General features: G+C 44.1%; 3 protein-coding genes across 3 annotated transcripts; all 3 read left to right on the plus strand.

Annotated features, from left to right (window-relative positions):
• The first annotated feature begins 21,066 nt into the window (after nt 1–21,066).
• On the plus strand, nt 21,067–46,896 carry Mmp2 (matrix metallopeptidase 2). The gene is made up of 13 exons (XM_036187944.1): nt 21,067–21,562; nt 24,367–24,593; nt 25,317–25,465; nt 26,388–26,516; nt 27,171–27,344; nt 30,055–30,228; nt 31,050–31,223; nt 33,599–33,754; nt 34,717–34,858; nt 38,199–38,335; nt 39,752–39,911; nt 43,897–44,006; nt 46,050–46,896. Exons 1-13 carry the CDS (start codon nt 21,410–21,412, stop codon nt 46,151–46,153), a joined length of 1,989 nt encoding a protein of 662 aa, XP_036043837.1. The 5' UTR covers nt 21,067–21,409; the 3' UTR covers nt 46,154–46,896.
• A 1,697-nt stretch (nt 46,897–48,593) lies between these two features.
• Lpcat2 (lysophosphatidylcholine acyltransferase 2) lies at nt 48,594–110,457 on the plus strand. The gene is made up of 14 exons (XM_036189149.1): nt 48,594–48,870; nt 57,048–57,187; nt 62,325–62,542; nt 63,853–63,965; nt 65,712–65,772; nt 67,128–67,186; nt 68,720–68,754; nt 73,186–73,240; nt 79,990–80,072; nt 82,494–82,619; nt 83,715–83,868; nt 102,003–102,101; nt 105,850–105,985; nt 108,584–110,457. The coding sequence occupies exons 1-14, from the start codon at nt 48,700–48,702 to the stop codon at nt 108,766–108,768; spliced, it is 1,635 nt and encodes a 544-aa protein (XP_036045042.1). The 5' UTR covers nt 48,594–48,699; the 3' UTR covers nt 108,769–110,457.
• Capns2 (calpain small subunit 2) lies at nt 94,902–95,910 on the plus strand. The gene has a single exon (XM_036189150.1). The coding sequence runs from the start codon at nt 94,988–94,990 to the stop codon at nt 95,732–95,734; it is 747 nt and encodes a 248-aa protein (XP_036045043.1). The 5' UTR covers nt 94,902–94,987; the 3' UTR covers nt 95,735–95,910.
• Nucleotides 110,458–144,179: the final 33,722 nt, after the last annotated feature.

The raw sequence follows: 144,179 nt of genomic DNA on the forward strand, positions 1-144,179 counted from the left end.
GCTATTTATTAAATATTTTAAGCCCTCTATGGGTCAATTCTATGATAAAAGTAAACCAGGCATATGGATGAACTACAGCCTTTACGCTTAGGATGGTACTCTTGGGCTTCACAGCCTTTTTCTTTCTCCCAATTTCAATGTCCATCCATCCATCCATTCACTTAAGCATCCATGAGTCCACCCATCTCTGTACCCCTTATCTCCATATCTATGCATCTATCTATGTATCTATCTATCATCTATCTATCTATCTATCATCTATCTATCTATCTATCATCTATCTATCTATCTATCTATCTATCTATCTATCTATCTATCTATCATCTATCTATCTATCTATCTTTCTATACCATCCATCTATCCACCCATCTAGTTACCCATCCATTGCTTTAGTTATCCATTCTTCTACTTATCCATCCACCCAGTTATCTATCACATGTTAATTTATTCACTCACCATAAACTGAATATTCATGAGCACCTGCAGATGCAAAGCAACATGAGAGAAACCAGAAGGATTCTAACCCCAAGTCCCAACTCATGTCCAGCCCCATTATTGGTCCTGCTTATGACTTCAGAGAAGGAATTAGCCAGAGAGTTTTCAATGTCTATGTGCCTTTAAGAAAGGCCAAGCACTAAAGGCTGTCTTCACTGTTGCAGCACCTTCCTTTGAGTTCTTTCCCACAGGACCAGCCCGAGCATGTTAAAAAGACTGTGGTTCCATTGCTCCTGGTTCTTGACTCCATCTCAATCTCAAGGTCAGTGGTAGCCTTTGCCCTAAGCACTGAGTGGCTCTCACTAGGTTAATGTGCTTGAATCTGTCAAAGATTTCCTCCCATGCTCTGCTGGGATCAACGCCTCCACGAGAGCTGAAATAGAGATTGGACATCTTCGGTCAAAGGTGAGCACAGGAAAGTGGTATCCAGTGTGCTCTCAAGAACGGTGAGTCTGGGCCTCCAGTCAAAGGAGCTATGCAAAAAGGTGCTCCCTCTCATGCACCTTGGCATTGCCGACCTTGACTGTGCTTGGTACCCAAGAGGGTGACTTCAGTGACATGTAGAAGGTGGCTCTTCCATATAGGTAATGGCCCTCCTTACTGTTGATGTGAGGTGGCAGGGTGAGGCCAGACTTAAGTGTCCCTCACCTGATGTCACTGACAACTTACAAGGACAGGGAGGGACCTTGATTTAGCACTTTCCATGGTCCCAGCTCCAGTTTCTTGCATGAAGACTACACATAATATGTGGATCCTTTGCAGACTGGCTGGCTCACTTGGAAAAATCATGTTCTTGGTGGGAATTAGGAGGCAGAGATGAGAAGGGACTTGCTTGAGGCCCGCTCCCCTCTTCTTCTTGCTGTCTTTTTACACTATATATTGAATTCTTTCTCTGTCATACTCAGACACCAGAAATACATACATGTATGAGCAACAGACTCACACAATCTACAGCCTCGGGAAAACACATAGACACAGACTCCAAAAACACACTGTACAGAGACACAAAGAAGAACATGCAGACACTCAACATCCAGAAACCTCCATGGTTTGAGTGTGTCCTCCAAATTCATATTGAAATCCTACTCCACAAGGTGATGGTATTAGGAGGTAGGCCCTTTGTAAGGTGACAGAGATTAGTGTCCTTGTGAAACAGGCTGGGAAGAGACCTCCACATAAGGACACAGTGAGACACCATTATCCATGAACCAGACAGCAGGTTCTCACTAAATCTCCCAGCATCTTTGTCTTAGGCATTACAGCCTCAGACCTTGAGCAGTACATCCCCACTATTTACAATTGTTCTAGTTTAGGATACTGTTAGAACAACTCAGTGGATGGAGATAGAGACTGAAGGACAGACAGACTTAGACACATAGACACATGCTTATAGCCTCAGATACAGACACATCTTCCTTCAAACTAAATGCACACAGCCACACACACACACACTCCTGCACACTCACAGGTACACATGCACACCAAGATTCACACAAGTAGGCACATGCATGGAGACACTTACAAACACACACATTGACACACCTACACACACCTTCCTACCCTTGTTCTAGCCTCTGACTCCTGGTGACCACCAAAAGCAGCAGCAGTGAGACCTGGCCACTGCCTCATTCTCTGAGTGTCAGAACTGCCACTTCCATCAAAGGTCACGCAGATCCCCAGGCACATGCTAATATTTATCTCCTCATTCATGCTGCCATTCTCAGGAACACACTGTCTTTTAAGCAAAGATCTTCTGGGCCACAGGAAAGGAATAAATCTTGAGTGACATTTCTGCCAGGGGAAGAATGACACATGCCCCCTTTCTCTCTGTGAGACTGAACCACTGGCCAGACATTCCACCACTGAGTGACATACCCAGTCCTCCCCACCACGCTCAACATCCCATGTTCAGGGAAGCATTCACTTCGCTTGAGGTCTGAATCAGGAACAGGCCCAAACAGGGATGTGCTCATTCTCAGACTTGGATTGAGTAATAAAACCTTATCTCTGTGTGCCTGAAGTTTGGAAAATCACCACACAGCCCTTGGGCTACTCATCCAAAGGTCAGGACTGTACTGTTACTCTTCAGGGGACTGCTTTCATGGGGCCAATGCCTGAGTTCAAAATTGCCATCCCTCTCCAGTTAACTTCTCCTTGGGCCCTGTGTGCATGCATCTGTGTGAACCTTCTGCACACATTCACTGACCTGGGGTCTTTTGGGAGTCTGCTTTCTGATCAGCCAGCCAGGGGCCTTGGGTCGATTGCTATGCAGGATTTATGACTGCATCATTTCCAGAAGACAATTTGGCCATAATTTAACATTTTTGCTTTTTCAAGTAACTCAGACATTCCTCTTTTGTAGGGCTGGGTACCCCTTTGGGGAAGCAGGGATGGGATAGACATGCCTGGCTTTGCTCTGGCTCTGTTCCAGGCTGCTCCAGAGAAGTCATGTACACCCCCTTCATCTTATCTGACTTTCCAGCTTTTGATCAATAGCAGAGGATATGTGTTTTATCCAAACACTAACCAAATGCATTCAACAGATTACACATTAATTTTACCATCATGACATTGAATGGAGAGATAATCCACAAAAGTGCTTCAGATTTCTTAAAAGTGAATTTAATTATAAGTGGTAATGTGTGCTGGAGAGTTACAATCATGAGAAGCTATGTTCTGTAAGTCTGAAATGAAAGCTTATATTTCAAAGGCTTATTGCAGTGGAATTAAACGACCCAATTTATTAGTTGTATGATTACTGCAGCTTTGCTACACACACACACACACACACACACACACACACCTGCACATCTACAGCATATTTTAGCTGGATTTAGTATACATAATCCTTTCTACAAGAATCATATTTTGTAACAAAGCTGCCTCTCCATTAATTTATTTGTGAGCAGAGACAGGCAACTGATCCCCAATCTTCCAAACCCCAAATAGAAATACTTCCAAGTTTTTGTGAGTGTTCTGTGATTCTCATTTTCATCCCTGCAATGTGATTAGGAAGTGGACAAGGATGACAGAACAGAGGTGCTGTTTGCTGCCAGGGTGGAGATGGAGAGGTTGGGGAAGGGTGGGCAGGGAGGCAAAGGCTCCAGAGGGCTTGGGGCTTCACTCCACTTATCCACTCATGGACACTTACTGAACACCTGCCATGCTCCAGACACCACAGAAAGGACATTCCACAGGCTCCCTCCATGAGGCCTCTCAGAACAATGCCCTAAGGCAGATGTATGAGAGTGGAGGAAGAGGGGCTAGTGGTGGTGAGGTAGGAGGTGGAGATGATGCCAGTAAAGACTGCAGCAGGCCTGGCATTGGGCTGAGTCAGTGTCATCAGACAGAGGAACAGAGTTCCTGGAAGAAGAAATACTTGCAAAACAGACAGGCACTAAAGAACATTAGGCAAGAGTTTTATGTGTACAAGCACCTGGTGAGGGCTTGGGGTATGAGGACAGCAGGAGAGAGAGAGGCATGAGGCAGAGGCAGAGGTTAAGCCTGGGATGTGGAGGGTAAGGAGTCTTTAGTTCCGGCATGAGGAGCTGAGGTTTCTCCTATAGGCCATGGGAAGCTACAGATGGCGAATGAGTATGAGCTGGTAGCACTGGAGGAAGAAGTTGCCAACTCACTTAATAGGAACCAGGTGGGCAAAAATACAAGCGATATAAACCTGGAGAGGCTGTGTAAACCTGACAGTCTATGTGTCTGCTTGGGTGTCTGATACTTGGCTCCTGTCTAATGGAGATGATGGGAAGTTGCTAATAGAAAATAGAAACTTTATCAGGTTGGTAGGTCTTAGTTTCCTTTCTCTTTGCTAGGACAGACTATCTGACAGAAGCAGCTTAAAGGAAGGGGGCCCTTTTGGCTCACAGTTCGGAGGCAACAGTCCATCCCAGCAGACAAGGTGTGGAGGCAGGAGCAGTTCCGTCTGTGGCAGCAGGAGTTTCCAGCGGCTTTTCACATTCCAGTGGCAGACAGGAAGCAGAGGGTTCACACTGGACACCAGGGCAGGTTATGAACGTTAAGACCTACCCTTAGTGGCCTACGTGTGTAGGTGGAAGTTTTCCTGTGTCCCACCTGGTCCCGCAGGCACTTATAACATAATTACACAGAGGCTTATATTAATTATCAGTTCTATGGCCTAGTGGCTCAGGCTTTTCGCTAGCTAGCTTTTACAACTTAACTCGGCCGATTTCTATCAATCTAAGCATTGCCACGTGGCTTCGTGGCTTACTGATACTTTCACATCTTGCGCCTCCTGGCGGCCGCTCGCAGAATCTGCCCCACTGTCCTTCCTCCCCTCTCTCCAGTGGGAATGTGCTACCTAACCTTATTCTGCCTCACCATTGGCCAAACAGCTTTATTTATCAACCAGTCAGAGCAACACATATTCACAACATACAGAAAGACACCCCACAACATACGTGTGCCAGCTAGGCCCCATGCCCAGAGGTTCTATCTATGACCTCCCCTCAAATAGTTCGAGAACCATCTAGTAAGTCTGTGGGGGGACATTTCAGATTTCAAACATAGCAGTAGATTACAAACTAATCGCCCTCCACCTCTTTCTGCATGTGTGTCCTTGACAGTGTGACTCTGTAGCTGTCCCATCATAGAATAGAGGCATCCACTGTACCCATTGCGTCTGCTTTGAGAGAGGTAAGGTATGTTGCTGTTCTGAGCCTGGCCTTACATTCCTCCAGTCTCTGTACCACAAGCCTTACTGATCACCAAGAAACCCTGGACTGGCCTGCCACAAGAGCGAGCCCAGGATTTATAGACCTGCATTTATACTTCTGGTATTTTCAACCTGGCTCAGCCCTCCCTTCTGACCCATCAGTTCTACCGACAAAAGGGAGCCCAGCCTCATGCAGGTAGCAGCACCCCACCCCTCCATCAGCCTGAGGACCAATGAAAAAATAAATCTTTGTCCTTTTGAGATCTATCTTGGAGCAGTTTGTTACCCAGCAACAGCTAGCAGATACAGTGACTCACCCGTTTGAAAAACAGCTCCACACTGATCTTCTTTCACCCCCATGAACACTTCTGACTCAACACCAAAAATCACTCCATGGCAGTTGGAACAGTGGGCAGGGTCGGGAGAGGTCTACCAATATTCTGTATTTTGACACCTGGCTGCCTTTCCCTGTCAGCAGTTGGTTGTTCTCAGCTGGGGAGTCATTACAGCTTCAGTGTCCCCGAGTCATTCCCACCCCCAGGCTGCCTGCTCAAGCAGCTGTGCCCACAGTGGCCAGGCCCCCATCTGGCCCCCATCTGGCCATCTCCCCGTCAGTTCTGACCTCTGGGGCTAGGATACCCAAGAGTTCAGAGTGCACCATGGGCTCTGAGGACAGGAACTTGTTGCGAATGCCCAGTCCTCATATCCTTAAGGATATGAGGTCTTCTCAGCCAAGTGCCCTCTGCTGATACCTAGGGTGTCTAGCAACATGGGCACCGCCACTCGAGTCCGGGCAGCACCTACTGTGGGCCAGGCACAGTTCTCAGCCAGGAATGGGCAGTGTGGCCCTCTCAGCAGCCATGCGAGGTGGCCTTGCTCAGACTCACCCCTGCTGGTATGCTGTGGAGCTGAAGTGTTCCCCCGAAACTCACACACTGAAGGTTTGCTTTCCAGTGTATCACTGTTCAGAGATGCAGCCTCTGGAAAGCGGTAGGGTGGTGATGACCCTGACCTCTGCAGTGGATTCATTGCTTAGTGAACTGGTGGAAGTGGGGGACTTGAGGAGGTGGGACCTAGTTAGCAGAAGCAGATCATGTTCCCCGGAAGGGTGTTTATTCTCTGTGTGTGTGTGTCTCTGCCTCTATCTCTTTCTGTTGCTCTCTGTCTCTCTTTCTCTCTGTCTGTCAGTGTCTTTCTCTCTGTCTTTCCTTGTGTCTCTGCCTCTCTCAATCTCTCTCTGTCTCTATTTCTGTCTCTCTGTCTCTGTCTCTCTCAGTATCTCTCTCCATCTCTCCATGTGTGTCTCTCCGTCTCTGTCTCTCTGAGTATCTCTCTGTCTCTCAGACTCCCTGTCTCTGTCTCTCTCCCAGTCCCCTTCCCTTCCTCCTCATCATAGTCTACTTTACCACAGGCCCAGAAGCAGTAAAGCAAGTGACCATGACTAGAACCAAGGCAAAATTAACCTTTTCCTTCTTTTGTTTGTCTCGAGTATTTTTCCACAACAACAGAAACCTAACATGCTTGGGGAAATGAAGAAACTTAAGAGAAAAAAGAAAGAAACCCGCTTTGCTTAAGCAGGGTATTGTTTCCAGCCACCAAAGGAGCCAGGGATCTATAAGCCCCCCCCCCCCCCAATCCCCACTGGACTCCCAGCAGAATCTCCTGGCTCACCAAGCCTCACAGAGGACGCAGCATTTTGCCTTTGGCATGCTCTCTTCCAACCACACCGAGCTGGATCCACAAACTCCAACTTCAGGCGCTGTCCACAGGATGTGGACAGATAATTGGATGAACCAGGGAGCCATATCTATGACGGACCAGGAGAAACAGATACATGATCTTCACAGGGGAGCCACAAAAACTGCAGGAAATGCCCAGGGAGCAGAGCATGCATTGACAGTGCTGCAGGTGCCCAGGGCAGAGCAGAACAGATGCATGTCCTGCCCCTTCTGCTTTCCACGGGGACAGGGGGAGGAGAGCAGGGCCCGGCGTGGCCACCTGGGGACCTGAATTAAGGCACCCAGTGGCTTCCAAAGGAGGCCTGCCTTGGCCTTGACCATGTTTGACTATCTTGAGGAAGCTGGGCATTGCCTGCAAAGTACGGCTCCAGACCTTTCCAGAGCTCCTTCCCCACCCGTCCCTCCAGTGGTCTGCAAAGGAGGCTGCCAGGGCGAAGGGAGGAGGTCCTCTGCCCAGTGGGATAGCCCAGTCACAAAACAAGGAAGAAGGGCCCTGCGACCAGAGCTTCAGAAGGGTGGGACCCCTGGGGGGATTGGTTGGAGGGCAGGGTGCAGGGTATTGGGGCATCTGGTCTTGGCTGCCAGTGGGGAGGGCGAAGCCATTGTGCCAGTGTTTCTAACTGAAGGGAGAGGGCGACAGAACAGAAGTCCTGGGCGCCAGCAGCTGGGACAGGAGGCCCCGCAGCCACTGGGCGGGGAGGGGGGGCGCTGCGTGCAAGAGGATCTGTGGGGTTCTCAGAAAACACAGAGCTGGTTTGACACTGGGAGGTCAGCAGCTGCTGCTGAGGCAGCCACTGGGTCTTGACATTTCCCACTGGCAGAGGCCTCCATGGGGGTCTGCGGAACTGGGGTTCCTGCACCTCAGCCTTGGCTCACTCACGGTGTCAGTGCTCACTCCCTCACTGTGTCAGTGCTCACTCACTGTGTCAGTGCTCACTCATGGTGTCAGTGCTCACTCACTGTGTCAGTGCTCACTCACTCACTGTGTCAGTGCTCATTCACTGTGTCAGTGTTCACTCACTGTGTCAGTGCTCACTCATTCACTGTGTCAGTGTTCACTCACTGTGTCAGTGCTCACTCACGGTATCAGTGCTCATTCACTGTGTCAGTGTTCACTCACTGTGTCAGTGCTCACTCATTCACTGTGTCAGTGTTCACTCACTGTGTCAGTGCTCACTCACGGTATCAGTGCTCACTCACTGTGTCAGTGCTCACTCACTGTGTCAGTGCTCACTCACTGTGTCAGTGCTCATTCACTGTGTCAGTGTTCACTCACTGTGTCAGTGCTCACTCACTCACAGTGTCAGTGCTCACTCACTGTGTCAGTGCTCACTCACTCACAGTGTCAGTGCTCACTCACTGTGTCAGTGCTCACTCACTGTGTCAGTGCTCACTCACTCACTGTGTCAGTGCTCACTCACTGTGTCAGTGCTCACTCACTGTGTCAGTGCTCATTCACTGTGTCAGTGTTCACTCACTGTGTCAGTGCTCACTCATTCACTGTGTCAGTGTTCACTCACTGTGTCAGTGCTCACTCACGGTATCAGTGCTCACTCACTGTGTCAGTGCTCACTCACTGTGTCAGTGCTCATTCACTGTGTCAGTGTTCACTCACTGTGTCAGTGCTCACTCACTCACAGTGTCAGTGCTCACTCACTGTGTCAGTGCTCACTCACTCACAGTGTCAGTGCTCACTCACTGTGTCAGTGCTCACTCACTGTGTCAGTGCTCACTCACTGTGTCAGTGCTCACTCACTCACAGTGTCAGTGCTCACTCACTGTGTCAGTGCTCACTCACAGTGTCAGTGCTCACTCACTGTATCAGTGCTCACTCACTGTGTCAGTGGTCACTCACTCACTGTGTCAGTGCTCATTCACTCACGGTGTCAGTGCTCACTCACTCACTGTATCAGTGCTCACTCACTGTGTCAGTGCTCACTCACTCTCTCAGTAATCACTGTAAGCTTTTCCCGTCGCCTTCGCCTCTGATTGGCAGGTCTGCCCCAGCTCATCCTCACCCCGCCAGGACAAACACAGTAGCTATAGCAGTAAACGGCAGACAGATAAATAAGAGCATTCTTCCACCCAAGGCCAGCGAGCCTGTCCCGTGATCCCTCAGGTTCCTCGCGGTTGTTTTCTTTCCTGAGAGTCTTGTGCATGCCTGTTGAGGACTCTACCATTGAGCTACAGCCCCATGCCTTCAGGTGTTTAATGTGGGTTCTGGCTCTGTAGCCCAGGCTGGACTAGAACTTGCTTACCCTCCTGCCTCGGCCTCTACATGCTGGGATGACAGGAGCGTGCCACACCACGGCTTCTCATCTTTAAGTGGAAAAAGAGAGCACTGGCCTTCCCTGCTCTGGCCTAAGGGGGACCAGCGCACTAATGGGCAGTGAAGGAGCTCTGTAAAATGGGAAGGAGGGCCGGGCGGTGGTGGCGCACGCCTTTAATCTCAGCACTCGGGAGGCAGAGGCAGGCGAATCTGTGAGTTTGAGGCCAGCCTGGTCTACAGAGCGAGATCCAAGACAGCCAGGGCTACACAAAGAAACACTATCTTGAAAAACCAAAAAGTGTGTGTGTGTGTGGCGGGGCTGGGGGGGGGGGGGATCGGGTACCTACAGACTCTGGCTGATCCAGTGGGCTGTGTACACAAATACATCTGCAGAAGTCCCTTTAAGGCCATGCTTCTCAAATACAAACTTTCCCAGAATTAAGAGCTTGTGAGAAGTGAGTTTAGAATCTGGGTCCTGTGGCTGAACCCCCCGCACCCTCACATTCTGAAGTTGTACACTAGTTTATATCACTTGGAATTTTAAAGACTACTCAGGTGATTCTGGGGCTGAAGCCGACTGTATGTGATTGCTCATAATATTCACGAGGGGGAGCCCAAGCCCAACGAATGTGCCTACCCAGGCTTGCTGAGCTCTGAGGCTGCTTTTTTAACAGCAGCCCCACCAGATGGCGACACCTGTCTGCTCAGGAACAGCCAGCCTTGAGAATCAGTGCTCTGAAAGTTGAAGGCCCATGAGCTTCCCAGCTTGGGTGCTTGGAAAAGTGAGGTGTATCCAGCTTCATCCTTACCAGAACCCACATGGCAGTGGCTAGGCCCTTATTACCCAGACGCAAGTCTATACCCAGTAGGTGATTGAATATTTTCATCTCTTGAACTAATGTGCACACACGTACACACACACACACACACACACACACACACACACACACACACACACAAACACAGAGCAGCCTGATTGGGAAACATGCAGAAAGCCCATTATTATAAAGAGAGTGACTGGTTGTTGGGTGTCTGCTGCATGCATGCCAGGCAGTGTTCGATGTTTAATAAGCACTAGCTGTGTTACCACAGCCCTGAGTGTTGACTGCACAATCACAGGACAAATAGAAGAAGTAAGGCTATGTCACACAGTCAACAAGCCACCATGTTCCCGAGCATGGTTGACTAGCTCTGAATCAGGGAGGTCTTCCTGGAGGTGTGTTTTGATCTGACTTTGAAAGTACAATATTCTTGGGTTGACTTCTGGGCCAGGGGGAGTCAGGAAGTGGAGATCAGCAAGGGGCAGAGGGGTGCTGACAGCAGGCAGAAGACAGCAGGGTGGGTGTGACTGTAGTGCAAGTGTGTGTTTGCAAGGTGTGTGCGAGGGCTAACAGCAGCTGCAAGGGAAATAATTGAGACTCTGCTTGCAGCATTGTGCAGACCAGCTGTGTGCCCTCGGTCAAACCCCTCAACTTCTCTGGGCTTTCTCCTCATCTGCAGAGGGCTCATTGGGCATACTGGATGTCCTGTGTGACAGTACTTCCCCTGGCAGGCCTTCCTTGGTGCCTTGGTTTGGTTCCCTACCTCGCCACAGGGGCTGTGGCAGGTGATAGTTCAGTTAGGACAAGGGCTCCAAAACCAGAAAGCCACAAGAGTGTCCCAGTGCAGATCCTGAGTCCGTGACCTTGAGTGGGTCACCTTTTCTGTTTCCCCAGCCCTCAGCCAGGGCGTTGGCACCCTCCCACCAGTCTGTCTTCAAATGTTAAGCTGTTAGGCAGAGAGGCGGGATGGCCGTCTGGAGGAATCATCTTCTCTGACATACTGGTGTCCAAAGACGCCCCTGCAGCTGAGTCCCCTCTGGGCCTTGTTCCAGGGCTTTCTCAGCGGATGCCAGCTTAGAGATACACCACCCAAACATGCCAAAGCCTCCAAGGACTCCCTTCTGTGGAAAAGCACTGTCCCCACTCTGCCCCCAGGAGCAGTGCTGGGGGACCCATGGTGCTGTGGGTACCAGGGCCATCACAGGATGACACTCTGGGATGGAGGACAGGGCTGGATATGCTCTAAGGAGAGGTACCAGGATGTAGAAGAGAAGAAACAGGACACAAAGGCTGGATGCGAAGCTCAGCAAGGCCCACCCCTTCTGCACGTTCCCTTCAGGAATTCCTTAGCCCTGTGGTATTTCCCCAGGAGCCCTTCAAAGAGGCTTCCCATCAAGGGGCATGGTGGACATGGACAGGCCCCCTTGCTGTACTCCTCTGCCTGTGTACTCCCTCTGAGGGCTGTGAAAGCGTGGGTCCGTGGGGTCCTCCCTGTGGGGGAAGTCCAGGCTGTCTGAGCCAGTCCTGGAATGAGGCATTCACTGCTCCCTTAGCCAGTCTCCCAGTAACCTGAGCTTCCCGAAAAAGCAGAGACAGGGTCTCTTTCTCTCTGAACTTCTGGCACTCTTGTGAGGACCTCATATCTCTTCCACCCGGTGACACCAAAGCAGCAAGTTTGGGACCCTAACGGAAGCAGGAGCGGCAGCAAGCAAGCTGCCTCGCGCCACGATGGCTGCTCACTAGTCTGGACCACTGAGGACTCTTCCCCAGAGCACCCTTGGGTACAAATGATAAAAATGCTACTGAGGTTGCACTAAGTTTGAAAAGTGCTAGTTGAACTGGGAAATCTAAGGCCATCCTGCTTTCAGGTAAAACTGGGTCAAGGGTGTCAGTCACCAAAGTTGTCTGCCCCTCACCACTGGCTTTAAAGCAGATCCCCCACCACCACCATACACACAAATTCAGTGTGTCAGGGCATGGTGGCACATGCCTGTCATCCTGATACTCAGAAACTGAGGCCAGCTTGGGCTGCGGAGAATCAAATAAAATGAATAGAATACAAATGGGTTGGGAATCCAGCTCAGTGACAGAAGACTTGCTTAGTCTGTGCAGGATCCCAGGTTCAATCCCTGGTGTCACAGAACATTAATGCAAGTCAATGAATTCTTTAAAAACTAAATTCTTAGTAAGCTCCTGTGCCCATTTAGCATGATGGCCCAAAGGCCTCAATGCTTCCTCTGCCCTGAAGCCCACGCTTGGCAGGAAGTGTGGCTTCCATGGGGGAATGGGTGTGCTGTTAACAACGGATAGTGGGAGGTGGATAGGGCAGGCCCAGGCCCCAGCTCGCCAGTGGTTTATTTCCTCCTGACCATCTCAGACAGAGCTCAGCCTAAGGCAGAAGCCATGGGTGGGTCTGGTGATGGCAGTGGGTGATAGGGATGAGTCAGGAGATGGGGAAGCAGGAAGAAGAAGAAGAGCCAGGTGCGAGGGACAAACAATGGTTCAGACCTCACGTTCAAGAGCGGAAGGCAGAAAGGTGGAAGTCACAAGGACATGAACTGCTCTCATGTCCTTCCGGCCCAGCTAGGTAGACCTGAGGTAGACGTGACGTCTACCTAGCTGAGCCAGTGTAGACCAAACAGGGTCTCACCAGTTCTTTGTCTCTCTGAGTTCCCTGAAGGAATCCTGTAGACTCTGGGTACTGGGTTTGTCTTTCCATCTGCTCCTTTAGAGAATTATTCGCTTATTCAAGCTGTTGTTGAGACTAGTATTTATTGAGCAACTACAATGTGTGAGATGGTATGAAAATCGCACTGACGTTCTAGTACCAAAATCAATCAAGAATTGAGAAATGAAATAATAAGATTATTTTGAGGGCTAGAGGGATGAGTCTGCAGGTAAGAGTGTAGGCGCGCTTGTTACGTGAGCATGGGTCCCAGCACCCTTAAAAAGCCAGGTATGGTTGTTGGGACTCCAGCTCTGGCCCCATCTCAAACTGCACCCCTCTGAAAGCCCCCCAAGGAGCAGTTCCTCCTCTGGAGCTGTTCAATGACCACACCTACAGGGTATATATATAAGGTCCCCTCCTTAGGAGCAGCCCTGTGGTTTCCCCTTTTTCCTAAGGCCACCCAGGAATGTTTTGCTCAGATTAAATCTGGACTTTTAATTCGGCCTGATCTGGTTTATTGCATAGGCAGAGAAAGCCACTATCAGGGTGTGGAAACCTTTCAATGGTCTCACATGTGCTTGTAACCCCAGTGTGGTTAGGGAGAGGAGACAGGAGGATAGGTGGGCCTTTCCAATTACCAGCCTTGCTCTGGGTTCTTGTTCTCGAAGGAACAAGGCAGCCAGCGAGAGATAGAACAGGACACTAGACATTCTCCTCTGGCTTCTGTGTGTGCATGTATGGACACATAAAAACATATAAATACAGACCCCCCTTCTCTCTCTCTCTCTCTCTCTCTCTCTCTCTCTCTCTCTCTCTCTCACACACACACACACACACACACACACACACACACACACACACACTAGATGACTTTTAAAGAAAAGATTGCTCTAAGATGAATGTCACTGCTGCAAAGGGATTACTACCAGCATGAATCCTTTTGAGGACGATCCATCAAGGACAGCCTCACCGAGGGTGTGGCACTTGAACTGAGTACTAGTAAATGGGCTTCGCAGGCCTATGGAACAAGGAGTGAGACTCTGAAAGCCTGAGGCAGTGTTGGAGCTGGCATTGCTGGGGGCTTAGGGCTGGACCTGCCTGAAGGAGAAGTGATCCCAAGGCGGGGACTGGTTCTGCAGACTCCACCTCTGCACTGTGCTTCCCAAGGACCCATTCCTTCAAAGAAGATCCCAGAGGGCCAGGGGACAGGGAAAGAGAGAGAAAGCTATGTGGCCCAGGCTTGGAGAGAGCTGGGGAGGAAAATGTGCTAAGGAAAGCTGGCAGAGTTCTGCTGGGCACTTCGGTCTGTCCTCCAGATGCCTCTGCACTTCCTGTCCTGCTCGGGGACTGCACGGCCTCTGTGTCTGGCTTTGGCTTTAGGTTCCATGTGATCGATGAGGAGACAAGACATTAGTGAAGAAGGGGAATGAAGCCCCTTCTTAGTTCAGTGTTCTTCCTTAAGGATTGCAGTAACTGGCCCTCTAGGGTCTCCAGCGGGGTCAACCTCAGGTTTCGGTCCAGGTTTTTAGGGCACCCCTTAGCTCCCCACCCTACTCCCCAGCTCCTGACTACTCAAAACAAAGCTCTAAGAATTACTGAAAGGCCCCATAGCCACAGCAAGGAATTGAGGTTCTGCCATGAAAGTGGGGTGAGATCCGAGCAGGTTGTATAGACCCTCAGAGTCACCAGGGGGTGGCAGGCTGGAACTGGTTCCAATCTACCTTGGACTCCCTGGCTCTAGGGACACCTTTGTGACTGCCCCTTGAAGGAGCTGTGTGTTCTGGGCCCTAATGAAGGGATGGGGCTGGGTGGCTAGGGGTGTATCCCTCAAATGAATTAGAGATCAAGATACAGTGACAAAATGGGGCAGAGCAAGAAGCTTTCAATGGTCTTGGATTCCCAAAGTTTTTCAGGGGCCAGCCAAAGTCATTTAAACAGACTTCGCAAAGACATAGCCAGTCAAAGGGACTTACTGGCTGTTTACAGAGGTGGAAGGCTGGTCAGCTTAGAGGGGGCAGGGAAGAGAAAGAGGGAGGAGGTTGCCCTTTCTCCCTGGGTCTTGGCTCCACTGCCATGTTTGTGTCTCTCTCACTTCAGGTAAGCCATGGCCTTCTACTACCCTGTACCACACCAAGTTCACTTACAGCTGAAAGGCAGGTGCATCCCAGACAGAGACCAGCAAATGTCCCTGAATTATCAGCTGGTTTCAGTGGATTCTTTGTTTGTTTTCGTTTTGTTGTTTTCAAGACAGGGTTTCTCTGTGTAGTTTTGGTACCTGTCCTGGATCTCACTCTGTAGACCAGGCTGGCCTTGAACTCACAGAGATCCACCTGGCTCTGCCTCCCGAGTGCTGGGACTGAAGATGTGCACCACTGCCACCTGGCACTCAGTGGATTCTTAAAGCCCAACTGAATTCTGCCTTGCCAAGGGGGATGAACCCACTTCCCATCCAGGTCTATGCCAGGCAGCCACCATGGAGCTGGGAGGTGGGTCACATCTACTGAATCCCATTAGCCTGAACTAAGGACCTGGTCCTGGGAAGGCACAGATGACAGATGCCTGCCCCTCCAAGGCTTTGGGCAATTGCATTGTCACTGTGAAGAAGGACCAATTGTCCGGACTAACTGTATTTCTGGCTCTTTGTTCTCTGATTCCTACCAAATGTATCTCAAATTCCAGGAACAAGGAGGGCCCCAAGCTTCCACCCTCTGACTGGAAGTGGCCTGTCTCTCTCAGCAATAACAATCATCTCCTAACAAGAAACAAATTGCCCCTAATAATGATGCCCTGGAGCCAACAGGACCCAAAACCAGACCTGAGATAGTCATCAACCAGACCATTACCAGACCAACAATGCTTGGCTATGCACTCTTTCTGCTCTGTCTCCATATACCTTGAATCTCTGCTAACACTCCAAAGCCAGGGACCAGAGTGATGGTTCCTATTTCTTCTCAATGTGACTACATTGGGTAGCCAATCATGTCATGCCCTTGCTTCTCCACCACCATCTACCTGACCGGACTCTTGGCTGGTCCGGTCAGGGGCCCCTAGCACCAAGGACTGTTGGAAGCAATCCCTGTCTCTGTATTGCCATTAGAGTTCAGCACCTGGAATGGTGTTCATAAGAGAATTCTTGAATGAATGAGTTAATAAATGAAATATTTGCCATAGCCTGACACTGCCAATTGCAACCTGGATAGTTTTCTAGGTCTATGATGTCCTAGTTACATCTCTGTTGCTGTGAAGAGACACCATTTCTAAGGCCACGTATAAGAAAAAGAAGCATTTCATTGGGGGCTTGCTTGCTATCTCAAAGAGCGAGTCCATGACCATCATGGTGGGGATTATGGCAGCCGGCAACAGGAGTGGTGCTGGAGCCATAGCTGAGAGCTGCATCTTATCCACAAGTTGGAGGCAGAGAGAAAGAACAACTGGGGCTAGCATGGGATTTTGAAATCTCTACCCTCCCCCGTCAACAATGACGCACCTCCTCCAACAAGGCCACATGTAATTCTTCCCAAAACAGTTCTACCAACTAGGGAGCAAGCATCCAAATATATAACCTCCGGGGGTGGGGGGGGATTCTCATTCCAACCACCATCTATGTAACAAACCTCCATAACTAAGGTGACTCTGAACACATGAAATTCATCTTCTCCCAGTTCTGGATGCTGAAGCCCACTCATGCTTCAAGGGCCACATGCTCCCTAGGAAGCCCCCTGAGGAGAATCCTTCCTAACTTCTTCCAGTGGCCGGTGGCCAACAAAATCTTGTGGAATGCTGTCCTCTAGGCATAGCATGGCAGCTGTTTGGGAATCAGAACAGCTGTGGCTACCCACATGAGTCCCTCATAAGATGGAGGAAGAGAAGGTTCATGGGCCCACACACGGCAGTGTATGAGGACTTGGGAGTGACTCCTGAAATGACATCTAAGAGGTAGGAGGCCTTGCCCTTCCCTGAGGATTATACAAACAGATAATGGTAGTTGGCCAGGAGGGATGTTTGGTTATGAAGTTCCTCATTTACCCATAGTCCCATAGTACCCCCTCATGCTTCTATAAAGAGCTCCAATTAGAGCCAGGTTCATGGGTCCATGGGTAAAGGCACTTGGCTACCAAGCCTGATGACCTGAGCTTGATCCCTAAAACCCACATAGTAGAAGAAAACAAATTCCCAGAAGTTCCGCAAAGGACTTAGAAAGAAAACCTCCTTCCCTTCCTCAGAGGAGCCACAGATCTCTGCTGTTTGGGCTCCACATCTTCTTAAGGCTTTCGGGAAAAGATTGAAATGGTAACCAGGTGTCACTAGAATATTATTCTGGCCTCCCCTCAGGTCCTTATCACTGTAGGAAGAATTCAGAGACACATAGAGTGTGGTGAAGAAGACATTTATCGAAAAGCAAAGGAAAGCATACTTACCAGGGTGATGGGTGATAATGACCATAGCCACCACTGTGCTGATGCATTGTGGGTAGGCTTTATACTGTTTCTAAAGGCTCTAGAACAGATAGCTTTTCCTGGGTGATTGACAGGCCCCCATTTGCATTGGGTTTTTGGAGAAGGCAATGGTCATGAAGTGTTCTGCTGGGTAGGAATTGTGCAAGGCTTCAGGTTCCCAGAAGGAGGTTTAGCTAGTTTTCAATTAATAACTACCAGATAGTTCTGCATGTCTCAGGAATTATTGTCCCCCGCTACAATATGATTCAGATCCCATTTGCCTGATGTAGCATCCCACAGTTCCAGTCCTTGTCTCTACAACTGTGGTCTAGGAGGGAGGGGTATAGCCCTAAAGTCCTTCCAGGTGCCTAATATCTAGCTAACTACCTACATAGTAGGTGACATGTGGGCAAAAGTGATAACCATAAATCTCTGGCCAGACCATGGGAGTAAGGAGAAGCAGAGAGTGCTAGGGAGGTTCTCAAGAATCTACAAAGATGACTCCACCATAGACTCCTGGCAATGGTCGAGAGGGTGCCTGAGCTGACCTACTCTGGTGATCAGATGGCTGAATACCCTAATTGTCATCATAGAACCCCCATCCAGTGACTGATGGAAGCAGATGCAGAGATCCACGGCCGGGTCCCAGGCAGAGCTCCAGGAGTCCAATCGATGAGAGAGAGGAGGAATTCTATGAGCAAGAGATATCGAGACCATGATTGGAAAACGTACAGAGACAACTAGCCAAACTAGTGGAAACATACGAACTGTGGACCAATAGCTGAGGAGTCCCCGTGTTACTGGACTAGCGAGACAGTTGTTTAGCTTGAACTGTTTTGGGGGCCCCCAGGATCAGGACCTGTCCCTTGGATGAGCTGGCTTTTTGGAACCTAGTGCCTATGGTGAGACACTTTGCACAGCCTTGGTGCAGGAGGAGGTGCTTGGAACTACCTCAACTGAATATACCAGGCTCTGCTGACTCCCCATGGGAGACCTTGTCTTGGAGGAGGTGGGAATGGGGGAAAGGCTGGGGGGTGGGAAGAGGGAGGACAGGGGAATTTGTGGTTGGATTGTAAAATGAATAGAAAATCTCTTAATAAAAAAAGGGAGGGAAGCTCTGGCCAGGTGATAGAGAGTAGCAAAGTCTTGTCTTGAAGGGGACAACCTAGCCTCAGCTAGTAGCTGTTACATAGAAACTGGTACCCAGGGCTGCCTATTAAAGACTATTGGGGTCCAGCCCCTTAACAGCCTTTTCCCAGGGTCTGTGGAAGAATCTAGCAACCAGCTGAGGAATCTAATATAATGATATCAAATGAACCTACATACACAAAACTCTTTAGTCCACTCACTTTATTCTTCTGAGTCAGTTCTCTCTGTACACAGCCTTTCTGCTCTTGTGCCTAGCTCCTTTCTTGCCTGAATTCTCTCTACACTTTTCTACCGTTCTCTCTAAGTTCTATCTTAGTTCTCCCATCTAGCTCTTCCCCATCTAGCTCTTCCTCATCTTCCACCTCGTTCTTCTAGTCCTTCCCAGTCTCTGAGGTTTTTTCAGCTATATAGCCATACAAAGCAGCAATTCTCTGGCCAAGGCAAGGTCACACAGGCTTGAATTCTTTCAGAGTCAAGCAGAGACGGGGGATAAGGTCCATACAAAGCAACAATTGTCAGCTATCAACTCCAAAGAGAAGTGGCTAACAGGGAGTAGAATCAACTGAGGGCTAAATTCAGTTAGTATGTCTAGGAAAAGAGATTTGTGTGCCCAGACTGTTCTTAGAAGAGGTTAGGTAAATGGTTAAGAGTCTGTAAGTCACTAAGTTGTGAGCGAGAAGAAAACTGCCCCTTTTTCCTTGGGTCCCGGATCTGTCCAGTTTCATCTGGACTGTGCCATTTTGTGGCAGGACGGGGGAAGTGTGCTCTGTCGCTATGTAACTTGTGCCACAGCTTGCTGTACCTGGTAAGTAAAAGCGCTTCAGTTCTGGCTTAATTGTTAAAGGGACATCTAGCGCTAGAGACAAGGCTTGAGAGGGGAGGGTCAAGCTTAAAGCACTTCTGCCCCGCCTGGCGGGTTGTCAGTGTAAATTTTCACCTTCTCTCAAGAACTAAAAGGAATTCTGGAATGCTATCTATCTGTGATCTGTTCTTAGGAAGTCTGGGAAGTATCGCAGATAAGAAGATACTTTTGGTCTGGAGATGGTCTTCGACCGATGTTGCTAATGATGACCATGGCAGAAAGGCCTGAAGTTAGGGGTTTGGCACTGTGACCTCTGATAGCACAGTTGGGGGATGTTATCTAAATACTTTAGCTGTATAGGGGAAACTGTGAAAATGATAAAACACACTGTTCTGAGAATGGAAAAGCTACAATAACACACGAGAAATTCATTACGGGGAATGGCTAATATTCAAAAGCCAATATCACCAAGACTCCTTAAGACTTGGTTTTATCCTCTGGAAGAGTTCTTAACTCTTTTGCTGTAGTCAGCTGAATTCCTACTTCATATTTCGGTGGCCCACAGCAGTTGCCAGGTCTAGGACATTTTTTTTTTAACGAAACCAGAACGTCTGATTTATACATAAGGCTTCCCAAATTTCAAAATGCCATTCAGCCCACAAGCCACGAGTTTTGCAACCCCTGCTTTAGTGAGACAACTTTTTCCACTTTCACAACCTGCTCTCCAACTTGGCTCTCTGGCTATCCACAGGACTTGGTGGTCAGGAGCCAAATGGGGCTGGGCCAGCAGCCAACCCGGCCCCCCAGAGGCCGCCCCTTCCCAAAGCCTGGGCTGACCTCTCAGATGGCCCAGCCCCCTCTTACAGATCCTGGTCCCAAGGGACTCCTTGCAGCTGACCCTGGCAAACCAACTCCAAGGCCTGCCCGGGCAAGCCTGAACTTGTCAGAAGCCCACCCAGACACAAGTCATAGAGCTTTCCCAATCCCTGGAATAAGGGTCACACTCTTCACCACAATCTTAAACAGCATGATGCCGGCTATCTCAGCCTCATGACCTTGCTTCTTTAATCAGTCCCAGCTCACCCTAATCCCATCTTCTTCTTTCCAGCCTTGTCCTTGCCGGCCCCTTGGGTAGGATAACCTCCACCTTTAAGACAGAGGGTACTTCCTTCTCTGATACAGCTAGCTGGAAATGTCTGTCCTGCTCCCATCCTGTGCCCCCAGATTTAGCCCAGGAACAGCTCAGAGAGCACTTCTTCCAAGAAACTTTCCTGGAATGTCCATATTAGTTGGGTGGGGGGCAGTGGGTAAGGTCAGACCCAATTGTCTTCCCTAAGAGAGGACATTTCTCAGGGTGAAGTGCTGTGTTCTTCGCTGCATGTGTCCCATTGAGGACTACCAGTGAGACCAAGCAAATGCTTACTTACTTTGGAAAGGAGGGAGGGAAAGAGGGATGGAGAGAGGAAGAGAAGGATGGAGAGAGGAAGAGAAGGAGGGAGGGAAAGAGGGAGGGAGGAAAGGCAGGAAGGCAGGCTAGATTCTACTAGCTTCTATTTGACTCTTTCTACCTCTTCTCAATTTCCTCTCTTGTGTTTCCATGGCTGATTATTCAAAACTTTTGCTTTGCACCATCAGTAAAGGTCAGAGTGCTCTTGCTTCTAACCATCACTTTTCCGACCCCTGTCCAGGCATCCCTCCAAAGACAAGGCCGCCATCCAATATCTAAATATCAAGAGCCTCTACAGCACCAGTTGTTTAGCCCAAGGATCTTTAGCTGTGCTTCAGGATGGGAGCCCGAAGGTGTAGAGATGGAGTGGGGGAGGAGCTCAGCTAGGGAGCAAGGAGGACAGAGGTGGCTGGAGGCTGAAAGGGGTGGGGAATGTAAAAAGAAGTGGGAAGAAGCTGGGAACGGGGGATGGGGGTGGGGAAGAGAGGGGCGGGTCAGACTGAGCCACCCCTCTCGCCCGCCTCACTCCCCACACTCCCCTACCCTCCCAACTTGGCCCGGGGCTGCCAGCACACTTCCAGCCCAGCCGGCCACATCTGGCGTCAGCCCGCCCTTGTTTCCGCTGCATCCAGACTTCCCCCGGCCTGGCTGGAGGCTGTGTGTGCATCCAAGGCTTTAACTATACAAAGGGATTGCCAGGACCAGCAAGCACCCTCAGTAGCGGGGCGGGGCGGGGCGGGTTGGGACGCGGAACCCGGTTATGAGCCCCCGAGCCCAACGAAGCCGAGGCCATTGAGCAAGGGGATCTCAGAACGTCGTGCGGAGCAGGCGCCAGTCCGGCGGACCCCAACACACAGCCAGCGACTTCAGGGTGACACGTTGAGCCCGGGAGCGCAACGATGGAGGCACGAGTGGCTTGGGGAGTGCTCGCCCGCCCTCTGCGGGTCCTCTGCGTCCTGGGCTGCCTGCTGAGCCGCGCCGTCGCTGCGCCGTCGCCCATCATCAAGTTTCCCGGCGATGTGGCCCCCAAAACAGACAAAGAGTTGGCAGTGGTAAGTTGCTATGCTGGCCTCACCCAACCAAGTTTAGACTAACTTTGGAGCGGAGGACTTAGGCCACCCACCCTCTGACTCCCTACCGGCACACAGCGTCAGGAGGAGCTTTGGTAAACATCTTCGAGGGTCTCCTTAGCTAGCTTTTGTAGACGATGAGGAGGGGTCTTTGGTAAGAGAAGGCTGTTGATAAGTAACTTGGGGAAGTTCAAGGTACATCCCAGGGACCAGGAAGGAGCAAAGGAGGGAGATGATTGCCTTGGGAAACATCTGGAAAGGGTTGTTTTTCTGAATAACAGAGACTTTGTCTGCGTACCTAGGGGATTTGGTTCGAGGTGGGCTTTATAAATGTCTTTTGGATGCGTCAGGAGTCCCTGGCAAGTATCTTGGCAGGCCTTTAGGACAATCAGTTTAAGGGGGAAATCTCTTGAAAATGGGGAGTGTACTTTGGCATATAATTTGTATAAGCCTTTGCGCATAGAAGGATAAGCCAAGGCAAGGCTTGGCTAATTTCTGGGAGTCTTTGGCACATATCTAGAGACAGCCCTTTGGTGAGACTGGAGGGGGCCATTTGGCAAGTAATAGAGACTGGAGGGAAGCAGAAAAGTGCATTTTAATGCCTTGGTTTAAGGCAAAAGTTGACCAGGAGGGTCCAAGCTGAGTTCCTTTGAACTTTCCCCTGGGGTCAGAAGATACAAGGAAACAACCTTCTAGGCTGGCGAGCAGGCGGGAGGAGCAGGCACAGAGGACCAGGGCGCGTGGGGCGGGGGCGGACTGAGCCGGGCTGGGGTCGGCCAGCGGCCAGCACGACCTCCTTCTTGGCCAGTCTCCAGAGCTGCTGAGGCTCAGATGTTGTTGTGCTGTGCGAGCTGAGCGTGCGCCTGGCTTTAGAGCTCCCTGGCAGCAGCATTGCATAGAGCAGACTGGGAGACAGCAGCAAGACAATACTCACGGCAAGGAGTAGGCACTTGGAGCCATCCGTGGGCCATGAATTGGCTTAGAAGTCAGGTCTCAGAACACCTATCTGCACCTTTATTGCCTTAATTTAACCGTTCTAGAAATCCTCTAGCCAGCCTCCTCCCCAGTCTTCCCAGAACTAGGAATCACATGCCCTTGGATAAGTTTGGGTGTCCCTGCTGAATGAGACACCATCTCTCTTTCCACATCCCTCCCTTCACAGCCCTCCATCCTCTCTGGGTAGATGGGTTGGGTGATCTTAAATATTTAGAGGGCTACTTTCTTCAAGGGTCTAAAGCATCAGTGATGTGTCTGTTGGCTGATATTAAGAGTAGAACTTGGTAGCAGTTAGCAAGGTCTCCACGCCTTGGGGTGGGGGTGGGGGGCTCTGGTTAAGCATGGTAGTGCACACCTGTGAAGCCAGTTCTGGGGAGACTGGGACAGGAGGGTCCTAGGTTCAACTTTAGCGTGGGTTTTAAAATGAAAAGGTCTTAAAATAACCAAACAAGAAAGAAAAAAAGAAAAAGAGAGAGAGAGAGAGAAAGAGAAAGAAAGAAAGAGGAGGATTTTGAACAAGAAAAGAAAAGAGAGGATTTTGAACAAGAAAGAAAAAAGAATGAAAAGAAAAGAAGAGTGGACTTTGAAATTACACTACCCCTGCAAACCCTCTCAACGAGTGTGAGTGAATTAACCTACTGGTCTGGTGATCTCTGTGACTGATGGAACTTCTGGGGTGGCCATATCTTTGAAGTCCAGAGGGTCAGAATGGCACCTGTCTTTGTGATAAATGGGCAGGTTTTCTTAGATGCTGAGAAGAGTATTTGGCACCTGGGAAGCACTCAGTAAACATCAGACATTAATACTGTTGTATTACCATTATCCACTATCACACCTTCTTTTTACCCTTTGGTGTACTGCCTCCAAGGAGGTGAGAACCAGTCAGGATCACTTCTGGCTCCGTTCACCATTCCAGCCAGCCATGTATTTAATTTCATATTTCTTTGTGATCCACCCACATTCTTGTACTGGGTTTTGAATCTTACAGACTACAAGTGTCTGTCTTGATCATCAGTTTACCCTAGCAGTAGCACAACGATTAACAAGTGGGGTAGGCATTTGATGAACAGCTGGCTGGTAGTTTGGGGCAGACCCTCTGAAGAATAAGACTGTTCTCTTTTTAGAAATCACAGATGTAAGATTTGAACGCAGGTCTGCTACCAGACCCCTTGCACACAATTCCTGAATTTCTTTATAAGAAAAACGAAAAAGTAAAAAAGGACGAAGACAGTGTATTCCTGCATCTGTTGGGAGGTTCAATCAGATAGATGTTTGAGTATCAGGATTCAAGCGTGGGCTTTGGAGCATGACTGTTTTGTGTCAAATCCAGATCTGCCATCTGTGAATGGTTCCATCCTTTTGGTTGTTTGAGACAGAGTTTCTCTGTGTAGCTTTGTGCCTTTTCTGGAACTCACACTGTAGCTCAGGTTGGCCTTGAACTCACAGAGATCCGTCTGCCTCTGCCTCCTGAGTGCTGGGATTAAAGGCGTGCGTCACCACCGCCCAGCGAGTAGTTTCATCTTAAGCAAATCTCTTAAGCTGTTTTGTATATAATGAGTGGTACATAAGTTAACATCTACTAAATTGAGGGAAATAAAGAAGGTAGCTCTGCCCTTTCCATATGCACCACTCAGTTGGGTGGTGACAGAAATCATTTAGGAGCCCAAGACTCCACTCAGTGTCCTTGATTCCAACCTGTCCCAAGTAGGGGATATTTAGAGAGTCATTGGGGCTGTGTGTTTTGTCATCCCAATGTGGCTCCTGACTTTGAGACTACCTGTCTCTTTCAGCAATACCTGAATACTTTCTACGGCTGCCCCAAGGACAGTTGCAACCTCTTTGTGCTGAAGGACACCCTCAAGAAGATGCAGAAGTTCTTTGGGCTGCCCCAGACAGGTGACCTTGACCAGAACACCATCGAGACCATGCGGAAGCCACGCTGTGGCAACCCAGATGTGGCCAACTACAACTTCTTCCCCCGAAAACCCAAGTGGGACAAGAACCAGATCACATACAGGTGCTAAGGAGGGGTTGGGGATACAGGGCCACTGGCCCTGGGACTTGCCTTTCCAATTCAGGGGGCCCATGAAATGTCATGACTGAGAGCTGAGCATTCAGGGACATACAGAGCTCTTGGTGAGTGGTACCAGCAGACCTAGATTTGAGTCTCATACTCACTAACCATGGGGCACTGGTCTTATTCTCCTGTACTCTGAGTTGGTATCCTTGCTTATGAAACAAGGCTACTTTCCATAGGGATGATTGGGGAACCAAATTAGATTGCATGTAAATCAAGGGTTTCTTCAATGTATGTTACAGAGCAAGAGTCTACTAAGTGTTGGTGATTGTTGTTATCATTTGGGTCATTGGAATAGGTGGAGGAAGCTTGATGAGCAGCTGATAATTGTGTTTCTAATTATATAGTGTTGTTATGATTGGTTGCTAATTGGGCTAAGAGCTCTACTCTGTGTGCCTGTGTTTATCAAGGGTGAGATCTCTGCCCTTTTTCTGATATTGTATTGCTTATGTCCCTGGTGCCCTTGTCCCAGACAGAATTGAGAGATGAGAAGGTCTGGGATTCTGGAAACATCAGGGCACTATAGGAGGGTGTTCTCAGTGGGCTTTGCTCGACACGTCTGCACAAGAACACCTACACACACACTCATACACACACACTGTGCACATAGACATTTGCACAACTGCATATATGCACATTCATATGCATTTCTACCCTCTCTAGGATTCTTGGTTACACACCTGACCTGGACCCTGAGACAGTGGATGATGCCTTTGCTCGGGCCTTACAAGTATGGAGTGATGTGACTCCACTACGCTTTTCTCGAATCCTTGATGGGGAAGCTGACATCATGATCAACTTTGGCCGCTGGGGTACGCAGAAGGGGGCTGGAGAGTGGGGCAACATAGAGACATTAGGGCCATGTAGACATTTGAGACGTGTGGGGATCTCGAGGGCAGCTTACCAGGAGGTGTGTAGACATTGGATGTGGATGAGATGGAAGTAGCAGAATGTGGTTCAGACACTGGAGAGCCATGGCTGTAAGAGCAGAGGATGCACTGCAGTGTACCCTTCATGCAGTGAAAACCTACTGCACTCTCTGAATCATTTAGACAGCCCCTAAAGGGCTACCTGGATTTAAAGCAACATGAAAGACCTTTTTAAATTAAAATTCAGTTGTCACAATAGCAACATGGGAGGAAGTGGAATAGAATCTGGGCTCAAAGCACCATATAAGCTCTTGGCATGAACTGGCTGCAGCATAAATATGAAGGCTGGTGGTATAGATACCGGGTGGTAACGCAAGGAAGGAAGGCAGAGGGCAAGGGAAGAACAGTGTATACAAGGGAGTAAGTAAGGTGAGCATGCTGTCACAGTGGGCCTGAGGGTGAGCTCTGTGGCTATGCCATGAGAGTAGACATGGTGAGGAAGGCATGGTGATGGGAGGGCATGGGTGTCAGGAGAGTATGTAGTTAGAATGCTGTATTGACACTGTGGGCATGTGGGTGGGTACAGTGCTGTTGATATCGATGAAGATAGCAAAGGTCAGTGGTGCTGGTGAGAGGGCCATGTGGACTTGAGGGTAGTATGGGCCACCAGATGGTAGCAGCCAAGCCAGGGCTTTTCATTAACTCCCTGCAGTGCTCATCCTAGATAACCCCAATGGGAAAACGGAAGAGGACAGGGGCTTGGAGGACTGAGGAGTTCCAAACACAGATTAGGGTGTGGCTGGACTTAAGGACCAAGTTGTGGGAGTGGGGGACACTAACAGCTAAGAACCGATGTGGGTTTCAGAGCATGGAGATGGATACCCATTTGATGGCAAGGATGGACTCCTGGCACATGCCTTCGCTCCGGGTACTGGTGTTGGGGGAGATTCCCACTTTGATGATGATGAGCTGTGGACCCTGGGGGAAGGGCAAGGTAAGACATCCTCCTCTGGCATGCTTCCCTGTCCCCTTGAGCACAAATCTTAAATGGTCTTATTAATAAAAACAAACCCGGAGCCCGGTATAGGGGTGAACACTGAAAGATCAGAGAAGCAGAACAAGCCACAGCTAACCTCATCTTGCCAATTCCTTAGTTGATCCTGTTTCCTCAAACTGGAGGCCTCTGAGTCCTCAACCTAATGGATCTCAGCTGAGCTGCTGCTAAAAGCTAAAAGCTTAAAAAGGCTCTAGTTCCTGGTCCTCATGCCTTTCTGCTTCCTGCCATCACTTCCTGGGATTAAAGGCCTGTGTAACCATGCCTGGCTGTTTCCAGTGTGGCTTTGAACTCACAGAAATCCAGACGGAGCTCTGCCTCTGGAATTCTAGGATTAAAGGCGTGTGCTACCACTGCCTAAACGTATGTTTATTATAGTGGCTGTTCTGTCTCTGACCCCCAGATAAGTTTATTGGGGTGCACAATATATCAACCACATCCCCTAGCATCCAAAGCCAACTTTAAGCCCTCCATCTGCTCTGATGAGATCAGGGTGATGAGAGGGGAAAGGAAATCAGCCTCCGGGGTGAGCCCATAGCCTAGTGTCGGATGGAGGCCCTGGAGAGATGGGTCCATGCTCTGTGTGCCCTGCAGTGGTCCGGGTGAAATATGGGAATGCTGACGGCGAGTACTGCAAGTTCCCCTTCCTGTTTAATGGCCGGGAATACAACAGCTGCACGGATACCGGCCGCACCGATGGCTTCCTCTGGTGCTCCACCACCTATGACTTCGAGAAGGATGGCAAGTACGGCTTCTGTCCCCACGAAGGTGAGCTTCTACCCTGGTCTCCACCCTCATCCTACCCAGGCCCGCCCCCAGCCTCCATGGGTTCCTGCTATACCTTCTCCCTCCACATTCCACAGACCAGCCTTCATCCCCTCACCCAAGCGTCCACTGTCCTGAGTTCAGCTCTCATTGTGTCCCCCCTCTACTGTTACAGCCATGTGTTGCTTAAGAATGTGGACACACATTCTAAGAAATGTATAGTTGTGCAAATTCATCATCACTGTGTGAGCACAGTATCCTTACATAAGCTGAGAAGGGTACAAAGTTACCATATGGGACCACTGCCTCCTGGAGCCACCACCATGTATATGGACTGTTGTAACTTAAATGCCATTTTTGAGGCATATGACCATATGTATTTCATATTTATTTAAGTCACTTCAGTTTTTACAAGTCTCACCGTTTGTAGTATTGTTTGTGAAATCATGGATTTAGGACATTATTTTTTTCTAACACACATGAGAATGACCTTAGATTGTTTCTGGGACCACTTTACACTCCAAACAAGACCCAGGGCTCAAGGACAGGAGGACAGGAGAAGAAAGTTGAGGCACAGAGATGGATCGAGAGCTTAGCAGTGGGAGGGGAACAGGGCTGAGTCCAAGCTGGTACTTGATTGAAGTAGGGCTCCAACCTGAGACTATTAGCCATCCCTCCCACACTGGTCCCACTGTACCAGCGAAAGTCAGTGGTCACAGCTATGACATCTGATTCTGCCTTCTGTCCCTGCGGCATGACAGAGGCATCTGGCTTCATTCAGTGTGTGTGTGTGTGTGTGTGTGTGTGTGTGTGTGTGTGTGTATGAGTGTGTGCTCGAGTGCTCATTCAAGCTCAAAACATTGTTTTCCCCATCTGCCATCACTGGAGGTAAAAGTGTAAAAAGGGGAAGGGTATTGATATGCACACTCAATCAACTTTGAAAGCATCCTGCATAGGCTTTCTACTCATAAATCTTCTAAAAATTATGCATGACTTCATACTTGGCCAGGGCATCTCACTTGATGGTTGCAGAGATCAGAAGCCCAGAAAATGGGAGAAAATATGGACATACTGCTGAGTATTAGCTTATTCCCCAGCCCTTAAAGACTTTCTGGGGTCATAGTCTAAGGACAGTCTGTTTGGGCCGAGGAGAGACTATAATTGTATATAATTGTATATGTTTGTGACTCTCCCTATCCCTGTTGTGACACAACACTAACACCAGTCATCTAGACAGAAGGGAAGAAACAAAGTTCTAGTTGTCTTCCTGTTTACATTTCTTCCTTTCCTTCTTTCTTTGTCTGGAAGATCCAACCCCTGGCCTCACACATGCTAGCCATGCTCTCCTCCACCCCTGAGCTCTACCCCCCACCCCCAGCCTGTTTTTGCTTTTATCACTGAAGCTGAAGCTGAACTTTGTGCTAAGACCCAGGCTATTCGCTATTAGTAAATCAGAGATTTTAAAATAAAAGTCTGTGTCTGGCATTTCCCAGTAGGACACAAAGACAGAAAGTCCTGAGTCAGCCCTTCTGTAAGAACAGGCTTCATGGAGAGATATGGAAACACCTCCAACTTCACGGGCTTGGAAAGGCTCCCTCTGAGTTGGACACTGGCCATTTCTTTGGTCCTTAGCCAGGTGTGAGTCCACACAGTGCACACGTGTTTGGGTCTGGGGCTGCAATTCTGGTTACTCAGCCCCTCCTGGAGGCTGACATTGTCTGCTCCCTGACCTTCTCTTTGGGAGGAGGGTGGATCCCAGAGGAGATGGGCTTCTGGGTGGCAGAAACACAGCTGGTGGGATCAGAGTTATCACTTAGCTCTTCCCCACCCTGAATCAGCAGGGTCTCTGGATTCAGTTTGGCCTCTTCTCTAGGTTCCACTCTTGCTGCTTCATCAGGAAAAGGTTTCTTGTTTGGGGATGAGCAGAGCAATGAAGATAGAGACCCACCCCCAGTCCTGCATTGGGAGGCCAGGGGTTGGGCTCCATTCAGCTCGTGGTAGTTAACAGGCCTGGTGAGGTCACCTCTGGCACTGCTGTGCACAGATGGTCCTTGTTACTCGCTTGTGGTTTTGCTAGTTGGCAATTCTAGAGACACACCATTTTGTAACTCTAGAGTGGATGGAGGGATGGGAGTCTTGGGAGAGCCCAAGACAAACAGGCCGACCTTGATCCTATCTCTCCCTAGTCTCCAGTCATGGCCGTATCCTGGAGTCGTCAGAGTGGGAGGCTTAGATACCAGCTGCCCCTGCTTCCTCCTCCTCCCCTCCTACAGGGGCCACAGCAGCAGGAGAAATGTCCAGAAAGGTCTGAAGCTTTCCCAGAGAAGCAGATCTTTGCTCACGAGTAGAAACTGGCTTTTTAGATTCATTTTTATCACTTTAAATTAGGTGTAGGTGTGTGTGTCTTTATGTGAGTACGTACACATGAGTGCGAGTACCCTCTGAGGTTAGAAGCATTAAATTCTCCGGAGCTGGAGTCACAGATGGTTGTGACCTGCCTGACATGGTGCTGGAACCAAACTTGGGACCTCTGGAAGAGCAGCTGTGGCTCTTAACTATAGAGCCATCCTCCAGCCCCTACAGGTTGTTTGTAACCAATATTTTAACACAGAAACAATTTGACGTGTATGAAGCAGGAAGTGGGTGACTGGTCAGCTCTGCCCAGGCAGATCTCTCACTCAGTGGCATCTTTCCCATCTCTTCTCCTCCCCAGCCTTGTTCACCATGGGTGGCAATGCAGATGGACAGCCTTGCAAGTTCCCATTCCGCTTCCAAGGCACTTCCTACAACAGCTGTACCACCGAGGGCCGCACAGACGGTTACCGCTGGTGTGGCACCACCGAGGACTATGACCGAGATAAGAAGTATGGATTCTGCCCAGAGACCGGTGGGTATCACTGCCTCTCTTTGCCATTCAGAGTCAAGCATTTTGCTGTTTAATACCCACTTGTCCATCCTTTCCTGAGACTAGCTGCCGGGGCCACGAGGGCACGGAAGTCAACTGGTGCGGTTGTGCTTTGACTTCTGGCTAGCTGGCCTGCACCTGTCTTTCAGCTCTGACACTGTATGCCTCTCCCTCCCTCTGACCTTGAACCTTCTCTTGGCCACGTCTCCTCTCAGTCTGTTATTCATCCTTTCTCAATTCTCTCTTTCTCCAACATATGTTTACTGAACCTGCTTCTTGAAGCTAACTCAGGGATTGGTCTCTAAAGACTGAGCCTAAAGGCTCATCTTCTAAGGCAGTTGAGACCTTCTAGAGTGTTGAGACCATCAGCTTGCTCAGTTCTCTGTGTGTCTGCCTTCTCTGCTCCTATCTACAGCGGTCCAGTTCTGGACTCTGAACCATGGCTACCTGGGTTTTTAAACCTTGGCTCTGATACTTAATTTCTAGCATGCTCTGCTCAGCAAGTTTCCTAAGCTCTTCAAATCTGGGTTTTTCCCATATATGACATGGAGATGTTACTGCAGGGTCTCTAATGTGCCAGGGTTATTGGTGGGGGTGAATAGGGTGAACGCTCCTCCAGCTTCTAAAATGAGACCCTATGTCTAGGCACTGATCCGGGGTGGGAATCAGCCCTACAATTTCTGTTCTTGTCTTCCACTCCAGCCACCCCTCCAGGGAGTCTATGTTAATGTCAGCTTGTCATTGTTTCCTGGTAGTGGCTCAGATCCTCTGCTGGCCCTTGACCTGTGTCCCTTACCCCACAGCTATGTCCACTGTGGGTGGAAATTCGGAAGGTGCCCCATGTGTCTTCCCCTTCACCTTCCTGGGCAACAAATATGAGAGCTGCACCAGCGCCGGTCGCAGTGACGGGAAGATATGGTGTGCGACCACCACTAACTATGATGATGACCGGAAGTGGGGCTTCTGTCCTGACCAAGGTATGAGGCCCTGGCCTTTGGTAGACACTGGACACACCTCCACACCTGGAATATTCTGAGGCTCAGACTACTTTCAGCACAGATGTTGTCCCTAGACAAGTATCTTAGGGTTTTTATTGCTGTGAAGAAACACCATGCCCACAGCAATTCTTATAAAGAAAACATTTAAGTGGGGTGGCTCGCGTACAGTTTCAGAGGTTCAGTCCATTAGGATCATGAAGGGGAGCACAACAGTGTGCAGGTACTGGAGCTGAGAGTGCTACATCTTGCAGGCAACAGGAAGTTGACTGACAGTCACACTGAGGGGTGCTTGAGCAAAAGAGACCTTAAAGCCCGCCCACAGTGACACACTTCCTCCGATGAGACCATACTTCCTAATAGTGCCTTTTTCTTTGGGGGGCATTTTCTTTCAAGCCACCACAACAAGATACCCCATTGTGGCTTCAGACCTACCCATCTGAGCAGAGACTCTGCTTAGCCCCAGTGAAGACAGGTTCCCTGCTTAGGTCCAGCCAATTCAAGTGGACACTCAACACAGTTTCCAAAATGAGACCCTATTAGGTCACTGATGCTGGGTGGGTATCAGCCCTGCTATTTCTGTTCTTGTTTTCCACTTCAGCCACCTTTCCGGGCAGGACTGTCACTAGCAGGAGGCGGTCAATGACCTTACTGTTGTCAGGACTATGAGCAGGGTGCTTTGGGCCTAGCTTTCGGGGCCCAGAGGCCTAGGGCTTCAGTTTTCAGGTAGCTCAAAACCTTCAGGGAAGGGAATGGGTCCAGGACCTGCCAAAATCAAGTGAGCCTCTCTTCTAGTTTGATTTCTGTTATTGTGAATGAACTCTTGGGGAGGAAATGCTAACAAATAGGCTTACACTCCCAGGTTACCATCTTTGTATCCAGGGAAGTCAGGACAAGAACGTAGGATAGGAACCTGCAGGCAGGAACCATGGAGCAACACCGCCTGCCAGCCTCACATCTGGCACACAGGCTCATGCTTACTTAGTTTTCTTATTAAGCCCAGGATACCTGCCCAGGGAATGGAGCTGCCCATAGTTGGCTGTGTTCTCTTGTATCAATTAATAATAAGACAGCTCATCACAGACATGCCCGGAGACCAACCTGATGATGGCAACTACTCAATTGAGAGGTTTTGTTGTTGTTTTGGCTTTTGGAGTCAGGGTATCTCTGTGTAGCTTTGGGCCTTTCCTGAAACTCACTCTGTAGCCCAGGCAGGCCTCGAACTCACAGAGATCCTCCTGCTTCTGCCTCCCAAGTGCTGGGATTAAAGGCATGCGCCACCACCGCCCGGCTTCAATGGAGAGTTTTTAACTGTGAGTCGAGGCTATGTTACATGGGCAGTTAGTGCTAACTGGGACATTCTTTCCTTCCATTCTATTGTTCTTTTTTTCCCATAACGAGATGGACCTTGGTGAATGCCACAGCTGGCCAGACGAGTTCTTCTTGGCCCCCAAATGCTATGCTAGATGTGCCGACATCGCTGCTCTGTGCAGCTTCTGCTGAAGGTGGGATGGAGACCCACGTGAAGAGTTTGTATCCCCTCAGGCTGCATGTGCAAAGCATAGCATACCGGTGGCTTAAATAATATGCACTGATTCTTTCTTGGTTTGAGACAGGATTTCACTATGTGGCCCATGTTAATCTCAAGCTCACAATCCTCCTATTTCAGCTTATCAAGTATTGGACTTAGGACATATAACACTACTTTGTCTTCCATTCTAATGATACCTGCAAGTCATATGTTCTAGATAACTGGGAACAGGATTTGGGTGTACTTTTTGTGGTAGTGGGGCCCGTGGGATAATTCAGTCCCAACAGGGTGTGGTACATGATTGTACCCTACTCTCCATGGCCAAGCCTGAGCAACACATATAGGCATGGATATGTTTTGTTTCAGTTTCCCTATGGGGCTGGAGATATTGTCATACATTAGGCAAATGCTATATCATCAAGTCGCATTCCCAGGGGAGTGGCTTTTACTCCCTTCCTAGGGCAGAAATGGTGAAGCCCTCACATCAGACTATCCCTGACTATCTCTGAGATCCTGAGGCAGCAGGCTTTACCTCAGCTCTCACAGAGAGCCAGGAAGCATGATTTTTAATAGACGAAACTTGAAGCAGATGCTCCTGTCTCTCCCCCTCATCCCACACACACAGTTATCATTGGGAAAGGGCAATCAAATGTTGGCTGACCTCAAAAGCAACAGAATTCTCAGGACAAGGTAAAAACCAATACATGCCATTTGCAGAACTTTTAAGCCCACTGTGGAGATTTCCTCCCAAAGTTTCCTTCCTATGAGGCAAGTCTGGATGCCTGTCATATCTCTCTTTCAAATTCTACCTCTGCTTGGCACTTAGGATATAGCCTGTTCCTCGTGGCAGCCCATGAGTTTGGCCATGCAATGGGGCTGGAGCATTCCCAGGACCCTGGAGCTCTGATGGCTCCTATCTACACCTACACCAAGAACTTCCGATTATCTCATGATGACATCAAGGGGATCCAGGAGCTCTACGGTAAGCCTCAGCTTGAGTGCCTCTGGGAGTGGAGGTGTCTACAGCCATCCTACAGCCTGGGTGGGAAGCCACAGAAGTGGAAAATGCCAGATCTCATTTAGCCAAAATGGCTAGGGATATGGGCAACGGGCATGAATGGTGCCTGGTCCTCAGGCTCCGGAGTAATGCTTCACAGCGCTGCCCAAACAGCCCCATCCTTTCTAAACTCATGCCCCTCTTGGCTCCCCATTTCTAGAACCCTCCATCTGTTAGTGTGTAAACTGAGGCTGGACTAGGTTTGAGAGGCTAGGTAGGGTTCAGGATCCTGAAGAGTGAGCTGACTGCAGGGCAGGATTTTCTCTGGCACAGAATGGGAATGATGACATGGGAATGAACATTGCCAGTTTTCATAAGATGTTGATGTTTTCATTTGTGATAGAAGCATAACTATTGGTTCCCGCAACCAAGGATTGTCTACTGTTTGTGCTTTCAGCAAGGCTAGAGGTTAAAAAGCCAGTCCGTTGCCTAAAGAAGAAATCAAATATGTAATAGTCCTAGTGGTTCCTGGACCAGGCAAAATAGTGAAAGTAGTTCCTGGATGGAGAAGCCTAGGGACACGGAACTTGGGAAAGAACCGGAGATCCAGACACTGAGGTGTGCCATTGCAGACCTGCCCTTCCTCAGGCTAGCTGGAAAAGATGGAGCAGTTCACCTCTCTGGACTCAGTTTCTCAAATGTGGCTGCTCATCATGAGGAAGAAAAAAGTGAAGGGGCCCCAGACTTCCCTGTTCTTTAAAGTAAGAGACCGCACAAGACTCAGGCTTCTCTTAGTTCCCTCAGTAAGTACAGGCGACACTGAGGCAGATGTCTTTTCCTTCCAGCCTTTATGGGTTAAGTAAGCAGTATCAGGGCTCAGCCTGGCGATTAGAAGTCTTGTTGCTAGGGAGAGTCTAAGTTCAGGTGTCTCCCCATTCATTCCCCAGGGCCCTCTCCTGATGCCGACAATGACACTGGTACTGGCCCCACCCCTACCCTGGGACCTGTCACTCCTGAGATCTGCAAACAGGACATTGTTTTTGATGGCATTGCCCAGATTCGTGGGGAGATCTTCTTCTTCAAGGACCGGTGAGTGAGGCTGCTTTTGTCTTTCTGGATCTCTGCCCCTTCCTGTGGTTCTTGTGTTCCCACTGTTTGTTGAGGACCCCTAAGTTCTCACAGAATGACCTGTAGTAAGCAGTTTTTGCTGTGTGTCTCACAACCTCCAAATCTTGGTGGTCTACCAGTTGTCCAGGCTTTTGCAGCAGTAGGGCATCAGGTACATTTTACATGTCACTCATTCTCCTATAGTTAGCAGATGCTTGTGGCAGATGACAGGGTGTAGGATGTCAAATCAAACCATACACACACTGAATGATTTGATGCATGTCACATCTGAGAATCTTCTACTGATGAAATCAAAGAACAGGGCTAAGTTGGGCATCCCAGTTCACCCCAGCCCAGCCATAAAAGATGGAGTGAGTTGTCGTATAGTAAGGCACATTCAGACATGATTCTAAAGTAAGATGGAGAGAAGAATGTAGGGGAATTAGCCAATCTTCCATTGGTCTTCTCCTTGAATGCTATTGATCTCAAGTAGCCAAATTGCTGTCTATATAGATAGCAAGTGACCATAGGTAGAGAGAGATTATTTCCTTCATTCTTCAAGTCTATGGTTATGACAATGGCTGAGAGTCACCCTAATGCCCTAGATCCCTGGCTAATGCCAAGAACTGTTTAGGACTTCATTAAAAAGTCCATCCATCCATCCATCCACCTATCTGTCCATCACCTATTTGTCTGTTCATTTCTACCTTCATCTATTCATCTATCACCTGTCTGTCTATCTGTCTATCTATCTGCCAAGCATCTTCTCCTGTCCATTTAGTCTCCATTATCCTTCCATACATTATCCAATTATCCACTCATCCATTCATAGAGTATAATAGTTAGGAAAATGAATGGTGGATGTAGAATACTACTCTAGCTACGTACAAGTTGTATGGTTACTAATAGGTTAATCATTTTCTTTGTACCTCTGTTTGCCCATCTCTAAGATGGGGCTAATATTTTACCCTATCAAATAGAGCAGAACTTAGGATCAGATGAGTTTAGCGCTCAGAATAATGCCAGCACAGAGTGTGTTTGTTTAGTCCTATTAGCTGTCGTCTTCACAAATGGTAATTTAGCAGCTGTTGTGCCCGTTGCCTGATGATGGCCAAGGAAAGGAAGACAGTGTGCTGGGCATAGGCGTCTGTTTAATGTCACGTCACTGTCTCAAGAGAAATGCACAGGCCTCCTACACTGGAACCACCTAGAATGGGCCTATTGAAAAAATATGGGTTTCTGCCTTCTCTCCTGAGTCCTTCGACTGTACTCTGGGGGCAGGCCTTACGTATCTGCATTTTACCAGATTTCCCCAGTGATTCCGAGGCTCTTGGATAGTGGATGGAGACAGCAGTAGCGGTTAGGAACCAGGTAGCAGAGACAGATAGCAGTTCCTGACTTAAACAGTGTGGGACAGAGAGCCTGGGGAGGCTGAAAGCTATTCCAGGAGTGTCCTCTGTCCCACGAAGGGCTTCTCTTCAGACATGGGGGCAGCTGTGGGACACACGTGCTCGCCCTTCAGAGTCTTCCACTGGCCGGTAGGCGATAACAGAAGGGTAGAGAGAGAAGTGAGACTGAGAATGCAGTAAGTCAGTGTTACAGTCAGGTCTTAGTGCCCAAACCACTATTAGCGACTGTAGATAACCACTGATGTCCTGCTGTACCTTGTAGGGAGGGAGAAGAGGTAAATGGGGTCTCTGGTCTCCAGCAAGGTCCCTAGCTTGGAACACTTGCCACTGTGGAAACTGGGCCATGTATAGAGCTGTGAGAAGTAGGAATTTCAGAAATGGCTCTGAGCCCACGCCCAGGCCAGGGCTGGTTCTGACTCTGTATCACACTTTCTCTCAAAAGGACCTAAATGTGTGTTCAATGAGTTCACTGAGTTGATTCACTGTAAATAATTAAACAGTAAACATATACAAATATTGGTGCCAGACTCTGGGAGGGCAGGCAGTACTGCGGGATCCTTGAATGGATTTTGGAGTTGGATGTGGACTTAAACCCAGGTAATACTGTAATCAATCTGAGTGTTGTTTGGCAAGTTAGGATCGTAACTCTGCCTTGTACGTGCTGCTTCAAGTAACAGAGGTACCACCCTCTCCTGCCCCAGATTAAAAAGTGGAAGAAAAATTGGTCTTTCATGGTATAGTGTCCAGGGGTAAGGCTGCTATTAAGGGCAGAGGAGGGTCGGCCACTTGTCCTTGTCCACTGACACCTTTGTGTGGCCCGTGTGCCAAGATGGCGTGCCAAGATGACTGCCAGTGGCAGTTAGGACCACAGGCGTCCCACATCCAGCCAAAGTGTGGGGTGAGGTGGGAGGGAGAGAGATGTCTAGGGGTGAGATACTGGTCTATCTGCCCAATCTTGTCATGCTGATATAAGACACATGGCAAGGAATGGGAAGGTAACCAACTTTGGCAAACAGAATCATCTGGAAGGCTTGTTCAAACAGAGTCTCAATCACAAGCCAGAGAAGTCTGCCCTACAGATCTCAGGTCAGGTCCAGAAATTCGCATTTCTAACACATGCCCAGCTGCTGCTCGGCCCACTGCTCTGAGGATGACAGTCTGAGAGCCAGTGGCTTACCCATGACCAACCTGCCACTAAGGCCACATGCCGCTGAGGATAGCTTTTGTTCTGGTAACGAGATGCCAAGTCATATTACAATGTCAAAAGGTTAAAGACACTGGGGACTAATTCCTAAGATGAGGATGAGGTCACGGGCAGCAGGGGCTCCTGGTGCTGAATAATGGTTCTAAGTGTAGAGCTGAGAGGAAGGATGGTGGAGAAAGATGGCAGCTGCTGGGCAGATCACCAAGCACACATGAGGTTATGAGGATTACATTTTACACAGCTCATTCATAAAAGTGCTTGGTGCTCAGTATGTCCTCAGTAAAGGTAGCTCTTAATCTGCTAAGGCAGACAGATTCATTCCATTTAAATCCAGAAAATGCTTTGCAGTGCCATCAGACCTGGCCTCGGCTGGCTTCAAGTCAAACAGGACAGATAGTTAACAGCTGCTCCAGGCACTCAGGGTTGGTGTTAGCTGCTCCAGGCACTCAGGGCTGGTGTTTTGGAGAGGCACTGAGTAAGGAAACACAGTAAACAGAGGCAGTCTGGGGAAGCTTCCTGGAGGAGGTGGGGGCAAGAATGAAGGGTGATGTCTGGGAGAGCAGGGTCCCCCTATTCCCCAATGTCCCTCTCCAACCTTCTTTAGATCTTGCCCACCTTCCACTACCCATGTTTCTGAGTGGGTTTGGTGGTTAGAGCTTCAGAGTGAGGGAAGAAGGTGTGACTTCTTGTGCCCCATTCCTGCCCCCAGGTTTATTTGGCGAACAGTGACACCACGTGACAAGCCCACAGGGCCCTTGCTGGTGGCCACATTCTGGCCTGAGCTCCCAGAGAAGATCGATGCTGTGTATGAGGCCCCACAGGAAGAGAAAGCTGTGTTCTTCGCAGGTATGTGGGAGGGGCTTTCTGGCCCTCAGTTCCTGTTGAACTGGATCCTCTCCTCCATCTAACCACAGTTCCCAGGCACCTGTAGGTGCCCCATCTTTTTCAAGGATCCCTCTCACATTATTTCCCAAAGCACAGTGTCTTTGTCAGGTTTCTATGGCTGTGATAAAACACTGTGTTCAAAAGTAACTTGAGTAGGAAAGGGTTTATTTCAGCTTACAGTTGTAGTGTAGCATGAAGGTAAGTCAGGGCAGGAACTAGAGGCAGGAACCTTGAAACAGGGCTGGCCAGCTGCCCAACATGGATACTGGGAATCTAACTGTAGTCTTCAGGAAGAGCAGGAGGCACTCTTAACCACCAAACCATCTCTGCAGCCCCCAGCCCCTCATTTTTAACATAAAATGCTTTTAGCACACATCTATTTGCACAGAGGTAGTTAGTTACAGTAGGGTGGCATCTAAAAACAGGATAGAAACAAACTGTTCTTTCTATACATGATATTTAGACTCCAACAAGCACCGTTTTGTTTGTTTTAACTAGGCTTGTTACTTTTACCTTTGTTTTGAGACAGGGTTTTATGACAGAGCTCAGGCTGGTCTTTGCATTTGCTATGCAGCTTAGGCTGACCTTGACGGCTCAGCTAAGATTTGGACACTTACTGTCCCATGTATAGCCAGCTTCCATCTCTGCCTTTGGTGACGATGGGTCCTGACCAGGCTAGTTTGGGCTCCCAGGACACTTTATACATGTTAGAAAGAGAGTATTCTTGTGGCAGATGTGACACTTTCATGGACTGTTTATCATCCTTTGATTGCCCCCTTTCATAACCAACTTAAAAAACTGTGTGTATGAGGGCTGGAGAGATGGCTCAGTGGTTAAGAGCACTGGTTGCTCTTCCAGAGGACCCAGGTTCAACTCCTAGCACCCACATGGCAGCTCACAACTATCTGTAACTCCAGTTCCAGGGGGATCTGAAACCCTCATACCAAGGCACATAAAATAAAATGAAATAAATTATTTAAAAAAAAAATACTGTGTGAATGAGCAGAGCATGTAGTTCAACTGATAGAGTGCTTGTCTAGCATGCAAAAACCCTGTGTTCAGTTCTCAGCACTGTATAAATGAGATGTGCAGTAGCCCACCTTCTTATAATCCCAGCACTCAGGAGGTAGAGGCAGGATGATCAGAAATTCAAAGCCAGCTTGGGTTATATGGGCTCTTATCTCAAAAGCAAAGTAAAACAAAACATAATTCTGTGGTGAGACCTGCTTCTAGGTATAGAGCTAGGAAATGAGCAGAAGGCCATTCCTTGTTGAGAAAGACCCAATAGGCTCTTCTACCAGAAAGATGATGGAGAGGACAGGATTGGCCTGAGGCATTTCCCCACAGCCACTAACCAACTTCTGCCCCTTCCTTCAGGGAATGAGTACTGGATCTATTCTGCCAGCACCCTTGAGCGTGGGTACCCCAAGCCACTCACCAGCCTGGGGTTGCCCCCTGATGTCCAGCGAGTTGATGCTGCTTTTAACTGGAGTAAGAACAAGAAGACGTATATCTTTGCAGGAGACAAGTTCTGGAGGTAAGGGAGCTCCAGGTAGACTGGCAGTATGGCTAGTTTCATGGGGCAGGGCACTCTGGCTTGATATACACAGTGTGGATAGACACCCTGTCCCTGGTCCTTAGCCTGCCAGGCAGCAGGCCCTCCAAGAGAAGACACTACAGAATACATCCTCTTCCTGGCACTGTTAGGGCTATTCTGGCCAGAATCCCCTTTCCTTTTTCTGTTGCCTCCAATTGGGCCTGCAGATATCTAGTCTAGACCCCCCCCCCCTGTGTTATGGCAACTCACAGCAGAGCTGATGATGTACATACCAATAATAGCTGCTATGTTGCTATTGTATGCCAGGTGTTTTTGTGAGGCCCAGGGACATACGAGTCACCATTCTTCCCACTTTCACATGCAGAAAACAGGGTTTCACAAGGTTAAATGCTGGACTTTGAGCTGGCATCCTGGCCCTGGAGGATGTCCTACTCTTCCTGATTCAGTGAAGACCCAGGGAGGGAAGGTATAGGCAAGGCAGCAGAAAGAAATGATTAAGATAGACAGAATCCATACTAGGCCCTGGGGAGCCACAGGCACCCTATCCCCTGTCTGCAGTAGGCACCCTGCCCAGTGTCTGCAGCGGGCACCCTCCCCCATGTCTGCAGCAGGCACCCTCCCCCCTGTCTGCAGCAGGCACCCTCCCCCCTGTCTGCAGCAGGCACCCTCCCCCCTGTCTGCAGCAGGCACCCTCCCCCCTGTCTGCAGCAGGCACCCTCCCCCCGTGTCTGCAGCAGGCACCCTCCCTCATGTCTGCAGCAGGCACCCTCCCCCATGTCTGCAGTAGGCACCCTCCCTCATGCCTGCAGGCCTGGCCAGTGGTGAAGTCTGGCAGGGGAGCAGTTTAGAAGCAGGTGGTTCTGCTCCGAGTTCTCTGGAGAGAAGGTTCTAGCTCTGAGAGGCAAAGGTCTGGATGAGGGGCCAGAGAAAGCAGTGTCCATGGGCATAGCCCAAACTCAGGAGTATGCTTATAATCCTTCAGAAACTTACCCATTAGGAAACTTAGGCCCAAAGAACCTAAAGGACTTGGTCAACCCACTTATAAGTAAGTGTGCTGGCCCAGAGCTGTGTTTAAAGCTGCTTCTCCTTTGTCCCCAGCGCCCCCTTCACTGTGTCCTCTGGGTCATTTGATCAGTGAGGAAAAGGGTGGGAGGGCAAAAGCTTTGCAGGTGTCTCCTTTCCCTTCCTGCTTCTGTGGCTGTCAGGGCAGCCAGGCCATACCCAGGAACCACTGATAGAACTCCCAGACTTTGTCTGCTGTGCTTGAACAAACATTCCTGCTTCCTTTGAGGCCTCAGCCTCCTCCTCCTTCTCTTCTCCTCATCCCACCGGAAACTACCCTGATTGAGAAGCCGCTTATGTCTCTCGGCTGCCTATGGCAGGGTGGAATTCTGGAGGCACTGCTGAGACTCTTAGCAACCTAAGCTGATTGGTATCTCAAGCCTCAAGAAAAAAAACAGTGTGTCAGGAAACGGCTGAGTGGACCTTTCGCCGTGGGCTCCTGAACCCTCCCCAGCACACCCACATACTTCGAATGGCATCTCAGGCTTTTGAATTCACTGACACACTAAATCTTTCAATCTGAGTGTGGTGGGCCAGAGAAGTGGAGAGTCACATACACGTGATTCAGGAATCTCAGAATTCTAAAACCTAAGTGAGTCCCTGTACTCTCACAGTCTTCCTACTACACACCCTATGTGTGTACACATGCAAGAACAGGCATGTCCCGTGTGAGCAGGCGTGTGCATGCATGCACAGACTCACAGGCCCTGAAATGCCTTACTGATTTCTTCTAACCCTTTTCCTTGAGAAGGCCTTCCTCCAACTCTAGATGTCAGAACAGATACCATCCTCCGCTGAGGAAGCCCCAAGAACCTTTGGTAAAGGGGCTGGACTGGCATGTGCTGACCCTAGGTTCTGGACTGGGCATACAAAGGAGACAGGTCCCTCGCAGGAAAGGTAGCACAAGAGCTTGAGACACTTTCTTGGGCTGTGGCTGCAGGAAAAAGAGAGTGTTCGGAGTGACCAGGGTGACAGCTGTCCCAGGATGCCAGGAAGTACTCAGCTGCTACCTTTTGGAGTTCCCACTGAGACCACAAATACATATCCAGTGTCCTTTATGTGCTGTGCACAGAACTTAAATACTTTTGCATCTAGTCTTGGCGACTCCTTCCAGACCTGTGCCTTGCTCTAGGTGGATGCTATGCCTATCTGGATTTTTCATTTGATGTGGATATTGTTATCAGCTCCATTTTCTGGACCAAGGATACTAAGGCCGAAGTGGGTCAAGGACGCGTTGAAAACCCGAGACTGAAGTGTCTTTTCTGACACTCTCTATATTGCACCTTCTACATCCGTAGATAGTTGTCAAGACAATGAGGCTAGAGAGAGGCGGTGACACCTCTCCTGACGTAGCACTGTAGTCTTCCTGTATGAAAAGAGTGCTCAGGAAGCAAATTGTTTCATTTCTCTGAGCCTTCCCCGTCCAATGAGGTTGATTCCTGCCTTCTGCTTGTGCTAGGGGAAGGGGAGTCCGTGGGGCCTGGGGTACATATCTCGGTACCATTGTAATTCCAGGGATTTACAGTGGGCTCTGGGGTGGTCAGATGGGGGCATGGACATTTTGGGCTAGGGGAATTGTTTTTGGTAACTTGGGCCATGAAGAAATAGCCTGACGTTATCTTTAGATGATGCTGTGGTTATGAAGGTGTTCCTGGCAGTTCTTGGGGTGATGAGTTGAAAGGGAAGCCCCTACAAAAGACAGTCTTAGGGCAATCTATAATTGGAATCCCTGGTGAGGGTGGTAGGGATGCCACCAGGGGCATAGGAGAGCCAGCCAGGATACTGTGCAGAGGAAAGAAAGCTTGCCCATCACCGGGATGAGATCCAAAAGGATCTGCTTAGACATTTTCTCCATGGAGGTGAGGTTTGATCTTGTTTACTGAGATATCCATGGGCACACTGTAGGAGCACATTAGCTTTTGTAGTGTTAAATCTGTAGAAGAAAACTAGTAGGTTGAGGGACAGAGGGAGGGGAAGCGAAGGCATAAAAAGGACAGCAATCAAACAGTTCTCCAAGAGACTTAAAACAATGGCCAGGGAGAAAGACTTTGTAATGCTCCAAGTGTTTACCTGGGTTAAAGGCAGCGCCCAGAAGAACATGTACCATGCCAGCTGCAGCTGGGACTGGGGTGGCATGCTGTCTGCCCAGTGACTCATGGCCTTGAGCTCACACCCACCACACTGCATTATAACCTCCCTCTCTGAGCCTCGGTTAACTCCCAGACGTGGCTTGTCATCTCTGCTTGACAGATAAAGAAGCGGCAGTTTGTTCAGACCACACAGTGAAAGAATTATGGGTCTGGTCCATTGGTCCTCGGACCACAGCAGGGAATCAAAGGTTGGGGGTGGGGTGGGCTGGAGAGATGGCTCTGCAGCAGTCAACAGCACTATATGCTCTTCCAGAATTCCTGGGTTCAATTCCCAGTATCCATATGGCTCATAACCACCTCCATATAACTCTAGTTTTAGGGGATCTCACTCCCTCTTCTGGCTTTTGAGGGCACCCCCTCACATGGCACACAGACATATATACAGGCAAAACACCTAAACACATAAAGAATAATAAGTCCCAAAAGAAAATTTTTTAAAAACTTGGCAAGGGAACTATCAGTTTCCAAACCATGCTGAATACCAGACATGGGAGAGATGCAAATATTTGCCTCTTGGTGGCAATGTCACTGTTGCATGTAGGAATTGTCTCAAGCCATGCAATCAGGAAGTGGTAAGTAGTGTGGCAATTCAGAGCCAGGTCTTCTCTGGGACCTTGCACAGCTGCCTGCTTCCCTTCTGATGGTCCAAGTCTTTTTCCCAGATCTACTCTCCAGGATTGGGGGTGAGAGTGGGCCATGGGGGTGGGCTTTCAGAGAGGCTATTTGCTTCTTCTCCCTGTCTCTTTCCCTAGATACAATGAGGTGAAGAAGAAAATGGATCCTGGCTTCCCTAAGCTCATCGCAGATTCCTGGAATGCCATCCCTGATAACCTGGATGCAGTCGTGGACCTGCAGGGCGGTGGTGAGCTACCCAGCCTCTGTTGGCATTCTAGGATTGCCTGCCCCCAGCCAGGAAGCAGCTTCTCCCTTGCACACATGCCTGTAGGGCAGCCATGCAGTCCTGGAAAACAAACCAGCCCCTTTAGCTCAGTGCTGGGAAGGCAGCCAGTTCCTGACCCTTGCTGCCCCAGCCAAGCTCCAGGCTGGAAGACCTAGAAAGGCCCCTCACAGCTGCAGGGCCTGGAGCCACAGTAGAGGAGGGCTGGGAGGCCTCCAGGGACCAGGAACATGGCCTGGTGCCCTGGATTCATTCCGGGGGTTGAGCCAGGCTGTATTGGGTTTCTCAGGAGGCCTTGTGACCACCTCCCGTCTGAAGCATGGCTTTACTTGAGACAAGGCAAACGTTGTCATGCTCTGTCACTCCCATGGCTGTGATCTCCCACTCGGCTGCTGCTTTGCAGTGTCAGCACTGGATAACATTTGGAATTTGAAAATCATATTCCCTGGGAGGCTTCTGTGAACTTCTGGGGTCCTGGAAATGAAGTCAGTTTGGTTTTTGAGAGGAATTTTTAATTCAGTTCCACAAAAAAAAAAAAAATTTTAATGTGGTGTGTGTGTGTGTTCTTACTGTTTGTGTGTGTGTGTGTGTGTGTGTGTGTGTGTGTGTGTGTGTGCTTTTGCCATCTGCAAAGCTCATAGGCCTGAGCTCCCATGGCTGAAAGTCTCACAAGCACAGAAGGAAAGCAGTGTATAAACAGGTGCTCCATTAAGAGTTACCTTCAACCAAACAGCTGTCAAGTCCATACTTGTGAGCTAGGGTTTTTAATGGAGTAAACAGGATCATGTGTGTTGGAAGGAATTCACAGATTCCAAAGCTTCTAGAGGCCAGGAGGGGAAACAGTAGAAAATAAGTTATTCTTCTGTGAGTGCATGCATGTATGTGTGAGTGAGAATGTGTGCGTGCACATGTGTGCATGAGTGTATGTGTGAGTATGCACATGTGTGTAAGTGTTTGTATGGGCGAGTGTATGTGTGCATGAGTGTGGGGAGTGCTGGAGTGTATGAATGCCCTGTGTGTGTGTGTGTGTGTGTGTGTGTGTGTGTGTGTGTGTGTGTTTTGTAAAGAATCAGAGGCAAGTGATTCATTGGCAGGGAAGGGTTGCTTCTCAGTCTCTGATGATTGCTGACCTGCAAGAGTAAGGTCTTGTGGATTTAGACAGTGTAGAGGTTTAAAGAGAGGCCAGACATCTGCATGTTCATATGACATTGCCAAATGTGTTTACATCTTGGCAACTCATTCAGAATTAAAGACAAAATGAAGCAAATATTTGTACGAACATACTAAACGGATAGGCCTGGGGGCCTCTTGCTTCCCATTCCCTGATGCATGTAAGTGTGTGGCTTGGTGCTTGTGCTCCGGAAGGTTCTGTTGTCACCAACAGCAAGTATTACCTAATGGAATCTCATAACAAGCTCAACGACAGTGGTTCTCAACCTACCTAACGCTGTGACCCTTTAATACAGTTCCTTGTGTTGTGCTGACCCCCAACCATAAAATTACTTTTGTTGCTACTTTATAACTACAATCTTGCTGGGTGGTGGTAGTGGTGCATGCCTTTAATCCCAGCACTTAGGAGGCAGAGGCAGGCGGATCTCTGTGAGTTCGAGGCCAGCCTGGACTACAGAGCAAATTCCAGGACAGGCTCCAAAGGTACACAGAGAAACATTCTCTTAGAAAAAAAAAAGACTAGAAAACAAATAACTACAATTTTGCTACTGTTCTGAATTGTAATGTAAATATCTGATATGCAAACTCACAGGGGTCGTGACCCACAGGTTGAGAATCTCTGCTCTGAGAAGTTTGTGTCTGATCCTTGGCTCTGAGGAGCAGAGCAGTCAACAACTATGAGACCTAATTTCCTAGCCATTCCCATTCTTCCAGCCCAGGGTCTTCCCTAGCTGAAAAGCTCTTTCCTGTGCCAAGCAGATGTGATGATTCCCAGGGACCTTCCAGGTGCCATGGCAGGTCAGAGTAGGTTCAATCTCTCTCCCTTGTCTCTCTCAGGTCACAGCTACTTCTTCAAAGGTGCATATTACCTGAAGCTGGAGAACCAAAGTCTGAAGAGTGTGAAATTTGGAAGCATCAAATCGGACTGGCTGGGCTGCTGAGCGGGCCTGTTCCCATGGGCCCTGCAATCATCACTGCACACCAGGCTCAGAGTACTGGGGAAGGATGTGGAGGGGCCTGGCTGCCCTGCCTTCAGCTCTGTAGTTACTCAGCCTTCTCCCTCACCTGGTGATTGAAGATTAATGAAAGTGGCCTCTTTCTGTGCCCAAAGAACGGTGCTGATTGTACCCCTCCCCTGCCTCCGCCCTAGGGGACACTGGATATTCTCAATGCAGTCTTCCTTTGGGCTGCCCTGGTGCTCCACACTTGAGGTTCTTCTCATCTATGATCTGCTGTGGCTCACAGCATCTTCAGAGTCAACAGAAACTATCTTAGGAGGGCATTGGTGGTGCAGCAGCCTGGCACAGGGCGGTGGGGTCCAGGTGTGTCCAGGTGGAAGTTGGAGACACCTGCTTACGCACTTCCAGCCATCCTCATGCCTGCACTACATTAGCAGTTAGGTTTGTGCATACTTCGTTCATTTCCTGAAACCTTTCCAGTTTTCCACTATGTTGTATTTCCTGACAGAAGGACGCAGGCTGTCTGACATCTCTGCATGGTGCATCTTGGCCCACATAGCAACAGCTTCCTTACTCGCTCTAGAACATCCTCAGTCACTCCCTCCACTGGATGGAGGAGAGCCAAGCCAATGGCTTCCTGCTTAGCCTTCTCGCTTCTTCCTTTAACAGTTCCCCATGGGAAATGGCAAAAAATTGTAAATAAAGACACCAATTGAGTGGCAGAATTGAATGGCAGTCAGTGTTTGCCTCTGTTTTAGCAGCTCACAGCCAGGAGGAGGAACTTATAAGCAAATCTCTGTTCAATTCAAAGCACAGATGATGTGTGCTGGAAAGGTCAAGGCTGCCAAACCCTGGAGTGAATAGGTTTGCATGCCTGATCCACATGTAGAGAGCCTGGACACTGCAGTGGTTTTTATCTTCATGAGGAAGGGCCGGGACACAGCACAGCAGCAGTTCTGTTGTTTGCTGTAGTTATGGGGGTCTGTGGGAGGTTTCTGTCTCCCCCCCCCCCCATAGCCATCCGAATGATAGTGCTGATAGCAAGGAACAGCAACCAACCACACAACCTCCTCTTTCATTTTTTTTTTTTTTTTAAGTTTATTTATTATGTGTACAGTGTTCTGCCTGCAGGCCAGAAGAGGGCACCAGATCTTATTACAGATAGTTATGAGATACCACGTGGCTGCTGGGAACTGAACTTGGGACCTCTGGAAGAGCAGCTTGTGCTCTTAACCTCTGAGCCATCTCTTTAGCCCACAACCTTCTCTTCTGTGAGCCTTTATGATCACCTTTACAGACCCCTGAGAAGACACAGTGGAAGGTGGTTTGTCTGGGGTCAGACAGCTGTTAGAAACAGCTCTTGTCTGTTGCTTTGGGCTTTTCCTGGTAGGACTAGAGAATGGACTGGAGATCTCAATGGGCCTGAAATCACCTTTTCTTCTGTGGCCAGTTCTGATTCTTGAAGGTCCTTGCAAGTGTCTGGCTAAGGATTTGCAGCCCTATTTGAAGAGTCTCTAGGCTGAGAAGTTTACAGAGTAGTAGAAGCACACTGTTATTAAGATTCTCTGTTACATATTCAGAGAGAATTCAGCTGTGCCCCCCACCCACCCTACACTCACCACGCCTGCTGTAGGGGTGAATGGTTCAGTATCTCCATTCTTCAGCTGTGGCCAGTCAGGGTTCTGCCCACTAGCAATTGGCCCAAGGCCCTGGGTAACCCTGGTCTTTCCCTTCCCCCTCCTACATAGTTTCAGACAGGCCTCATATTTCCTCAGTGTGAAATGTAGCCACAATGTCGATCATTTCCTGTTTCTGGGTCAGGTTCCTCATCCACAGTGGGAGAGCCAATTGTTTTTGCCTTTTCTAAATAATAGTTCAATTTCCGTGAAAGACAGCCCTCCCTACACTGCTAATCCAAGTTTTGAGTGTAACACTGTCGTCCCTGACTGCCAATTCCTGGCTTAGCTCTCTCTCATCTTAATGTACAAATACCCCCAAATCAAACAGGTTCACACCAAAATGAAACACAAACTGGAAATCGAACAGAGATAAGCAAAGCCCACCCTGGATTTATTAATTTACTTACTAGATTGAGATTGGCCCACATGTGTTCATGTGTCACCTGGGTTCAGAGAAGATAGGTGAGGGTCACAGTGGTGAGTGGTTTGGTTTAAGTACAGGACTAGTTAAACAGAAAATCCTGACCCCACAGCAGAGACCAAGGAGTCTCTTGGTTGCATCTCTGTTCGGACCATCCAGGTCCTTGCTTTGCAGGAAAGCAGGTGCCTGCAAGAGGTGGCCATATATTGAAAGCAGGTATCTGGGAGGGCGGGGCCAGAGCCGGGGGCGTGTCCGGGGCCGGGTTGGGGGGGCAGCCAGTGGCTAGGTGACTCTGGCGCCTGCGCAGAAGCCGGGAGCGGCGCCTGGGGCAGGGACTCTTCGTGGGTCTCTGGCAGGGGCCGGGCAGCAGCGTTCTTCCGCGCGCTCCGGGTCCCCAGCTTTGCTCGGGTCGGGCGCCAGGATCCACCATGAACCGATGCGCCGAGGCGGCCGCGGTGGCGGCCACGGTGCCGGGCGCCGGCGTCGGGGCTGCGGGGCTGCGGCCACCCATGGTGCCCCGCCAAGCGTCCTTCTTCCCGCCGCCAGTGCCCAACCCCTTCGTTCAGCAGACGCGGATCAGTGCGGCCCGACGGCTGCAGGTAGAGGCGCGGTGCGCGCGGAGGCTGCGGGGATGTGGTCGGACGGAGGAGGCTCGGGAGGAATTGCGCATCCAAGAGAGGAGGCACCTGAGGGCATCTGGTGGGAGAGAGGATCCGGCTTGGGGGGGTCGGGTCTGAGAGGGAAGATACCTAAGAGGATTTCAGGTCTGAGGGAATATGAGGGGTCGTGGGTCTGACGGAGGAGGCGCCTGAGAAGATTACCCATCTGAAGCTCGAGGCGTCCGAGATCACAGGTCTGCCACTTTGAGGGGATAGTGGGTCTGACTCAGAATTTGTCCGAGGAATTGGAAATCTGACGGGGGAGGCATCTGAGGAGATAGTGAGGCTGAAAAGGGGACGCTGAGTGAGGTGTGGAGTCTGGTAAGAGAAAGCATCTGAGGAAGGAAGAGCTGTGGATATGACAGGAAAGGGTCCTGAGGGGCAGACAGAGGATGTGAGAACTGAGGACGCTAGGCATCGGATGACCCTAGGGACATGAAAGCGAGAAGATCCCATGTAGGGATGGGGCAGGAACTTGGTCTCGAGTTTGTGAAAGCACAGAGGATTGAGAATTTCCACACGAGAGTGCATTTCAGCGTTCTTTCCTTTTTATGCCCTTTGTAAAAGGGGGAGTCCGTCTGGGCTGGGTAGTAAGAGAGGAGGCTGAGAGCCCTGGTCTAGCCTTGGAACCAAAGGTAAGGCTCTAGTGGTTTTTAACTGAACAGGAACAACCAGGCTGTACTCGAAAGCAAAGCAAAGAGAACTAACTGGGAGACCCTTGATGGTAGTCGGGAGCCTTTTCTCTGAATCAGCCTTCACACAGTACCTTTTCTAGATTCAAAGATGACACTGGACGTAGCCACTGTTCGGAATGGCCACAAAGGAAGTTGTCTTTATCTCGCAAAGGGCAGCTTTTACCATTAGTTCACTTGTTGACTTCCTCTGCGGTGCGGTTAGTGATTGGAGAACAAGATAGATGATGAAAACTCCATTTGTCTTGCTCTGCAGGGGGAAAAAAAAAGTTGACGTTTCCCTGTCCATCTCATCATTTTTGTTAATTTGGATTAAAGGGATGGTTATTTTTGCAGTGTTTGTGTATACAGCTCTATGACTAGTGACCTCTCTAGAGGGAACTTGTTGAGCACCAAGCTGAGGGCGGGGTGGGGGGAGGGAGGGTGCTGGTTAGAGTAATGATAGGCATCTGGTTGAACATAGGCAAGGGAGAGGAAGAAAGATAAGGATGCAGGGAAGGTTTGCAGAGTTCCTCTTTATGCCTTGAATCACCTGCAACACTTGTAAGCACAGCGGCCGTGCTTCGGGGTTAACTTCAGACAAATACGTTATATTTAAGTAAAAATGTCCCTGTCTGTTTGGGTTCAGAGTTCAGAGGGAGGCTCAAGGTGGCATATTTACATTTTGTATTGTACCTTGACTAGATTATTAGTTTTTAAAAATCACTAAGAGAGCTCTTTCTAGGAACTCCGTGAGAACCCCATATAATGCAAAGAGCACCGGTCTCTTATTAGTTCTGTAAATTTGGCCTAGTCACTTAACCTCGTCTGGCTATTATATTTTCTCATCTATTAAATTGAAATAATTCTTCAAAGGAAAGTTAAATTAAATGAGACAATATGTGGCATAATGTCGTCTGGTTTGCTGACCTTAATATTGGTAGTTCTGCTATGTGTCTATAATTGTGTCCTATACTTAAAATGTGCTACTTGGATTAAACTGTTAGGGTATGGTCTGGACATTCTCTCTCTTTCTTTCCTTCCTTCCTTCCTTCCTCCTTCCCTCCCTCCTTCCCTCCCTTCCTTCCTTCCTTTCATTCTTTCTCCATAATACCAGTGTTACCTACCATAGATGCTTCAGTGGCTTGAATAGCAAGGATAAAAGAAAAAAATTGATAGGCATGAATAAAATATGATGTGTATACTATCTAGTTTAAAATATAGATATATGGGTTGGAGATTTAGCTCAGTGGTAGAGTGCTTGCCTAGCAAGCTCAAGGCCCTGGGTTCGATCCTCATCTGAAAAAAAAAAAAAAGATATACTCTTACTTAGGTAAAACAACGTTCTTGGGAGCCTGTAGTAGAATATTTTAAAGTGTGTTACTTTTGTTCATGCTGCATTTGTTTAACTCTGTGAAGCTGTGTTACTGTGCCTGTGTAAAACACCTGATGGCCTAATAAAGAACTGGCCAATAGCAAGGCAGGAGAAAGAATAGGTGGGGCTGGCAGGCAGAGAGAATAAATAGGAGGAGAATTCTGGGAAGAAGGATTGGAGATCAAAGATCTAGCAGCCAGAGAAGGAGGAGGACTCCAGGGGCCAGCCACCCAGCTACGTACACAGCAAGCCACTGAGCAGAGTAAGATACAGAAGCAAGAGAACAGGAAAAGCCCAGAGGCAAAAGATAGATGGGGTAAGTTAAGTTAAGGAAAGATGGCTAGAAACTAAGCCAAGTTAAGACTGCATTCACAAGTAAGAGAAAGCCTCTGTCTGTGATTTATTTGGGAGCTGGGTGAGGGTCCTCCCAAAAGAGCCCCCCAAAAAACCCTACAACAAGATCCCATTACCTCTGGGGAGACACCTTGCACAGCCTTGATGCAGGGGAAGGGACTGGGACCTGCCTCTCTGGAATGTACCAGGCTCTGCTGACTCCCCGTGGGAGGCCTTGCCTTGTCTGAGGAGAGAATAGGGAGAGGATTGGGAGGAGGAGGAGGCTGGGGGGGGGAAGAGAGGGGGAACTGTGGTTGGTATATAAAATGAATATTTAATATTGAATTATGACTGACAACTTCTTAAAGATTGATGTCACTTGAGCATTTCATTATAGGGCTTATAGTTTAAGTTTGTTTTTTATGTATTCTAAAAAAATATTTTTTTAAAATTTTATGTGCATTGGTATTTTGCCTGAATATATGTCTGTATGAAGGTATTGGATCTCCTAGATCTGGAGTTACAGACAATTATGAGTTGCCATGTGGGTGCTGGGATTTGAACCCTGGTCCTCTGGAAGAGCAGTCAAATTTTCTTAATTGCTGAGCCGTCTCTCCAGTCCCTATTTATGTATTTAAAAAAACTATTTAAGGGTCTTTTCCTACTTTGTGGAGGAGAGTGGCCTAATTGTTATTGCTGTAACAGAATTTAGAATTAAAATGATTAGTTATAATTATGGGATTATTTGTTCATATCAAAAATACTTGTTTGCTGCCTATCTATAGTAAGTTCAGGTCTCTGGACATATGGAGGAGAGTATAAAGGATCCTATGCACATGCTCTGGAAAGATCCAAGGATGCTCCAAGATCTCATCTCTGATTGGCCTTGAGGATTTATTTATATGAGCAGGAATCTGAGGCCAAGTTTTGAACTGCCACTTGCATTGACATATACCTCAGTACGTTAACAGAAAACTTTCAAGTACTGGGAAATGTATTAGTTCCTACACTAAAGGAAATTCCCGCACTCATTAACTATTTATCAAATTGATCAGAGGCTTCAGTAGCCACACATGACAAAGAATATAATATAGAATTAAATCATAAAAGTCCCTAGATAAATGGATCAATGGGAGAAAACTGGGTTCAGAAATAAACATATGTCTGTGGCCATTGATTTTTTTTTTTTTTTTTTTTTTTTTTTTGTCTACAAGAATGCTAGAGTAATTCAATGGAGAAAGACTTGTCTTTTCAATAAATGGTCTGGGATAAATGGATTAACATGTACAAGAGAATTAAGTTCAACCTATTATCATATAAAACAGCTTAAGCTGATAAAAGAAGAAAATATGAGCGTTAAAATAATGAAAGTCTAAAGAGAGGACACAGGTATAAATCTTAATGACCTTGGATTAGTCATTTGTTTCCAAGATAGACAAACACACACACACACACACACACACACACACACACACACACACACACACGGTGGAGGGTGGACAGGAGAAATAGATAAGCAGTATTGTCAAATTAAATGCTGTGCATTTCAAAATAGACTCACTACCAGGATATTAAAGAGGGATCCAGGGAGATGCCTCAATGTCACACAAGCACGAGAACCTGAGTTCCGGTCTCTGGAACCTTACACAAAACTGGGCAGGGGTAGTGGTTGCCTGTAATCCCAGCATTATTAAGGCAGAGACAGGGTCCCTGGGGCAAGCTGGCCAGTTAGATTAGTCTAAATTGGTGAGCTGTGGGTTCAATAAGGGACCCTGCCCCAGTAACTAAAGTGACAAGTGCTTGAGGAACAGATCTAGCATTAACTTTAGACTTCCCTATGTAGCCTACCTCTACCCTACATGTGCCCACAGCAAACATGGAAAGAAGCAGGAACACCATGTATACATGCAAAGTGAAAGAAAGAAATTAAAGTGACCACCTAGAAAGTCTGAGGAAATATTTTTATGTAATATATCTGATAAACGTATCATTAGTAAAAGGCAAGTCAATCTAGAAACCAATAGTCAATAAGGAGGCTGGAGAGAAGGCGCTATGTAAAGCCATCTTTATTTAAATGATGTGTAGGTGCTTGCCATCACACCTGATAACCACAGTTCAATCCCAGGATCCACATTGTGGAAACAGTGGACCAACTCCCACAAGATGTCCTCTGTCCTCCGCACATGTCCATCACACAAGCTCCCATACACATACACATATATACCTACACACAAAATAGACAAATAAGTGAATAAATGTAATATACAAAGAAAATATTACTTGGAAATTAAAAGAAAATGAAAACAGTTGTAGAAGGAAAAATGTTAAGAGTTTGCTATAGGAACTGCATATAAGGGCCAGGAGGTGGTGGTGCACGCCTTTAATCCCAGCACTCAGACGAGGCCAGCCTGGTCTACAGAGTGAGTTCCAGGAAAGGTGCAAAGCTACACAGAGAAACCCTGTCCTGAAAAACCAAGAAACAAAAGAAAACACATGTTAAAAAAGAACTGCACATAAGAAATGGTAAATGGAGCCATGAGTGGTGGTGTACACCTTAAATCCTAGCACTCTGGAGGCAGAGGCAGGCAGAGCTCTGTGAGTTTAAGGCCAACCTGGTCTACATAATGAGTTACAGAACAGCCAGGGCTATGTAGAGAGACCCTGTCTCAAAAAAACAAAACAAACAAAAATATAAACAAATAAATAATAAGATAAAAACAACCAACTACTGCCAAATGGGGATTGGAGATGTATAGCGCACTGGTGCTGCAGTGGCACACTGCTTGAGGCCCTGGACTTAATCCTCACTACAGGAAAAAAAGAGCTGTGGAGATGGCACAGCAAAAAAGACTCTTGCTGCTCAGTCTGACAGTGTAAGGTTCCCAGGACCTGTGTGGTGGGAAGAGAACTTACCCTGAATTCCACACATGTGTAGTGGCACGCACGCACCATACACAACACACACACACACACACACACACACAGACACACACACACACACACACTACACCACACATATGTGTACCATATTAACACATACACACATGCACACAAATTATTAAGTAGATGTAATTTTTATAAAAGAAAGAGATAAAGGATGTTTTTCCACTTGTAGGAACATGCTGAATCATGCTATCAGTTCAAAGCGCGGGTACACAGGAAAGAAGGAATACTGGAAATGATGCTTGGAAATTAGTAACCCAAACTCATCTTTCTCCATCTTTAATTTAATCAAAGAACTATAAAATAGGACCATTTAATGCAAACATCTGACAGTGTTTTCTCAAGTTTACATATATGTAGATGTAAAGCATCATGAACAGTTCTAAAGGGACGGAATTGCACTTATTTTTCTTGCACTGTGTTTGAAATGATACAGCTTTAATTCTGAGTTGTTGTATATTAGATAGATGTACATGCTATAGTCCTCAGAGTAACTGCTGGCCAGAATTTTAAGACAATCTAGCTAAGGAGTCATGCCAGTAATTTAGGTGGAACACTGACCTGGGCTCATAAACAAACAAACAACCTTCTTTGAGAATGCTAACACTCATTTCTTAGTACTTGATAGAAAAAAACAGACTGGAGATGATTATCAAAGTCTAAGAGTTGAAGAACAATGGGGAACACCATTACTAAACTGACATTTGTAGGATACTGTCTCCTGCAACTGCAGGCCACCCAGGACTTTCCAAAATAGACCAATCGTTGGAGAAAAGAAGTCTTGAAAATATCAAAGGATTGACATATTACAGAATATGTTCGCTGACTGTAAGAAATTATATTAGAAATAAAAAACTGGCTGGGCATGGTAGTGCACACATTTAATTCCAACATTCAGGACGCAGAGACAGACAGAACTCTGTGAGCTCAAGGCTAGCTGGTCTACATAGCAAGTTCAAAGGCAGCCAGGCTACATATTGAGATCCTGTCTCAATGAGTGAATGGACGAATGACCCATATATATGAAAAAAATCCCCACACATTTAAAAAAGTAAAACAATTTTGTATTTACATCAAACAATTACAAAATAAAATGAGATAATCTTATATGTAGTAACAGTGAGAAGATGTTGACTACTTAGAAGTATCTTTAACTAAAACTATGTCTGGTCACTATACTGGAAATAACAAAATAGTGATTTGAGAAACTGAAACATATGAATGGATGTAGCATATCTGTGAATTGGAAAACCCAGTATTATTAGTATGACAACCCACTATTATTTGTATGACAAGTCCTTCCAGATCATCTCTAGATTCATTGCAATCTCAAAAAAAAAAAAAAAAGTGTGTGTGTGTGTGTTTGCGTGTGCAGACTGAGGAATTAATTACTTCTGAACTTCTGGGAAATTCGAGGATCTAGAAATATCTTCAAAAAGAGTTGAAAAAAATCAGAGGTCACACACCACCACTTAAAGGTCTACTTGAAAACTACAGCAGTTAAGACAGATCGATAGCTAGAATAGTGTGGGCATTTTGTAAGTTATTTGGTGATGTTAGGTTCCCATAGAGGACAGTACAGCTAGAAGAAGACAGCGCTGTTTGGATCATGTAATTTATAGAAAAAAAAAGGTATTATATATAATGACTATTCACTTAAAAGGCAGAGTGGTATAAGGATTAGGAACAAAGGCTTTATAAATAAATTTGGTTCTACTTCTGTTGATATTAATATGATTTTATTGTGATTTAACTTATCCATTGCTTTCTTCTCATGTAAAGCAACTTAAGATCTTAAGAACTAAATGAATCACTGTGTGCCGTATGCCTGACACAGTAAGCATTTATGTATGATTTACTGTTCTTAGTCATGTATGCTTCATTCTTATTTATTTTGTATTTTCATTCTCTCCTCCAGTTCCTTATTGCTTAGTTACACAGAACTGGCAGGCATGGGGATCAGTGTAATCCATCATTCACTAATGCTTTTATCCCCACACTTCTTTCTGTGTGGCTTTTGGGAAACTGTCTTCTTTGCTAGCATCTGTTTGTTTTGTGACTACCTATGCTGGCACCACACTGAGGGAATGAATATATGCATGCTAGGCAAGCACTTTCTCAGTGAGCTATCAAGCTCCAGCTCCCTTCACTTCCTACCTTAGGCAGCCTTGAACTTGCTCCTCCTGCCTCAGCCTCTCAAGTAGCTAGGGCCAAAGGCCTGGCAGCGCCTTCTTCTTCTGAGGACAGTTCAGGCTACCACTCCCCCAGGAAGCTTGTTCTGGTTACTAAGTCAGGTCCACCTCAGTTTGCTCTACCAGCATCCTCTATTCCCTCTCATGGATGTGCAGACCAGGCTATGCTGTGGTCCTCCTCACTGCTTCTTTGGTATTTTGTATTTTGTTTTGTTTTTTTTGAAACAGGGTCTTATAATGTAGCGCTGGCTGACCTGGAACTCACTATGTAGACCAGGCTGGCCTCTAACTCATAGAAATCTGCCTGCCTCTGCCTGGAAGAGAATGCTGGGATTAGAATACTACAATGCGCAGCAAGTAGTAAGTAGTAGCCCATTGAGATAAAATGTCATAGTGTGTGTGTGTGTGTGTGTGTGTGTGTGTGTGTGTGTGTGTGTGTGTTTATATATCTTGGTCTGATACAAAACAGTTTTTAATTCATCCTTGAGCACATGCATGAAACCAAAACTTTCCTATTATGCTTTTGTATTTGGTAGTCATATATTTAAATAACACCCATTTATCTTTTTTTTTTTTTTTTTTTTTGTCAACTTTCATTTGCAGATCATTCTTCTTGGAATTATTCTACTTCCAGTCCGTGTTATATTGGTTGCATTAATTTTGCTACTGGCATGGCCATTTGCTGCAATTACCACAGCATGCTGCCCTGAAAAGCTGACCCATCCAATAAGTGGTTGGAGGAGGTAAGAGATAATTATATCCAAATATTACACAAGTCAAAAATTTAAAAGACTTGGTTCTAGTTTCTTCAGTGACCAATAGTTTTATCTTACTGCTACTTAGTTTTAATTGTTTATATTTGTTTCTTGCATGAAAATGGACTTGATTTTTGCAGAAATTATCACAGGCACATTTTGATAATATTCAGTTCTATGTATAATTTCCTTTTTTTTTTTTTTTTGAGCTGAGGATCAAACCCAGGGCCTTGCGCTTGCTAGGCAAGCGTTCTACCACTGAGCTAAATCCCCAACCCTGTATAATTTCTTAATGTTAAAACGTTTTGTTTCTGAGTTATTGTGAAGGATATTCATCATGGTTCCGAAAGAGTCCCTGTGTTGTATTTTTACATGAAATGTCTCTAGTCACCTCATGTGTTAGAAGCTCTGTTGGCAGCCAGTAGGCTTCTGGGAAGAGACTGAATCCTGAGAGCTGTGCCCTGATCAAAGGATTAGTCTCTTAATGGATTCATAACATGAGGGCATTACTAGGTGCTGGAGAAAATCTGGAAGGGCCTAGCTTAGTTGAGTAATTAGGTCACTAGGAGTGTGTCCTGGGGAAGGAGGGGAGCTAGTCCCTTTCCATATTCCCTTTCTGTGTTTCCTGTCCACTGTGAGGTGAGTAGCATCTGCCATGTTCTCTCACTGTGACGTTCCACCTCACCAAGGTTCCCAGAACAGAACTGATCACTATAAACCAAAACCTTTAAAGCCATGAGCTAAAACAAATCTTTCTTCCTTCCACGGTGTTCCTGTCAGGGCTTAGGACACACTGCTGCAGTCAGACTAGTACCTTCTGTTATTATTCCTGGAACATCACAGCTGTAAAGTACTTGGCTTTCTTTGGTCTCTCTGCATTTTCACACATGATTTTGTCCCTTTGAGGGAACAATACGCTTTCTGCAGCAATACAATTAAGTGGATCCATTATATTATTTTTTATTATGTTAGTGGTTAATATTAACTTTAATTGTCACTCAGCATAGCATTTTCAAATGTTAGTATGCAGGCGAATGGAACCGCTTTTCTAGAATTTCTAGAATTATCTAATTCGGATGGTTCTAGAGAACACACTGGGCAAAATCAGTAAAATATACTGGTGAAGGTCATTACTGTTTGGCAGGGTCAGATTATCGCCATCATTATCACCATCTGTGTAGTTTGCACATGGACGCTTTTTAATGTGCACTCCACTGATTTAAATAGGCTGCAGATCCATACATTTATTTTAGGACACTTATGAACTCCCTGCAATTATGTATAGTTTTTTTTTTTTTCTTTTTGCTTGTTTGCTTTTTCTGTATGCAAGGATGTGTTCTTTCTATGCAAATCTCAAATGTGGTTATGTCCTCCAAAAATTATTGAGAACTACTGCTGTACAACTTTTAATAGCAGTATGCAGTTTGCTATTCGGTTCTTGTTCCAGTGAACAAATGTGAATATCAAAAACAAGGCTGGTTTGAAGTGGAAATAAATCTAGTGTTGGCAATGCCCCAGAGAAAGCTCAGGCCTTGTAAATCATACTTCTTTGTTTTATAACTCAAGGATGCACAGTATAAAATAACACTTCATGGGCAGCTTTTCATGATTCACACTTCTTTCAGATTCTTTCTTTGGGTTTATAGTTACTGGCTTACAAAAATCTAGGATGAGGGAAGGAATAGTTTAAGAATCTCGGAAAAAAATTAGAAAAGTGTTCTTTTTAATATTTTATTGTTTTTCCTTTGGAAAACTTGTATTTTTTCAGTTAAATCAGTATCTCTGTTTCCTCTCATACAAATAAATTTGAAGTTATTATGTGGCACCAGACTTTTAGCTATTAAAATTTCTTTAAAAACTTGTGTGTGTGTGTATGCATATGTGTGGGGGCCAGAGGACATTTGGGAGGTGATTCTCATCTTTCCCCTGGTTTTGAGGCACAGACACTCTGTGTCATGTTTATGCTATCAGACAGCACAGTCCATGTTAACTGGCTCCCTGTCTCCGCCCCCCCATTCCTCCATAGCTTGCTGAGATTACTGAGACAGCCTGCTGCATCTGCCTTTTAAGTGGGTTCTGGAGCTCAGACTCAGTTCATCAGGTTTACACGGCTTTTCCCCAGGGCATTTTAAAATACATCTAAGTAGAAGTCATTAAGGAGTCTGACTTCTTGAAATATGTTTATAAGGAGCTATACCACTAAGCTAAATGAAGTATGGAAACACAGAACTGTACCTTCTGTTCCTGTATGAGTATAGAGCTCACCTCTGGACTAAAGGTGGAGATTGTCACTTACCTGTGCCCTCTGGAAAGCACTCTGGTTTACTGGGCCTCACTTCTTGTGAGGTCAGCATTGCAGAAGCTTCCTCACGGGCTAGTTACTAGAAGCCTTTCACTGGCTAAGAAAATCAGAAGCTCAGTTTTTACAAGTTCTTTCTGATACCTAGTAGGTGCTATATAGTTAGCAGTATGTTATATATCTGCAGTTCAACCAACTGTGGATCAAAAATGCTCAGAAAAAAAGACTACATCTCTACTGTACATGTATATACTGGTTGCTTATTAGTAGTCCCTAAACAGTATACTATCAGACTTAAATAGGATTCACATTATATAGCATTCATATTATATTAGGTATTATAACACTCTAGAGATGTTTGAAAGTCTTCAGGACAGTATGTATAGCTTATGTGCATTGGTCACATGGCATTATATGAATGACTGGAGCATTTGAGGATGTTGCTATTTGCCAGCCTCTGGAGCCTGTTCCCCACAATTACTGAGGGATGACTGTATATTTTATTTTCCATTTCATGAAAAGCTGTATTGTTTTGTTAAGTAGAGATGTGAACAAATGTCTATTCATTCAGATAGGACACTGAAGACAGACCAAAGAAATGGTTCCACCCAAGTCTGGCTCAGTGAACCAGTGAGGTTAAGTGGGGATGCTTACAGGAGGATGGACGAGAGGTTACCTACAGGAGCGTGGGCAGCATAGGGGAGGCTGGGGTACTGAAGAAAAGATGTAACCCCCACTTCTACCACAGCAGGTGCTTCTTGCTTCTCTGACTGAAGGGAAGGGTACATACATACATGAGCCATGAGTGAGCCTGGAGCTTTCATGCACTTTTCCTCCGGTATCTTGTGAGCACTCTCACCTCTCCACAAAGGAAGACAGTGGGCCCAATCTTGTGAGGGTCTTGTTGGGATAATTACAACTGTTCTTATTTCAAGACAATAAGAGCCATGCCATGTCTGGGTGCTCCATAACATATGTTTGCTCATATCTGAGGTGTCCATTCTATGCTTAGGAATCTAAATATCTATGAGAATAGTTTTGATTCCTTATTTATTTGTTTGTTTGTTTGTTTTGTTTTGTGAGACAGGGTTTCTCTGTGTAGCTTTGGAGCCTGTCCTGGAACTCAGATTCCCTAGTTATTTAAGCTTATTAGTTAAGAGACTGGACCTTACTTGTCTTTCATGTCCAGCAGTTTTTAGCAGTGTGATAATAACCTTTTTTTTAAACATTAGGTTGTGTATATATGTGTGTATGCATGTACACATATGCCTCTGCACACATAGTTGGTTCTCTTCTACTTCGTGAGGTTTATATATCGAACTCAGGTCTTCATACTTGGTGGTAAATGCATTTACCTGGTGAACCATCTTGCCAGCTCAGATAATTAATCTCTAATGGTAGACTATCTTGAAACCTTTTTAAAAAGTAAATAAGGAGGCTTCTGGAATTTCTTGTGGATCTGAGTTGGATGGAAGGGCAATGATGTTTATTTTGGAGATTCTTGATGAAACCTAAAGGCTTTCTATCACACTACGATGAGATTCATCTCTAAGAATTATTCCTAAATTAATTCAGTGTGAGACTTCTTATTTGGGTAGACAGTAGCATATTCATTATGTAAGAGGAATTCATTTCCAAGATGACTGCTTTCTAAGGCCAGCACTGATGATGTTGGTGATCTCAGTGTGGGATGTGGTTTGAAGATTCACTTTGGTCATTTCAAGTTTACAGAATAATGGAATCATTTATTATCCATGTATCTTTGGATAAATTGATTCTCTATGCCTCATTTCTCTCATTTTCAAAATGAGGATAAGGAGATGACTCAGGGGTTAGTAGTGCTGGCTGTTCTTCCAGAAGACTGGAGTTCAGTTCCCAGTACCATCATTGGAAGCTCACCACTACTTGTAACTCCAGGGAATCTAATACCCTCATCTGGCTTCCCTGGGCATCCATATACCTGTGACATGTACAGATAAAGATACATATAAATCAAATTAAATTTAAATTTAAATAATGAGGTTAATAGGACTGGCAAGTTAAGATGCTTGCTACCAAGCCTAACAACCTGAGTTCAATTCCCTGGGTCCACGTGGTGGAAGCCAAGAATTGACTCCTACAAGTTTTCCCTTGATCACCAAATGTACACTGTAGCATACACATTTGTACAGACACATATAGGTAAACACAAAGAATACGTTTTAAAAACAAGGATGATAATAATACCCATTTCATGAGGATTGCCTGAGGATTCAAAATATTAACATGTATGTAAAACATTAGGAACAGAATCTGCCGCTTCCCGGAAGAGCTCCTGTTCAGCTCCTTTTCAAGTTTGCTGTCTTTTGCTCTGATAAGACACTGGCCAACACCAACAGAACAGTTTATTTCATCTTAAAAGTTTCAAGTCATAGTCTATCGTTGATGGAAGTCAGGCAGGGAACCTCAAGACAGGGCCGTGGAGCCAGGAACTGAAGCAGAGACCATGGAGGGATGCTGCTGACTGGCTGGCTCCCTAGGTTCATGTGCAGTTACTTTCTTATACCATGCAGGCCCACCTGCCACAGTGGGCTGGGCCCTCAAGTATCAACTAGTGACAAAGAAAGCGCTCTCAGACAGACCCACAGACCATCTGATGGAGGCCACTCCTCCCCGGAGGTTGCCCCTTCCCAGATGTGTCAAGCTGACAGCTGGAGATAGCTCTGACAGCTGTTACTCCCCGTAGCTTATGTCTGAAGATGGGGTCCTCTGATTTGTTTTGCTTTTCCTGCTGTATTTTGGAGTAAAGCAAAGCCAAACATGTCTTTTCTATCACTGTTTTTGAAGGAAGATTATTCATCCAGCTTTGAAGTTCCTGGGCCGTGCCATGTTCTTCTCCATGGGCTTTATGGTTACTGTGAAAGGGAAGATGGCGAGCCCTGTGGAGGCGCCCATCTTTGTTGTTGCCCCTCACTCAACCTTCTTCGATGGCATTGCCTGTGTGGTAGCTGGGTTGCCTTCTCTGGTGTCACGGAATGAGAATGCACAGACCCCTCTGGTTGGCAGTAAGTACCTGTTGGCTAACAGCTGCAACAGTAGCGTGTGCATACCTTAAGTTGGAAGAATCATAGACAGTCATTTTCTATACACTTATTTACTTTCTTTCCTGGGTATTGAGCCCCATGGTCTTGTGCATGCAAGGCAAATGGTCTAACACCGAGCACAATCTCCTGTCAGTTAAAAATAAAACATCAAAATATTTTCAATGCATTTCTTTTTATTTAAATGACCTATGTAGTGGGTGAGTTTATAAGAAAAAATTAGACATTTCTCCTTATCTTTAGCTTTTAGACTTTCAGGAGACTTGTCCTTATCTCTAGCCATCATATATTTGTGTTCCTGTGTGTCATAAGGAAAATCAGATTTCAGACACTAAATATGCTTATTTTTAAAAAGAATCTGAAAAACACAGGTCACATGCTGTTTTGAGAACTTCTCTTTATGGTATTAGGCTGATAAATGTGCTAAATCTTTTCTCCCAGCTCTGTTTTCTAAATTATTGTGCCCCTATGGTTCCCTGAGGGACATTTGTGTAACTCTTTGAAAATTATGATGTGGAACAATAAGTGCTTCCTGCCATAAAAAATAATGAAGCGAGTGAAGTGTTTTTCCTGCCAGATGCTACCATCTCTCCCCGAGGAGTCAGTCTCCAAGTAACTGCTCCTGCTTGTCCCAAGGTTACCGCAAACACCGTGTGATGAGGGCAGGTGTGAAAGTTGCCGGCTGTTGTCTCGGTGTTCCTCAGAAGGAATAGCAGTCCTGTGGCTTTGTCACGGAGTGAAGACACTTCTTTTTTTTCAATGTGCAGCTGCCGTGCTTTGTGCCCTGTGGCCTTTTCCGTAACGTTTCTGTTGCAGAGCACTTGAAGTTTATTTTGCATGTGATAGGAAGCAGTCTCTTCAGAAGGATTTTAGTAAAATAAGTCATCATCGCCCTCTACTCATGGACACTATCTATGCATACTCTGAGTGTGTAAGGTCTTCCTAAAATCAAACATGATAGTTTTGAAGCGTAGTCCCACATTTTAACATCCATTAAGAAAAAAGACTTAGGCAAACAACTGCTTTGCCTCCTCCTTCTATCCGCCCCCGATTCTTTCCACTATTGTCTGTAAAACCAATGCTATAATAGCAGTCTATGCATTTGAAATTAGAATCTAACTAGTCAACTTTGAATTTGAGTTTAAAGAGATTATTCTTTTAGACTTGCTAACATTTTCATTTTCTGTAAACACTGTTTCAGTTTATCCAATGATAATGCCATGGTGGCTTTAAAAACAAAAAAACAGACTGGGTTATGACCCTTTGTTTTCAAGGACTGTTACGGGCTTTGCAGCCAGTTTTGGTGTCCCGTGTTGACCCAGATTCCCGAAAAAACACAATAAATGAAATAAGAAGGCGAGCGACATCAGGAGGGGAGTGGCCCCAGGTAAGATGCAGCAGCTTGTCATTTATATATATTGAGATCTTTTGTATGTCTGTAGACTTACTCATTTGGGTCCACAGAGAGCAAGATATCATGCCATGTGTCTGCACCATAATAGATGCAGAATAAATAAACCAGTCAGTGTGACGAAGACTCTGCCCCCAGCACATACCATTCCCCTTCAGTTGTCAGGTATTTTCTTTATGGTATAACAAATGATTCTCTGACTTTAATTTCTATTAAATAAAATGAATATTTTATATGATTTAACTCACTTGACTAAAAATATTCTAAGTATATAAAATCTTTTCTGAATTATATTTAAATAGAGTTTTCCGTTCAAGAGCATATCAAAATAGCCTATAAACCTGTCAGACCTCACCAACACCCAGCCTGTTCCCTGGGATGCCCTTGTAGGTTAGTACTTACTGCATAAAGCAGGGATGATTCCAACAAACATTCCAGTGTTTCTGCCCAGGGAAAAGCACATGATTTCTAGCGGCCGGCCCCTATAGTAACAGACAGGCGTTCAAGTACACCCACCCTGGAGGCTTTAGAAACCAAGGCAAATAAGGTAAGGCATAAAAATGATCAAGGTGGCATTTGGAAAAGTTAGACTTTCTCTTTGGATCCAAGAAAAATGTCTAATTAATAGGCAAGTGACAACAAGTAGATTTCAGCACATTTTTTTTTTTTCCATTTTGCAGAACTTTTTCTCTGTCCAGGGGTAAAATGGCCTGATTTGGAAAACTTCTCAGGCCCTGACTCACAGCCACTGGGTGAGGGGAGGAGACTATAGAATTAATTTAAACGTTGGAGCCATTAGGCTAGTTTGAATGCTCCTTCCTCCCTGAGATTTCTGACTCACTTTGTTAGCATTCCTTGTTAGTAAGCTGTTTGTGGATTTATGCCAAGTAAAACTGTTGGCCATTGTGTCTGCTTGTCACAGGAAACCCATTTTATAAATCAGGGGGTGGAATTATGCCCACTCATTAATTTTTAGTTTGTAGTTTGGGCCAGTGCTTTCCCTCTCTAATTACTATAGATCATATAGTACTAGTCCCGGGATTTGATTTGGTTTTATATACTTAGCAGTTAACTCATGACTAAATTTGAAAAGCTTCAGAAAATCAATCTTGTGTCTTAATTAGTGGAGAAGCTCGAGATGCTTGTATGTCTTTCACAGAGAAAACATCAAGTAGCACATTAACAGCTAAACTACTTCCCCAGGAAAAGCAAACTGTGAAGTCCACCCCACATGATAACTGGGGCAACCGAGCAGGGGGCTGTCACAGCATTTCATCGTTCCTTCTCAAGGCATCCCTGCAGAATGTACTGGGAGTAAATATCACATAGTGCAAACACTCTATCAGAAAGATTTCTTTAGTTAGGGATGTAACCTTGCCTGTGTCTTCTTTTAAATTTCTTCAGATCATTAATAAAAGCATTGAGAAACAATTGTAAAAGAAGCAGAAGTAAGCAACATAGTCTGTAAATTAAGAAAACTACTTATTCAAAGTTTTAACCTTTTCTAATTATTATACTGGTCAAACTGCACTTTTTTTTTTAAACTATACTTCTTTTAGAGGAATATGGAACCATCTGATTCCAGTTTTTATTAGATCAACAGTTAACCTTTTATTTAATTTTAATTTTTGAAGCATTAGCAGTGTTGATGAAGTCATAGGAAAATAAAGAGGTAATCTATCAATTAGACTGAAATATTAAATTTATTCCTTTTCTCCCAAGATACTAGTTTTCCCAGAAGGTACTTGTACTAATCGCTCCTGTTTGATTACTTTTAAACCAGGTGAGATAAATTAAATTATGTATTGTAACAATATAGTAATGGAGATTTCTCAAATGATTCAAGTATGGTGCACAATAGAACTCATTTGCTCCTGGCATTTCCTTTCTGATGAAACCTTTCTGATGCTGTGATTCCACAGAACTTACTCCTGTGACTACTTTGGCTCCCTTTTCTGACGTAGCCTTTTCCTTCAGTGGTGTGTGTGTGTGTGTGTGTGTGTCCTTGTGTGTGTGTTAGTTTGTCTATGTATGTCTCTCTGTGTATGTGTCTGTATGTGTGTGTGTGTGTGTGTCCTTGTGTGTGTGTGTGTTAGTTTGTCTGTGTATGTGTCTGTATGTGTGTGTGTGTGTGTGTGTGTGTGTCCTTGTGTGTGTGTGTGTTAGTTTGTCTGTGTATGTGTCTGTATGTGTGTGTGTGTGTCTGTGTGTGTGTGTGTGTCCTTGTGTCTGTGTGTGTTAGTTTGTCTATGTATGTCTCTCTGTGTATGTGTCTGTATGTGTGTGTGTGTGTGTGTGTTAGTTTGTCTGTGTATGTCTCTCTGTGTATGTGTCTGTATGTGTGTGTGTGTGTGTGTGTGTGTGTGTGTGTGTGTCTGTGTGTCCTTGTGTCTGTGTGTGTTAGTTTGTCTATGTATGTCTCTCTGTGTATGTGTCTGTATGTCTGTCTGGGTCTATGTGGATCTCTGTGTGTGACTGCTCAGAAGTCACTGACGTTTTTCTTTTTCCTCCAAGGAACCTAAAAAATATCTGGGGTCTTTTGTCATGAAGTGGGCAGCCTACATTAATATCATTCATGTTTTAACATGCCTTCCAAAGTTGGATCTGTTTTGTTTTGTTTTGGTTTTCATCTTAAGAAGGCAGCCCTGAATGTGCCCTTCGTTTTCGTTTGTAACACCTTAGGCTGTTGGCTCCTTTGCAGCACGCTGTGACTCACTCCCAGCCAGTCCAGCAGCTTTCTCCCAGCCTTTTAGCCCTCACTTTCTCCTTGCCCTGACTTTGCCATCGCTTTTCTATGTTGTTGGATAGTATGTGCTTAGGAAATGAAGACGACCCCAAAATAAGAGTAAAGGGTAAAACGATACACATGTATGTGTGTATATAAAAGAATTCTTGTGAAATAAATGTCTTTAATTTTTTTTTTACCAAAGAAAACAGTGAGTAAATGTGTGCTTAAGTGGTTTCGGCACAGCATTTAATGTTTTGCTTAAGTCTTACTTGTAATAACTCATTTTGGTAAGTATTTCAGCATGGCTCATGCTCTGTCTACTCTTAAGCCATCAGTGTGTTTATACTATGTTGACTACTATATACTTGTTTATATACAAACCATGTTATGCAATTTTGATGTGGTTCTAGGAGCCTTCATCCCAGGAGTTCCGGTGCAGCCCATCCTCCTCAGATACCCAAATAAGCTGGTAAGGGAAGCAATTCTGCACTCCAAATAGCTTATTCTCCAGGACCTTTCTAAAGATCTGATTGATGAATGGCTAACGGAAAGAAGTGATTGGGCAAATGGATGCCACCTGCCACCAGAGTTTTTCAATTTTGCAAGATCAACAGCTATCTGTGACAGCAGTACTCAGTGTCATTCTGTGTAACTCAGCTCCGGGAGGGCACTGCTTGGTCTCTGCCATCTCTGTGATGGACAGGTTAAGTCCCAGACTTAGGCTGATTATACCCGACAGCAGATGACTAGTGGGAAGAAGGCTGGAGGTAGAGGATCCAACTGGGGGACAGAGTAAAGTACAGGCTCAGTGCCTCCTGGCTGGGTGAGCCTCAGGGAGTAGCGTAATTAATTAAGAAGCCGTCATAGAGAACTTTACCAAGGCTGCTCCAGGAAACAGTGTCTTCTGCATCCATTGGTCACACTGTTATCCTCTGGACATCAGTTACACTGCCCTTCCCCAGACACTAGGGTCACACTGTCATCCTCTGGACATCAGTTACACTGCCCTTCCCCAGACCAGACACTAGGGTCACACTGTCATCCTCTGGACATCAGTTACACTGCCCTTCCCCAGACACTAGGGTCACACTGTCATCCTCTGGACATCAGTTACACTGCCCTTCCCCAGACACTAGGGTCACACTGTCATCCTCTGGATATCAGTTGCACTGCCCTTCCCTAGACACTGAGGAGGTTATAAAAAAGCAGAAATAACTGTTACCCATACTATTTAAGATTACAAGTTCTCAGCCAGTTCAGTTTTGTAGTCAATGGCTGGCTTCTCAACTTGAACATCTCCAGTAAAAAAAGGAATTAAAGTCTGTCAAACTACTCTGACCCCTGCCTACATATTTGAAGTTTCATATCTTAAATGATAATTGATAAATTATATATATTAAACACACGTGCACACAAATTAGTTCTCCAGATATGCTTATTTGAGGAGAAAAATAACTGAACATGTACAATAATTATTTTTAATTCAGAAAGAGTTATTCCATGAAAACATACAGAGGTGGGAGATGATCTCTGTGTAGCTATATAACCTGTGTAATTCAGGAATTTGTGCATTAGTTTACGTCCTTTAATAATTATGAGCTTTTAGCCAGGCAGTGGTGGCATACGCCTTTAATCCCAGCAATCGGGAGGCAGAGCCAGGCGGATCTCTGTGAGTTCGAGGCCAGCCTGGTCTACTGAGTGAGATCCAGGAAAGGCACACAGAGAAACCATCTCAAAAAACCAAAAAACCAAAAAAAAAAAAAAGAATTATGAGCTTCTTTTAGTTTTTAATATGTTGCTTTTTATTCTAAAAAGTGTGCATGAATCCTAATAATAAACAAAGCCTTATTTTATTTTTTTGTTTTGTTTCGTTTATTTTTTGAGACAGGGTCTCATGTAGCCCCTGTTGGCCTTGAACTCACAGAGAACTCCTGATCTCTTGCCTACATCTCTCATCTGCTGAGATTCTAGACTAACAATTTGACTGCTTCTGTTGTTTTAGGATACTGTGACCTGGACATGGCAGGGATATACATTGTAAGTCACTTATATCATTTAATAATTTATGCAAAGTATCTTAATGAAGAAAAGAAATATAATTTATTCATTCTTTTAAAAAAAATTGGGGTTGGGGATTTAGCTCAGTGGTAGAGCACTTGCCTAGCAAGTGCAAGGCCCTGGGTTCGGTCCTCAGTTCCAGAAAAAAAAAAAAATCTTATTTTTGTAAGAGTAAACATTTCTAATTAGTCTTAAATCTTTTAACCATATGTCTAGGAACTGAATCACTTTTTTGCCCACTAAATACCCAGTGAGATTGATGTCCGTTAATACCGTTTGAGGAGTACTAGTCATCTGTCAGCATCACGATCTTGCCGAACAGTTTGTAAGGAACATCCCAGGGCCCTGGCTTGCCTCATGCTTAGCTTGAATCTTTCGCTCTCCTTCCCGCTGTAGATTTAGTATCCTGTAGTATCTCCATTCAGGTTTTATGAGGTGGTTTTAGCAGTTTAGATTACATCAGTTTCTGCACCTGAAACTGTTGTGGCATGTCAGTCTGTGCTGAGGAAATAGCCACCTAGGACTTGTGTTCCATTCCCAGATCCTGAAAGCACCTGGATCAGCAGTTTCTGGAGCTCGTAGAGAGGTGAGGTGAATGAGACGGGCCTTTTTGTTTTCCTTGTTTCCACACTGAACGATGATGCATGTAGAATCCAGCTCTCTTCCAAGACCTTCTGTTTAGCTCCCACTAGAAAAGTTTGAGCCTGCTTAAATTTCAGTGAGAACCATATGTGAATCTGGGTTTGAAAACTTTCCCCAGGGACCTTATTCAGTTTGACATTGGTAACAACAGAACTCAACTAATGTCACCAATGGAAGTATTTTGGAGGAAATCATCATTGCTTTCTAGCACATTCTGGCTTCTTTACACATCATTTGTACCCTCTCTTGAACTTTGGAAAGTGGGGGAGAAAAGATTGTGTGTACTTACTTCTCCTTCTGGGTATGTGCAAAAATTTCTCTGAGTTAGTAAGTTTGCATCAGGAAAGGTAACTTACGGGTCAGTTGAATTAGCATTAATACATACAGCACACATGTGTTCCTTTTGGGCTTCAGTCCTCGGTAGGTGAAGCTAAGCAGACGGCATTAGAAACCACCCATGATGAAGGGATGTAGGCAATGTGTTACCTTCAGCTTTTCAAGGGACCAGTTCGCTCCTCAGACTGGATGTGTGTTTCATGCTGCTACCGATTCTGACTTCCTGGTTTTTAAGTTTTGCACAACAAAAATACTCAGAGAAACAAGTAGTATGTGGTCATCTCAGAAACACAGAGTCTGAAATTTCAGTGGATACCAATTTATATCTTCTAATGAGCGTCATCCTTTGGGTGCTTCTAGGCTAGGTCCCTTGTGGAGAGCATGGCTTTGGGTTCACTGGCCCCTATGACTTTGTCATCATACAGCAGTCCGGGTGATTGTGAGGGTCAGTAGAAGAAAGCTTTCTGGAAGTAGGTTAGGGGAAGAACACAGAGTGGCTTAGGGATACAGCCTTCTAGTCTGGGGAGTGTGTGATAAAGGGAAAAATAAAATGGAGTGTGCTTAGAACCCTTTTCCTCCTGCTGAGTTGCCCTGTCTAGCTGTGATATGAGGGTTTGTGCCCAGTCTTACTGTATCTTACTAGGCTGTGTTCAGTGGATATCCCTGGGAAGCCTGCTTTTTTTTTTTTTTTTTTAAGGTGAAACAGAGGAGGAGTTGATCTGGGGGTGGGGAGGAGGTGGGAGGAGGTCCTGGAAGGAGTGGAGGGAGGGGAAACTGCACTCGATGTAATATACAAGAGAAGACAAGAGCAAACGTTAAAAGAAAAGGAAAAAATTGGAAAGTGAATTCAGGAAAGAAAGGAAAAAATATTAAGTGTCAAAGATGCCTGGTGACTTAGAAACAGACGTAAGATCTTTAAAAAGCTCAAATTCGTTATGTGCAAATGCACATGGCCTTGCCTATGGAAGGTCCTGTTTCTGCCTGTCTGCTGGGGTATTGAATGCTGCTGGTAGCACTGTACCTACTACTTTCAAATCTATGTTCTCAGCTGCTATTTCACCAAAGCAGACACCCCCAGGGAGAAGAGACGGGGGAAATAAACTCAGAGAAGGGACAGAGCTATAAGAAGGCAGTTTTCTAAGAAGAATTTGGTCTTACTGTAGTGTAAACAAGGCAAGCTTACTGATCTATTATGTTCAACCTTCATACTTTTAAGAAAAAAATTTGTGTCTGTCCAAATACTAACTCCAAGGCCCTGTGTAAATGATTGAAAATCTTTCTCTGGGGCTGGAGAGACGGCTCAGTGGTTAAGAGCCCTGGCTGTTCTTGCAGAGAACCCAAGTATAATTCAGCACCCACGTGCCCCCTCACAATCATCCATCGCCTGCAATTCCAATTCCAGGGCATTTGATGACCTCTCTGGTGTCAGAGGGTACTGCACACACATGGTGCACAGACAGACACATGTGCAGTCAAAGTACTCAGATGCAATATAATAATAGAAAATATAGCCGGGCGACAGTGTCTCATGCCTTTAATCCCAGCACTGGGGAGGCAGAACCAGGCAGATCTCTGTGAGTTCAGGGCCAGCCTGGTCTATAGAGCGAGATCCAAGACAGGTACCAAAACTACACTGAAACCCTGCCTCAAAAACCAAAAAGAAAAAGAAAAAAGAAAATGTTTAAGAGACCGTCATTCACTTGATCGTTCACTTGACCATGGTTAAGGCAGGATGGTGTGGTTTAGAGTTTATATGTAGTAAAAAGTCTTCTTTTCTCTTTTCAGATGGTAGGCTTGGCAACAATCACATTTCCCTATTGTAATTAACAAATCCTAAATTGAACTCCCAAGTTCCTTCTTTTTTATATGAAGTTCATTATATTTGTTCCTTGGCCATTTCATACATGATGCATTCTGAGTATGTCCCTCCTCACCGCTCTTCCCTCCCTCCCTCTCCCTCCTCACCCCTCTTCCCTCCCTCCCTCTCCATCAACCTGTCCTCCTCCCTACAAGCCCCCTTTCCCACAGTTGTGTCATTTTGTTTGTTTTGTGACTCACTGAGCTTCACCAGAGCTGTCCGTATGAACTCAGGTTTAAAACTGTGCACCGGAGCCTGGTGGACTTGCCAGTGAGTACAAGCTGAAGGTACTGAGCACCCCGCGTCCATCTGTAGCCAATATTCCTTGGTGAAATTCCAACTTGCTTAAGTCCTTTCAGATCATTTTTACAGATAAATCATTCTTTTGTTGTTGTTGTTTTTGTCTTTGTTTTTTGGAGACAGGGTTTCTCCGTGTAGCTTTGGTACCTGTCCTGGATCTCACTCTGTAGACCAGGCTGGCCTCGAACTCACAGAGATCTGCCAGGGTCTGCCTCCTGAATGCTGGGATTAAAGGTGTGTGCCACCACCACCCAGCTCTTCAATTTCTTTATAGCAAAAAGAGAGAGAGAGAGAGAGAGAGAGAGAGAGAGAGAGAGGGAGAGGGAGGGAGGGAGACTGAGACTGGTTGTTTTCTTAAACATATGGTCTAATCCACTCTGCCTGATTTCTGGGTCAATTGTCTAAAGAGGCTAAACTGAAAATCCTACAGAAATCTGGCTCAGAGTATAAACACATCCCAGAAAGCTGTAAGGAAGGACATTTGCTCAAAAACTCATTGATAGGTTGGTCAACCACTTAGAGAATCCCTTTGTCTAGATTTACAATGAAATTTGCAAGTTTTCAGGACACGTCCCTGTAGTTCAAACTCTACTACTGAGACAACGTTGATAAAATTTGTAATTTTAAGGAAAATCCCACTGACTTTTTAGAAGTTGTTACCCAAAGAATTTAGAAATACAATGTACTAAGGCATTTTCCTGTAAACACATTTATGTACCTTTAATTTTTATTTTAGACTTATTTATTTTTATTTTATGTGTATGGATGTTTTAGCCACATGTATGTGTGCCACATGCATACTTATTGCCCAGGGAGGCTAGAAGAGGGCATTGGATCCCCTGGAACTAGACTTACAGAGAGGCGTGAGCTGCCATGTGGGTGCTGGGAATTGAACCTGGGTTCTCTGGAAGAGCAACCAGTGCTCTTAACCACTGAGCTCTGTCTCCCATCCACATGTGCATATCTTAAAGTAGACTTGGAGTACTTTGTCTAGAGACTTAGGCCTATGAATGTGTGCTCTCAGGGAAACTGTAAATTTGAAGTTTGGTCTGTTTGAACTGTAGCTTACACTCACTAAGCAGAGTAATGAATTTGGTGATTTAGTTTCTCAATGACAAGAATAGTTGTCTAACCAAAGAGGTGTCATGGCTTGTGTGTAGCATATTTAAATGCAAAATATACATGCAGTGTGATGTGGAGGGGTGCCTGTGTGTAAATAACAGGTACTGCTTGCATTGCTCTGTGAGAATAGCCTTCTCTCTTCTTATTTTCAGCATCCAGCTGTGTGTGCTTACTTTCTGTCAGCTCTTCACAAGGGTGGAAGTTGAGGTAAGTCATTCAAATGCAGCCTTGGATCGTAAGATGTAACCTCTCTGACTGAATCCTAGCATAGAAGTGCCAGTCCAACACCTTTAAAATTACTCCTGGTCTTATAGATTGTGTTTCTAAGTCCCTACTGCCAGATTTAGTTCTTAGAATCAAGCCAGCAAATACATGTAACTTTTGAGAACCTCCAACATGCTAATCACTCTGGCAGGTGAAATTTGTCCCCCGCCCCCTTTACCCCTTTACATTTTAATGCCAACTCATGCCTAGTTGAATGTCCCACACTGGACAAAAGGAATAATGGTAGCTGGTGGAGCCAGCTTCCTTGAAGAGTAGTTATATGAAAACTGAGAGGTAATACTTGAGATGTGACAAGAGACACCAGCTTTAGATGCCCTCGTTTACAGTGTGCGCTTGCACCTGCGAATGCCGAGGAATGTGGCTCATATCATCGTCCACAGGACAGTCTTTGAGTTGCAGGGGAAGACAGGAGCAGAGTAAATAATTAGAACATGTTCAGATTTTGGACCTCAATTGTAAAACCCTTGGAATTGGTTCCAGATAACAAGTGAAACCCTCAAGTCATGACTGAAGTGTGATGGCTAATGTATTGGGACCTAAGACTCTAGCCTGGATGTCACAATTGTGTCTATGGATTAGGCAGTGAACATATTCAACTTCTATGAGTACTGCAGAATTCTGAGTGGAGGCTTGTGCTCTAAGTGGCAGGACTGTAGTATTTAAAATACTATTTTGACTTGCTGGATAACTTAGTTGTTTAACCACATATTGGTAACTAGCAACATCAAGTGATACACAGGAATAAATCAGACTTCAAAATGAGTTTAAACTTTGGTGAATTCTTTGGAGATTCACATGCTGTCCCCTTGGAAGATATCTTTTTATTAGTGTTTATATACACCTACCCACTATTAAAATCAGCTTAGCATCTATTGGCATGGTCATAAAATGTAGCAGAACACTTACTCATGGACTAATTCTAGTTGTTCTGGCAGGGGCCAGGGTCTAACATGTGTCCACAAAGTTCAGGAAGCACTAAGGCAAATACAGTGAACTGGAGTCTTTCTCAGAGCCTTTGAGTTGTTAGCTGACAAAACTTCCACAGAGAATGGGCAAGTTCTCACTGTGGTCCCTAAGTGCCCTGAACACGGACTCTTTCTTCTTTAATAACTGCTTGTGTGGTTTAGCTCTGCTTTCTTTTTCTACAAAAGACCAACAAACATGTACTTAAAACAGCCTTGTTCTCACCTCTGCAGACTTGGAAGCTATCACACACGCACACTCACACACCACACCACACATGCCATCAATATCCTATCCTTTCCTCTAAATCGAACCTTGTCTAGCCAAAAAAAAAAAAAAAAAATGCAGCCTCAGATGTGGAAGTCCACACAGAGCTGTACTTCCCCGTCTGGCGTACATGTCAGTGGTGAAACTGCATTACAGCGGGGTACCTGAGTTCCTCATCTTGTCCTCTGACTGCTATTACCACATTTCCTTTCTGTGTCATGACTTCATTTTTTAAAAATTGCATTCTCCATCTGGCAAAGGAAAGAATGTATTCTTTGTTCCTTAATTTCACAAATGAAGTGACTTTTGGAAATAGTTGAATCAGCAGGGAATTGAACTGATATATTTGGACTGTGGTGCCGAACTGGAATTTATGGACTTTTAAGTTTAGTATTCTTGTTTTTATTGTATTTATTTTGGATTTATAGTTTGGATTTATAGTTCTTTCACACATGGAGCTCCTGACTGCTTTAATTATTTTGTTTTATTTTATGGTACTGGGAATTTCACCCAGGGTTTCACACATGCTAGGCAAGGGTTCTAGCAGGCAATTTACATATATCCCCCAGCATTTTTTATTCTATTTTAAGAAAGAGTCTTGCTAAGCTGCCCAGATTGGCCTCAAACTTGCAATTCTCCTGCCTCAGTGTCTGAGTAGCTAAGATTAAAGAGTATACCACCATGCCTAGGTCTAATAGCTTAGTGACATTTAAATATTTAGTTCTCCACTGTTTGAATATAACTCAGAAATGCATCCCAGCAGCCTTTTGGACACAAAGTATGGCCACACTCTGGCACAGACTCTAATAATCCAGGCCTCACCTATGAGGCTCAGACTTTTCCATTATAACTTCTGTGGCAGAGCTAAACTGCCCCACATGGAGCTCTGTTTATGGTCTCAGATAATTTTGTTCCTGGAACTGCAGGTATCTGGATAGTTCAGAAGCAACTTTTTTTTTTTTTTTTAACTTGATGGAAATTTTTGTTATTTTTTGTAAAAAAGCTCTTAAACCAATTTAAGACTTGCTATCTAAGAATATGGTATTAATTTTATACTTTTAAAAGTGAACTTTGGGTGGATTATGGTGATGATGATTGTATATAATTTTTTTTTTTAAAGAAAGTCTTCAAAAATCCCGTTACTTAAGGGAAGCTTGAATACAGCCATGTGTTATATAACATCTGCACATGTCCACAGAAATGCATTTTATGTAAACATTATAGACTACACTTGTACAAATGTAGACAGAAGAGGTTCACACACACACAGGCTCTCTAGGCTATGTGGTAGAGCCTGTTGCTTCTCAGCTGCAAACCTGTTCAGCATCTTACTATGTTAAATGCCGTAGGCAGTTATGACACAATGATAAATACTTAGACATCTAAAAACATGTATAAACAGCTCCGTTGTAACCTTGCAGGATCATCATTATATACACGGTCCATTGCTGAACGAAGTGTTATGCTGCATGTGCTTGTATGTTTGTATAATTTACTTAAATATCTAAATACCTTAAATTATTTGCAATTTTGAATCTCAAACAGGCCTTTTAGAAAATCCAGCTTTTACAACTTCCCATTGGTACACACTAGCCGAATATATACTTGTTATGACAAAGCAACTGTGTTCTAGAACTTTCAAAATTCTGTAATTTGCAAGTATTGGTAAACATGAGTGTTACGAAAAGCATCAGATTGTTCCAATTTTTTGCTACCTGCCCATATGTGTGAAAACCACTTCAACTTCTCTAGATCTGTGTTCTCACTGGCGAATGAGGACAATAATGCCTTTTTATGGGGTTGTAAAGTTTAATAAGTCTACTTATGTGGTAAGCGTTCATTAAGCATTAACTTTTACTTCCCACCTCACCTGGCAGTTTTCTTCATTGGAGAAGAAGCACCAAGTGGTGGTGATAAAAGTCTTCCCTTCATTTTACGTTTTCTCTCTGAAGACTTAGGAAAGGGGTCATAAGAACGACAATCTCACATTGTTAGGGTTGACTCAAGGATGCTTTTGTTGTCTAGGACAAAAAGAAAAGAAAGACGATCATCGTGTCATTGTTTAGCAGTGTCCTGCCTCTTACTCACTAGTTCGTGGGAAGGACGTGTGCCTGGTGTGGTTAGGAAACAATGAGCAAACTAGTTTTACTGGTGTTCAGTGTTGATGGGAGCCCTGGTCCTTGTTACTGGATAAATGTGGCTGATGCACCAGGGAGTTAGCTCTGAGTCTTGTGTACGGTTTAAAGCTTGAGAAGAGTTGAACACCATAAAATGCAAAGCCCAAAGCTGGGAAATGGGTCAGCAGACGTTTTTAACAGGGACAGGCTGCGAGACAAAGTCAAGCGTGGTGTGAAACTGGACTGAGCAGGGACGGGCGTGGAGCTCCAGGGCTGGAGGCAGTGCAGCGGGACAGCTGCAGAGTTCCCATGGGCTGCCTTTCTCTGGAGTTCAAAGTCAGCAGTCACTGGCGTTTTTGAAAAGTGAAGACTTGTTTGGCATTTTAAAACTTTGTTTCCTTGTATTGTTTTGTTAGAGATTTTATGAACATTTTTAACTTCCTTTTTTCTTTTTGAATTTTGTACTCCACAAGTGTAGTAAATTTTACGAGGTTAGGACAGAGGGAATTTTTAGTTAACTCTGATTTACAGTTTGTTGATCTGGATATATTAAGTGATGTGGAGACCTCTGGTGGCTTGGTTGGTTTTTCCACCTTGAAGAATTAGGTGCCTAGCAGAGACTTCTGGTGAGACAGGACCAAAGTTGTTCATTTAACAGAAGGACTTGAAACCCAAAAATGGCTAGATGCCTTTCCCTGGATCACACAGCAGGGCCATTCTCTGAAGTGCTGTTGCTTCCTTGTAAAGTTAATAAAATAAACATGAAGAGCAGAATGACACATGGCACTCTATTCTGCAAGTCCTTTACATTTATCTCAAGAACGTCTCCTGCATCGCTACTCAGCTCTGCATCCCCGTTCCTCCTTTTCCGAGTCCCAAGGTCTCACCTGGGACCATTGCACGATCTTCCAGGCTCTTCTTTCTCTGCTCCCAACCTTTTTCTCTCTGGTACCCAAACACCCAAGTTGTTGCTCAAAGACTCAGACCTTGGGGCTGGAGAGATGGCTCAGCAGTTAAAGGCACTGGTTGCTTTTCCAGAGGACCTGGGTTCAATTCCCACCACCCCTATGGTGGCTCATATTCTCCTGAACTCCAGTTTGGGAGAATCTGATGCCCTCTTCTGGCCTCAATGGGGTGCACTGACATGTATGTAGGCAAAACACCAATCCACAAAATAAAGCACACAAAAGAACCTTAGGCCTTGTCCTGTCATACTGCTTTGCCTAAACTTTATCCGAATCACCAGTGTACCAAGATTCATAGCCTGTTTAACAAAATTTGAATATAGGCCCATCTGAAAACAGTAATATTTCTTTGTACAAATCCTTTTATTTTTTCTTTTTTAAGTTCTAGCCTGGCCATTTATGTGTGGACTTGGCTATATTATTTAGTCTTTTAGGACACATTTTCATCATAAGTTAAAAAGCTAACATTTCATCTTAAATGGTAGGACTTGCCTCAGAGCTGAGAGAGCTAGTTGTACGGAGTCATGGCTCCTGTTGGCTGATTTAGCTCAGTGCATGATAAATATCTGCCATACTTCATGGAGAGCTTCCTGAGGGGGAGGGGCTTCAGTGCCAAATCTCCCGAGTGTGGTGCCCTGACTGGCACATGAGAGCTCAGTGTTCAAACAGTATTTGTTGAATGAATGCAAGTCATGAGATCTTGAGTCATTTAATCTTCATAAATTATAATTCTTTATAATATAAAGAAGAGAATTAATGAAACAATGCCTATGAAACATATAACATCGTCCCAGGTTCAGAGATGTATTTCAATAAGCAAGCAAACTGGCAAAATGGTTTGAAAGCCATGATCAAGGTTTGAATTTTCTATAGAGCATTCTCCACAGAATTAGCTCTTTTGGGTGGACCTTCCCCCTTGCCACCAACTGCTGAATTGACTGCATCTCCTTTCCCCCACCCCCACTCAGAATTAACAATTTCCTGCTCCTTACTCTCATGCTCCAGGAAAAAATGGTCTGGTAGGAGAAAAGAAAGTCTGGCAAGCCTTGGACTGAACCTGGGCCATATGAATTCTATAATATTGGATCAGTGAGCTAAGATTTTAAACCCTGCCTGTGACTTAGCATGTAGAGGGACAATGATATGTTAATCTATCCTATAAGATGTAGGTCTTCTTTAGAGGAAAAGGTCCTAATAATATCATCTGGAATATTTTAAGATCTGAAAAGTTATATTATTTGACTACGGAATTAAGACCTTCTTTGTGTTCAAAAACCATAAATTTAAAGGATAGTGGCTGGAGAGTGGGTAAAGTGACTGCTACATGGCATGGGCACCTCATAACCTAGTGTTGGGAAGAAGGAACGGGGTGGGGGCATGGGAGATGGCTGGGGAGCTCTTTGGCCAGACAGAGAGCTTGGGGTTCATTGAGAGACTGTTTCAAAAACAATAAAGTAGAAAGCAATAGAGGAAACACCTGGAGGTTGACCGATGGCTTCCCACATATATGTGCATATATGAGCACATACACCCACATGACTTGTGCACACACACACATACACACAGGTGAATTTTTTTAAAAACAGCAAGGACAGTGCAAGTCAGGTGTCAGTGTTAGGTGGAGAATAAAGTTAAAAATGATAAAGCAAAAATATGAACAAACAAATGAAAAAAACATGACAAAAGACTAGAAAGCCAGTTCTGAACTTTAATTTTTTTAAGTAGAAAAAATAACAAAACATGGTTTTCAATCAAATAACTAAAGTATTGTTGACATTGGAATTTTTGGAATAGATAAGATTATAAGAGGTTTTTTTCCACCCCAGGGAGGGCTGGGGAATCTGTGGTTGATATGTAAAATGAATAGAAAATCTCTTAATTTAAAAAAAAAAAAGGAGAGTTACAAATTGGAAGTGACTGTCACAAGAGAGAGGGGAGAGAGAGAGAGAGAGAGAGAGAGAGAGAGAGAGAGAGAGAGAGAGAGAGAGAGAGAGGAGTTTTTTAAAGGCCATTTTCACATAAAATAGGAATGAAGAAAATCCAGCTCTACAGATGAGATGTTAGGCACTGCTATGTTACCAGTCCCAGAATTCTAGGCATCAGCCTTCTTCAGTATCATGGTAAGGCTAGTAGGTGACCATGGCCAGCTTTCCAGAACTGGGGAGGCAGTTTAGCCAAGTTAACACAGCCAGGCTCCCATGTCCCAAGTCTGAGAAGCCCGGTGCCCCTTCTGTGGCATGTGACCATGCTCTAGGAAGGCCAAGGTTGAAATGTGTTGATTGGCCGTTTAATTTAATTTATTTAGTGTTTAATGTCTTGTGTGTAAGAACTGCTGTGGAAAGGTGTGCCTGTCTTTCAGTTTATGCCTGTTCAAGTACCAAGTGATGAAGAAAAAAATGACCCCGTTCTTTTTGCCAGTAGAGTCCGGAATTTAATGGCAGAGTAAGTATGTCTTGGAGATTCTAACTGATAAATAATTTGAAAATTATTGGTAAATGTTACTTAATATAGCTTAAACCCCACCCTCCTCCACCCCATTCTTGGTTCTTATTCGTGAACTCAGTTGGTGAGTATGATGGTGTGCTAAGGGACGTGGTCAGTGAAGTAACTGATAGTAATATGTCTCAGCTCAAAAGGCCAGCTAGTGTCTTCCACACGTGCTAGCCTGTCACTACTGAACCTTGGAGTGGTTTCAGGCACTCTCTCGGAGGCCAGTTATCCATCCCCTGACCTGCTGGCTCTTTCCAAGGCATTAATGATAATACCATCAAAAAGTGAAAGGATGCCTGGAAAAGGAAAATAGCTACCCTTAGGAAAGGATGCCTGTAATAAATAGCACCTAGAAACTAGACAACATAAGGTAAATATTTCTTGCACTTAAGGGAGTTTTAACTGTTGAGTGTGTAATTAGATAAATCATCCTGACTTGTAGGGAAGGAATGTATTATTGTACACCACCACACAGGCTGCCTCAGGGCCCTGGGTGTATAACCCTCATCCAGGTACCACTTCCCTCTGTGAGCCCTAGTAGGGGGTTTGGGGCTAATAGACATGCAAATTTTTTTCCCTTCCCTTTCAGTAAGAATTCAACAGGAACTTTGAATTTGACTTTGTCCTGGCTAGTTGTATGTCAGCTTGACACAAGCTAGAGTCATTTTAGAAGAGGGGTTTTCAATTGAGACTATGCCTCCATGAGATTTGCCTGTAGGCAATTCCATAGTACACATTCTATCTTTTCTTTTTGGTGGGAGGATTTTAAAAAATTATTTCTTTTATTTTTTTAAGATTAATATAATTACATAATTTCCTGTTCCCTTTTCTCCCTCCAAGCCCTCCCATACCTTCTTTCTTTTAAATACATGTGCTCTTTTTTTCAATAATTATTGTTATGTGTGTGTATGTTTTCTTAAATGCATACACACAGACACCCAGTCCGAATAATGTTACGTGTATGCATGTTTTCAGTGCTGACCATTTGGTGTTGGATGACCAACTGGTGTGCTCTTCCCTGGGGAAAACTGTCTCCCCCTTCTAGCATTTCTTAGTTTGTAGTGAATTTTCTTAATTACTGATTCATATGGGAGGGCCCGGCTCACTGTGGGTGGTGCTACCCAGGGCCTGAGGTCCTGGGTTCCATAAGAAAGCAGGCTGAGCAAGCTAGTTTATAGTCTGTGTATCAGCTCCTACCTTCAGGTTCCTGTTCTGCTTGAGTTCCTGACCTGACTTACCTCAGTGATGAACTGTTACCTGGAAGTATAAGCAAAATAAACCCTTTCCTCCCCAACTTGCTGTTTGATCATGATCTTTATCACAACAATAGAAACCTTAACTAAGACCACATTTTGTATCCAAAATGTTTATTGAAACATTTTTGCTATTGAATATACTTGGGTAAGCTTATTTTATGTAGTTTCTAAACCAGCTGGAAAATATTTTTTTTTCACAATGTAAAAGCAAATTTTATAGTTATATGCCAATTTATGTCTAAAAGTTAGGAAAGCATTTTTCAAGATATCAGATATCTTGACTTCCCATGGTATACCTAAAGGCAAAGAAAGGATTTGTTCAATCAGCTTTTTCCCTACAATATGAGTTGGGTGAGTAATGGCCTTACATAAAGAATAAGAGATCAAGTCACCCCATCTCTGAGCTCCTTTTCCTCATATATGAAGCAGAAATTAAAATTATTGCTTTGTCTTTTGTATGGTTTTTTATTATAATGATACCTAAGTGGGAAAATAAATGATAACCATTTGGAAATGTGCCTGCTCATCTCAGCTCTCAGGAGGCTGGGGACGGCGATGTCAAGGCCAGCCTGGAGTGCACACTGAGACCCTGTATTAAAATATAAAAGGCAAAAAAAGCGATGAGGAGCACAGTGGATTTCCTTTATTCATACTGTCTAGCATTGTGCTCATCTCAACCCTGAAGTCAGGAGAGCAGTATGTGATCTCATAGACACTTCTACAAGCAAGTCAGTGACTGTTACCACTTTTCAAATCCAGACTGTGGTGGACATAGTGCTAATACAATAGTTAGTGTTACTAAGCAGTTTCCCCAAAGTCATGTGAGATGGTGACAGGTAGGACTCAAATCTACGTTCCCTAGAACCAAACCCCACAGCACTAACTATTATGTTGCATGATTGATAATGCTACTGCTGATTTTTCCAGTTAGAACACAAAACATGAATTTTCAGCTGCGCAGAGACCTAAAGGCAGGAGGAGTAGGAAGTGGAGCAAAGCCAGAGAATCGTGTGAGGAGCCATGAATTCCTTTCTGGTCACTACTGCCTGCTCACCAGCTCAGGACGAGTAGAAAATCATGGGTGCTTCTTTGAATGCTCTCTCCTCATTGCTTTCAGAGCTTTGGCAATACCAGTAACGGACCACACCTACGAAGACTGCCGGCTGATGATCTCAGCAGGACAGCTGACATTGCCCATGGAAGCTGGCTTGGTAGAATTTACTAAGATTAGCCGGAAACTGAAGTAAGTATATTTCAAAATATATGTGCACACACAGACACATTCATGCCCGAACGCATGTGTGGAAGTTAGAAGACAACTTGCAGGAGTCAATTAATTTGCTTCCCAACATGATCTCCACCAACCAGAGGTTGAACTCAGGTCCTCAGGCTTGATGGCAAGCACCTTTACCTGATGAGCCATCTTGGCAGCAAACTGCCCCGTCTTCACACACTTTTTTTTTTCTTCCAGCATTTATGATGTAATTTGAACCATTTGGTCATACTAATTTGGCTGTCTGGGGTACAAGTATGACCCTCACATCCTTCTTTAATTTTAGTTAATTCTATTCCTATTCTTACTAGGAATTTGCAGAATTTATTGACCTGATAGATGCTGGCATCCTCCCTAGGCAATTGCTGTAAAGCTAGTTCTTCTTTCAAAGTTTGATATGGAAATGTATTTTAATAAATTATATAAAAATACTATTTTTGTCCTCCAAATGACAATAAAATGTTGCTTTTGTATTAGCGCTATGTCCATGATATTCTGTGGATTTGAAAAGTGATAATAGTCGTTGAAATTGTTTGTGGAAGTGTCTGCTAGATCACATATTTAATTCTTCACAGCAAAGAGGTGGTAAAAGCATAGTGTACTTGCCACGATTTTATCATTCTGACTTTTAACAGCTAATATCAGAGGAAATGTGTATAGTTTAGTGAATCACCCGATTCTAACATTTTGTGAACTGTGAATTACCGTCTTGAAAACTTGAAAGAAGAATCTATACTTTCTTTTGTAACAACTCACTAGGCAGCTGTTGCCTTTCCAGATACTGTCAGGTTAAAGTTCTTGGGTCACTTGCTGGTCCACCGCACTGCTTGTATTTGCTTGTCTTTCCTTCCAATATTTGGAGTTTTTTTCTTGTCACTTATTGATACACTTTTAAATTTTAAATGGTCACATACATGTTTGATATGTTCTCTTAAATACCTATTTTCACTTCCTTTTTAAATTTAACATAAAGTATTTTCCCTTAGACAAATCAATAAGATAACAGTCATAAAATGCACATGTGGCTTAGAGAAACTGATCGTGTACTTGCTCTCCTCTGTGTAGATTAGACTGGGACGGCATCCGTAAGCACTTGGACGAATACGCGTCTATTGCCAGTTCCTCCAAAGGAGGCAGGATTGGGATTGAAGAGTTCGCAGACTACTTGAAGTTGCCTGTTTCAGATGTCTTGAGACAACTCTTTGCCCTCTTTGACAGGGTATGTTAAAATTTATCTTGAGCATTTTACTCAGCCAGTTCCTACAGACCTCAAGGCAGACACTGACAAATGCCTCAGGCCAGTGTGAGAAGAACCACTGTCGATTAATGTCACGAATTGATCCCCCTCAGTGTGAATACTAAACATAGCTGTGAATATATGTAGTGCAACTGGAAGTAGTGTGTATTAATTTAAACATCAGTTCAGAAGTGAAAATGGACTATATAGTCACGTCTGCAGTGTAGGGTTGGAAATGTTTGTGTAATTGGGAAGAATTTTTAAACGTATGTAGAATTTGCACATTGGTGGCATGGGTGGTAGTGATATTCTGAACATTTCTGGACTGCCTCAAAATGTATGAAGACCAAATGAAATTGCCTGAGAGAATTCATCTAAACACTTCACTGTTTATGAATATGTAAGTTTATGCAACTAGTTAACTGACTCATCAGTAGAGTTTCTTTAGAAAAATTTATCAAGATTTCAGAGTTTCTTTAAAGAGTTATTTAGTGTATGAAGTGTTAAAATGAACTCTTTTTGGTTATAGTTCCAAGTTAGCACATGTATAGAAGCCTGTTACAATCTTAACATTTATAGTGTAAAAAGACAAAAATAATAATGTCTTTTTGTAGCTATCCATTTGTAATTAAGCCCTCCCCCACCTTTCATTCCTTTAATCATTCATCTGCTGTCCATCCTGCTCATTATGCATTTTCAAGACTCCATATAAGTGGGACCATATAGTACTAAAGTCCCGGTTATGGTTTCTTTCACAGAGTATAATGTATTTACTATTCAGCCACTGGGTTAAATGTAGCAATAATTTGTTCCCTCTATCTATTTCTCTAGTGAGGAAAATTTGCTTTGTGTCCAGTTGGGGTAATTAAACATGTCTTCCTATCTTCGGCCTCCATGGTTCCCAGGCTTCCAGATTGTTCTCTGGGCTGTGACTTTCCTCACCAATCCTTCTTTAGCATTTTTTTTTCAGGTGTAGTTTGGTTTTTTTGTTTGCTTGTTTGTTTTTGTATTTTACCCAGGGTTGTAGTTTAGTTGGGAGAGAGCTCGAAGGGGACTTATTCCCTCTACTGCTAGAATTCCCAGTTAACTACCACCACCAAAAAAAGGTATTTCCCAAAAGGAATTATGCTTGATGACAGACAGCAAGCGCTCCCGTCCCCAGCTATCTCTCCTCTCACTCCCTCAGCGTGGTCACCTTCCTAATGTTGTGCTTTGTGATCATGTAGAATCAACTAGTCTTTAACACGACATGGGACATGGGTCACCAGCCTTTCTCTGTATGGAGCCCCTCTGTATCTCTGCTGCGCTTGCTACAATATTCAAATAGCATGCTCTCCTACATGAAACGGCAAATTAATGTCACAGTGTGCTTAAAGTGTAATGAAGATTCATGGTGAGGGAGAAAAATGATTGAACATTAGCTATGAAAGTTGGTAGATAGGAGGTGCTTTTCTCTTTATAATCACTGTTCCTGTGATATTTCCATAGCAGCTTTCACTATGGCTCAAATCCATGTAAGCTGTTTCCAGGGAAGTTTCTCTGCAGTCTCTGTGCTGACAGAGGGGATGTGACAGCGACATGCAAATAAGGGAAGGAGATGAGGAGATGGGAAGGGTGTGTAACAGGGACAAAGGGGACAGTTACAGCACCTCTTTAGACACCATCATCTGGAACTTTTCATCAACATTAAAATAGTATTTGTAAAAGTTGTCCTATATTTCAGTGTCAGACTACCAAAGCTGGCAGTTCCAGGATTGTCCTGGCTTCTGACTGGAGACACCTGCTAATACCTGTGCTATTTCTACATCACATTTAAATACAGGAAGATTTGGGAGCCAGAAAGGGAGCTAAAAGCAGGGATTAAAATAACCGCCAGTCAGACAGATTGAGTCACTCTGACTAAGAGAAGACAATTGGTCCCAGGCATAAGGATACTTAACATAAGGATACTGGTGAGAACTGTAGCATAAGGATACTGGTGAGAACTGTAGCATAAGGATACTTACTGGTGAGAACTGTAGCATAAGGATACTGGTGAGAACTGTAACATAAGGATACTTACTGGTGAGAACTGTAGCATAAGGATACTGGTGAGAACTGTAACATAAGGATACTTACTGGTGAGAACTGTAGCATAAGGATACTGGTGAGAACTGTAGCATAAGGATACTGGTGAGAACTGTAGCATAAGGATACTGGTGAGAACTGTAGCATAAGGATACTGGTGAGAACTGTAGCATAAGGATACTTACTGGTGAGAACTATAACATAAGGATACTTACTGGTGAGAACTATAACATAAGGATACTTACTGGTGAGAACTGTAGCATAAGGATACTGGTGAGAACTGTAACATAAGGATACTTACTGGTGAGAACTGTAGCATAAGGATACTGGTGAGAACTGTAGCATAAGGATACTGGTGAGAACTGTAGCATAAGGATACTGGTGAGAACTGTAGCATAAGGATACTGGTGAGAACTGTAACATAAGGATACTGGTGAGAACTGTAACATAAGGATACTGGTGAGAACTGTAACATAAGGATACTTACTGGTGAGAACTGTAACATAAGGATACTTACTGGTGAGAACTGTAGCATAAGGATACTTACTGGTGAGAACTGTAACATAAGGATACTGGTGAGAACTGTAACATAAGGATACTTACTGGTGAGAACTGTAACATAAGGATACTGGTGAGAACTGTAACATAAGGATACTGGTGAGAACTGTAACATAAGGATACTTACTGGTGAGAACTGTAACATAAGGATACTTACTGGTGAGAACTGTAACATAAGGATACTTACTGGTGAGAACTGTAACATAAGGATACTGGTGAGAACTGTAGCATAAGGATACTTACTGGTGAGAACTGTAGCATAAGAATCCTGGTGAGAACTGTAGCCTGTTTTTGCCAATCACATTTCTCCATGGACTATTTTAGTAGGTGTCATGGTTTCTACTTATTTATTTATTCATTTATTTCTCTTTCTGATGAGAACTGGCATTCATTTCCTTTTGTGGTGTGGAACACACCGTGTTGCTAATGCAAACATGAGATCTTCCTCCTCGGCTCCTTAAGCAGTGTGTTTTATTTTGCTCTACCTATTCCTGCATTCTTCATATATGCTTGCATTCTGTTTGCCCTCACTAAACAGTGTAACACATCAGCCTCCTGGTTAGCTGTCCTGCCTTTGCTTGGTAGGTCGTTTCCACCCTGTCTCGCAGTCTTCCTTAGTGCTATAGGCACTGACTTCTGATCTCCTCTTATTGATTTACCTGAGGACTTACTCCTTGGACAATAAAGTTAATGATACATAAAAAGTCATTAGGATATTAGTGATTTTGAAAATCTATTCATAATATAGTAAAATGTTTATGACACATTAGTAAAATGAATTCAAAATGTCACTTTACACAGCACTCAATTTTATACTAAAAATAAAAGGAAATAGGGCAGGTCCCATAATTGAAGCCATATGTGCAATTAAAATGAATGCAAGGAACTCCAGGTAGTGATGGGCTACAGAGCTTCAGGTTTGCAAAGTGGTGATGTGAGATGGCAGAAGTTTTCCTACACTGATGTCTTGAAAGAAGAGAGAAGGAAATGGACGCTGGCCCAGGACTCATCTGGGGTGTTGTGGTGTATTCAAGGAGCTAAAGACTAAATCAGAACTAGAAGCAGGTACAGCTGCAGAGATGCCAAAGCTGAGGAAGGAATTCATAGAATATAGACAGATTTCACTCACCCTTGCAGCTATAAATGTTTTTCTCTGCACTTAGCTTTCCATGTAGACCATAAGCTGCTCTTCTGCCTGCCACATATTGAAAAAGAAAATAGTGTAGAGAATTAATGACTAATGTATTAGATATTCTGTCTGTCTGTCTGTCTGTCCACCCTCCCATCCCTCTGTCTCTGTCTCTGCGCCTCAGTCTCTCTCTCTCTCTCTCTCTCTCTCTCTCTCTCTCTCTCTCTCTCTCTCTCTGTTTAATGCAGCTGCATGTCTGTGCCTGTGAAGATTTTCTATGCTTTGAAAAGCTGAGTTGTGTAATTGTTACCACACCTTGTGCACACACTCACACATACCAGGCCTGTTTCCTCAGTCTAGTGAAGTGATTGGGCTTAGGAATATTTGATGGGAGAGCAAGGAGGTCCAGCAACTCCAAATGTGTTCCTCTCAGTAGCTGTGTAGTAAATTTAAAGTTTAATGAGGGCTGGGTGTTCCTGGAGATCTCTTAGCAGCCGTAGATTCTGGAGTGGAACCCCCAGCCCCTTTACATGTCTCTTTGCCCTCTTTTTCCTTCTCAGGTTCCCTAAGACTCTGTCTTCCCAGCTGCATTCTTGCCTAATCTATAAGAGCTGCATAATTATTTTATCAATTTGTCCTAAAAATGCTATTAGTAGTGTGTTCTTTAGCTTCTCAGGTATTTGATTGTAGACAACTTAAAGGTTCCAGAGGTGGCATGTCATTGTTGATTAGTTTGGAGTAGTTTCCTTTGGCAAGGTCCCATCTCTCTGAGGGACAAAAGCAAAAGACTCTTCTTATCTTTGGCTTTAATTGAGCTTGTTTATACTCATGAGTATTTACTGAATTCTTCATGTCAAAGGTTAATTGGAAAATTAGTTAAGTGTCCAGATAAGTCTGAGACAGTACTTTAGAACATTGGCATCTCAATATTTTTATGCTAATAATTCAAGTTAAGTACTGAATTATTTGCTAGCACATTTGAGGGAACTTAAGAGCATTTGAAGAGATCTAGAGATCTAGAAATAATACTAGCTAAATCAGGAACAATTATGGGGCAGTCATTTCTATAGACACAGCTATGTCTTGCCAGTACCATAACAACAGTGTTCATTCCATCCTCTGCAAACACCTTTTGTAAATCTCCTCCTACACTTAAAAAAAATGTTTTGTTTTGTTTTTTTATGTGTAAGGGTGTTTTTCTTGCATGTATGTCCTTGTACCACATGTATGCCTGGTGCACACAGAGGCCAGAAGAGGGCATCAGATCCTCTGGAGCTAGAGTTACAGATGGCTGTGAGCCACCCGGTGGGTGCTAAGAGTTAAAACAAGGTCCTCTGGAAGAGCAGTCAGCACTCTTAAACTCTGAGCCATCTCTCCAGCCCTCCTTCCCTAGTCTGAAGTAGTAGTATATCAACAGTCTTCACAGACACAAGAAAAGAGTGAAGAACTTGATTTCTACTTCCTCTGGTATAGTCTGACCTGAGCTCCGTATCTTACTAACCAGTACTATTCTGTACACAAACCATTGACTAGTAGGACTGTATGGTTACTATTTCCCTTCTTTAAAACACATTGAAAAGTGTCGTATTTCCATTTCTGCTGTTTAGTACTGAGCTCTTCTGGCAGCAGTATGTCCTTTGTTTAAGTATGATCCAGGAAGGATTTATGTATACTTTAGCACTCTGGCAAACCAGCCTTTCTGGCTATTGTAAACTCCTGTAGATCTTGTATTACTGTTTCATTCTGTAGAATGAATGTATTTCTTTATTCCAAGTTCTTCCCATCTACCCTGTTCTTGATGTGAGTCCAAGTACAAGTCGTGAGTGCCAATAATAACAAACATACTGGCTTGCACTTGTTTTTAGAAGCGAGGTGCTGTGCATAGTACAGGGATTTTACCTTCAATGTCTGTAGAGAGACTAGACAATTCCCATCTTGTTAATTCCATGGCAGTTTTGATTAAGTAATATAGTGTTTGATAGTTCATGTGAGAAGAGCTCATCTTGATTTCAAGTCCAGTTTTTCAGACCTTGCTCTGTGAAACTCACTTCATAACTGACATGACATCGTTTGAGGAAAAAGGCTATTACTTATGTGTGGGATAGGTGAACTTTTCTACTCAGTTGTCTTGAAAGTTTGGCAGTCCTCTATCTGAGCATTTCTTTCCAATTCCTAGGTTGACTTGGCTCTCTCATCTCATCCATCATAATATTTTTCTATGAGTGTTATTATATTATAAATATGTATCTGGACATAAGAATTATATCCTTTCCCTTCTTAATGCTTGGGTACCTGGGAGATTAGTAGAGGAAACAGAAGAGAGGCTGAAACAATCCAAACTTTTTCACTGGAGCAAGTGAGCAATTGCTGGCTTCCCTTGAGAGCAGAGGGGAGCAAAGAGCAGGCTTTGTAAAGAAAAGATTGTGTTCAACCCGTTCCCCGACACTGGGCAGAGCAAGAGTCCAGCATAGTGAAAAAATTGATACTGTCTACATAGAGTCTAGGAAAGCTTTTGATGTCATCCAACCTGACATTTTGATCAACAAATGATTGACAAGTTCAGACTGTCTACTCTACTTCATGTTGAAGCAGCTAAAACCTCACCTGACAGAAAGTCTTCCTCTGAGATGGGAGTTGGGAGTCCTCAGTTAGTGTGGACTCAACCCTTCCTGTGACCTTGAGGTCCTCTTTAGAGGAGTAATGTGCTTAGTAGGTTGTAATCAGGAATACTTTTGAAAACGAGGCAGCATGTAAACATAGGATTAGGTGTAAGTAACATTAATATAACCAGGTTCAAGATAGAGATAATTATATATATCAGAAAGAGGTACAAATACCAGAAGGAAACAGAACTCAAGAATGCGGCTGCTGTCACTATTACAAGACACATGAAAATCCAGACACATGCTGGGCAGTGGTGGTGCACGCCTTTAATCCCAGCACTCAGGAGGCAGAGGCAGGCAGATCTTTGTGAGTTCAAGGTCAATCCGGTCTATAGCCAGGGCTACATAGAGAAACCTGTCTTGACAAACAAAAAACAAGCAAACAAAAAAACCAATAACAAACAAAAATCCAGACACACACAACTCTAGAACCTGAGGCCTTTGGCATCAAATTAATTGCCCATTCTCTTTATTTTGTGGTAAGCAGCTAGACCAAGAGAGGAAGTTCCATGTCATAGCCACCAAGCTAGCTAATTGCACCATGGAAACCAAACAATTTAATATTTTTTTTTTGCTATAAACTGTTACTGTAGATTAAAAAAAATTACTTTCTTAAGATGTGTTTTACAAATCATTTTATTCACTTACTTTAAGAATACAAGTTTTCCCCTCAGTTTATTTGCCAAGCTATGCATCCATCACCATCAATCAGTATTAGCACATCTCTGTCAACCTCATATGATGACTTGTGTCACTGACTGTATAATATTTTTGTCACATGCTTCTTTCCTAGAACCTAGGTGGCTGCCACTAATCTGCTTCCTATCTTTATACATTTGGGTTTTCTGGACATTTTGAGTAATTGAAATGCCATAACATGTAGTTCCGTGTGTCTGGCTTCTTTAGTTAACATGCTTTGAGATTCATCCATGTAGTATGCATCAATGATTAATTTCATTTTGGTTTTGATTAGTATTTCTTTGTATCAGACATTCATTTACCAGTTGGTAGATATTCAGGTTGTTTTCACTTTGGGCTATTAGGAATAATATTCTAATAGTGTTCATGTATCATTGTTTATCTCTTAAGTTCAGTAACTCTTTCTTCCAAATTGGGGCTAAATTTTCCATTAGGTGTGGGCTGGTCTGTCCTTTTCATCCAGGTTTTAGCAGTGGTTTTTCCTCCCAGATAGCAACTCAGGTTGTTATAGATGTTCTAATAAATAACCATAGAAGATTAAATGGGCCATTAAAGAAGAGACTTTTTCATCTAATAACAACATTTGATCATGTGATGATCTATGACAAACTGTTAGCCAAATACCCTCCTTCTTTATAGAAAATAAATTATTGGAATTTAAAATGTAACAAAATAACAAAACCACATGTAAGATGAGGTGCACTGTATATGATACTAACTGCTATCAAGTTAATTTGAAACATTAAAAAATCTAGAAAGAAGGCCCAGTGGTTCAGAGCACTGGCTATTCTTCTGGAAGACTGATGGTTGATTCCCAGCACCCACAGGGTGGCCCACAACTGTAATTCCAGTTAGGAGATCTGACACCCTCTTCTGGCTTCCAGGGGCACTGCATGCATGTGTACAAAGACATGCATACAAATAAAGCACCCATGCACATAAAATTAAATTAAAAATGGAAAAACAAAGCCATGGATTTTCCTCTTAAAGAAGCTTCATGAATAGATTTAAGTCTGTGTGAGACACAGTGAAGGAAGGCAGTAATTTGTGGGTACTTTTCCCTACACAGTAAAGGATGACATTTGTCCTTTGGTGTTCATAGAAGTAATTTCATTGTGCCCCTAAGAAATAAAGCCAGTCAGCTATTGGATATGGCTGAAATAGACAGGATATTGAAGACATTGTTCCCATGACCTAAAAAAAGGGAAAAAGTGATACTGTTAGTTGGGTTTAGTGGCATATACCTGTAATCCAAGCATTCCAGAGCTGGAACAGGAGGATTGAAATTACAAGGTCTTCTTGGGCTGTGTAGATATATCAGAAGAGAGGGAGAGACTGAGATTTTTCTGTTCCCGTTCTCTTCTAAATAGCTAGCCCATTTGTTGTTCTAGATTTGTCCAGTTTCACGGTAATTTCACATCTCTTCTCCTTTTGATTTCACTTTGAGCTATGGGTGGTTCTGCAGCAGGTTGTGAGGTGGACCCTAGTACATGGTAGTCCCAAATCCTTTCCAGTCCAGTCCTGCTTTGTTGCTATCTCATCATTTTCTCTCTTTAAACAGAGCCTCATCACACTGTGCCATTACTGCCTCTTGAGTACCCCGCATCCTTGGGTCCTTCTGTTTCTTCTTCACTGTCCTTTTGTATCATTGCACATTTGGAGGATGACTGCACCTGTAGTCAGACGTACACATCACCTCTTCTGGAGTAAATGCTCCCTTTCCTTTGTCTCAGCAGAGTTCGTTATGTTCTTTTCGGTGACTTTGCTAGCTTGGTAATACAATATAAAGCATGTTACCTGAATGACCTTCAAGAGGTGCTAACTTTTCTGAGTTTTTCTTTATGTGGGATATGTTTTTGTCTTCCAGAGGAATTTTATGAAATCTTAACACCAAACTATGATCTATGAAATCTTAATTGTTTAGTGTTAAAGATAGACATATGCAAATGAACACAAGCTTATACGTATCGTCAGTCCTTATGATCTACTTGACTTTGAGCACAACAATCCTATTTTATTTACCTTTCTATCCTAACCACCTAGTAGCCCATGTCCTAATACATACAAAATTAGGTTGAACCATTGTAAAGCAAATAGGGAAGATATTCTTATCATCACTTTTCAGATTTGCAATAAGTAATAAAATAATTACTAAGCAATAAAATAATCGTGTGTGTGTGTGTGTGTGTGACTGTGTAACTGTGATTGTACGACTATGTGAGTGTGTGTACATGTAGAGGCCAGAGGTAGATGCCAATGTCTTCCTAAATTACTCTCTCCTTTTTGAGGCAGTGTCTCTCACTGAACCGGAAACTCACTGATTCGGCCAGACTGGTTGGCAGCAAGCCCAGGGATCCCATTTCACCACCTGCCCAGGGCTTACAGGTGTGTGCTGTGGCACCTGGGTTTTTACATGGTCCCTGTGTTCAGTCCACAAACACTTTACTAACTGAACTGTCGCCCTAGTTTTAAGAGGCCTCGTAATCTCGCCACTGAGTCCTAGCCGTCTTCCTCTGCATTCACCACTAGAACTCCCAAAGACCCATGGAGGACTTGGATTCAAATGGAACACATCCAAGGTAGGCTTTATCAGAGTATTGTCTGAGACCTACCTATCACACGCTGACTTCAGAACATGCTTGTTAAAATATATAATCAAATCTCACAAATGCAACATTGAAGAAAAAAAAAAAACAGACGAGGAAGCTAGACAAATTAATGGAAATCATAGGAGTATCATAAGTGCTAATTTTACAGAAATAATAATTAGTGCTATGAGCAACTATGCACCACCCATCTGGATAACTTAGACGAGTGGAGAGATTCTCACACATACTCAGCCTGCCATTCCTGGATCATGAAGACTCAGGAAAGCTGTAAAAGCTCTTCGTCTTTTTTCTCTAAGAATTTAGTTGATTTGTAACTCTGTGTGTGTGCGTGTGTGTGTGTGTGTGTGTGTGTGTGTGTGTGTGTGTGCATGTGCATATGCCTGCCGTGCCCACAGAGGCCAGACATGGGTATCAGACCCCCAGAGGCTGGAGTTAAAGGAGACTGTTGCCTGATATGGGTGATGGGAACCAAACTTGGTTCTCTGCAGGAACAGTATGTGCTCTTAACTGCTGAGCCATCCCTCTAGTCCCAAAGTTAAATTTGGACCTGAGTCTGTAGCTTAGAAAGGCCCAGGTCCATATGGTTTCACTGGTGAATTCCTTCAAACATTTAAACAAGAATTAACACTATGGACTGGGGAGTGTGCTCTGAATGTGCTCTGGAGAATGAATTCACCTGACACACACACCCCAGCACAGCTGCCTGTGACTCTAGCACCAAGCGGTCCATAGATACATATACGTATATAGTATACTTTTTGCATACATATTAGTTTCAAAAGGTTCCAAAAATATTAATTATGGATCCCACAGCCAACCTCCAGACCAAACTTCTGAGGGAAGGATCTAGAGACCTTGGCTGAAGAAGACGCCTCTACCAAGTTGTTCTTAAGAACTGGATTCTGGAAACCTTAAAGGAAGGAGAACATCTGTATCAAATGCCCAAGAATTCTTCAGTTCAACTCCTAAGTAAATATTCCTTGGTTAAGAAGTTGTTGATTCGAGTCACTCACCTTCTTTGAGGAAAATTCATGTCCTATTTTGGGTGCTAATAAAAATGCCATAGAAACGCAATGCCATGGAAATTTGTAGTTTTATATTTTCTATTTAAAATAGTATTCGAATATGGACTATCTAAAGACATGGAAAAATAACTTCATTGAGGCCTATGAAAATGTGGCTGGTGCTAGGACCCAGCGGAACTCAGCAACTTTGGTTGGCGATGAAACATCTCCTCATGGGTGTGGTGCAGTCTTAAGCAGGCACAGAAAAGCCAGTTCTTCCACATGTGTGCTAGCGACTCTGAGGCTTTTGCAGTTCTCCAAACCATCTCCAGGATTTTAGCTGCTTTCACACCTGCTCGTTAACCTGCAGGCATGTTTCTGGCAAAGGCGATCCTGGAAGGGGCAGATCGGGGTCTTGGGGGGGCTCTTGGAGGCCTTCTTGGAGGAGGTGCTCAGGGGAGAGGAGGCGGAGGCAACATCGGAGGGATCATTGGAGGAATCGTCAATTTTATCAGCGAGGCTGCTGCTGCTCAGTATACCCCCGAGCCGCCTCCGCCGCAGCAGCAGCATTTTACCACCGTAGAGGCCTCGGAAAGTGAGGAAGTCAGGCGGTTCCGGCACCAGTTTGCACAACTGGCTGGACCCGACATGGAGGTGGGTGCCAAGGACCTGATGAATATTCTCAACAAAGTCCTTTCCAAGCACAAGGATCTGAAGACCGATGGCTTCAGCCTTGACACCTGCAGGAGCATTGTGTCCGTCATGGACAGTGACACGACAGGGAAGCTGGGCTTTGAGGAGTTTAAGTACCTGTGGAACAACATCAAGAAATGGCAGTGTGTTTTTAAGCAGCATGACAGTAACCATTCTGGCTCTCTCAGAAGCTCCCAGCTGCGCAGTGCCGTGCAGGCTGCAGGCTTCCAGCTAAATGAGCAGCTTTACCTAATGATTGTCCGTCGGTACGCTGATGAGGACGGCAGTATGGATTTCAACAACTTCATCTGCTGCCTGGTCCGACTGGATGCCATGTTCCGCGCTTTCAAGTCTCTGGATCGGGATGCGGACGGCCTGATTCAGGTGTCCATCCGAGAATGGCTGCAGCTGACCATGTATTCCTGAAGTGGATGGAGAGGCCCGAGACCTCCATGGAGGACAGCCCTGCAGAAAGCCTCGCTGTACGAGCCACAGCTCATATTCCACCCAACAGCTACCATTTCCCGGGAGGGGGGCGCTCTTTTATAATGCTGCATATTCCCGATCGTCCGTGCTATACTGCTTAATTAAAACTAATTTTGGACAAAAAGTGTTCTGCGTGTTTTGTAGATCCATGTTTTGGGAGATGATATGTAGAGATATATTATACATGTGCTGAGGAGGTACTGGTTGACTTATTGGTTATTACTTATTGGTGAATGCATTAGCATTGTTTACAATCCTGGACTAAATCAAGAAAGCATCAGGAGGTAGGATTTTTTTCCCCTCTGAAAAGCTGAGAAGGAAAGATTAAAGACTGTCCTACTCATAAGTTCACATCTGGTCTTTATATTATGAAGAAGTGTACTTTCCAGAGAACTTACTTTATTGTATAGTGATAGGTTCAAAAATGTACGATTAAGCAATTTTATTCAGGGGTATCATTTTATAAAAGATATCGAACACCTACCCAAAAGTCCAGAGTCCTTTGGCTGTTTTCTAGTAAGACAAACAGAGCAGTTTTGTGTCAGTGTGTTTGTAAAGAGTCAAGGGCCTTGAGGAATAAAAAGGTATTCCAGTTGTTCAAAATGTCTTTAGCCATCTTAATGAATCAAAAAAAAAAAAATCACTCTTATGTTTACTTCATACAAAATCAGGCACACCCAGGTGATGTTAGCCAGCTCTTGTCCCATCTTGCCCTACCTTAGAGCAAGGAAAATTCTTTTGCTTATCTTTGGAAACGACAGGCAGGGAGAAAAAAAAAGAGAGAGAAAATAGGCAAGACACATAATTAGCAATCAGTGAAGTGGAATATGGAGCATCGTAGACAACAGATATTGCCGACTTTTATTGCAGTGGTTTGAGGTCCTGGCTGCAGTTTTGAGTGGCTGACTCCTCCTGGAGATGAAGTGAGTCTCTTCTTTAAGCTCCTTAGGTCATGCTAATGCCGGGCTGACAGTCCTGAGTGCTTTAGATCATGCCTGTCTCCCAGTGTTTTTCAAATCTGTCTCAGCCAGAACTGCTAAGCAGGTGAGTCAGTGCCACCTCCATTCAAGAAAGGAAAAAGAGGAATAGTGAGAACCTGCCCTGCTACCGCTGAGTTAACCTGCCTTTCTTGTATATAACTCTTACCCTGGCTTTATTGTTTTGGTGCAAGCTGTTTGTTACAACTAAGCAAGCAAAACCCAGGACCCTCTTGAGAGGCTTGTTTGCAAGTCTTTGTTCATCCACGCCCCAGTCTTCAGTGTTTTTCACTCTCTGCTGTGTTTCTTCGATGCATCTTTCCATCCTGGGCCGCTTTGGAGAGTCCTTCTGAGATCAAAACTACTTTAGAAGAAAGTTGTAACTATGGAAACGATGTGGCTGGCCTCTTAGGAGGTCTGGAGTTCATGTCAGGAAGCCCCAGTGATGTTGGGAGAGGTTGGCATTGAGCCACTGTGTGCACCATCACCACCATCATGTAGTATTTATGAACTACCACACACTTAATTCTGAGCCAAGCACAGAGATCACATCTACTTTCTTAAAGGAACTTGTAATTTAACTTGGTCTGATAGTCTGCTTAGACCAGCTGTGGGTATATAAGCACGAGGCTGCTGCCAGCAACCACACACTCATAGCAGCCTCGCTATTGTAGAATCAATCCAGGAATACATCAGACACAGGAGCAGGAGAGTAGCCAGGAAAGAGAGAAAACTGCCAAGATGTCTATCGGGACTCTCAGAATGTGTTTCTAATTTGATTTCCACGTTGTGGTTGTGGAAAGGACAATGAATAGCTTATATTTTCCCCTCCAAATTTCATCATAAATGTTTTATACAAGTTAAGGCTGTCATCGCTACTAGAAGTGGCATTAAGTATTCCCCTCATTCCTCCAGCCAAGAGAATACCTATTTCATGATTCTCCTCTAACGTGCAGGAAAAACATCCAGAAGCCACCTAAGTTTTTCTTCTGTTGTTTGTAGTCTACATTCATATAAAATTCATCTCAATAACCCCAGTCAGCATTGTAGATACTAGAAGATGTAGTCCAAACTTAAGATTATCTAAGTAGGAAAGTCTTAGGCTATTGTATAGGACCAACAGCTCAAACAGTGACTGAGTTTTCATTCAATATTTATCATTTAAAACTTCATTTTCAAGGTTAGAGAATGTATTAGTTTGCAACTTCAAAAAATGTACCCTGTCGTTGCTGGGCATGGAGTCACATGTCTATGATCGTCACACTTGGGACAAAGGCCTGGGGTCAGGAGTTCAAGTCAAGTCTTGACTATGTAGCTAGTGAACTTGAGACCAGCCTTGGTTACATAAGACCCTCTCTCAATCTCTATAGCCCCCATACAAAAATTATCCATTTCTATATGGAAAAGTACTTATAGCCTATGACAAACTCTACTGTCAGTGAATGTCTAACATTAAAGAATATAGTCCAGGCAGTAAACTGAGAATGAGAAAGAGAAGCATGTATGAAATTGTGCTATCTGCAAATTTACATTTCACAACACTGCATATAACTTTGAAAATGCCTTTATCTGAATTACATCCACTAAGTGCTATAACCTATAAAAGCATAGAAAGGAAGTGTGTGCTGTTATTCTGAAAGCAAAGAACTTCCAAAACACGTCCATAATGTGTATGTCATCCTGAAAGTCACTTTAGGAATATGTTTGAGTTTTAAATCTTTGTCTTCAGAGCAGCCCTGTACCGAATGGGAATTGATCTTGAAGAATATCAGAATTACCATTTGAAAGTGCTCACATAATGCTAAGTATATTAAAATAGTTTAATTACAGTAAAATTGGTAGTAGTCTTGTATATGTGGTAGAAATATACTCTCAGTAGGAATACTCACATAACTGGGGTACCTTTCCTTGCCTGTTTTGATTACTGAGACAAACAATAATAATGTTCCTCAGGGTACAGTGTGTCTTCACAGGTAGAGACTTAAGACAGACAAGTAGAATATATTTTATGGCAGTGTTTTGAATGTTACTCTGAGAACATTGGTTATCTCTCATCCCCAAAGATGATATCAATTATAACATAACAAAAAGAAAAAGAAAAATCATTCTTGGAACTAACCCTTGTAAAATGTGTTCAAAATCATATCCTTAAATCTTATAAAATCTTATAGAAGACTCAAAATCTTATAAAATATCTGATTCTAAATGACAAAATACATTAAGTTCTGCAACAGCCTAAAAGAACTGATGCCTGAGAATCAGGCCATTTATTCTTCCTGAGATTTTTTAAAATGTATTTTTATGTGTATGGATGTTCTGCTGTGTGTATGGCTATGCACCATGTATGTGCAGTACCTGAAGAGGCCAGAAGAGGGCATCAGATCCCCTTAGATTGGAGTTCTGGATGGTTGTTAGCTGCCACGTGGGTGCTGGAAATTGAAACTGGGTCCTCTGGAAGAGCAGCCAGTGCTCTTAACTACAGAGTGGTTTCTCTAGGCCCACTCCTGAGATTTTAAACAGCTAATACAAAGACAAGTCACCTGGGCTTCCCATTGCTCCTAGAAGCCAAGGCAGCAGGTGAAAGGTGCTGGGTAACAGGACTCACTGTAACTCCTTCCACACTTTTTTCTGACCCTGGTGACCTCCAGGAAAGGGATGAAGTCCACAGCTGGAGTTCACTGAAGTTTGGCCACGCTTCTTTTTGCAGTGACTTGATGTAACTCTTTGGTGCCAACTCTAGACTATTCCTCAGCTCTGCCTTGACAAAGGATATGGAGAAATGACTGGACCTTCCATTGAAAGGTTTATTTCTTCACTTAAATGTAGCTATGAAAAAAATTTAAAACCAGGTGCTATTATTAAATTTATAATTCTTCCTAGGGAAGTTTTAAGGAAACTACCATAGATTTATGGAACAATTTTTTTAAAATCACAGAACTGATTCAAAAATATGAAAATTAAAAAGAATGTATGTTGTTATATAACTCTTTGTACATTTAAAAATATACTTCATCAAACTGTTAGATGTGAATGATTGGTGGTCAAACTACTTAAATTTAATTGCAGTTATAGAAATGGTGAGTTTTATTAACTTGAAATTTAATTCATGTCTTGGTTTCAACAGTTTCTTCCAGTTCTAAATTTTATTATACTGATTTAGAAGCCTCAGTAGCATGTTATTAATCCAATAAAGTAATCTCTGCAAGTAACTTCCATATTGATTTTTTCCTCCTTTACATTACTAGAAAAAAAAATGACATAGTCTTTCTCATGTGAGTCAAGGGTCTGCCATTATATAATCATACCAATAAAAAAACTTGTCCATTGAAGAACGCTTAGCCATCATATCCTAATGTAAATTTGGGCACTGGCACATTGCCTTGTTTCTCGTGGTAATAGGAAGGGTCTGTTGCATTTTCATTTCTGCAAAAAGAGTTGGGGTGCTTGACCCGTGTTCCACACAGGGTTGATGGTGTAGTGAGGACTGCTCATTCACGACTCATGTATCGCTCAGGGAAAGTCAACTGCATAGGAAGCTTACCTATGTTGAGCAATTTTGCTATAATTCAGTAAGCTCCTCAGTATCTAAGGCTCATGAAAAACCACTGTGTACAGTGTGTAAAGAATTAAATGGTGGTGGTACAAGAAGCATATTGTGCTCCTTCGGATGCTGTCTTTGACGCTTCCATGGTGGTGACATACAGATGTTCACTGTGGCAGGCACTACCTGGTGTATGTGATTTCAGCCAGACACTTCAAGCAGATGCAGCTAGCTGAATGTAACTTATACAGCAGTGAAGTTGATTTTTAAAAACAGTTATCCTCGAGATAGTCTCTAGGCAAATAGAGAAGTCGAATGACTTTAGGTTTTGTCTTGGAAATAAACCCTAATACTTGGGGGAAATCTTAAAATCTCTGTTTCTGCTTTTCTAGTGGAAACGTGAAATTAAATTATTATTCCTTCTAGTTTCCGCCCTGCAGTAAGATAAAGTAATATGAAGAAAGTGATTTGACTTTTTGAGGTTTGGCTGTTGAGAGGCTGGTGAAAACCTCCCTAGAAAATGTGCTTACAGAGAGCCACCCTCCAAGTCAGGGGCTTTTGTGGACACCCCCTTTCTCAAGTGCTCCTGCCGGTTGTGTTAGGTGACGATCTGTGCACGATGATGCCACCTGTCCTTTGTGAACCTGTGAGATGAAGTATTGCCTCGGCCTTGCCCTCGGTGCACGGTTTGTCAGGAGTTTCATCACTTGAGGGTTGTGCCGCTGAATCGAGTCTCACACCTGGGATTCTCTCCTCCTCCTATTCACCTCCCCCTCCTCCTTCTTCCTGTCTCACCCTCCATCTCATCCCCCCCCCCCCCCCCCCACCCGCCGTTTCCTCTCGAGTCTGTTCTCCCTTGTGTTCTGACCTACCTCTCCTCCTCCTTTTTCTTCTCTATTCGAGACAGGGTTTCACCTTGGAGCCCTGGAACTCACTCTGTAGACCAGGCTGGCCTCGCACTCAGAGATGCACCTGCCTCTGCCTCCCGAGTGCTGGGATTAAAGGTGGGCACCACCAACCCTTGTTCTCTCTTTCCTCTTTATCATAGGCCCTCATTCTCTTGGTAGTTAAGGTGTGTGCCAGCCTGGGTAGGATCACCCATCCTTTGTTCTCTGTTGTCATGACACCCCTCCTGACCCATATCATGCTTGTTGTGTTTGGTTTTCACTGACGCCGAAGTACAGGTGCTTCTGGGACCACAGATCCCCAGAGGGTTGTTGGGTCTGCCATGGCAGCTCCAAATTAAGCCAGAAAACTAAAGAACGCAGCTTGATTAATGCCTTAATGCCTCAGTTTCCCTTTTTTCCTTCACTGGTGCTGGGCGTCTTGGCAGGACCATTTCCACCATGGACCCAAAGCTTTATTTCCACTAAGGATTAGAATCCTAGTCCCTGTCTCCCTGAAGGGTCCTCATCAAAGCAATTCCAAACTTAGGCACCACAATGAGTGTTGGTGGGTCGATTTCCATGGCCTTGGGAGTAAGCATTTATAGTTATTATTGGATATAGCATGTTCTGACTCCTGAACTGGCAACGGGTGGCCCTTGCCTTGCTGTCGTTCTCAGGAGGCTTCTCTCTACAGTGTCCCAGTAAGTGATTCTGCAGTGCTACGCGGCATGCTTACGCTTCACCTGGGGTGACTAACACTAATCCAATAACCGCCTTCCTAACTGATGGCTGTCTTTTCACAGAATAATGATGGCAGTATTGACTTCCGAGAGTATGTGATCGGCCTGGCTGTCTTGTGCAACCCTGCCAACACAGAAGAGATCATCCAGGTGGCATTTAAGGTACTGCCAACCCCACTGACCACATCTCACTTGGCCTTGTAAATATGTGTTGACTCTAACTCCATTATTTGAAAAGTCGGTGAATCTGTTCCCCCGAGTTTATAGATCTGCTGTGACATGTTCAGGAGGATAATGTGATTAAGTCGATTGCCACTGAGAATAAAGGAAACACAGGCATCCATTTAAACAACAATGGAAGCAGTCTAGATGTGAGCATCAAGAAAAAGAGCAGAGCGGGTGATTTGGCAAATTGATGTTATTTCGTTTCAGCCCTCTTTTGAAGTCCTGAAGTACGATTTATAAATAAATACCACTCCCTGCCCCTCATCCTAATTCATCTAGAAAGTTCTGATCTGTCCTTCTTTTTGCGTCTGTTTGACCATTTAAGTGGTGTTTTGGTGCTGGAGTTTATTTTGTGTGGTAATGTCAGGCCAACATCATCATAAATGTCCCCAGTGTCTATCTACCCTGCCGATCTTACTGTAATATGCAACATATTTTCATCGTAGTGCAGGGATCTAAATTAGGAGAAAAAATCTTCCTTATCCCCAGCAAAGCTTGAGGAAACTGTGGTTTGTGAAGATCCAGACTGCCAGACTGCACTGGCCACTCACACATGCTATACACTAAAGCGCATGTCCTGAGGTGGATATGCTTCGTCTGTAGTGTTTTATTGCTGTGTGTCCTGAGTTCTAAGTTACGGGGCATCTCTCAACAGAGCCAGTACCCTCTTCTCCCCCTGGCCTTGCCAAGCAGGGTTCATTCACTTGTATAGCAACAGCCTCCACTTCTGTGTAGCATGAAAGCCAGTGACCTTCTCTCCCATCTCCTCCCCTTCTCTCTCCCTGGCTTTCTCTGAGACAGAGATTCCACTGTGGTTCCAACCAGCCTTTCCCCTTCTCTATTATCTCAAAAATTCTCTGGCCAAGGTTCCTTTTTTGTGTCTTAGAGGCCACAAGGGGTGGGTGTTCTATCATTGTTGGGAGCACCCCGAGGGCACCTTCTATTGCAGATTGCTTGAAACTGAGCGAACCGGATGTAACGAAACCTGGTGATTGATGTGCAGCAGATGGGCATGATGCAGGGGCCAGACTCTTCTCCAAAATTCCAAACCTTCAGCTTTTAGATTTACTCATCAAAAAACCTACAATGACGCAGAGAGCTAACTCATTTCAATCCAGACATCTCTGTTTCTGTTTTGGGTTTGTATGTGTAATTACACGTTTAGCTGAGCAAATAGCCACTCTTGGTTTGCCAATGAAAGACCCAATAGAAAAGTTAGCCCTCAATCACAGTAATTACTGTTTTTAAAGAAACCATGAAAATCTTGACCAGCCTAGACCTTGATCTGAAGATGGAGGAAACGGAGACTTACATCTGTAATTAGCTCATTTTTCTCTGTGGCAAGGGTCATGATTTACATTGGTTTTTATTTACCTATCTCTTTATGTATTTACTTACCTACTTTCTTTTTCTGAGACAAGATCTCACTCTGTAGCCCAGGCTGGCTCAAACTTGAAGTACTTCTATCTCAGCCCCTTGAGTGTTAGGATGACTGGTACAGGCCACCATGCCTAGCTCACACTGGTTATCTAAAGTTGTTTTTTTAGTATGTTTTACGTTTTGAGAATATTTTTACATATTTTTTTGTTTTCAGTTAGTTATTTGCTTTCATAGTACATAGAATCCTGTCACATCCTTTTCTGTGGTGAGCACATCATAGCTAACTTCCTGTCTTTGATTTCCTCTTTACATTGAGCTCTAGGTAGAATAGCAGAGGTACCACTGAGCCCTGGCAGTTACTGTTTGAAGTCTAAGACACATAAGGAACCCGTGGTCTACAATTTATGACAACCTGTCAGTTCTTCTCTTTCCAGTCACCTTCACCCCCAGTTAAAAGCTCAACAGCAGGGAATTGGCCAGAAGCCTGTTTTCCCTTATTGGGGTCACAAATCCCAACTTTGAGCTATGGATTTTTTTTCTCTCACTCAGTGTTAAATATTCACTTATATTTCTTTCCATGGTTATCAGACCTTACTAAAGCCATTTTTCTGTGTCTTTGATCTGATGTTTGGTCTGCAATAGAGATTTCAAGTACCGGAGCCTTTCAGACCTGACCTCCAGCATCTGCTAGCCCTGCCATTTGCGGGTTTTACGTCCTGGGACAGAATTACAGACTTTCATTGGGCCTCAGCAGCTGCATGTCTCAGAGGGCTGCAGTGGCACCTATTGGCAAAGTATATTCTGAACATTAAGGATTAATACTTTGATCAGTGTCTGTAAAGAAGAAGTTCCAATGAAAAATCCTTAATACCCGGACAGGATTTTCATTAGTCAATACCCATCGTTTACTCCTTTTCCATGGCGTGGATTTTTACCTCCCTAGCTCACTGCTTTCCTTTCCACCTCTAAGTACGATCATCTTTCGTGCCTGGTGTTAGCTGCCCGTCTCCTGCCCTCTCTTCTGGAACTTCTTAGAAATGCCCATGCCAGTTGTCACCGCACATCACTGTTGCTCCTTGATTCTCATTGCCACCTCCCTTTGGGTTGTCTGAAACTGGAAGCTTCTCATCCCCTAATTACCAGATCTAGCAAATACTTTGTCCTCCTTGGTCTTCCATGTAGTCCGGTGCCTGTTAGCACTGTCAAGTCTCATTCTGTTGAAACCCTGTTAGCTTCAGAAGACACACAGTCGTCTGCTTCTAAGTCTCACTTCCTCTTCTGTCCTCACGTCTCAGCGGTGACTGTCCCAGGGCTGTGTGCCTTTACTCTGCGCTCCACACCTTTTCTACAGACAAGCTGCACACCCGTGGCTTCAGCTCTTACCCACATTTCTATCTGGAACCCCAGTCTCTTGAGCTCATAGCTGGTTCTTTCTTTTTTCCTCCCTTCCTTCCTTCTTCCTTCCTTTCTCCCTCCCTCCCTTCTCCTCCCTCCCTCCCTCCCTCCCTCCCTTCCTCCCTCCCTTCCTTCCTTCCTTCCTCCTGGCACCTCTAACTCAAATTTAACTTTTCTAGGTCCAGCTCTAATCTCATTTGGCAGTAGTTCTCATGACTGTTTTCCCTCAGTTACCCAACTAGAAAACGCCAGTTCTTTGGCTCCTTCCCATCACTATCACCCTTTTCTACACTCCTATCTGTGTTGCTTGTACAGTCTGTCCTACCTGTCCTGCTTGTCCACCCTAGACTCGCTTGGTTTTCTTGCTTGGAAAAGACTCTTGCCCCCATCCTGTCCTACACACTCTGCTTCGGAGGCCTCTTTCAGAATACATGTGATCACACCACTTCTGCTTGCAAGTATTAGGTGAGAGCCATGTGCCTCCACCATGCTCTGGTTCTGGCTTCTCCATCAGTCTCTGGACTCAAGTCCCAGGGACTCACCTGCCATTCCTTTTATCTTCTGGGAACATCTCTTTGCATCATGAGAGCCAACTGTAATGACAGCCTTTGTGGACCTCTTGGGGTAAGATTCATCACGTCCCTCCAGGACTCCCGTGTCTCTAACTATGCACTTTGGCACGGCCCCTATTCTAATTCTGCCTCTTTCCACTACCAAACTGCTGTCGGTTTTTAAGTCTTCTAAGAGTAGCAGAGACCATTCTCTCCCTGCCCCCCTCACATGCATATACATGATGTATGTATCTGTAACTCTACATGTAACTATTTCCATTATTAAAGGCTTTACTTTCCAGGGCAGTTCAGTACAGCAGGCTTCAGGGCCCGACCTCTGTATGCTGTCTCCCTTGCAGCTCTTCGATGTGGACGAGGATGGCTTCATAACAGAAGAGGAGTTTTGCTCCATTCTGCAGGCTTCTCTTGGAGTGCCTGACCTTGAAGTTTCTGGTCTCTTCAGGGAAATTGCCCAGGGGGACTCTGTCTCCTATGGTGAGTAGGCAACCCCCAAATCCCCATTTGTCTATGAGAAGAGCATCCGGGCTATTAACTGAGAGTCTGATGAGTGTGTTTCCCTTGGCTAACTATTGGTAATAGCAATGGTGGTGACCATAATATTGTTACAATGGTGATAGTAATAGCTAATTATTGAAAACCTACACATCAGGTAGTCTTTTATGTCTTGTGTATATAAACTTGTTTAATCAGTATCCTGCTTCTTGGTTTTTCTTATTTGTTTGTTTGTTTGTTTGTTTTTCACATCTGTGTTTGGCAAAAAACAAAGTAACTTTCTGAAGACTGTCCACCTGAAATTTTCAGAGCCAGGATTCAAAGAGTCTGGCGTTAGAGCCTGTGCCGTTGACTACACTTCAGTGCCTCTCATATCTGCTGTGAGTGTGGCCGGGCTGCCCCGAGTAAGCTAGTCAAGCTAGGCTGTAATTGCAGCGGAGGAGTGTGGACCAAGGCACCGACAGTAGTGGTAGCTGAATCTTTCCTGAGATTTCATGTAGTAGTTTATGTAAACATGGGCACCCTTGTCTTTGGCATCCTAGAGCAACCCCCATGAGGGGGTGACCATGACAGAAGAAGGTCTGTGCTACCGTGTATAGATACAGACCTGTGCATTGGCTTTTCCTCCATGCTGATAGTTCAAGACCCTACATCAAGACAATGGTGCTGAATCACTTTCCCTGTATTTCCCAGTGTAGTCTTTGAGAAACATACCTCTGTGCAGAGGTCTAGGTGATTGCTTCCTGCTTAGCTTTGATGTGGTCCTGGATGCCAAGCTGGATTACCTTCCCCAAGCTTTCCCCTCTGACTTGAGGGACACGAACTACCTAATTACATTGCTCTGATGGTGTTCACAGAGGTTCAGCTCATTAGTGCTCATGGGATAGGGAAGTCAGGTCACATACTTCTCTTACTCTGTGTTTAGTTACTGGCATTTTGTCTGTCCCATATTCTCTTTTAGATAATTACATGCAAAGGGCCATGAATCTATTGAGTTCACTAAAAAAGAATCTTCAAAAACTCGTGTTAACTAAATTTTCTTTGAGTATTAGCTTCCATTAACAGTCTCTATTACTCCTAAATATCTATTTTTAAAGCTTTTTTTAAAAAAAATTATATGTTTATTTGTATTTCTCTGTGAGTTCATGTGCACCACGTACACGCAGGAGCCGAAGGAGGTCAGAAGAGGGCATCAGATACCCTCGAATGGAAGTTACAGAAGGTTGTGAGCCAACATGTGGGTGTTGGGAATGAACCACTGAACCATCTCTCCAGCCCCAGAACTACCAAATTTTGATGAAGTGTTTCATTGGAAGATAATAATAGATATAGATATAATTTTGTCAGCTTAAATGATCTGTTAGAGAATTATGCTACATTGTTTTGGGATTTTTTTTTTTTTTTAGATTTATTTATCTTATGTGTAAGAGTTTTTTACTTATGTGGATGTTTGTGGACCATATGCATATTTGGTGCCTACAGAAGTCAGAACAGGGCAATGGATCTCCTGAAACTAGAATAATGGACAGTTGTGAACTGCAATGTGGATGATGGGAATCAAATCCGGGTCCTCTGCAAGGACAAGTACTCTTGACTACGGAGATATGTCACCAGTCCCAGGAAATTTTTTTCCTTTAATTACATTTTTAATATGATATATTCTGATCACAAGGAATAAATTTATTTGAAAAAATTCATACAATGTATATATAGAGAGGTTGTTTTTTGTTTGTTTGTTTGTTTTTTCTATCATATCCACCCCTCATGTTCTCTTTCTCTAACTCCCTTTAGGCCCTCTTGGTATGTGTCCCTTCCAACATTACTTCCTTTTTTTGCAAATAACCCACTGAGTCCAATTAGCACTGCATATATGCACATGGGTATGGGACCATCCACTGGGACATGGGCAATCTGGCAATCTACCAGTGGCCAGAGTTTAGTTTTGTTTTGCAGTTCAGCCTTTTTCTTTTCAGAATATATTGAATCTCTCCCTTCCCCTAATACTGTGCAAGTCCAAATTTAAAAAAATATTTGAGGTATTTATGTATTTCTTAAAATAAGCATTGACATGTTTTAGTTTTGTCTGGGGTTTTGAACTTTATATAAATGAGCTCTTATAATCTGTGGTTTTTCATAGCAGCATTTTTCACTCAGCATACAGAATCATAAACTCATCATCATTGCTCACCCGCTTTCCTGTGGTCATTGTGCTCCATGAATGTGCTACAGTTTTATTAATTGCTGCGGCTGATAGACATCTGAGCCATTTTCTTTTTTCCCTGTTATGAATGATGTTGCTATGAATATTTTCATATATGTCTCCCAGGTACAATTCACAATTTCCATAGGTTGTGTACCTCAGAATAGAATTAGTGAGTCATTAAAACATGTATCTTCAACTTGACTAAATGTTGGAAAAACTCGTACAGAGCGGTTGTACGGTTCATATTCTCGTCAGCAGTTTTTTGAGTTGAGTAACAGGATTTGTCAATAATTGCATGATTAAGATCTTTTTGTGAAGTTTCATTGTGCCAAAAGAAGAAACACCCTAATTGATTGATTTTTGTTTCTTTCTTCTAGAGGAATTCAAAAGTTTTGCCCTAAAGCACCCAGAATATGCCAAGATATTTACAACGTACTTAGACCTCCAGACGTGCCATGTATTTTCATTGCCAGATGAAGTTCAGACAGCTCGGTCTGTGGCTAGTAATAAAGTCAGTCCTGAGAACCATGAGGAGGGCACTTCAGACAAAAAGGCTGATTAATCTGTGTTCCAGGGAAAGAAAACTGTGCTTCTGCCTGACTTTGGAAAGGTGTTGATTGACAATATTGTAAATGTACTTATCAACTAATGATGTTCAAAACAGAAAGCTTTTTTACTAAAATGACATATTTTCTTCCTAAAATACTTTTATTACCCTGCATATATCAAGTAAGTTCCTTTTGTCTTACATTGTGCTTTTACTGGTTGCTTTAACTGGTGATAAGTGCTGTATATTTTTATGAATTTTTCAGCTCAATTTTCATAATAAACTCATTAGTCTTACTCTGTATTGGCCAGTATTAATCAATACCATGAGTTTAACAAGTACAAATAATTTTCAGCCCTTTCACATATAATATTACTATGTTTTCTCTAATTACTTCCCTTTCTGAAATAAGGAGTCTGAAAAACATGGCAAAATTTTGTATCTTTATCTTTGCAGATATATTTTCCTATTTAAATTTCAGTTTCCTCGGTCACTGGCTAGGAGAGGGGAGTGCACCCTTATCTAGATGACATTTTCTAAGAGCACACAATCTCCTTGATATGCATATCTATTGCAAGTTTCTTTAAAATGCCTGCTAAGGTCAGCATATCCTTTAATGCTATCCATAGTATAGAAGGGACCATGTTTTGAAATGACTGCTGTGGCCACAAGCTGAGTGGGATTGCCTTATTGAAGGGAACAGTGATTGCCTAATGAGAAAATGAATTGTTTGCTACAGAGTTAAATTTAATTTGAGTTGGATGGTTCTGAAGGTAGTACTTTCCCAATAAATAAATCAGATTTGTTCTATTTATATAATGGTCGAATTTGTATTTTGTACCACCCAATCCAAGAGAGAGTTTTTATTGTGTTTAATTTTCCTCTCAAACTTTAGAGTGTGTCAGAAGTATCCACATAGAAAACAGACCTTCCAATGTGTCACCAATAGCCAAGGAATCAAAAAGCTTAGTTTGTCAGTGTATGGCCACAGGCTATGCCCAGGCAGGAATCCAGCAGCAACATATCCCCTCTAGGTTAGGTGAAAAATTCTCCAAATGCCATTTTAATTGGGACCCATGTCTGCATGCTCTTAATATCACTTATATTTCAGGTTTCGAATAAAGAAGCAATTTATTAAAAGAATATACAAAAATAATTAGTTAATACTCTGCATTCAGTCTTTGAAACCAAATTCTTTGCTTTGGCTAGGTTTCAGAATGAAATGCTTTTACACATGAAGCAAGTGTCTTCTAAATTGATGGCTAAATACATATTTGGATAATTGAGCAACAAAATTTTCTCCTTAAGTATATGTAATTATTTGTTTTTCATGTGTCTTAAAGCATTTTAAGAGTCATTAGAGTAGCTGAAGCAATTGCTTAAGTAATTAATTATGCTAAGTAATGTTTACACTGATACCTGCCATATGCAATGAATGTATGTACTCAGGTGAGCGAGTGCAGAAAGCCCACATGTTAATCTACTAATCATGGGTGAATGACATTAGGAATGAGAGGCTTTCTCTGGAGCTCTCAAAAACGATCCCACTGTTGCCTGCTTTGTAGACCTCCACTCTGTCAGTATGGCATTTCTATTTTATGATTTCGTCAATGAGCAAACAAATTTGCAATGTAAAATCTGACGACTTCAAAGTTCTGGTTTTATGATGTTTACCTCAAGTATACTTTTTTACTTAAAATACAGTCTGAGTTCACAATTATGGATGTAGTTCATCATTTTTTTTCATTGATGTTATTATGCTCTACAGAAAAAACTTAGACTCTACCCAAAGTAGTAGTAGTGGTGGTTTTTAGATTTATTTGTTTTTATTTTGTGTTATGTGCATGTTTTTGCCTCCATGTGTGTCTGGTCATCATGTGTGTACAGGGCCCGTGGAGGCCGAAGAGGGTCCCCTGGACCTGGAGTTATGGATGCTTGTTAATCACTGTGGGGGTGCTGGAACCAAACCTGGGTCCTCTAGAAGAGCAGCCAGTGCTCTTACCCACTCAGCTAGTTCTCCGCCCCATGTAGTTATTCTTAAGGGGCTTGACTTGACTGGATGAATACTTGGCGGAATAATCGGCCTATTGAGTAGCTCTGGACCTTCCTGACCTGAAATTTTCTTTTAGAGAAGCTTTCTCCTCTTAAGATTGAAGATTAGAAATTAAATTCCACTATGGTCACATATACTAATTTGTAGAGGGAAAATGAGAAATATTATTTCTTAAAATATTTTGTAAACCAAACACATTTCAATCAAAATAGTTCTCTTGGGAGATTATGATATAACAAGTTGCTTAGAGACCAAAGTGTTTGCATTATATGGGGCTAACTTTCCTCTTCCAGGTGTGAAGATTAGTGGTGATAGCTATAAATGGATATAGATTTAAATTACCTTTGCATCTGGGTGCAGTGATGCACACCTTTAATCCCAGCACTCGGGAGGCAGAGGCAGGTGTATCTCTGAGTTTGAGGCCAGTCTGGTCTACAAAGCAAGTTCCAGGATAGACAGAGATACACAGAGAAACCTTGTCTCAAACAAACAAACAAACAAAAAAACCCACATTCATTTATTTGGGAGTGGGGGCATAGGCATGCTGTGACCATGTTGTGTAGAGGTCAGATGACAACTTATTGGAGTCAGTTCTCTACTTCCACCATGTGAGTTCTGGGAAGTGAACCCAGATCATCAGACTCAGCATCAAATGCCTTTCTTCAGTAGCCACCTCACCAGCCCACTTCTGGTGGGTGTTTAGAGGAGAATGGCTTCCTTTTGGAAAGTATGTGTTCTCCACTCTGCATGAGGCCCAGGCCCAGGAGCTTCCATCATAACCTTCTAAACACAGGCTGGTTAATTGAAGGCAATGTGTTTTTCTCAAATGAAAGGACATGGACTGTATGGAATAGACAAGCCAAAGACAGTATACTTGTAGCAAGCTGTCTTCTAGGAAAGTAAACATATTTATGATGTATTAGTCCCCTCCCACACACACACACTTGAATGAACTTGGTTTTGTTGTTGGTCTTGTTTAAATTGTTGTTATGTCTTAGTCAGATACCTTCCATAGGTTATGTGTTTGAACATTTGGCCACCAGCTGGTGGTACAGTGTTGAGAGGTGATGCAAATTTTAGGAGGTGGAGCCTCGATAGAGGAGGTGGAGCCTCGATAGAGGAGGTGGAGCCTCGATAGAGGAGGTGGAGCCTCGATAGAGGAGGTGGAGCCTCGATAGAGGAGGTGGATCTCCAGGGGAGAGGCCTTGAGGTTTAAGCCTGGTCCAGCTTCTTGGCCTCTCTGCTTCTTAGTCCTAAGTAGCTCATTTGAACACTCAGTGGAGCATGGGTATTCTGTCACTAGTTCCAGTGAACAAAAACTAGAACTTATTAAGTGGTAAAGTGTACAATTATGTCAGAATTTGCCTGATTCCAACGGCCATTCTTTTAACCATGAGGTAAAGCACCACACTGCCTGCTTTATAGAATTTACAAATTTAGCATCTTCCACATGTTTTCCCACTTGTAGGTTCTAGATATCATATTATGACTTAGTTCTTAAGTGGAAAAAAGATAGATGCCATTAGAATGGTTCTGGGACCCAGAGAGATGCTTGAACACTTTCTGGACTCCCAGCACCGACGTGGAGGCTCTAACCAGCCATAACCCCAGTTTTCGGCAATCTGATGCCCTCTTCTGGCCTCTGTGAGCACCAGCAACATTCATTCAGACACACATTCATATACATAAATGAAAAATACTTTTAAAACAAAGAAAAAAGAATGGTCTGAACAATGAGCCATAACCAAAATGGAGTAAGGTAGACGAGAGTAACACCTCCGTCCGTCCTTCCGGTCCTTCCTCCCTGCGGGAAGTCTCCAGGTTTCTGTACTTTAGAGGTGGGGGCACTTCAGAATGCTACAGAAGCATTTTCCTGTGGATAGTGCTGGAGCATTGGGTCTCCACTTCTCACCCTCTGCTGAGGTGCCCCTGCATTCACAGAAGAGCGCGGAGGAGGAGCGGAGGGTCAAGGCCTTCATTCCAGCTGTGGGGGATGTTGTTTGTGTTGCTCAAGTTCGCCCCCTCCTGCAAATTCTCTTGCCTTGCAGGAAGCACGGCATTCATTTTCAAAGCATGGGCCAGATATCACGATTGCAGTTAAAGCTTAGCAAAGGCCACAGTTACCGTGCGGGTAAATGAAAACATTCAGCCCGGGACACAAAATCTATATGGCCTGACATCTCCCTGGATGCTACATCTCAGCTGTCCTCAGTCTCACCAGTTTCTGGTGACAAACCAAATCCCTGGACCCAGTGTCTTGCTTTCCTGCAAGCTGGCTAAAGCCAGTTCCAGGCTCGGAGTGGCTCCCCTGCCTTTTTGGATGGACTATTCCCCTGATCTTCCCAGGGCTTTCTGCTCTTCAGGTTTTAAGAACAGCTCCACACAATGCAGCTCACACTTCATACAATACTTGGTTTTGTTTACTCACAGCATTGTGTAGCCATCCCCACAATCTAATGTTATCACACTATTATCTTCATTCAGATTTTAAGTCAAATGTCCTATCATCTTTGGGAATTGCCTGTTATCAATCAAGCAGAGCTATGGGCTCTCTCAATCTCACTGCCATTCTCCTTGTTACACTTACCTGAAATCAGTTACTTATGCACATTCTTGTTGTCTGCCATTTCTAGAGCTTAGGTTTCCCTGACACTTGATGTTTGCTGAAGAAATAGTGGTAATGTTATCTTTTGTTTATTGTTCTTCACATGGTATAAGAAAAAAAAATCTTTACAACAAACTTGAAAACCTGGGATTATTGTCTCTAAAGCTCACATAAAAGTTAAGGCCAGAGAGTTCTTGTCGAGAGTTACATAACTATGAACACTGGGATAGGAATTCAAACCCAAGGCTGCCTGCCTGTCCATGAGATGACTTTTGATTAAGCTAATGTAATCTGGACCCATAAAATAACCAAGGAATTACATGTCGGGCCAAAGCTTCCAGAAACATGGAAACTAGATAATCTGAGAAGCCTTAAGCCACAAAACCTCTAGAATGCTAAACATCATAAGCATGAATGGAAACACACAGAGGAGTGTGCACTGTACGAAAGGCAGTCCTCAATGCCAAACCTCAAAGAGCTGCGACCTGGGATGTCTGAAGGGATGAACGCTGCCGTGGCTGTCCTGTGGACATGGGCCAGCCTCACTAAGGAAGAGGCTCTAGGAGCAAAAGGTAAGACTTTTGTTTAAGAGCGTGGGCATTGAAACAGGCATCTCATTGGAGAATACTATGTTTGCTAGATTCTCAGTGTGAGTGTGAACGGAAAAACAATTCATCTTTTGGCTGAGAGACAATGAAGACAGTTTTTCTCATCCTGAGTACCAGAATGCAGGGAGAGAGCTGATGTTTTCATTTTCCATTTCAGTTCTTTTAACTGTATGGGGAGACATTCCTTGGTCTGATATATGTCCAGGTGAATGGCCTGTGTGTACTTATGAAGATAATATACATCTCAAATGGGTATTTTACAGTCTGTATGAGCCTTGGGTTATTTATCCTTTCTTACAATTCCTCCCTCCTCGGTGGTGTGTTTGTGTGTGTGTGTGTGTGTGTGTGTGTGTGTGTGTGTGTGTATTTTAGATAGCTCACAACTGTCTGTAACTCCCATTCCAGAAGATCTGACACCTTTACACCAATGCACATAAAATAAAAATTAAATAAATTACTTTAAAAAAAAAATGCTGGATGTGAAATGTGAGGCCTTGGGCATGCTAGGAAAGTTTTTAACCATCCCCAGCTCTTGGTTGTAGAGGGAACAAAAGCTCTGTGTATAGCACAGAAGGTGTGGACCAGGATGCCCTAAAATTTGCAATTCTGACCCTGCATCCCGCAGGAATGTGCCACTATGCTGGGCCCCATCAGTGTCCTTTAACTGGAGAATTCTGTTCACTGACAATTAGTGCAATCAATTGGCATGGCTGATGTTAAGCCCACTGTCGTCTCTTCGTTTTTTTCCCCACCTATTCTTTGAATTTCTCTTCTTAACTTCTTTTTGATTAATCAGTTTTTTACTTGTATCTTTGTTTTGTTTTGTTTTTACTTCTTATTTTGATATGATTCTTGTGTTTACTCCAAAGGTCATGTGTGTGTGTGTGTGTGTGTGTGTGTGTGTGTGTGTGTGTGTGTGTGTTAGACTTGATGCAGCTTGGTTTCAAACAGTAATAGGCCTTTAACATGGGATGCTTACAACAATATACTTTCACTTATTCTACCCCATAATGAGTACTGATATCAAGTATCATGTTTGCATTTTAAAACTCTCAAATAACACTTTTACCATTTTTTATTCTAATCAGTAAATTGTATGTAAGAGAAAGAATCCAAGAGGGGAAAGAAAAACTTTTATATTTATCTTCATTTTTACTTCCTATTTCTAAAATCTCTCTCTGTTTTTTTTTGTTTTGTTTTTTTTGTTTGTTTGTTTATTTTTGTTTTTTTTGTTTTGTTTTTTTAAAGACAAGGTTTCTCTGCGTAGCTTTGCGCCTTTCCTGGAACTCACTTGTTAGCCCAGGCTGGCCTCGAACTCACAGAGATCCGCCTGTCTCTGTCTCCCGAGTGCTGGGATTAAAGGCGTGTGCCACCACTGCCCTGCTCTCGCTCTCTTTCTTTCTCTGTTTCTTTTGTAATTCCACCTTTCATTACTTCAGAATGTTGCTGAACAATTCTTAGACACGTGCTTTATGAAAATAATTCTTAAAACTTCCTGTGGTTTGAATATGTTTCTGTTTTCATTTTTGAAGAATATTTTTTCTGGATAAATAATTCTAGGTTACCTCCCCCGCCGCCCCAAGCACACACACACAAATACACATCATCTTCCTCTTTTTTCTGCTGAACAGTTAACAGCAATTTTCTTCATAATCTTCTCCTATGTAATGAATTCGCTTGTTTTTGTTTTATTCTTATTTTTATGTATGAGTGTTTCACCAGCATGAATATCTGTTTACCATGTATGTGCAGTGCCCATGGATGACAGAAGACGACATTGGTCCCAGAGAACTGGAATTATATATGGGTGTGAGCTGCCCTGTGGGTGCTGGGAATTAAACCTGGTCCTCTGGAAATGCAACCAATGCTCTTAACTACTGAGCCATCTCTATAATGTATTCTTATCATCAGGCTACTTGAAGCATTTTTCTCTTATTTCTGGTTCTAGAGCATTTTATTATGGTTTATCTAGATGTGATCTTTTTTCTTTTTGGTGTGTGTGTGTGTGTGTGTGTGTGTGTGTGTGTGTGTGTTATTGCTTTTATTTTTTTAGATTATAATATAATTATATAATTTTCCCCTTCCCTTCCTCTCCTCAAACTCTCCTATGCATTCTCCTTGTTCTTTTTCAAATTCATACTCTTGTTTCCCTTATTCTTTTCTCATTGATTGTCAGTGTGTGTGTGTGTGTGTGTGTGTGTGTGTGTGTGTGTGTTCCTAAATATATAAATACAGCCTGCTCAGTATGTATGTTACTTGTCTTCATATGGTTTGTTGTTTTCAGAGCTGACCATTTGGTTTTGGAGAAACTGCTCTTCCCTGGGGAAGACATTTCTCCCACTCTCAGCCTTCCTTAGTTGCCTGCAGTTCTCTGTGTAGGATTGAAGGCTCCTGGACTTTCCCTGTCCACTTGAGCATGTCTGTTGTTATTTTCCTTTTTTGGGCTCATGTTTAAGCAGTCATGTTGGTGTTGGTATTTTTTTTTGTTGTTGAACTTTTTCCAATATTTTAGCTTGCTATTTCCATCAAGTTTATAAAACAAATGTCTGAGGGAATTTCTCCAAAAATATTGGGACTGATAAAAGAAGAAATCTTGAGACATTGTGGGAAAAAGAAGAAAATGGTAAACAAAGAGAGTGGTTTTAGTGGACCCTTGAGTTGTCTAAATTATGTTTGATAACTAATCAGAAATGGCCCTGTATGATTAGCTCTAAGTGTATCTAGGAACAATATTGAAGATGATCATATAAATGTGTGAAGGTAAAGGGACACCAATGTAACACCTCTGTACCTAAACTGGTAGATGACACCCAGACATGAAGTGAGTGGACCTACCCAGAGCAGTCACTCAAAAACCTGTAAGAGGTGCTCAAAAACACTATCAATACATAGATGGAATTAGAAAAATGTTCAGAAAGTCAGGGGAGAGAAAAATCAAAAGCAGAAAGAAAAAAATATCACCAAAAAAAAAAACAATAAAGACAGATCAAAGCCTTAACATCTCAATAACTGAATGGAATGTGAGTACCTAAATAGACCATTTAAAAGGCAGCGATTATTCCATTCAATTTTAAAAACTACACAACTATACACTGTCTGTAAGAAACTCACTTCAAGCATAACCATGTTAGGTATTATATTAGAGCTGTCCAAAGAAACAGACTGAGACCAGAAGATGTATGTGTATATTGTGTATATGTATATGTGTGTGTGTGTGTGTGTGTGTGTGTGTGTGTGTGTGTGTGCAAACCAATATGTGCATATGTATGTTCATAGAGAAAGAGAAAGAATTTAAAGACTTCTTACACAACTATAGAGGCTGGCCGATCAGAATCTTCCAAGTCTGTGGTAGGTTGGAGACACAAGGAAGGCTGGATGTTGCATCATAAACTCAGATACAGTTTGAAGGCAGAGTGTCCTTTTCCTACGGGGACCCCAGCCTGATTTTCCTTAGCTGAGTGCGGAGTATGAGCCTCTCATTTATTCAAAAATTGGGGAAACGAGAGCCAGCAGGATGACACCAGTAAAGGCAACTCTACATGGACACCTGCTTGTGTGTCCTCTCCCTGACCCCACCCTTCTTTCTCAGGTGTACAATTAATGAAATAAATAAGATTGGGTGAAAGATCCTTCAGAGACCAACTGGTCCACTGAGATGGAACTGAACTGAAATGGCACTGACCACCTTACCTCCATAAGCCTGACTGGTAGACCACAGTGATGATCTGAGTCTCCTAGAATTAGTGTTGGTTCAGAGCCAATGTCCAATAATTCTCAAGAGACCTGCTACTTCCTTTTCTACAATACAACTACCTTACCATTCCCTGTGAGGAAGGTTAGGGAAATAGTTTTTTTATTTTATTTTAAAACTTAACATGTGTGTTGGGGTTGGGGATTTAGCTCAGTGGTAGAGCGCTTGCCTAGCAAGCGCAAGGCCCTGGGTTCAATCCTCAGCTCCACCAAAAAAAAAAAAATCAAAAAAAAAAAAAAAAACCCTTAACATGTGTCAAAGTTCAAAGGTCAAGTGTCTTCTTCCCATCAGATTCTACCCACATGTCCCTATTGGATCTTTTTATTTATATATTTATTTATGTGTATGTGTCTATGAGTTTATGTGCACCACATTCATGCAAGAGTCCTCAGAAGCCAGAAGAGGATTGTGGTCTCCTGGAGCTAGAGTTAAATGTGATCACGTTACCAAGTGGGTGCTGGGAACCAAATGTGTGTCTTCTACAAGAGCAGCAAGTGCTCTTAATCACTGAGCCATTTCTCCCTACAACCCCTACCATATCTTTTAAGATTCACTCCTTCTTAACCAGTGTTTTGACTTTAACAGTAGATTCTCTACAAGAGTAAGACCTCAACTTGTATTTTGTTCAGCTGGCTACAGGATGAGAGTAAACTGAATTTTATCAGTCCCTGTCCTGAGATATGAGCCTCCTTCAGGGCACATAAAGTTTTCAGGTTATTTATATGGTATTTGAGCTGAGATTTCAAATCCCTGAGCTCATCATTTCTTTCCTTACTTTGCCCCTTGACATTAGAAGTAAAGTACTGGTCTCTTTCTGCAGTGTGAGGAATATGCTCTGAAGAATACATAGGCAGCCAAATGCTTGATTCTCACAAATGGTTGACTTGGACAATCCAGTGGTGATGTCTTCCTTACCTTCATGGCACATCAAGCCATGGCCACCCTTTATTACTAGAAACGGAGTCATTAATGTCCTTACATATAATCACGCTGGAGAAATCATCCCAGAAGCCCAGAACTAATTCCAGAAAGCCCATCCTTAAATCCTTTTCCTCTAAGATGACTTTCCATGTCCAATCTATGAGTGTTAAAATTTCCCCAAGACAGAAAGAAGGTGGTACATGACAGGTATACAAATGAAAGTTTCTCAAAAGAAGGGCACCCTCCCCTGAACCTTCTGTAAGACTAACTAATTAGAACTTTAGTGATGTGGATAAGTCCAGAGCCAAATGATACTGGGCATCTTTACCTTCTTAATAGTCATGTATTAACATCTTCCATATGTGTCTTGACATTCTTGAGAGCTTTAGGTTATTCCATTGAATGTAAGAACAGAACCCTGATTTCCAACCAACCAATGAGCTACGGATGTTGTCAGATGGCTCCTGAGGCCTATAGCAGTTTTCCTTGCTTTGTTTTAACCTGCCTTATGTGTTTCCAGTGTGCATTTGAGAAGTGCCTTGATTAATGGTATTTTTTTTATTTTGTCACTATAAAGCATCATGAAACTCTTACCCTATTGGAACATGGAATCTGCGAAACCTGAATTTGTGTTCCCAGGCCATGCTCACTCAAATTTGGCTCCAGAATAAAGTATCTCTTTTATTCTATGAGGTGGTGGTTGCTTTTGTGTCAACAGATAAACAACTGATAAGGAATTAGCTTTTGTGATTATGGAAGCCAACCAGTTGCTAAAGACCAAAGGCAGGCTTGAGATTTGAAGAGGCGCTATTTCAGTTCAGGTCAAAAAGGCAGGAGAACATCAGTGTCTGTGTCCAAGGCAGCCAGGCAGGAGGAGATTTCTTCTTCTCATGGAGGCCTTTCTTATTCTCCTCAGACCTTCAGGGGAATGTGTGGGGTCCACCTACTTTTAAGACGCAATCTACTTTACTTAAGGCTACTGACTCAAATATTAATCTCATCTAGAAATGCATACAAAGATTGCTTACAACTGTTTGAGCATCACGTGGTCCAGGTGAGTTGAAATTAAGTATAGCATAACCTTTGGTCTAAAGCTACACCTTATACAAAAATTAGTTCAAAATGACCACAAGCTTTACTATAGAATACAAATCTGCCACACTGTCTATTCCTTTGTTTCACTAAATACTTAGAAAGTATTATTCAGCTATAACAAAATATCCACAGCTGGGCACTTGCAACTTAATCTCCCATTTTTCAAGGGTAGAAGCCCCAAGAGTCAAGTGCTGACTGTGGTAATGATGAGAACAGGAGGTATAATCTGGTCAGGCTGGGTGGGGACCCCAAAGCAAGGATTCCCAGAACATCCTTGCTGGAGGCCAGGGATGCCAGAAAGGAGCTCTGGTTCCTGTCTCTTTGTTATCTCCTAAATGAACTTCTCTGCCTGGAGGCTATATGTGACTAGATGCTACAACTGAAGGAGCTCTACTGTTCACAGAACCACACCCTTAGGCCTCCACCTATGTATCTGTAGGAAATTTCTCTTTAAAACTCATCCTTTGTGGTCCACAAATTTCTTTGAAATCCTAGGGACAAGAGACAAGAACCTTGAATTCCTGAGACAAGATAAGACCCGGGAATCTGGAAAGCCACTGGCTCAGGCAACTTGGGTGATCATTAAGTTTTCTAGAACCCGGGCTCCCCAAGACAGATTCTATTTTTCTCACGGATGTTTCAATATTCCTGTATCACTTGGTATCCTCTGTCTGTGGTAACCCCCTCAAACAGGCAGAATCACAGAGGACGCATGTGTGAGGGACAAGAAGCTAAAGAGTGACCATTCTCTAGGAGTACTTTTAATTCAACTGAGAACACAACCTCAGTGACCTAATACCCCCTCACCCCAGAAGCCCCCACTCTTAAAGGCTACACCACCTTTTAGCATCACCACAAGAGATCCAACTCCCAATACACAAACCAACGGGCGACAAAGCACATTTGAAATGTAGCAAGTTCTAAGAATAAACAAAGAGTTTTAGACTAACATGAAAGAAAATTTGATAAACAGTGCATTATCAAAATTTAAATCTTTTGTTCCATGAGACCTTATTGAGATGAAATGATGAAGTACATATTTAGAGTAATTTTTTACAAATCAGATATCCAAAATAGTAGTATCTAAAATACATAAAGAGCTGGGCAGTGGTGGCGCACACCTTTAATCCCAGCACTCGGGAGGCAGAGCCAGGTGGATTTCTGTGAATTCGAGGCCAGCCTGGGCTACCAAGTGAGTTCCAGGAAAGGCACAAAGCTACACAGAGAAACCCTGTCTCGAAAAACAAAATTAATTAATTAATAAAAAAATAAAATACATAAAGAACTCCCCAAACCCATTGGCAAAAACAAGACAATCCAATCAGAAAATGATTAAAAGATATAAGCAGACACTTCACCACACAGATCTAGCAGATGGTTGATAAGCACATGAAAGAATGTTCAACATTATTATATCAGGAGGTGCAAATGAAATCCCAATGAAACCCACCTACAGAGCATCAAAATGACTAGAAAAAAGACTGTGACACTCTCAGCTACTGACAAGGAAGTGGGAGCTAGACCATCCAAATAGTGCTGGTGTGACACTGTGGAGAACAGGTACCTGGCAACTTCTTTAAAAAAAAAAAAAAAAAAATTAAACGAGTCAGTGACCAAACCACTGTTCTAAACATTTGTCTAAGAAAAGTGAATGTTTATGTTCCCACAAGTTTTACATAAACATTTATATCGACCTTATTCATAATTACAAAAATGTGTAGCCAAACCAAATCTACACTAAGAAGTGGATAAACTGTAATACTTCTGGAATATTATAAGAAATAAATTTGGGGTTGTAAAGAAAGAGACCACTCCACTCCTCCAAGTGAAGTGTCTGGACAAGTCAAGCTTTACTCTTGACCAAGGGCGTATGCTCAGATGATCAATCACAGGAAATGCACTTGCTCTTCTAATTCAGGTGATGACTGTGTCTTTTCCCCATTGGCTGGGGACTCTCATGGTCTTATTTGATTGGCCAATCTTAAAGAACTGACTCCCAAGGAATGAGGGAGGAAGAGGAAAGGGGTCTTGGAATGCAGAAGGGGCTTTTTATACAAATAAATGTTTTTACCAGGTTGGTGGAGGGCCTTTAAGACCTTTAAGTCTTATAAGGTGAGGAAGATAAAAGATTTGAATTTCATGTCCTAAACACAAGTTCTATAGAATTTGATAGGAAAGACTCATATTTAATGTTTCTTACACTATGGAGTAAAAAAGAACAAACTATTGATAAAATCAACAATCTCAATGAATCTGTATGACACAATGCATACAAATGATAATTCCTTTTACAGAGCATTATTGAAATGACAGAATTATGGAAATGGAAAACAGGTTAGTGTTCACCATAGGCCAAGCAGGTAGGAAGGCTGGAAGGGAGCAAGATGAGGGCAGCTATAAACAGCCGCATAAGGGACACAGAGTAATGGAAGTATTCTGTGTCAATGCCGTCATCCTGCTTATGGCGGTGAACTATAGCCTTGGTAAGTGGTACCCCAGAGGACACGACACAAAGAGTTCACAGAATCTCCACGTTACAATTGCTGGTGAATTTACTGTCCCCCCTCCCACCCCAAATCTGTTTAAAAAAAAAAAAAAAACTTTGGAAAAATTGATTACAAGAAAAGTTATCTTAGGAACATAACATGATCATAAACACATCTTGAGAATGTTTTAAAATCATAAGGGAACACTATGAGACACATTCTGTCAATGTTTTTGAAGTTTATATCCAATGAGTATTTTAAAGCTTTACTTTTAATTATGTGTTTGGAGTAGGGCTGTGCACATGAATGCCCTCAGAGTCCGGAAGTGTGCATTATATCTCCCAGAGCTGTAGTTAACAGTCAGCTGTGAGATGCCCGACATGGGTACCAGGAACCCAACTTGGGTCCTATGTGAGACCAGCAAGCACTCTTAACTGATGAGCCATCTCTAAACCCCGCAAATATTTGAAATGAAAATCTAATAAATCTAATTTAAGGAAAAAACACACAGAGTAGGAGAGTCACCTTGATAACTCAACAAGGAAAAGCATCCTAAGTACTGTACTTCATTTATGAGTAAATTATCAAATTTGATTGAAATGCATAAAGGACATTCATTTATGGTCTCATTCAAAGAATCTAAGGCTTTAGCATTAGAGAATGTGTTTGTGTAATCGAATTCCCATTGTATTATTTTTCTATGGCATCTAGTACTGATTCATCCCACTGTGTGATCACAGCATGTCCCTGGAAACTAAAGTGTCCATAGGCTGCACTGCTTCCTCCTGTGGGGCTCCAGGGAGAGGAAATGTCCTTGCCTGTTGCACCTTCTATAGGCTGCCACATTCCCCAGCTCATGGCTCTCTCCTTTGTCTTCAAAGATTGCAAAGATAATAAAGTTGTTTTCACTCCATTTTGTTCTAGAAACCCCTTTGCCTGGATTTCTACTTTCAAGAGTCCACCAAGGAAATGCAGAGTAGTTTGATTAATTAGTGTCTGTAGTTACATCTTCAATCTTAAATTTTCATGGGTTAAAAACAATCATAGGAAAGGAGTATTTAGGAGGTCAATAGTCTGCCTATATTCTTCAGGAAGTAAACATCATGGTATAGAAACTGTATTAGTCAGTTTATCATTACTATAACAAAATACCATGAAAATCAACTTTCAAAGAGGAAAGATAAATTTGGTTCACAGTTTTGAAGGTTCCAGAATCTGGCTTGACAACTTCATGTGGCAAGGCAGCAAGATCTTGGTGAGGAGTGCTTCACGTTGGAGCAAGCTGCTTCACGGCAAACAGTGAGGAGCAGGAAGGGGACAGGGTACCAACACCTCTTCCCAGAGCACACCTGTCATGATCCAATGTCTTTTCCATTGGGCCTCACCCACCAAAATTTCTGCTACCTCCAAATAGCTCCATGGTCCAGGGACAAAGATCTAACACATGGGCTTTGGAAGACATTTATGTGAAGCAAAGCAATCATAATGGTTAAACAAGACATTCACAGAATTCTTCCCCCCTTGTAATAAGCATCTCGGTATAGAGAGAAACTTCCTTCGCTTGATTATGTACCAGAAACCTCAAGAAAACACACTTATGAGAGCATTCCTCTAAAACCCGGAAGGAGACAAGAATCTACTGTCCTGATTCCTATGATTCCTAGTCACCTAGTCACTGCTGTAGTGGAAGCTGTATTCAACATACAGAGACAAAAAAGCCAGGCACAGGAAAAGGAAAATAAAACAAAATTTAACAGTCTACAGATTAATTAGTACAGTTCACAAGGGCACTACCCTGAGCTAGGCTTGCTCATCCAGGCACTCAGAAGGCTAAAGAAGGAGGAGCATCACCAGTTTGTGAGTTCAAGGTCAGCCTGAGCTAGAGAGAGCAGAACACCATCTCAGAAACAGAACAAATTAGAACAAGACTGCTATCTAACCACTGTAAAAGGAAATGCTTTAAAAGAAGGGTGTGCAAGGATAATTGTAAAATAAATTCACAAGAACTTTGTTGAGGAAATTCTGAAGACGATATTGGAATTCATTCCCTAAAGGCAAGGAAAAATAGGAAGACACAATTAAATTTATAGGCTGATTTCATGGGCTAACCATGAAGGTTTCCGCCAATATCTCATAAATTCCAAGTGGTCACAAAGAAGCTCCTCCGTGGTAGGCGAGTGCTTGTGTGTAGAGGGGCAGAGCTGATAAGCATAGATGAGGAAGTTAGCTATAAAGTGCATGGGTGTACTAGGGCACAGGACTGCGAACTGCAAGGAGGGGCCAAGAAAGGCCATACGATCGATGCAGGGGACTTGTCACATCACATGTGACACCTAAAGCAGTGGGTGTCATAGTGTATTGGTGAAACTATTAAGGTCACTCCACATAGTTAAAAGGGAGGTTTATTTTGTGGGATAACTTACAAATGAAGGGATAGGTTGTAGGGTCTGGCAAAGGTATGGCGCAGTCCGGCGGTGTTCTCTGGAGAACTCTGCTCGGTCCACCTCCAGCGTCCAGGGTCCCAGAACCAAAAGAGACCTCTCCTCTTGATCCTGGGTCTTCCGCTTCCTCTCTCAGCCCCACCTTGTGGGCGTGACCATTACCGAAGCCTCAATGGGGGTTGGAACTTTCAGGCCAATGCTGGGATTGCTACCCACTACATCTCCCCCTTTTGTCTAAATAAGAAGGTTCTAACCTAATACAAGACTATATACAAAGAAATGGTTATCAAATATTATCCAGGAGTAATGAGGGATAATGACCTAGATAAGTTGAAATTACAATGAATGCAAACAATGTTAAGCAAAAACACATAGTAAAACCCAGGGAAGTCTAGAGCATGGGTAAGTGGCATGTTATAAGGATCATTCCAAAAAGTGTTCTATCCTTAAGAACCTGAGTCTAATACTTAATATATTCTATCTAAGATATTATATATGTGTATATACTAAGTTGTAACTATCAGCCAAGACCACCTGAAAGGTCTCCGATGACACCATGGCCCAGATGATCCAACATCCAGAATGGTTTCAAGGCAACTGGTTCAGAGGTTTACCCTCACAGACTACTCCATAATCCTAAAATTTTCTTTGTGTCCCCATAAGATACAGCGCCCCCCTCCAGCAGGAAATAGTAAGAGAAACTATGCCCAAATTCCCAGCTGGCTTTGGAGATGGAATTGGCTCACTCTTTCTCTAAACCCAGGCATATTGTTAAAATAAAAGGTTAAGATATTCTTGTGTCCCAAATCAGAAGAGCCCTCTGGTATGGGACAGAGAAAAACCAATATTTTTATTTAAAACAGGTTGATTATAAATGCAATCTCTTTCTAAAGAAGAAAAGGGGATATGATATAGATATAATAATATGAAAGAGTAGATAAAGGAACTTACTTCTAAAGAACAACAACTTATTTAAAATGTTTTACATCGGTATAGATTTTAGTCTATTGATACAAACTTAAAGTTAATTTTGTTATACTATGTATATTTCTACTCTTGTTTACGGTATTACGTTTGTATAGCTCAGTTAAAATTGTAATGGATAATTAAAAATAGATTAATAATTAGTCATCTATGATAATCATACTTGTAGCCATGTTAGTTAAGTCTTCTAGGTATATACAGAGATATTTCAGATAGATAGGTAATCTTTAAATACTTCAAAGACCTACAGAATATGGCATTTAAAATATTTTTAAAATTTAGACTTTCTGGACAGTGAGACGTGTCTGCTCCTGGCAACACCGATTTACTTCAGAAAGGAAGATGAACATTAAAGACACTTCATATCTTATCTTCACCTTGGCAAAAACAGCCATTGGACAAGAAACTGTCCTTGCCTGGACTGCTTGATCGACTGGACATGCAGCACCCATAGAAAGGTGACCACTAAACTTTGCTTGACAAAATGGTCCTTCAGGTTCCTGCTTCGCAGAAGAAACTGCAGACATTCTACAGGACACTGAGAGAAGTGACTGAGAGACTCTAGCCCTGTGGGCTGAAGACAAATGCCCCAACTTTACAAAGGAACATTAGGTGACTGTCCAGGCTGCCAGCTGTCTCTGTCTACCCTGCAAGACTCCCGAAAGTTGCTTACATCTTTCTCCTGGTTCTCAGGTAATATTATATCCTTCTGAGGTCTTTGATGTGGTTGAAGACTAGATACTTATAATTTCCTCAGTTATGATAAAAGATAAGTTAGATATAAAACCTTAGACTCACAAATATAAGATAGATAGGATATCTTCTTTAATATTGTAACTGTAATTCTTGCTTGATAATTGTTTTATTTTCTGAAATTTTACTATATAAAAGTTAAAACCTTGCTTTAAAAAAAAAAGAAAAGGGGAAGTATTGTGGGATGTTCTGTATCAAATGTGTTGCTCTGATTGGTTAAAATAATTAAAGTGCTGATTGGCCAGTAGCCAGGCAGGAAAGATAAGGTAGGCAGGACAAGGAAAAGGAGAAGGCTGGGAACAGGAAGGCTGAGAGGGTAGACTGCCAGCCAGGGCCATGACAAGATGTTAAGGTACTGGTAAGCCACGAGCCACGTGGCTAAGTACAGATTAATAGAAATGGGCTAAATAGAAGAGTAAGAGCTAGACAATGGTAGGCCTGAGCTAATTGCCACGCAGTTTAAATAATATAAGTGTCCGTATGATTATTTTATACATGGGTTATGGGACCACGGGGGCTTGATGGCACCTGGAGAGAAGCTCTCCAACAACAATAGTGATCCAGGTTGAAAGGATGCAAGATAGAGATTGATGGAGTAGCAGTGAGCAGGAAGAGGTACTTCTCCTTCACTCACTCTACCTTCCTTCATTTAAACTCCTTCAACACACATTTGTTAAGCACATTGTGTACTGCCAGGGTAGATGCCAGGGACACAGTAGCGAAAAGGACAAACAGTCTTTGTCTTGGCCAAACACAGCAGAGAAGGCAGATATTTTAGAATGAATACACACAGAGCGTCCCTAATCTGGAAGTTTGAAATCTAAAATGCCCCAAATGCCAAACCTTTTTGAGCACGTCTATGATCCCCCAAGTAGAAAAGTTCACACCTGACCTTAGGAGAAGGTCATGGTGAAAATGCAGAAACACTGAAGATGTGTTACAAAATTATCGTCAGGGAGTCAACAAGATGAGCAAACATACTTGTGGCTGAGCATGATGACCAGCATTCTACCTGTGGCTCAGCCTGATGTCCTAAGTTCCATCCCTGGAGCCCATGTGGTGGAAGGGGAGAATTGATTCCTCTAAATTGTCTTTTAACCTCCACCAGCACACCATGGTTTATGTATGCATGCACACACTCACAAAATAAAGAAATGAAATAAAAAATGTTGTGAAATATAAATGTACTTGGTGTTTAAACTTGATCCTGTGAATTGAAGTTCTAATGGGGAAGCCTCATCTGTGATAAAGATTCTACCAGGCTAGATTGATTGAGTAGAACTTCTATGACCAAGGAAACCTGGACCCCTGCATGTGCATGTCAGGAGCCAAATTAGCTTGGCCCCTTAAAGGGCAGTCCTTGTCGAGTTCTGTATTGGACCTAAAAGTTTTGTGACTATTGGGTGAAATCTAGCTCCCAGCAACTCAAAGGCAACAACACCAACAGGTAACAGCTGAGACCTGTGCAAGATTTCTCTGCTTTGCTGTGTACACCCTACCTGAATGCCCCACCGACATAATTTTAAAAGTGCCTTGAGTTGGAAATTTCTTTGTTATGTTACTATAAAAACATCATTAAAATGTTACCAGGTTTGAACATGAATACTAAGTAACTTAAACCTAAGTTCCTGGGCCATTGGTACTCCAATTTGATATCAGAATAAAATATATCTGTCACTGTCTGTGAGGTAAGAACTGGTTTTGCATTGACAGGTCCATTCCCAAGGCATCTTTATGCATATGTGCAGACATTCTGTAATATGAAAAAAATACAACATCTAGAAACATTTTTGGCCTCAAGCATTTTAGATTAAGGATATCCACCCTTAGTGATATGTGTGGTGAGTTATAGAAAGCAAAACAAAACAAAACCACATATGAGATTTTGTACAGTGACACAGGTATAATTGTGATTCAGGGTGAAATCATGCAAGACAAAGATGATGGACTAGCTGTGAGTCAGAAGACGGGTGTCTGCTTCCCTTTTCCTACTTCCCTTCAGCTAAAGCAGTGTTCTCAACCTTCCTAATGCTGCGGCCTGTTAATACAGATCCTGGTGTTGTGCTGACCCCAACCACAACATTAATTTGTTGCTACTTCATAACTATAATTTCACTACTGTGATGAATCATAATGTAAATATCTAATTTGATATAAGACCCTTGAAGGTTGAGGACCACTGATTTAAAGTCTTTTAATCGTGGAACAAAGTGAACTGTATCTAACGCTATGAGGAAGCCTTCTCTGCGTAGTGGGCCAGGAAGAACAGACAGAAGTTAGATCCTGAGGGGAGGAGGGAGTGTTTCTTCAGCTGAAAGAAAATGTTCTGGAAAAAACAAGTGTTATTCATGGAGTTTGTCCTGGTTTATATCCCTGTTTCTGTGATCAAAGGCAACTTGGGGAGGAAAGCGTTTATTTCATATTACAGTTCCAGATTAAAATCCATCATCGAGGGAAGTCAGGAGAAACTCAGGGCGGGAACCTGGGGGCAGGAATGGAAGAGGAAGCCATGGAGGAGTGCTGCTTCCCCCATTTCTGTTTTCTTCAATGGAAGGACAGTCAAAACACACACTTAGAAAGGTTTTTAGACTTTATGGACTAAATCATCTGCTTTGTTAGTGTTTCAAGCTAGAATTCGGCAGGAAAAATGATTAAACTGAAATTATTGAAACAAAAACTTTCCCCTAGATGTATTTGTTAAAAAATAAAGGAAAAGCCATTTCTTTCTCTTAAGTAGTAACCACAAGCCTTGTAAACAGTGTGTGGAGAGCTCAGACCACCATTTACTGTAGTTAATTCTTTTCAGGTTCACGGGCTGGAGAAAAACTATTGATTTGCCAAATCTCCAAAGAAACAAGACAAGAGAAAATATAGAAGGCTAAAATGGCTTTTCAGCATAGCTAATTTCTTTGGAGATGCAACCTCTAAACCCCGCTTTGGATCTGAAGTTTCCTTCAAATACCTGGTGCTAATTGGCAGGCCATGGAACCTTTGGTAAGTGGCAGAACCTGGTAGATGGAGGCTAAATCCCTGGGAAGTGCTTTTGAAGGCCACAGCGGGCGGGACTCCTCCCTCCCACCCCATGTCTCAGCTACAGTGAGGTGAGTAGGTTTCCTAGGCCATCTACTTCCATGTACTATGAGATTTTTGTCTTTTCAGAGGCCGGCAGTGACCACAGACCTCTGAAACCAAAAGCCAAAGTCAGTCTTCCCTCAGTTTAATTTGGTTATTTTAGGCATGTTGTCATAGCAATAGAAAGCTGTAACACACTTTGGTAAATGCGGCATCTTCTCAAGGCGTCAGCCCTGCCATGTGATCTTGGCTTTGCCTATACAGGCGTTCTTTTCATTCCGTCTCTCCCACATTTGTGTGGCACATCTTACCCATCTCCCTTTGCTACAGTGTCTCAAATCAGTAGTAACCACATACACCTGACTTGAAAACGGCTTCCTGAAAACAAAAACTAACGAATAAAACACACACACACACACACACACACACACACACACACACACACACACACACACAAATCCTACTAGGAAGACACCACCATTTCCCTGAGGTCTTTAAATGATAGGGAGACAGAAGCCCAGCTCGAGGGTGGATAGTCTTCAGACTGCTCTGGCTGCTCTCTCCCACCATTACTTGCAGCTTTTGCATTGCAAGTCAGGGACACTGCTGATAGTGATGGTTTAGCTGATGGTGAGTGGTTGTGGCAACGGCTCACGTGAGTGACTCAGAAGTACTCCTACCATCCTGTGGAAAGCTCGGCAGCTCTCTAGGCCTCAAGAGTGGGGGCGGGGTGGGCTGGGGTGTATCTGGAGAATCACTAGCTGTCAATTTCCTTGAGCTCTGGGTTCTTCCGTTCACTGATTCAGTAGGTCATTGCAGGAACGAAACCTAAAAGTTTGGCTTTGCTTAAATGCTTCTAAAAATGCCAGTCAAGTAGGATCTAGCTGTTTTTGCATACCAGCAATCATCTCTAAAGAATTGATGGATCTCTTTTACAAACAAAGAAACTGTGCTCCTGTGAGGCAAAGCAACTGCTTGCTCCCATCACTGGGGACAGAAGTTCCATACCTTGAGGCCAGGGGGAGTCCAGGAATCCAAGACTCTCTTACCTCAGGGACACACCAGCATCAAGCCACTTAGTCTTTTTATCTCTGTCTCCACATATGGAAAAGGAAATGATTGTGTTGGCTCTGTCCACACCCAGGGCCTTAGTGCGACCCCCACGAGATAATATAGGAGAGGGCTCTGAAGCTATGGACGGGACCGAAGTCATGTGAGCATGAATGCAGCCCCTCGGGCACCTGAAAGGCTGGTGCTTCCTGTGCCATTGTCAGCTCATTTATGGAGGAGTTCCTGCAGAGGTCACCAGGCCCCAGCCAGTGACGCATGGCTTCCCAGGGTGGAGCCAATACTAAGGGTGGGAGAGAGTATCCTGAGTTGGAAGAAAATCCTTGTTTGTTCCCAGAGAGCTTGATAGACAGGCTTGAGACAGGATGCATGTGCGCATTGGGAATGGGAGCCCGGAACAGGCAGCACAGGCCAGTGGGGTTAGGAGAGAATCCGGGTGACATGGGTGTGAATGGGTGCCCAGCATGAGGACCCCTCCATCTCTCCTGCCGCACTGCGCCTTCCTCTCAGTAGCTGTAATGAACAGTGCCCAGATTCTGTGGTGTTCGTGCCTGTGTTTCCTCATGGATTGCTATGGTTTTTGCCCTCTCTGTGACTTGGTTTCCCCATCTGTAATTTTTCTTTTTTTTCTGTGTTACTTTCAAAATCTGACTAACTGTATATGTGTGTGCATGTTGGGGGGGTGCATACCTGTGTGTGTGTGTGTGTTTGTGTGTGTGTGTGTGTGTGTGTGTGTGTGAAGAAGAGAGAGACAGAGAAACAGAGAGACAGACAGAGAGTGTGACGTGAGATGAAAACCCTGCAACATGTATCCCTTATGCCATTGTTAAGTATTTCTTTTAGCCAACACGATCATGTGAGCCTCTAAAAATTTAAGAATCTGGTGGGTGTAAGTTGATTTTTTTTCCACACAAATCTCTGCCTGGTAGTCCTTCCAATGTCCTAAGACACTCATTTAGATATGTGTGGAGAGGCTAGAGGTATCCCAGGAGGCAGGAAAGATGAACACTTATTGGCCCAGCCACCTCTAAAGGACTTAGTGGAGAAAAGATATGGGAAATGAACTTGCGTTATGCTGGAGCTTCCTGAATGAGAGCTCTGAGTTGGAGCAGATGGGAGGTGGGGCAGTGCTCTGAGTGCTGACTGGGTGCTGGGGGCTCGCATCCTATGAACAACTCCTGAGGACTCTAAGTTACCTTCCTCAGGACAGGCATGCTTCTCAGTCTTGCCCAGTGGGAGCCTTTAGTGAGGTAAAATGATTTCCAAACTCAGGAAAAATAATGAAGCCTGCTTTTGAAACCTTGAACCAAATCAGTCTCTTGGGTCTCCTGGAGTCACCAAAGAAAGCCAAACTGTACCCTTTTAATCTATCTCTGGCACCTACTCACAAATCACTTCCAACAGGAACTGACTTTCCCCTCCCAACTCCCTAAAACCAGAGTATGATTTAAAAAAATTAAACATCATTATCTGAATGAACCAGATGAGTTTGGCCTGAGGAAGGACCATGTCAGGGAGGACACAATCAGAGCTCAGAGGTGGATTTCCTGCAACTGACTCTAGTCAGGAGCAGCCAGCAAAACTTCCCGCTCACACTCTTTTCTTCCTTTAAGAAAAATGAGAAAGCCAGCGTTGGTGGTTCAGTCCTATTATTTTATACTTGGGAAGCTAACGTCACAGATCACAAAGTCAAGGCCAAACTAGACAGAGTGAGTTTGAGCAGAACTGGATGTGTGGTACAGTGATAGGACTCTTGCCTAGCATGCCTGAGGTCCTGGGTTCAATGCCTAGTGCTAAAGAAACAAAAGAACCTGGTAGCCGACAAGGGTCTGAGCTTCAGACACTCAGCCAGTTCTAGTGGGGCGACCTCCAGTATTAACACACACCTTCCAAGGTAGGGATTCCACCTACAAAGGTTTTGTTCTGCTTTGTTTTGTTCTGTTCTGTTTCCCAGTTAAGGCCTTATGACATAATCTGAGCATGCCCAGAGACACTTTTTCTAAATCACCCCTCCCTGCTGCTGGTTTGGAACTTGAACATAGGGCTTCATGCATTCTAGGCAAGTACTTTACCACCAAGCTACATCACCAGCTCCCTTTTACATTTTTAAAAAGACTGCATTGCTTCACCTGGCCTTGAATGTATTTTATAGCTCAGGAAGGCGTTGAACTTGTGATCCTCCTGTTTCAACCTTTCTAGTAGCTAGGATTACAGAGGCCTGGACCACCAGACCTAATTCTTTCCTCCATCTTTGACATAATCCAGCATGCCCCTAAGTGTCTATCATTCTAACCTTTCAACATCCATTCAATACCCTTCTACTGAGCATGCCCCACTGTGTGTCTGCCATCTCTTCTTGTATGACCTTAAACTGAACACTCAGAAATGTACTCCTTAACTGGGCATGCTCAGCAATGTGCCCACCCCTATTGGCATTACACTCAACAGGATGAGAACCTGTTGTATTCGATTATGGACTAAGACCTGAAAACCTGGAATTTTTTTAAAGAAAAGAGAAGGGATAACAGCTTTGCTGGGAAAGGGTCCAGCCTGTGCATGCTGGAGGGGTTGGGAGTCCAATGTGGCTGGAATGAGAGAAACATCTGGAAGGAATCTCACCTGAAGAAGCTTTGCAGACCAGTTAGAAAGTTTAAATCTTATTGTAGGTGCTGAATGATTTTAGGCCTTCAACAATGAAGGATACAGATTCTCAAAAGAACCTTCCACTCATGACTTTGACTTCTGGCCATCATTTTGACTAGGAAGAACAAGGTTGGTTTTTGTGCCCCACCCTTTCCTGACCACTAAGATTTTGTCATTCAGGATACTCTCTCTTCTAGTCAGAGGCAAAAAACCCTTGCAGATTGCCCCTGACTCTTGTTCTACCTCCCACAGTGTGTCATCAGCCACACTCCCAAAGTAGGTCTCTGCCATGTCAGAGGAGCAGCAGGTGGCAATTGAAGTTCTAGGTGTCAGTCCACCAGGAGGGAAATCCCTGACCACACACTCCAGAATGCGTTTTGCTCCTTCTGGGCCTTTACTTGTTTGCCACTGCCATCTCTCTCTGGGATCTGGCGTGATGTGAATGGCTGTGGGAAGATCCCCACTGCCTGTAACGTAGTGTGTTTATCTCATGGAGCCATCCTGTTCTACTGAGCATTTTTACCTGTGGATTATTATGAAGATGATTTCTTCTTAAGATGTACTGTCTAACTGATAATAACAATATTATATTAAATAGAGTTTTGATGATTAAAAATAAATACAAGGAAGTGTCACACAGCTGGGGCCTATGAGTTTCCCCCAAAGGAGCTGCATAGATTGCAGTTCAGGTCAATGATTAGGGAAAATAATTGAGTCCTAGAAGCCAGGCTTTTAATCTTAGTGTTGAAAAATGCATCCATAGGTTTCATTGTGCATCATACCTGAAACAAAGCCTTAAAATAACTTCAGGTAAAAAAGGGGGAGTGGGGAGTTGGGATAAAAAAAGTAACTTCAGGCTAGATTAGACATTTTGATAACAGCTCTGAGATGAAAAGCCCTAGAAAACAATCTAAAGCTCACATGGACACATCGCTGAGTTATAGATTTATTAGATTAGGCTCAAAAGCACAAGGCAGCCCAACTGTTGCTAGCTGATGACTTTCCTTGCTAGGATTGGTTTGTGATCAAAGAAGACAACGAGTCCCTTGTACCCATTTCTGCCTTCAATCTCTTGATTTAAAAAACTATTAATGAGTGGGTGTGCACCCTAAAGATGTAAAGTAGGGCTGACTGATGTAACTGTATGTGGGTTCTTGGGATAACTTTGTTTTAATCATATAAAGGAGATGAAAAATATGATTTTACCTATATTCATTATAATCATTTACTTGAAAAATAGATGTAACCATGTTGTGACATCAATTTGCCTGAAAGATTTTGTTGGGCTATATAAGCTGTAGAGGGAAAAATACAGAATACATAATAATAAAGAAGATAATACAGAAGAATAAAGAAGAAAACCGTCAAGAGAGTGTGTAAGTGTCTTTTCCCTTACCCCCTCAGATAAATAAGCCATAGTACACCAACTCCATGGATCTCCCTTGGAGCCCTATGCTGCTGGAGGCTGGCCCCCCTCAGGCAGCAAAAGGTATCCATGACTACAAGCCCCAACATGTCTAGGCCACTCCAGGAGGACTTCTGCTTGTCACCTTGCTTTTGGTGCCGGCTCTACCCTGCTGCCCAGCCCAGCCCTGAGGATGGGAAATGAGAAGAGCCTCTATGCTGGGTATAGTAGGGATGGGGCAGGAAGCTCTGCTGCCTTTGCACTCTGGCTTCCCCTTGCCATACCCAACACTAGAGAGCCTTTGGTACCCCACTTCATGCCACTCTATCCACCTCTGGCTTTCCTCTTAGCTGCCATGACCAATTCTTGGTGGTGGCTCAGACTCACCTTTGATGTAGCACACAACCTCAAAACCTCCAGGGAGCACAGTGTGTCTTTCTACTGTCTGCCCCCAGCATCCAGTGCCCAGTGTGACCCTGGGAGCAGTGGCCACCAACCGAAGAACAAAGGTGCTACATTCCATCCAGGACAAGGCTGGAGGCACTCTGAGCACAGAGGCTGTGGTGGAAGCAAGCGCTGTCTGGTTCCCAAATCAACCCATAACATCCCCTGACTTGGCCTTCTTCATTCCCTGGCTCTCTTGTCCTGTTCCTTCACTCCTGTTTCCTGGACTCATCTCTCACATAAAACTGATGTTGCTCAAATGCTTACTGCTGTTGTGGAGAGCAAAACAATACCGATGAAGACTGATCTTTGGGAGCTGTGAGAAACCCTCATCTCTTATGAAGTTTGGAATCAGCCTTTATCGTGATTCCCAAGACACGATGCCTCACCTACCAGATTGAGAGTGCTCCCAGTCACTCCTCTCTGGTCCACACACAGCCTATGCTCTTCCTTCCAGGAGCTTCAGTCCTCTCTGGGCTTCTTTGCTCAAGTGGAGGCCTTTTGTTTTCTAGCTTACTTCAAAACAAAGTGTCTCGCCTTGCAGCCCTTGGAAAACTTACATGGCTGAGAATGAACTCTCAAACTGTCGCCAGGTCTCACTGTTCCCCAGGCCTTCTGTCCTGTGACTGTCTGCCTCAGCATGGCTGTAGCCATCACCCCACATCTGGGAGGGCTTCTCCCTCAGAGAGGAGTCTCTGCAATTCTCCTGGCTTTTTGGAACCCAGGCCCCTGACACTGGTGAGCTAAGAATGAGACAAAAAGTATGTATCTGTCATTTCCGTGGAGTAACTATTTCTTTGGTGGGGCAAGCGGCAGGGATTCACATCTTCTCCAGGGGTGTACCCACTGTCACCACTGCCCAATCATGGCAGGCTTCATGGCATAGACGCAACTGCAAGTCACCATGTCCCTAAACTTGTTTCTTCCTGTTTAGATAGGGCTGGGGAGTGCTCACCAAGCTGAGTTCAGCTCCCTTTTCCAGCCTCTGCTTCAGCATGTGATGGAGAGGATAGCGAGGTAAGGCTGGCATGTTCTTGCCCATGAGTGTGCTACAGTTCAGGTATGATGACAGGTCATGGGAACCTACAAGAGGTAGGAGAGAGGGATTAGAGAATTGGGGGCTCTACCCTCAAAAAATATTAACATGGTTCTCTTAGTTATTCCTAAAAGAACAAGCCTGGACCCCAAGTCTCTGGCTTCTCTTGTGGCTTGATCTCACAGTATTCTAGCTGTGATGATGTCATGTGCCACCAGCCCTTCACAAGAGACGTAACAACTGGGGCCTCCCATCCGTGAATATTCAGCTTCTAAAATGATAAGCTCAATTGGTCTCATCTTGTATACAGCATCCTACCTCAGATGCTTTATTGTAGCGGCTAAATGGACTGATACAGTGTGTACTGGGGAAGGGGTTTGAGGGCAGGAAAAACTTCTGGATGTTGACATCTGTGGAAAGCACACCTGAATCAACCAACCAACAAACTAACCAGAAGACCTGTACTAATCGTTGTCAACTTCTCTTTCATGTTTAGAAGAAGTCAGTTCAGTAGAGCAAGGTCTTGTCAAGATCTACCCATTTGTGTCTGCATGTGAGTCCCGACACATGTCTGTACATGAGTTCCATGCTGGTCCACCAGAACTCCATTGGGTGTGAACTTGTCTTACCTCAGTAAGATGTTGAGGGATGGACATGGTGCTCAGTCTTGGAGCAGAAGTTATATCATCCCAAGGAGTAAGGCCATCTCCAGCCTTGGCTCACAGAACAGCTACTGTCCCCTAAGATGGCAGAGGCCGCGATTTCATGATACAGGTTCCTCATCTGGCAACATGAAGAAACTGTCGGCTGATGAGAATTTGTCCTTAGTCCTTGGCCCACGTCTCATGTGTAAAAGAGGAAACAATTCCAGTTCCTGTGGTCTCCTAGATGTGTTCTGGATATCTCAAGGGAACTGTTTCCTAACCCCTTCTGGTTCCCAGTGAAAGTGTAGCAGTCCCAGGTTCTTGACCAGTCCAAGCGTGAACTTGCCATGCATGTGCTTGGCAAGTGGTGCTGTCCTGGGTCAGCTTGGGTCTGACCTCCCAGCCTCCCAGCTCCAGGCACCCCTTCAAGATGTGCCATGTGTCCCCAAAGACATCACTTGGGGTCTGATTCTGATTTGTCCGGCCTATCTCACTTTCCATCATCTGCCTCTGAACTTTACATCTGGATGGTCTTACAGTACCACCTGGGCCTGGACATACACTGAAGCTCTACAGCCCTTTAAGAGGAATGTCAACAATGATTAGAGTCTGTTTTCTTCTGTGTCACATGAGTCCATCTGATGTCACTATGCATAGTGTGAGCTTTGCTAAGAATCAAGACTGATTTTTTTCTTATTATGTGCAGGAAATATGTAAAAGCAGCAACAGTAACAACAATAATAGTGCCAGAGAAACTGCGTGGATTAGTAGAGAGGTCAGCACCAAGCACCTGGACAAAAGGACTTGAAAGCTGATCCTGCAAGGTTCATGTTTAGACAAGTAAGAGTATATGGTGGAGAGGGGTGCCTTAAGGGGGCAGGATGTGCAAAGACAAGGGCCAACTGGACTTGCAACAACTTGCTGACACTCAGGTAGGTAGGAACACAGTGGGATGGCCAGTCACGGCCAGGAGGGAAGTGGAAATGGGAAATCCTGAAAGCTCACATAGAGGCAATGATAACGTTCACTCAGACAGTGCCATCATCCTGGGACAGTGCTGGTGTGAAGAGGAAGATGAGTTAATAAAAGAGGTCGCAAACTTTCAAACATCTCAAAGCTGAAACACAGAAGCAAGGCAGGTGGGAAATGAGGAGTGTGAGGTCATCTGGAGAACTCTTGCCTGCCCTCAAATTCAGGGTAGCCAGAGCCCCTAAAGCTTTATCTGAAGCCAGAAACTCAGATATTTTACACAGAATCTCTCAACTTGAAAAGCCCTCAGTAAAACATGACTGGGTCTCTAGTTGGTGGACAAGGTACCTGCTGGTGATCTCCTGTGACAGAGGTGTAAGTCCTTCCTTGATCTTCCCACAGCCACTCAGTGACTCTTGGGTATCTTTCTGAGTGATCACAAATGATTATGGTCTGTTCCTGGTGGTAGAGCAGGGGAAAGATCTCTCAGGATGTAGAGCAAAGGGCATGTGCTTATGTTTTATAGGGTTACAATCAAAGCAGATTGGGTAAAGAAGATCTGAGAAAATCAATGGCCAAAGCAGGGATGAACTGTGTCTCCATGGCCTCTTCAGTAATTAGCTTTGATATCCTGATAACTGCTGAGTTCCAAAGGCAATTCTAGAACCCGTCTTAAGACATGCTGAGAAACAGAGAGGCTGGATGAAGAGAAAATAGGGTGAGCGGTGGTGTGTTGATGGAGAGAACTGTCATGTAATGTCTGCAAGGTGGTTGGGTATCAGTTTCTTTGGTGTGATTTAAGGACCAAGGGGGGAGAGACCCCAACTTAACACAGATGTCTAAAGGGAGGATGGGCTGCATTTAAGTACCCACCAGACTCTGTGTGTATAGGAATCCAGGCGTGTGTTAAAAAGTCACTGTTTGGGGAGATAAGTGGAGGGAAGGGCTCCTTTGAATGGGCCCTGGAGTCCCCTCCGCTCTGGAAATGTTGTGCCTTGTCATACTTGTCTTAACAGTCACAGCTTGTGATTTCCAACTCACTTAATTTTCAGTCATGAGTTCTTTAAATTCTGTCTCTGGAAATGGGACACTCAGCACAGTAACAGACCCAGAAGTATTGTATTCTAGAGGCATGGGGTCCGGGAGACACAGGTTACTAACAGTGTTGTAATTTGTGATCAAAGCAGGCTTCCATGAACCAGGAAGGGAAATGGCTAGGACATGGGAGTCTAAAATTTATAAAATGTCAAGTGGAGCTCTTTTTCTTTGTATAGTCTAGAAGTAAATACTCTATCTGATATATTGCTGGCCAAGATTTTCTCCTGTTCTGTGCCTTTTCACTTCCTTGGCCATTTCCTGCTGTGCAGAAGATGTTTTAGAAAAGAAAGAAAACCTTTAGTTATATTTTAATGTATATGAATACATTAGCCATAGCAGGTTGTCAGAGGACAACTTGTAAAAGTAGGTTCTCCCTTTCTCCCTTATAGGTCCTGATGATGTAACTCAGGCTGTCAGCTTGATGGCAAGCATCTTTACCACCTGAGTTATCTCACTGGCCACATTTGGATATTTTGTTTTTGTTTTTCAGTTTCCTAAGATCTCATTTATTGATTTGTTGGTCTTATTTCCTGCACAACCAGGCTTTTACTCAGAAAGCATGCCTCTGCTCATATGTTGAAGTATGCTCCAACCTCACACACTGAGGCCATTAATCCACCGGACATTGATTTGTGCAGGCTGAGAGATAAGGATCTAATCTAATTCTTCTATGTGTTGATACCCAGTTTCCCCACCACTAGCTGTTGATGACACTGAGTTATTTCCAATGTATATGTCTGGCATTTTTGTCACAAACCAGCTGGTTGTAGTTGCTTGGACTTACTTCTGGGTCTTCTATGCCAATCCACTGATTCTTTATGGATCCTCTGGGCAGAAGTCACCATTCCCCATCTGCTGTGAGTAACCACCACTTCAGTCTTTAGAACGGGGCCTCTATGCCAATCCACTGATCTGGATGTCTGTTATCATTTAGTGTGGATCAGAGGGCTAAGGCCAGGGGTATAGGGAAACCAATCCTGACCTATCAATCATGATATCAAAAGGTGGAATGGGCTACCTTCCAAAGCATTGTGTATCTGTCACAATAGGCATCCAATCTCCTATTCAATAGTCACTGTTTGGGGACAGCTTCACACCCACAACCACATAGGTAGTCCTGGTTAAGCTCAGGAGCTCATTAACAAAGCTAAACAAAGGAAACAAGGTAGTGGGGGGGGGACACTTGGGAATGAAGAAGTCGATGGGAGTAGGAGGAATAAGAGAGGGTGGGAGAGGCAAATATGACCACAATGTACTATATATGTGTACGAAATCATCCAAGAGTAAATTAATAAAAAATAAAGAAGTCATGAGTCATTGAACTAAACTCACTCTGAAGGTAACATGGGAAAAAATAAGAAAGAAACGGAAATCAAGCAATTAGAAAGTAATGAAGGATTCGCAAAGACCCCCAAGTGACCAAACAGTAGGGGAAGCTGGAAACTTGTAATTACATGTAAGAGTCCTCTGTGGCAGGCAGGCTCCCTGGCTCTCCTCCTCCTCCTTACTGTGTTCTTGGACACAATGGGGCCGGAGGCACACCATTTGGGGAAATGGTTTCTGCTACCCCACAATCGTAGGCAGTATGTCATCACTTGGTGACTTTCTATAGAAAGAACTTGGGATGGAAGAGCAGAAGTGAATGCTGGGAAGACATCGCTCGCTCCATTACACAGCAAGAAAAGCTGAGGCCCGAAGACTGGTTCTGTGCAGATGCAGTGGGAGACTTGAGACATGTGGGAACTGCATTAGTTTTTTTGTTTTCTGTTTTTTGTTTTTTTCTTTTTAATTAACAGGGGGAAAGTCGATGCTGGGAAAGGCAGAGCTTGAACTTCTGCCTTAAAAATATTGCCTGTGGGAATTAACATGGAAACCCTCTCAAACGAAGCTGTTTCTTCTGTTCCATACACTAAAAGTCAGCTTTCTACTGACAGGCTCAAGGTTGGGATATATGTACTTGAAAGAGCCAGAATCTGTGATGTACAATGTTCACAGGCTTGTCAGGGCCTGGCAGCCTTTGAGTAGACCTCACTTGAAAGGTGGAAAGAGGTTTTCTCTGTAGCACTGGTTTCCAAGCCAGTAGGATCGTATCTCTGAAGGTCAAGAAACAGCTGTCTCCCTGTCCGTATTGCCTTATATATTTTCAAATCTGAAAATGTCACCGATTGTCCTTGGGTGGTGGGCTTTTGAGTATCATCACAATCATCCTTTTTCCTCCCATCCTCCTTTTCTCTCCTTCCTCTCCTTTGTCCCTCCTGGACAACTCTGCGGATGAGGCTCTCTGCTCCATCTCTCTATGTCCCTGTCTCTGCACCATGCAGTTGGCCAGACCCTTTAAACACAGATTCAGATGCAGGCTGCTCAGCTCCCAAACTCTCCAGATTCCTTACTAAGTTGAGAGAGAAAGCCACGCCCCTCAGAACTGCCAGAAGGAGCTGGGAAACCAGGCTACCGTCCACCTCTGCTTTTCACTCAGCTCTCCTTATTCACACCTCCCATGCACTGGCCTTCTTCGTGTTCAGCCTCTGCCCATCAACACTGGCGGACACTGCTGCTCCCTCTGACCCAGTCAGTCCGCCTCAGCTCTCCACAGGCCTGAGGCCTCCTGATCATTTTGTCTCTCAGCTCCAGAGGCCATGGAGAAGGTGCCTCTCTGAGCACCAGCCAAGGGCCCTTCTAGGGCTTTCTATGGCTTGTCAGCACTTCAGTATTTTCTTCAGAACCTCCATCAGTATATTATCAAGTTGTATTTATTGCTTGTTTCTTTCTAGACTTTTCTTTCTTCTTGAGCTCAAGGAAGGACTTGGGCTGTCTGATTTGCCACTACAGTTTTGACGCCAAGAACTGTTTTTGTCCAGGATTGGAGATCAGGGAATGTTTGTGGCAGGAAGGCAGGGCAGAAAGGAGGGAGGGAAGAGAAAGGACATCAGTGACTCTTCTTATTGCTGTGACCAGATGGTGACAATGAGCCACTCAAGGGAGAGTTTCTTTTGGCACACGGCTTGAGGACACAGTTAGTCCTGTAGGGGGAAGGCTTGGTACCTGGAGGGGCTTATGGCTGTGATGGCAGGAGCTTGCTTATATGTAGGCAGATCAGAAAGACCTGTTCCTCTTTTTATTCCATGGGTGCTTCCAGGCTTCAAGCTAAGTCTCTCTATAAACAGCCCCACAGACACACTCAGAGGTATGTCTCCTGACTGATGTTGAGTCCTGTCAAGCTAGCAACTGAGAACAGCCAATCACAGAAGGGATAGTGGAGAGAAGAAATCTCTTGAATCTGTAAATATTCTAGATGGTTTTGGCCACAAGGGAGTGACACTTAACTGTGGGCTTTAAGACCCCAGAGCAGCAATATTTTGCAGCAAGCAAAATACTTGGGGAACCACCACATAATAGGCTGTCTACTGTGTTGCCTACATGTAGGGTCTGCAGAGGCCAAGAGAGGAGAGAATGGCCAGCAGTTGAGAATCTCGGTTCACAGATGTGTGGGCCAGTTCCTACCTGGGAGATGTCTGATGCCAGCACTGGTCATTGCCTGAACTGCTTCAGCAGGAGGGTTTCCTTCAGGTAACAGATTTAGAGACAAAGCTGGGGTACTACAAGTAGGGCCTGAGGAAAGAGGAACTCCAAGACATCTTGGGTCTTCTGACTCACTGGCAGGAGCTGGTCAGGGGTTGGCACTTATACCTATCTGTCACATAACAAATGATGGATGGGATGGGGGAAGCTTTCTCTGAGGAGGTGAGAATAGAATAAATGACCGTTGGCATCTCTGAGAGCATCCCCATGGGTAGACACAAGTTACAGAAATGTAATCTGTCAGCCACCAGGGGGAGGCTGTGAAGACCCCACCACAGACTCAAGTTTTGGGAAGGAGAGTGAGGGTGGTGTGTATGTGGGTGGGTGCCTGGCCAGCCTCAGGTTCGATGACACCCAGACCAGGTTCCCTTCCTGCTGGTACCAAGTGGACTCTCAGAAGCCTCCAGGAGGGGGTTCAGCCCATCATGGAAAAGTCAATTCCCTGGGGCTCTTACTTATAACTTTGTTTGCAGATAGGGAGCCTTTTCCGCCTCGCTCCTCATCCCGAGCCTTTCTGCCTGTAACAATCACATTATTTAATTTAGACGAGTGAAGTTACCTTGGATCAATTATACTTATTTTTCCTGTGTAATTTCCAAAGCTTAATATCTGCATTCAGGCCCAGCCTGGGGGACAGCTTGTCTAGCAGAGTCCTAAACGATTTCAGCCTTTAATTCAATTGTACTTCTACCATGGCCTGAGCAGCGAGCATAATTCTTTTATCCCTAAGATGTCTCATTAGCAATAATCTAATAGCTCACATTAAAATATAGGTCACTGAGGTGGGCTGCTGATAGAAAACTTGTCATAACTTTGAAGGCTGGACAGTGGCTTTAGTGGGACCGCCCCCCCCCCCCCCCCCGCCCCATGCAGTCACACCCCAGCTTCAGGCTTGATGCTGAAGCAATTGATTCAACCAAACAGTTTATTTTCTGTAGTTCAAGGTTGAAAAGAAACTTTGGCCCGGAAATGGGTTGATATCTACAATGATGGGTGGGATGAAGTAGAGGGCAACATTTCTTGTCAACATAACATAATAGGGAAGTTCTTTGGCCACAGACATTGGCTGGAATTTCATTCCAGTCATGACAGGAGCACACACGATGACCAGGGGCACAGCTTGCTTTCCCTGGCCTCAGTTTGCATACTCATAAAAGAGAACGGTGGTGAGGTCAGGTGCCATGGCACCTAGACTCTGGTACTCTGTGTTCTACTTGTCCTGGAATGCTCTTGGTGTTTTCTTCCCAATCAATTTGCTTTCCCTAATCAAACCCATTTTGTTTAAAGAAAGGAAATTCACATATCAACTTGGCAAAATCTCAAGAACATTTGCAGAAGGATTCATGCAGAATGATAGCATTTACATAAACTTCCAACATACTCAAAGTGATGCTTTCTATTGTTTAGACAGGCAAAAGGGATTCATGCCATCAGAGGTCAAGGTAAAGGTTACCTTTGGGCAGAAGGGAGGGGATGCTCATTAGAAGTGTTGATGGGGTAACTTTTGTAAGGTTGCTTATTTCTTTTTAGTGTCCTTTTAGTAGTTAAATGGTTATATTTACTAGTTGAAAAGTTAATTGACAAGTAGTTCAGCTTTCTTTGAGTGTAAAGTCATATATACTCATACATCTATATAATATAGAACTTTAGGGCTACTCATATTTTCGGAATATATATGCATATGTATATCTAATGATACATGATAAGTATATTATGTACATCCATGTATGATATGTATTGCACAAATATGGATATATTATATGTATTTAAC

Source organism: Onychomys torridus, chromosome 5 (genome assembly GCF_903995425.1).
Source record: "Onychomys torridus chromosome 5, mOncTor1.1, whole genome shotgun sequence".
Lineage (NCBI taxonomy): Eukaryota > Metazoa > Chordata > Mammalia > Rodentia > Cricetidae > Onychomys > Onychomys torridus.

Coding starts and splice junctions, on each gene's coding strand:
- Capns2 (XM_036189150.1), top strand. CDS start 94,988: ATGTTTCTGGCAAAGGCGATCCTGGAAGGGGCAGATCGGGGTCTTGGG.
- Lpcat2 (XM_036189149.1), top strand. CDS start 48,700: ATGAACCGATGCGCCGAGGCGGCCGCGGTGGCGGCCACGGTGCCGGGC. Junction 68,755..73,185: donor ACATGGCAGGGATATACATT/GTAAGTCACTTA, acceptor TCTTATTTTCAG/CATCCAGCTGTGTGTGCTTA. Junction 102,102..105,849: donor TCATCCAGGTGGCATTTAAG/GTACTGCCAACC, acceptor TCTCCCTTGCAG/CTCTTCGATGTGGACGAGGA.
- Mmp2 (XM_036187944.1), top strand. CDS start 21,410: ATGGAGGCACGAGTGGCTTGGGGAGTGCTCGCCCGCCCTCTGCGGGTC. Junction 21,563..24,366: donor CAGACAAAGAGTTGGCAGTG/GTAAGTTGCTAT, acceptor TGTCTCTTTCAG/CAATACCTGAATACTTTCTA. Junction 34,859..38,198: donor ATCTTCTTCTTCAAGGACCG/GTGAGTGAGGCT, acceptor TCCTGCCCCCAG/GTTTATTTGGCGAACAGTGA.